At 50.4% G+C, this 117,353-nt stretch overlaps 11 protein-coding genes, 1 long non-coding RNA gene and 2 other non-coding genes across 22 annotated transcripts; 7 read left to right on the top strand and 7 right to left on the bottom strand.

The window, feature by feature from the left end:
* Positions 1 to 25,477: 25,477 nt before the first annotated feature.
* On the bottom strand, positions 25,478 to 31,111 carry Hs3st6 (heparan sulfate-glucosamine 3-sulfotransferase 6). Of its 2 annotated transcripts, none has more exons than XM_021149924.3 (2): positions 30,585 to 31,111; positions 25,478 to 26,199 (listed from the first exon to the last, which is right to left on the bottom strand). In XM_021149924.3, the coding sequence occupies exons 1-2, from the start codon at positions 30,995 to 30,997 to the stop codon at positions 25,584 to 25,586; spliced, it is 1,029 nt and encodes a 342-aa protein (XP_021005583.1). In that variant the 5' UTR covers positions 30,998 to 31,111; the 3' UTR covers positions 25,478 to 25,583. The 2 variants fall into 2 exon arrangements, with proteins under 2 accessions (XP_021005583.1, XP_085688817.1); XM_085832691.1 differs by having other exon boundaries at positions 30,554 to 30,827.
* Positions 31,112 to 41,165: 10,054 nt separating this feature from the next.
* Msrb1 (methionine sulfoxide reductase B1) lies at positions 41,166 to 47,096 on the bottom strand. Of its 2 annotated transcripts, XM_021149062.3 has the most exons (5): positions 46,942 to 47,096; positions 44,053 to 44,201; positions 43,511 to 43,625; positions 41,989 to 42,020; positions 41,166 to 41,616 (listed from the first exon to the last, which is right to left on the bottom strand). In XM_021149062.3, the coding sequence occupies exons 1-4, from the start codon at positions 46,994 to 46,996 to the stop codon at positions 41,989 to 41,991; spliced, it is 351 nt and encodes a 116-aa protein (XP_021004721.1). In that variant the 5' UTR covers positions 46,997 to 47,096; the 3' UTR covers positions 41,166 to 41,616. The 2 variants fall into 2 exon arrangements, with proteins under 2 accessions (XP_021004721.1, XP_021004722.1); XM_021149063.3 differs by lacking the exons at positions 41,166 to 41,616; positions 41,989 to 42,020 and adding an exon at positions 43,741 to 43,844 and having other exon boundaries at positions 43,510 to 43,625.
* A 475-nt stretch (positions 47,097 to 47,571) lies between these two features.
* On the bottom strand, positions 47,572 to 57,902 carry Rpl3l (ribosomal protein L3 like). Of its 2 annotated transcripts, XM_085832571.1 has the most exons (10): positions 57,789 to 57,902; positions 55,367 to 55,559; positions 52,833 to 53,001; positions 51,361 to 51,496; positions 50,344 to 50,530; positions 50,095 to 50,255; positions 49,821 to 49,922; positions 48,187 to 48,282; positions 47,858 to 47,977; positions 47,572 to 47,705 (listed from the first exon to the last, which is right to left on the bottom strand). In XM_085832571.1, the coding sequence occupies exons 2-10, from the start codon at positions 55,404 to 55,406 to the stop codon at positions 47,649 to 47,651; spliced, it is 1,068 nt and encodes a 355-aa protein (XP_085688697.1). In that variant the 5' UTR covers positions 55,407 to 55,559; positions 57,789 to 57,902; the 3' UTR covers positions 47,572 to 47,648. The 2 variants fall into 2 exon arrangements, with proteins under 2 accessions (XP_085688697.1, XP_021042139.1); XM_021186480.3 differs by lacking the exons at positions 51,361 to 51,496; positions 52,833 to 53,001; positions 55,367 to 55,559; positions 57,789 to 57,902 and adding an exon at positions 50,931 to 51,106.
* On the top strand, positions 57,357 to 59,682 carry Ndufb10 (NADH:ubiquinone oxidoreductase subunit B10). The gene is made up of 4 exons (XM_021149443.3): positions 57,357 to 57,630; positions 58,976 to 59,114; positions 59,240 to 59,379; positions 59,520 to 59,682. Exons 1-4 carry the CDS (start codon positions 57,483 to 57,485, stop codon positions 59,621 to 59,623), a joined length of 531 nt encoding a protein of 176 aa, XP_021005102.1. The 5' UTR covers positions 57,357 to 57,482; the 3' UTR covers positions 59,624 to 59,682.
* A 119-nt stretch (positions 59,683 to 59,801) lies between these two features.
* Rps2 (ribosomal protein S2) lies at positions 59,802 to 61,609 on the bottom strand. Its single transcript, XM_085832572.1, has 5 exons — positions 61,293 to 61,609; positions 61,014 to 61,211; positions 60,444 to 60,777; positions 60,027 to 60,118; positions 59,802 to 59,941 (listed from the first exon to the last, which is right to left on the bottom strand). The coding sequence occupies exons 1-5, from the start codon at positions 61,467 to 61,469 to the stop codon at positions 59,861 to 59,863; spliced, it is 882 nt and encodes a 293-aa protein (XP_085688698.1). The 5' UTR covers positions 61,470 to 61,609; the 3' UTR covers positions 59,802 to 59,860.
* LOC115029766 (small nucleolar RNA SNORA64/SNORA10 family) lies at positions 60,841 to 60,974 on the bottom strand. The gene has a single exon (XR_003835332.1). It is a non-coding gene; the product is annotated as a small nucleolar RNA SNORA64/SNORA10 family (small nucleolar RNA).
* Positions 61,610 to 61,640: 31 nt separating the features above from the next.
* On the top strand, positions 61,641 to 62,217 carry LOC110312526 (uncharacterized). The gene is made up of 2 exons (XR_002380062.3): positions 61,641 to 61,889; positions 62,141 to 62,217. It is a non-coding gene; the product is annotated as an uncharacterized LOC110312526 (long non-coding RNA).
* Positions 61,946 to 62,073, top strand: LOC115029798 (small nucleolar RNA ACA64). Its single transcript, XR_003835360.1, has one exon. It is a non-coding gene; the product is annotated as a small nucleolar RNA ACA64 (small nucleolar RNA).
* A 1,711-nt stretch (positions 62,218 to 63,928) lies between the features above and the next one.
* On the top strand, positions 63,929 to 65,781 carry Rnf151 (ring finger protein 151). The gene is given in 5 exon segments (XM_085832979.1): positions 63,929 to 63,967; positions 63,969 to 64,009; positions 64,398 to 64,511; positions 64,814 to 64,910; positions 65,278 to 65,781. Coding segments are annotated over 5 exon segments (765 nt in total). The 3' UTR covers positions 65,752 to 65,781.
* Positions 65,782 to 74,213: 8,432 nt separating this feature from the next.
* Positions 74,214 to 81,480, top strand: Tbl3 (transducin beta like 3). The gene is made up of 22 exons (XM_021149038.2): positions 74,214 to 74,336; positions 75,706 to 75,757; positions 75,840 to 75,935; positions 76,276 to 76,323; positions 76,418 to 76,559; positions 76,643 to 76,727; positions 76,807 to 76,977; positions 77,231 to 77,306; positions 77,392 to 77,485; positions 77,569 to 77,750; positions 77,839 to 77,980; positions 78,066 to 78,124; positions 78,795 to 78,898; positions 79,506 to 79,653; positions 79,754 to 79,984; positions 80,080 to 80,150; positions 80,229 to 80,385; positions 80,466 to 80,524; positions 80,745 to 80,848; positions 80,937 to 81,008; positions 81,094 to 81,252; positions 81,343 to 81,480. The coding sequence occupies exons 1-22, from the start codon at positions 74,296 to 74,298 to the stop codon at positions 81,453 to 81,455; spliced, it is 2,406 nt and encodes an 801-aa protein (XP_021004697.1). The 5' UTR covers positions 74,214 to 74,295; the 3' UTR covers positions 81,456 to 81,480.
* A 118-nt stretch (positions 81,481 to 81,598) lies between these two features.
* On the bottom strand, positions 81,599 to 84,701 carry Noxo1 (NADPH oxidase organizer 1). 2 transcript variants are annotated; one of them, XM_085832749.1, is made up of 8 exons: positions 83,689 to 84,701; positions 83,498 to 83,578; positions 83,267 to 83,339; positions 83,006 to 83,183; positions 82,667 to 82,848; positions 82,460 to 82,573; positions 82,112 to 82,229; positions 81,599 to 82,008 (listed from the first exon to the last, which is right to left on the bottom strand). In XM_085832749.1, the coding sequence occupies exons 1-8, from the start codon at positions 83,752 to 83,754 to the stop codon at positions 81,774 to 81,776; spliced, it is 1,047 nt and encodes a 348-aa protein (XP_085688875.1). In that variant the 5' UTR covers positions 83,755 to 84,701; the 3' UTR covers positions 81,599 to 81,773. The 2 variants fall into 2 exon arrangements, with proteins under 2 accessions (XP_085688875.1, XP_021004698.1); XM_021149039.2 differs by having other exon boundaries at positions 83,267 to 83,342.
* A 771-nt stretch (positions 84,702 to 85,472) lies between these two features.
* Positions 85,473 to 88,418, top strand: Gfer (growth factor, augmenter of liver regeneration). Of its 4 annotated transcripts, none has more exons than XM_021149206.3 (3): positions 85,473 to 86,220; positions 86,594 to 86,790; positions 87,716 to 88,418. In XM_021149206.3, exons 1-3 carry the CDS (start codon positions 85,546 to 85,548, stop codon positions 87,876 to 87,878), a joined length of 1,035 nt encoding a protein of 344 aa, XP_021004865.2. In that variant the 5' UTR covers positions 85,473 to 85,545; the 3' UTR covers positions 87,879 to 88,418. The 4 variants fall into 4 exon arrangements, with proteins under 4 accessions (XP_021004865.2, XP_085689019.1, XP_085689018.1 ...); XM_085832893.1 differs by having other exon boundaries at positions 85,889 to 86,220; positions 86,627 to 86,790; positions 87,721 to 88,418; XM_085832892.1 differs by having other exon boundaries at positions 85,894 to 86,220; positions 87,721 to 88,418.
* A 3,095-nt stretch (positions 88,419 to 91,513) lies between these two features.
* Positions 91,514 to 96,255, top strand: Syngr3 (synaptogyrin 3). Its single transcript, XM_021149839.2, has 4 exons — positions 91,514 to 91,736; positions 93,708 to 93,945; positions 94,695 to 94,837; positions 94,916 to 96,255. The coding sequence occupies exons 1-4, from the start codon at positions 91,638 to 91,640 to the stop codon at positions 95,123 to 95,125; spliced, it is 690 nt and encodes a 229-aa protein (XP_021005498.1). The 5' UTR covers positions 91,514 to 91,637; the 3' UTR covers positions 95,126 to 96,255.
* Positions 96,256 to 101,191: 4,936 nt separating this feature from the next.
* On the bottom strand, positions 101,192 to 112,879 carry Znf598 (zinc finger protein 598, E3 ubiquitin ligase). Of its 2 annotated transcripts, none has more exons than XM_021149510.2 (12): positions 112,600 to 112,879; positions 106,418 to 106,530; positions 105,899 to 106,028; positions 105,573 to 105,784; positions 105,184 to 105,401; positions 104,533 to 104,641; positions 103,999 to 104,186; positions 103,818 to 103,902; positions 102,948 to 103,714; positions 102,427 to 102,592; positions 102,179 to 102,329; positions 101,192 to 102,101 (listed from the first exon to the last, which is right to left on the bottom strand). In XM_021149510.2, the coding sequence occupies exons 1-12, from the start codon at positions 112,813 to 112,815 to the stop codon at positions 101,748 to 101,750; spliced, it is 2,709 nt and encodes a 902-aa protein (XP_021005169.1). In that variant the 5' UTR covers positions 112,816 to 112,879; the 3' UTR covers positions 101,192 to 101,747. The 2 variants fall into 2 exon arrangements, with proteins under 2 accessions (XP_021005169.1, XP_021005167.1); XM_021149508.2 differs by having other exon boundaries at positions 104,524 to 104,641.
* Positions 112,880 to 117,353: the final 4,474 nt, after the last annotated feature.

Consider the following 117,353-nt stretch of genomic DNA (forward strand, 5'->3'; position numbering starts at 1 on the left):
TTAATGTCCTTTTTAAAATCCTCTACCAGCATCATGAGATATGATTTTAAATATGAATCTTGCTTTTTGGGTGTGTTGAGGTATCCAGGACACTCTGTGGTGAGAGTACTGGGTTCTAATGATGCCAAGTGGTCTTGGTTCCTGTTAGTAAGATTCTTACGTTTGTCTTTCGCCATCTGGTAATCTCTGGTGATAGATGTTCTAGCTCTCTCTGACTGGACCTTGTTCCTCCTGTGAGTCTCACACTGTATATGGTTAGCATGAAATGTACAGATTTCCATTTGTTTGGGGATTTTGTTGTTGTTTATTGCCTGGCATGGTGGCACAGGCCTTTAATCCCAGGCACACAACATGGCAGGGAGGGATGGTGATGGTGGCAGAGTCTGTTAGCCTCTGTCAGCACTCTGGGAGACCAGCTCCCTCCTGAGTCCCGGGGGTCAGAGCACTCCCTGTAGGCAAGCTCTCCTCTGGCGGGGAAGGTGCCCAGAGGTCTGAAGATCAGCTCTGCCTTCTGGCTGAGGATGAAGGCCCGAAGGGACCCTGTCCAAGAAGCTCTGTTGCTTCTGTGACCCTGGAGATCTCCTGCACTGACCAGCCTCAGAGAGACCCCGGATAAAAATAGCGGTCAAACCTGAGTCCCCAGGTCAGAGCACTCCCTGGAGGCCAACTCCAACAATGACTATTTATTTTGCTTTCCATACTTAACCATTTTTTCCCCCAAAACAGGATCATGGTCTCATGTAGCCCAGGCTGGTCTTGAACTCACTATGTAGCCTAAGATGATCTTGAACTTTTTAATGATTTTTTTATTTCATTATTTTTGTGCATGAGTATTTTGCCTGCATGCCTGGAAAAGTCTCAGATCCCCTGGGACTGGGGTCATGGATGGTTGTGAGCCATCATGTGATAGCTAGGAATTAAACTTACATCCCCTAAAAAGGCAACAAGTGCTCTTTTTTTTTTTTTCAATTATTGGTTATTTTGTTTATTTACATTTCAAATGTTGTTCCCCGTCCCAGCCTCCCCTCTGAAAATCCCCCATTCCATTCCCTCTCCCCTTTGCCTCCCCCACCCACCCACTCCCGACCTAGCATTCCCCTCCACAGGGCCAAAGGCCTCCCCTCCCATTGATGCCAGATAAGGCAACCCTCTGCTATATATGTAGCTGGAGCCATGGATCCCTCCATGGATACTCTTTGGTTGGTTTGGTCCCTGGGAGCTCTGTTAGCTGATATTGTTGAAGGGTTGCAACAATTATTGAAGGGTTCAGCTCCTTCAGTCCTTTCCTTAACTCTTCTATTGGGGTTCCCCAGCATCAGTCCAGTGGTTGTCTGTGAGCATCTGCATCTGTATTAGTCAGGTGCTGGCAGAGCCTCTCAGAGAACAGCTTAGCTCTACCAGGCTCCTGTCAGCAAGCACTTCGCATCAGCAATAGTGTCTGCAGATGGGATAGATCGATCGCTAGGTGGGGCCGTCTCGAGATGGCCTTTCCTTCAGACTCTGCTCTACTCTTTGTCCCTGAATTTCCTTTAGGCAGGAACAATTCTGGGTTAAAAAATTTGAAATGGGTGGATGGCCGCATCCTTATCTGCTGGAAGTGATCTCTACAGGTTCTCTCTCCCCTTTGTTGGGTATTTCGGCTAATATCATCACAGTGCAACAAGTGCCCTTAGCCACTGAGCCAACCCTCCAGCTTGTCAATATTTCATTAATTAAAAAAAAAATTGGCAACTCAAGTTTGGTGGTAGTGGCACATCCCAGCACTCAAGAAGCCAATGTTAGTGACATTTATAAATTAAAGGCACAGTATTGTTGTGTTATGATGACCCTGTCAAAGATGCCACCCAAGGTCAAAGTCACAGCCTCCTCCGTAGCCCTCTGTACCATGAGCTTCTGGACCCTCCTCATTCACTTTCCATCCTCAGGAGAGGGAAGCCAAGCTTTGCTCACAGGATCCTGGGTTGTGCTAGACATGTCTGACAACATTTACTTAGTTCTATGTGTGGGACTCTTTTTTTTTTTTTTTAAGACAGGGTTTCTCTGTGCAGCACTGGGATTAAAGGCGTGTGCTACCACTACCTGGCATATGTGTGGTAGTCTTAAAATTAAATAAATCATCTACTCTTGCTATGAGCATTCCTATGTGTCATGTTGAAGGTGTAATTAAACAGCATGATGAATTACAAAAAAAACAAATAAATAAATAAATTATACTCTAATTCTATTTTTCTAGGCATTCAGACTCTTCTACGATGGATGCTTGGTAAGAGAAGCACCCCAGTACTGTTTCTGGCAATCCACCTCTTTGTAAAAGCTGCACAATGTTAACTAAAAGTATACACACTCCTGGGACAGATTCCGGGTGAGAGGCATCCCAGGGAAAGGCAGGGAAAGGGTTTCTCTTCCTTAGGGAAGAGTCCAGGTGCTGTGCACACAAGAAAGAGGAGCAGAGGGGTTATCTAGTGAAATCAGAGCTGAAGGTCCTGGATCTGAAATTCTCTGTGGTCTCTCTGTAGGGGCATAAAGCTGGAGACAGAGGTGTACAGTGTGGTCTCACACTGTATATGGTTAGCATGAAATGTACAGATTTCCATTTGTTTGGGGATTTTGTTGTTGTTTATTGCCTGGCATGGTGGCACAGGCCTTTAATCCCAGGCATACAACATGGCAGGGAGGGATGGTGATGGTGGCAGAGGCAGTTGGATCTCTGTGATTTCAAGGCCACCCTAGTCTACAAAATGAGCTTCAGGAGTCTTGAACCTAACAAACAAACAAACAATTTTAAAAAGTATTTTTATTATTCCTCTAAAAAGCTCAATCTTTGCCAAGCATAGTGGCAAAGGTCTTTAATCCCAGGCCTTAGGAAGCAAAAACAGGTGGATTTCTGTGAGTTCAAGGCAATCCTGGACTACAGAGGCAGTTCTAGATTATCCTATGCTACATAGTGAGATCCTGTAGCAAACAAACAAACAAACAAATAAGTAAATAAGCAAGTGGGTTGGTGGTGGTGCACAATTTTAATTCCAGTACTCAGGTGGCAGAGGCAGGCAGATCTCTGAGTTTGAGGCCAGCCTGGTCTACAGAGTGAGTTCCAGGACAGCCAGGACTACACAGAGATTAATTTAAACAGTTTCTCCTTGGGGCTGAGGGGATAGCTCAGTGACAGTGCTTAGCTAATGTGTGAGGCCTTGAGTTCCATTCCCACCAGGACAAAAACAAGCACACAAATAGCTCGGGGTTGGAGGTTTGTTTTATTTGTTTGTTTGTTTGTTGACATCCTATTTCCTCTTTTCTGGTTCCAGCACTTCCTTTTTCTCAGAGATAGAGAGGTCTAGCCAGAGGCCCTCGTGAGAGCAGAGAGCGGTGGGGAACATATTCAGAGAACAAACATCACAGGCTAGCCCAAATGCTGGGAGCAGTCATCACAGACAGGCAGTCAGCATCTTGAACCTCCTCAGCAAAGCATGGGCAACACAAGGAATCTGTGGTCTGTCTTTCAAAGTCATATGTCCCCTTTCTGACTCAGGCACTCTAGGATCTGTTGTACTGTTTGACTTTGTCATGAGTCCTTTTTTTTTCCAAAGACGATTTTATGTGCAGGAGAGTTTTGCCCTAACATGTGTGTGTGCACCGCATGCATACATGGTGTGCATGGAGGTAGAAGCGGGCATCAGAGGCTCTGCAAGTGAGGCTATCAATGGCTGTGAGCCACCGTGTGGCTGCTGAGAACTGAACCCAGGTCCTCTGCAAGAGCAACAGATACTCTTAACTGCTAAGCCATCTCTCCAGTTGCTCTATCATGAGTCTTAATATCTTCCATAGATATTTCCCCTTTGAAACAGCATCTCATGTAGTCCAGGATGGCCATGAACTAGGTATGTAGCTGAGGGTAACCTTGAACTCGTGATCCTCCTCCTTCAACCTACAGAGTGCTCACATTATAGAATGTGCCTTCAAACCCAGTTGACTTAGTGTTCCTCCGCCCACTGAACTATCCTCCCACCCTCTGCAAGACCTCCTGATTGAGCAGGTCTTTATAGAAGAACTTCTGCTGTCTTACTGAGTTCAGTCTGGGCCTCAGGTCGATGGAGCTGAATGAAGAATCATGTTCCTCCTGGCCTGAGAATCCTGGAGCTAAAGCCTGAGCAAAAAGCAGCGCTTTCTCTTTTTGATCCAGCCTCAGTGACAAGGAAGGGAGGAAGTGGGTGGTGTCCTAACTGGATTATACCAGTGATGTTGCTGTGAAATACCAAAGCAACTTGGGTTTTTTTCCAGTTTACACTTGCGTCACTGAGGGAAGTCAGGACAGGAACTCAAACATGACAGGAGCCTGGAGGCAGGAGCACAGGCAGAGGCTGCGGAGGGATGCTGCTTACTGGTTTGTTCATCATGGCCTGCTTAAACTGCTTTCTTTTAGCACCCAGGGCCACCAGCCCAGGGACAGCACCTGGCTAACAGCCAGAAGCTGGATGGTTCAGAGACCTAGAGTAGAAGCAAAGACGACTGGCCAAAAAAAAAAAAAACCACCCAAAGAACAAAGCAATGAATGACTCCTAGTGAGAGGCTGCTGGACTCCTAGTAATCAAACACCCTGCTACAAGGGGCTCCGAGGTCTTAATGCTCTTGTTCTATTGTGGAGATAATGACACAGGTGAGCTGGGGAGGTTTTCCATTTTATTCCTTAAAAACAAATGTTTAGTTAGAGTGTTTCCCACTGGTTAGAAAATTACTGACAGACAGGTGTTCCTTGCTCGTTACCTGCTCGTGGGTGCTCGTGGGAGCTCATGGGTGCTCGTGGGAGCCAGTGCCTGCTGCCTTAAGGAACCTGTGACAGGAAGGAAGGGAGAGAGAAGCTTCCATCCCTGCAGCTACCGAGACTCACAGAAGTTTCTCTTGTTTCTGATTAGACAGTGGTAACCCAGCTAAAGCAAAACCAAGTCTTTGCCTAGCACCAGTTCCAACCTGCCTTATCTATAACTGAAGAGAGTCCTGTTACAGTAAGTGGAGTAAGCCAGAAACATGAACAAATCAAATATGTAAGTTCTCCCTGAAGGTGAGAGTGGAAAAACAGATAATGGTTGCTACACCCTGGGAGAGGGAGGCAGACGTACAATAGGTACCGGAATGCACTCAGATAAGACCACAGATCTGAGTATTCTGTTGTACAATAAAAGCAACTATAGTTGCTGACTAGTTAGTATATATTTCAGAATAACTGGAGAAGCTCGGTACAGTGGTAAATGCCTGTGATCCCAGCGCTTGGGTGGAAGTGGCAGCAAAGTCATGAGTTCACAGTCATCCTGACTATACAGTGTGATGAGTTCCATGTTATCTTGGGCTATATAAGACCCTGACTCAAAAAATATCAATAGCTGGGCGTGGTGGCGCACACCTTTAATCCCAGCACTTGGGAGGCAGAGGCAGGCAGATTTCTGAGTTTGAGGCCAGCCTGGTCTACAAAGTGAGTTTCAGGACAGCCAAGGCTACACAGAGAAACCCTGTCTCGAAAAACAACAACAACAACAACAAAAAGAAAGTCCGAGGTCATCCTTGTCTATACAGCAAGGTCAAGGCCAGCTATGAGTGAGGTCCTTTCTAAAATAAAACAAAATAAAATAAAATAAAAATGTTTAAGTCTGGAGTACTAAATCATACCCATAATCCCAACTCTCTGGAGGCTAAGATGGCAGGATTGCTGTGAGTTCAAGGCCAGCCTGGGCTACATAATAACCCCTTGTTTCAAATAGACAGACAGACAGACAATTTAAAAGTAAATTTGTCACCAGGTGATGGTAGAACTCACCTTTAATCCCAGCAATCCAGGGGCAGAGGCAGGCTGATCTCTGTGAGCTGAGGTCAGCCTGGTATACATAGTGAGTTCTAGGACAGTGAGAGCTACATAGTGAAACTCTATCTGGGGCAGCAAGCGACGGCCACAAAAAAAAAAACCAAACAAAATCTTTTACAAAATATCCATGGTATGTAATGATTCGTTGATGAGAATGTTATAAGGAGAGACCCCCAAACTGAGTTACCTAAAAATTACCTTGAACCACTGGTCTCCCTGCCCCCACCCCCAAGTGCTGGGATTACAGGTATGCGCATGCCCAGCTTGGGCTGCCCATCTTCCAAATGTGTCAAGAAGTCACTCAAGGCGGACTCTGATTCTGCTACCTGGGAGAAACCTGAGGGCCTGAGTCCAACCAATTTCCAGGAAGGGAAGTCGCCAACAACAGAAAGCCCTCCTTGGGCTGGAGAGATGGCTCAGTGGTTAAGAGCACCGACTACTCTTCTTGAAGGTCCTGAGTTCAAATCCCAGCAACCACATGGTGGCTCACAACCATCCTTAATGAGATCTGACGCCCTCTTCTGGTGCATCTGAAGATAGCTACAGTGTACTTAGATATAATAATAAATAAATCTTTTAAAAAAATAATCCTTAAAAAAGGGGGGGTGCTGGTGAGATGGCTCAGTGGGTAAGAGCACCCGACTGCTCTTCCGAAGGTCTGGAGTTCAAATCCCACCAACCACATGGTGGCTCACAACCATCTGTAATGAGATCTGACTCCCTCTTCTGGAGTGTCTGAAGGCAGCTACAGTGTACTTACATATAATAATAAATAAATAAATCTTAAAAAAAAAAGAAAAGAAAAGAAAGCCCTCCTTGAACATAAGGCCCACACACACCCTGCCCGCCCTGTTCCCCTGTTTTCACAACTCAAATTTGCAACCAAAAATTCCAGCTATGACTTGCAGGCACACGGAGGTCACCCCTCCCTGCTCCTTCTTCTCTTTGACCCCTGTGCTCCCAGGACTCTCAAGAGCAGGCTTGAAAAACAAGCCCTCAGCCAGGGCTGCAACAGGAAAGCTTGAGAGGGCCAGGCCCACACCCTAGACCAATCAAACCAGAATGTCTACAATGGGATCCAGTCCAGGCTTCTTAAAAAGTAGGTCACAGGTGTGTAGTATACAAAATATCTATAAAGGTTTGCCAGCCTCAGATGGCTCTCCAAACCTGTTGGTAAAGTCACATATAATGCTATACCACGCTGAATGCTACCCAGCCAAGCATAATGGCTCATTCCTGTAATCCCAACACTCAGGGGGCTAAGGCAGGATGTAGAGTTCAAGGCCAGCCTGGCTTATGTAATTCTATCTCAACCCCTCCTGCTAAAAAAGAGCAAAGTTAAGCCAGGCACGGTGGCTTACTGCAAGTCCAGTACTTGGGAAACTGAGGCAAGAAAATTGTCATAACTTGAGGCCAGCCTGGGCTACATAGCAAGACTTTGTCTAAAAACTTTTTTTAAACACTTATGTATGTGTATGTATGGGTGTGTGTGTGTATGTACATGTGAGTATGTGTGTGTGTGAGAGTGTGTGTGTGAGTGTGTGTGTGTGTGTGGTGTGAGTGTGTAAGTGTGAGAGAGAGAGTGTGTGAGTGTGTGTGTGACTGTGTGAGTGTATAAGTGTGTGTGAGTGTGTGAATATATGAGTGTGTGTGAGTGTGTGTGTGTGGTATGAGTGTGTAAGTGTGAGAGAGAGTGTGTGAGTGTGTGTGTGACTGTGTGAGTGAGTGAGTGAGTGTATAAGTGTGTGTGAGTGTGTGAGTATATGAGTGTGAGTGTGTGTGAGTGTGTGTGTGTGTGTGTGTGAGTGTAGAGGTTGGAGAACTACTTGTGAGAGTCTTCATTATATATGACCTGAGGATCAAACTCAGGCCAGACTTGGCAGCAAATGCTCTTGATTTCTAAGCTACCTCAATGACTCCAACAACAGCAAAACATTTATTAAACAAGGAGCCACAGAGATGACTTAGCAATTAGGAACATTTCTCAGTTCAAGGCCAGCTTGGTGTACAGAGCGACTTCTAGGACAGCTAGGGCTACACAGAGAAACCCTTTCTTAAAATAATAATAATAGTAGTAATAATAATAATAATAATAATAATAATAAACAGGGCCGGAGAGATAGCTCAGCAGTTAAGGGCACTGGCTGTTCTTCCAGAGGACCTGGGTTCAATTCCCAGCACCCACGGAGCCACTTACAACTGTCTGTAACTCCAGTTCTAGGGCATCTGACACCCTCACCCAGACATACATACAGGTAAAACACTAATATACATAAAATAAAAATAAAAAATCGTTTAAAAAAAGAAAACAAATTCCATTTTAAAGGGGGGGAAAGGGAAGAATAGGGGAGTTCTGTTAACCAACTGCTATCTGCAGAAGCCACCTGGCCATGCTGGATACATGTAAGCAGGGCTAGGGTAGAACTCATATTCATATTTAATTTCTTACCCTGTTTACTTGGTGTTTCTTTTGAGCTAAAAGAAAAATTAAATGTTCCATGTTTGTTTTCTTCAAATAAAAAAGTGAGGAAACAAACATAAGAGCTGACAAGATGGCTCAACAGGTAAAGGGGTCTGCATCCAAGGCTGAATAGACCTGAGTTCAATGCCTGGGTCTGCATGATGGAGGTGACAACCAACTCCTATCAGATATCCTTTCTCTTCCACAAGCTGAGGCACACTCTCAGCCCAATGAATACACACATGAACCCAGGCACAAATACACACATGCTGTACACATAAACATGCAGATACATATACACGTGCACTCACACACATGCACATACAATTCAACTCTGGATAGGCCCAGCCGTCAGCTCTGGAGGTGACTGACAGACTCATGCTGCGGGGCAAAAGAACAAGCTTCACGCTTCAAGACAGGACACCCACCCGAACCTGACTGCTAGAAACTATCCAGGAAGGGTCAGTTACCCACTGAGTCATGGACTCAGAGGGAGGAACCCTGTGCTGTTAAACAACATGCCTCATAGCCATAGATCCCGCTCCCAGTACACAGAGCCCAAGCTCGGGAGAACGGCATGGCTTAATCTCTGGGCTGTCTCTGGAATTGCATTTCTGTTTCCTTAAGTCATTTTCTATAGCAGGGGAGAATCTGAACAAAGCAAATATCAACATAAAAGATACACCCTGGGTTCTCTGCACAGGACCCAGGTGTGTGTATGGCAGAGCAAAGACCTGCAGGGAGAATGACATTTCACAAAGGTCCCCAAAGGTGTAGAAAACGGGACCTGAGGGGCACAGATACCAGAAATGATTGTCACCAATCAATGGGACTTATGTTTCTGCTGTGTGATGGATATCTGAAATGTTTGCTATAATTGGTTCCCAGCCAGCCCTGCCTCCTCTATTAATTGAGTACGTTCCTCTTGACAAGTGCCACACTGGTGGCAACAATGTGTGCTTTAAGAACAGGGTATTTTTCTATCTAAAATCACATTTGTGACCAAGGGTCAGACAGGGAGCAGAACCCAAAGGTCATCTCTCTCTCTCTCTCTCTCTCCCTCTCCCTCTCTCTCTCTTTGCCAGGAATATCCGGTGGGGGAGGGGCTTGTTGGCAGTGCATGTATCATTGTGTCACCTTGACATGGCCATTTAGATTTCTTGGGTCTCCTACATTACAGCCCTTTAGGAAGACTTTGCCTGAGCCAAGCCTGGTGGTAGTCTATGATCTCAGCACAGAGGCATCTAAAGCAGGAAAGATACACATTCAAGGGCAACCTAGGCACCAGAGTAAACTCAAGATGGCCTGGGGAAACTAAGCAAGACCTTGTCTCAAAAATAAAAAGTACCTGGATGACTCGGGGAGTGTAGCCCGCCGGTAGTGCCTGCCTAACAAGTGAAAGTCCCTGTGCTAAATCTCTGCCACTGGAAAGAAAGGGGTGGGGGGTGGGGGGGGACGGTGAGGGGAGGGAGAGAGGGGCAAGGAGGGAGGACATCCTCTGTGGTGCAGGTTTGATCTTGCAGTTGAGGCCACTCCAAACCTAAACCTCAACCTGCTGGTGAACATTTAGCAAATGAATGAAAGTTTAAAAGAAATAGAGCACGCACAAGCCACCGCCAGCTGTTGTTAACTACAAAGCAGAAAATGGTGCCCTTAGGTGGTAACCAAGGAGCCTAGCTAGTGAGGGGTCCTGTGTAGAGGTCAGACTTGGGAGGATGAGGCAGAAGGGTCCCTGACAACCTGGGCTTGAAGAGTGTGAAAGAGAAAGAAAGAGAACAGAAAGAAAAGAGAAGACATTTGGAGAAGAAAGCTGTCAGTTCTACAGGAACCTTAGATAATCGTATAACTCTTCCCCAAATCAAACATTACTCTGCAGTCCCTGCTGGCCTTTTAACTAGGTTTGAATAAAAAAAATTTCTCTTAAAAAAAAAAAAGTTGTCTTTGCCGGGCGTGGTGGCGCACGCCTTTAATCCCAGCACAAGGCAGAGGCAGGCAGATATTGAGTTTGAGGTCAGCCTGGTCTACAAAGTGAATTCCAGCCCATCCAGGGCTGTGCTACACAGAGAAACACTGTCTCATCTCAAAAACCAAACAAATGAGAGAGAGAGAGAGAGAGAGAGAGAGAGAGAGAGAGAGAGAGAGAGAGAGAGAGAGAGAGAGAGAGAGAGAGAGAGAGAGAGAGAGAGAGAGAGAGAGAGAGAGAGAGGTAAAAGGAAGGAAAGAAGAAAGAAGTTGTGCTGTGCTTTGTGTTTGGGAGAATCTCACTGTGTAACCCTGGCTGGGCTGGAACTGGCTGTGAAGAGCAGACTTTCCACATTCACAGCAATCCTGCCTGCCTAGACCTTTGCCTCTCTGTTGGGTGAAATTAAAGGTGTGATGTACCACCACCACACACACAAAATACACACTACACACACACACACACACACACAGGATGAGAGAGAGACAGAGAGAGACAGAGACAGAGAGACAGAGATCTGGCTCAGCAGTAAACAGTACACAGTGCTTTTATAAAGAACCCAAGAACAGGTCCCAGCATCCACATGGTGGCTCACAAATACCTGTGACTGCAACTCCATGGTGTCTAACGCCCTCTGCTGGCCCCTGTAGATATCTGCATATATGAGGCATATACCCACACAGACATATACTTATAAAATAAAACAAAGTTTTAAATCATAAAGTGTAGGGGGGGGCCGTCCCCCTCCTCGGTGCTGGCTTCCAGGCTCCAGGAAGTTGCTCTGGAGACCCGGAGCAGCCGTCGCTTGTCTTTCCCACACTCCATCCCCGTAACTGTTAAATCAATAGCTACATCTTCATAGGGAATAATTGTGTCTGTGGTATTTTAATGGTCTCCTGCTCTGGAGTTGTCAGCAGAGCAAAGCCATTGATTTTCTGCCCATCCACTCAGGGCACAAAAGGACAAGCTACCCTGAAGCCTGGACTCAAAGATCAGAACTGAGAAAAGCCACTCCTGAGCCCCACGCTCGCCTCTTCGCACTGCTATTCCCAGCAAGGGCATTTCAATATTCCCCCTTACCACACATTTCTATTACAGTTAAACCATTTCAGCCTAGGAAGATCTTCGTGGGGACTGAGAAAGTGGCTCAGTGACAGGCAGAAAGGCTTGCCATTCAAACCTGAACACCTTTGTCAGATCACCAGCATCCACATTGAAGCCGGGTGCAGCAGTGCACAGCTGTAATCCCACCACGGGATAGGCAGAGGCATGGAAATGCCCTAGAACCAATCTATCTGAATTGGCAAATTCCAGGTTCAAGGAGAGTCCTGTCTGCAAACATAAGGTGGGCAGAGCTGGGAGAAGCTTCGGCAACTAAAGGTGCCATTAGCAATCTTGATGATCAGAGTCTGTCCCCAGGACCCTGGGGAATGGAGGAGGGAAGGGACCAACTCCTGAAAGCTGCCCTCTGACCTCCACAAGCATACTGTGGATGTAGCATTTGAGCACTCGTGTGTGTGTGTGTGTGTGTGTGTGTGTGTGTGTGTGTGTGTATGTGTGAGAGAGAGAGAGCATACACATAAGTATACACACACCACAAAATAAATAAATTTAATTTTTTTCTTGGATCTTTTCTTTATTTCAAATGTTTTCTCCTTTCCAGGTCTCCCCTTTGAAAACTCCCTATCCCATTCCCCCTCCCTCTGCCTCTATAAGTGTCCTCCTGCCCCGGCATTCCCATACACTGGGGCATTGAACACCCTCAGGCCCGAGGGCCTCTCCTCCCACAGATGTCCAACAAGGCCATCTTTTGCTACATATGTGGCCAGTGCAATGGGTCTCTCCATGTGTATTCTTTGGTTGGTGGTCCAGTCCCTGGGAGCTGGGGGGAGGGGGCTGGAGGGGGGCCTGGCCTGTTGACACTGTTGCTCCCTCCATGGGGCTGCAAACCTCCTCAGCTCCTTCAATCCTTTTTCCATCTCCTCCACTGGGGATCCCCGAGCTTAGTCCAGTGGTTGGCTGCAAGCTTCCTCCTCTCAGAAGACAGCCATATCAGGCATCTTACCGGCATCCACAATAATGTCCGGGTTTGGTGGTTGCATATGGGATGGATCCCCAGGTGGGGCAGTCTCTGGATGGCTTTTCCTTCAGTCTCTGCTCCACACTTTGCCTCCATATTTCCACCTGTGAGTATTTTGTTCACCCTTCTAAAAAGCACTGAAACATCCACATTTTGGTCTTCCTTCTTCTTGAGCTTCATATGGTCTGTGAATTGTATCTTGGGTATTCTGAACGTTTGGGCTAATATATCCACTTATCAGTGAGTGCATACTGTGTTTGTTCCTTTGTGACTGAGTCACCTCACTCAAGATGATATTCCCAAGTTCCATCCCTTTGCCTGAGAATTTCATGAAGTCACTGTTTTTAATGACTGAGTAGTAATCCATTGTGTAAATGTACCTCATTTTCTGTATCCATTCCTCTGTTGAGGAACATCTGGGTTGCTTCTAGCTTCTGGCTATTATAAATAAGACTACTATCAACATAGTGGAGCATGTGTCCTTATTACATGTTGGAGCATCTCCTGAGTATACGCTCAGGAGTGGTATTGCTGGGTCCTCAGGTAATACTATGCCCAATTTTCTGAGGAACCACCAGACTGATTTCCAGAGTGGTTGTACCAGCTTGCAGTCCCACCAGCAATGGAGCAGTGTTCCTCTTTCTCCACATCCTTGCCAGCATCTGCTGCCACCTGAGTTTTTCATCTTAGCCATTCTGACTGCTGTGAAGTGGAATCTCAGGGTTGTTTTGATTTGCATTTCCCTGATGACTAAGAATGTTGAACATTTTTTTATGTGTTTCTGAGTCCTTCAAGTTTCCTCAGTTGAGAGTTCTCTGTTTAGCTCTGTTCCCCATTTTTAATAGGGTTAATTGGTTCTCTGGAGTCAACAACTTCAGCAATGTGTCAGAATATAAAATTAACTCAAACAAATCAGTAGCCTTCCTATACTCAAAGGATAAACAGGCAGAAAAAGAAGTTAAGGAAATGATGCCCTTCACAAAACAATACAAAGTCACAAACCATGTAAAGTATCGTGGTGTGACTCTAACTAAGCAAGTGAAAGATCTGTATGGCAAGAACTTCAAGTCTCTGAAGAAAGAAATCCGAGAAGACCTCAGAAGATGGAAAGATCTCCCGTGCTCATGGATTGGCAGGATTGATATAGTAAAAATGCCTATCTTGGGCTGGTGAGATGGCTCAGTGGGTAAGAGCACCCGACTGCTCTTCCGAAGGTCCAGAGTTCAAATCCCAGCAACCACATGGTGGCTCACAACCACCCGTAATGAGATCTGACGCCCTCTTCTGGTGTGTCTGAAGACAGCTACAGTGTACTTACATATAATAAATAAATAAAAAAAAATGCCTATCTTGCCGAAAGCAATCTACAGATTCAATGCAATCCCCATCAAAATTTCAACTCGATTCTTCAAAGAGTTAGAAAGAGCAATTCTCAAATTCATCTGGAATAACAAAAAACCCAGGATCTTGAAAACTATTCTCAACAATAAGAGAACTTCTGGGGGAATCAGCATCCTGGACAGACTTTGAGCTGTACTACATACAGAGCAATCTTGATAAAAACTTCATGGTAAGCCGGGCAGTGGTGGCACACGCCTTTAATCCCAGCACTTGGGAGACAGAGGTAGATGGATTTCCGAGTTTGAGGCCAGCCTGGTCTACAAAGTGAGTTCCAGGACAGCCAGGGCTATACAGAGAAACCCTGTCTTGAAAAACCAAAAGGAAAAAAAAAAAAACAAACAAAAAAACTTCATGATACTGGTACAGTGACAGGCAGGTAAATCAATGGAATAGAATTGAAGACCCAGAAATGAACCCACACACCTACAGTCACTTGATCATTGATAAGGGAGCTAAAACCATCCAGTGGAAAAAAGGACAGCATTTTCAACAAATGGTCAACTTGTAGAAGAATGCAAAGTGATCCATTCTTATCTCCCTGTACAAAGCTCAAGTCCAAGTGGCTCAAGGACCTTCACATAAAATCTGAAACTAATAGAAGAGAAAGTGGGAAAAAGTCTCAAACACATGGGTACAGGGGAAACATTCCTGAACAGAACACCAATGGCTTATGCTATAAGATCAAAAATCAACAAATGGGACCTCATAAAATTGCAAAGCTTCTGTAAGTCAAAGGACACTGTCAATGGGACAAAATGGCAACCCACAGATTGGGAAAAGATCTTTACCAACCCTCTATCCGATAGAGGGGCAAATGTAATTTTTAAAACTTAAAAAGATAATAAGGTAGAGATCGATCAGAAAACATACTTAATGTTAAACTGTGGCCTCAGAGTGCACATATGGGCTTGCTCACTTGACGTGCATGTGTATTCTCAAAGGAGTCCCCCCTCCCCATAGGAACTAGAGAGCAAGCCCAGGGCCTTTCGAGTGCTTCCAAACAGTATCTTGGGAAGTCACCATAGCTTTCTTTGCTGTACTTATTGGAGTGGGTGCAGCAGATGCACATTGTCACAGACCGGACAGAAGACTATGTAGCAAATGACAGGCTGGCAAGGAAACTCAGCCAATGCTTCCTGTGCCCCACGGCACTGAGCTGATAAATGCAGATCTTTCCGTGACCAGCCATGAAATGTTCCATCATTACACAGGACATTGCATGTCCTTAATTACTCTTAAAATAGAGCCTCTGAGAGAGAGAGAGAGAGAGAGAGAGAAAGAGAGCTCACCTGTAAGTGAGCACAGAGCCTGGGCCTGGGGAGGGGAAGGAAACAAACTGAGCAAGCAAAGCAGGTAAGACACACTCTTCCAAATCGCTGCTCTCCAGATGCTGCAGCTGCAGCTTTAAGCCCCAAGGGACCTGGCAGCAGCTGCCTGGGCCAACCACAAATATTTGCACAGGTGAGCTCCATTTTAAAAAAGGCAGTCAGCAGTCAGCTGCCTGACTGAGGAAAGGGAAAGAGAGGAACAAGCCCACCTAGCTCCAGGCTCTGGGAAATCCGTGACTGGAAACGGGCTGTGACTATCTACTTCAGCTTCCATTCCAGATGCCCTGCTAGGAAAGGCGCAGCCCTACTATACAGCTCTTATAGAGCTATTATGGCCTTATAGAACCTACCATCATACAGTCTGTGGATATCCAAAACCAAAAAGGGTCCAGAATGGGCCTCACTCCCACCTCCCCACACCCCCCCCCAATCTGTCTCTGAGACAGGATCAGCAGCCAGGCAGCCCTGTAAATCCACCAGGGCATGGTTCTTTCTTGTTTCTGAACAAGGTTTCCAAAGCATTTGTAAGCAAGCCCTTTGGGTCCTCTCTGAAGGCTACAGGAGCGCATACCTGCTGGATCCCTCTAGTCCGCAGAGAGCCACACTCCTCGGCTCTGTTTGCCCTGCAGAGTCTTCTCTGGGTCAGGAGTCCTGTAACTAGTAACCCTGTGCACCTCGTCTGTCCAGGATGGATTCCACCATCACCAGCACGTGAGCAAGAGGTACCTGGGATGGGGCTCCTTGCTGCTAAATTCCAGCCAATGGTGAATTTGTCATTGCTCCCTCCCACCACGGGACATTTTACCATGCCTGGGGGCACCACTGGTTGCCATTTGGGGGAATCCTGCTGGTCTCTATCTGAGGAGACATCCTTCACTGCACAGGCACAGCCCCAAACACCCACAGTGTCCACGGTGAGGTGCTCAATGTTGCCAGCTCCCACCTTCTCCAAAGACCTTTCCCTTGGAGCCCAGGGCAGCGGTCGTCCAATTACCGGTCTGTGTTTGTCTGTGGCTGGCTGCCCTACCCCATATCCGACTCTCAGTGAGTCCAGGGAAGCTTCGTTCTCCTTTCTCCCTCTGCTCTGTGCCTTCGTTCCCTGGATTTGTGATACTAGTTTTGTGCTTTGATCCTTGCCACTTTGTGGGGGCTCTCAAGTTAGAACCTCCAGGAAGACCTGTCTCTCCTCAGCGTTCAAGGTTTGTGCGGTCCACTCTGCCTGAACACTCTATCTCAGATGGCTGACCAGGCTCAATTTAACACATGAGAAGCAGCCCTGTCCCTTCTGCCACTGTGCCCTCATCTCCTACCCCTGTCAGCTCCGTCCACAGCTACCCTGATGCGGGCAACAAAGTCCTCACTTCCCAAGAAGCGCTGTGGAGAGTTACATTATTTTAAAATAAGTAAGGTCGTTTATTTAATTCAGTGTTGACCTGGTTGGCTTTATGTCAAGTTGACACAAGCTGAGTCATTTGCAAAGAAGGCCTATCAATTGAAAAAAATTCCCCCACAAGACCTGCCTATAGGCAAGTCTGCAGTGCATTTTCTTGATTAATAATGAATGGCAGGGGGAGGGACATTGCAGACAGTGCCACTCCTGGGCCGGTGACCCTGGCTTAAATATACAAGGCTGAGTAAGCCACAAAGAACAAACCTAGGCAGCACTCCCTCATGGTTTCGATTCCTGACTCCAGATTCCTGCTTGAGTTCCTGCCCTGGCTTCGCTCAGTAAAGGTCTACGAGCTGTGAGTTATAAACAAACCTTTTCCAATGCAAGTTGCTTCTGATCAGATGTTTTACAGAAGGCAAACTAGGACCTGCCTAGCATGCGCAAGGCCCTTCGTTCCATCACCAGCAACACAAAGGGGCATGAGTGTGACATCATACCAGGTATGTATGTCACAGGAGTAGAAAAGTCCCCAGATTTGCAATGGCAGCATATACTTTATGCCACCCTCCAAGGATGCAGCCACCCCCTCATGGGGACATCACACCTGAGCGAGGGCGCTGTCTGTGGGTTGGCTCGGTTGGTTATTTGTTGAGATCACTCTGAGTAGCCTTCATCTTTTTTTTTTTCTTGTGTTGGTGCTGAGGTCAGGGCCTTGCACATGCTATGCACATGCTAGACACATGCTAGACAGCAGCTCTGCTGTGGAGCTGTGACCCCAGCCCTTATCCCTAGCACTGCTGCACTTCAATACCCTACCTTCCAGCCAGCAAGCTGTGTGTGTGTGTGTGTGTGTGTGTGTGCATATGAATGTATGCCAGAGGCCTCTGAAAGACCCTTCAGATCTCTTCCCAGTCCACCAACCCTCATCTTAAATAATTTATGTTTACAGTAGGACAGAGAAGAGATACTGGCTTTCCCAGTGTTGTGAGGGGCATTTGGGGCCCAGTGGTCTGGGAGAGCTGTCCATTATATAGCGAAAGCTACCGTTATGAAAGGATTCATCATCCAAGACTTTCCCGATTCCTCTCCATCCCTCATCGCTGAAGACTTGCTCCTTTTTCCAGAACATTCTTCCCTGGTTGACTTATTCTATTGTTTTATTTTCTGTGCTGCTTAACAAATGACCAGAATTTCAGCAGTTCAATCCAGATCCCATTTACTCTCCCAGGTTGCTGAGGTCATGGGTTCTGGATGGCTGAGCAATGCTCTCTGCCTCGGGTTTCACAAGGCTGCAATCCAGTTGGCCAGGCTATGACTCTGAGACTTGTGGCTCTCTTCAAAACTCCCTCAGTCGAGGGAAGAATTTGATCCCTTGTATTATAAGCCCTGCTGCGTCCCTTTGTACCTGATAACTGATAGTCCTGAGCCTCTTTCAGTTCCTAGGAGCTGCCTGGTGCCCCTCCCCCAGTCGTCAGTCAGCTGATTGCTTCCTGCAGGGCCAGAAGATCCCTCTCCTACACCACCTTCTGCTCCTTTTATTTACTTTTATACAGGCGATAGTCACACTGCACTTAGTGCGCTCACGCTAGCGCTCGAGCATGGCTGCTGCAAGTCCTGGAACCTTTTCACCTCTCCAGAATGGAGACTCCCTCCCTTTGAAGAACACACCTCATCAGCAGCGAGGCCTGCCTGGGAGCTGCTCCCTTATGAGGAATGGAATTCAGAGTCTGTGGTTCAACACTCAAATCACATGAGTGACAGCCATCAAAGGCACAGCCCCCCTCATCTGGGGCACAGTATTTTACAGAGGTCCTTGCAATTTTACCTCCTACATCTGTGTCCTGGAGAGCTTGACCCAAGGGTGCTCCCTCCTTTATGTGTGCATGCTGTGGGCAGATGAACCCGAGTGTATAGAACAGACTCTGGTGACACAATCTCTTCTCACCCTCTGTCTGCTCATTACTATTACCAGCCATCACCATCACTGCCACCACCACCACCATCACCATCACTGCCAACACCACCACCATCACCATCACTGCCACCACCACCATCATCACCACACTGCCACCACCACCATCACCACCATCACTGCCACCACCACCATCATCACCATCACTGCCAACACCACCATCATCACCATCACTGCCAACACCACCATCATCACCATCACTGCCACCACCACCACCATCACCATGACGATTACCAACCATCATCACTATCATCACCACCAACATCGACATCACCACTAGCTTCATCAATAAAGCACCATCACCTCCCCAGAGATTTGTTCCTTCCTCTCCTTGCGGACCCGTGGAGTTTGTTTCTGCTCATACCGTGAGGATCTAGTAAACTCCTTAAGATCAGATTCTGACTTTACATCCTGTGTCCCATGTCTTGCCCACCATACTCCTAGGTCCATATGTCCCCTCTCTGTTAACTCCATACAGGACTAGCTAGCTATGAAACATGAGGGTTTCCTCTGTCACTCCTACAGAAGCCCACCCCTCCCCCTCCAATTCAAGTCCAGACAGTGAGACCAACAGGCCAGACAGTCTCCGGATGCTTCTCCCCCCCACCCCCCAGAACCGTTGTGGTTGGCAGAATCCCCCCCCCCTCTGGTGTGCAGCCACTAGACTCCTCTGTGAGGAACAGGCTTTCCCTGAGGCAGTCAAAGCCTTTGTCTCCGGATCGGCTTCCCATCAGATATCCTGTCCTCCCTCACAGAAGAGGGAAGAGGGATGATGATAGGATCTGACCGAGGGAGGCTGTCAAGTCAGGCCAGACCTCTCTTCCTATGAGGGGCCCTGCGCAGAGCTCTGGAAGCAGAAGAAGGACAGCGAGAACAAGATCTCTGATTGTTCTCAATTGCCTGACTGGAGATCTCGTTTTCCCCTTAATCAGAAGGCTCGTGTGTGAAATGCTTCTGGCAACAGTTTTGCATTAACTGTTTTGGTTGACTGACTGTTTATGTACAGCTCTTCCAGCCAAAAACACGCACAATGTGGCTCGGATTAGACAGTATGAAAGGAATCTCGGCCTCAAAGCCAGGAGCTGGGGCTTTAAAGTGGAGATGGGTCCTCCCTGCCTTATTGTCACAGAAGCTTCAGCAGTCCAGACCCTGTGGCTGAGTATCACACTTAGATAGGTCTCGCCGGTTCTGGAAAGTCAGTGCCAAAAGTCTCCTGGTAGAAAGCTCTGGAGCAGGGATGTCACCCGAGGTTTGATGCCCCTGTAGGTGCTATGTACCTGAGGGTCTTCACAATCTATTGGGCTATCACTGAACTTCCCTGGTGGCTGAAACAACCCAAATCCCCCCAAAGCCAGGCCTTCAGATGTGTTCCTGGTCAGGTCCTACACACAGCTCATCTGGAGATGCCTCGCGTGACCAACTCTGCAGAGAGTAGGGTCTTGTGCCTGAACCATACAGACTGACCAGTCTCCAGAGCCATCAAGAACTCTGTCTTGCCTTCCATCTTCAATCCACCAGGACTCTGAGCAAACCTTTTATCCAGACCAGATTGCCCTGGGTCTCTCATGGATTCACTGCTGAAGAAGGGCAGACAGTTTCAGAGGTGGGGTGCATCTGAAATACGGCACCGTTCTTGGAGGTGCTGTAGCACCTGTTGGTGAAGCTAGCACCATGCCACCACAGCTACTGCAGGCTGGGACCCAAAATTAACCAGAACACAGTTTGCATCTGAAACAAGTCCCCCAAGACTGGGCTTCAGTGGGAAGGGCCCTTGCCTCAAGCCTGAGAAGAAAATCCTGTGCTTCGCTTCTCGGGTTCTGTTCTTGTCTTGTTTTGGGATTTGTTTGTTCATCTGTTGAGACTGGGCCTCAAGGAGCCAGGCTAGCCTCAAACAATTTATGTAGCTGAGAATGTCTTTGAACTCTTGATCTTCTTGCATACATATCTCATAGGTGACTGCCTCTATGCCTGTCCCTACACACACATGCGTGCACACACTCACATGCACATGAGAGTGCGTGCGTGTGCGCACACACACCCCATACATAGTAATTTATCTCTCTTACATTCCTTTCCACTTTTGGCCAAGATGGAATGACAAGGGCTGGAGAGATGGCTCAGTGGTTAAAAGCACGAGCTGCTCTTCCAGAGGTCCTGAGTTCAATTCCCAGCAACCATCTATAATGGGATCTGATGCTCTCTTCTGGCATGCAAGTATATATGCAGATAGAGCACTCATACATAAAAATAAATAAATATTTTTTTAAAAAAATGATAGACTGATAAGGACTTAACTGGACCTTTCTGCTTGAAGCAAGCAAAGAGCAAAGTGAACAAAATGGTGGAAATATTGTCCTCCTTCCTTTTCAAAAGTCTGAGTGGTGCTGGGAATGGTGGCACATGCCTTTAATCCCAGCACATAGGAGGAAGAGGCAGATGAATCTCTGTGAATTCGAGGCCAGCGTGGTGGGCATTGTGAGTTCCAGGACAGCCAGAGCTATGTACAGAGACCTTGCCTCATAAAAACAAGATAAAAATTCCGAGCTGCTCTCAGAAGATGCTGTCCACATTAGAGTGAATCTTCCCACATCGATTAAGGGAGTGGTCCTCAGCGTTCCTAATGCTGTGACTCTTTAATAAAGTTCCTCATGTTGTGGTGACCCCCCGCAACCATAAAATCATTTTTGTTACCACTTCATAACCATAAGTTTGTTACTATTATGAACTGTAATATAAACACCTGTGTTTTCCAGTGGTCTTTGGTGACCCCTGTGAAAGGGTCTTTTGACCCCCCAAGGGGGTCACAACTCATAAGTTGAGGACCACAGAACTAAGGCAATCAGAACAAGTCTTCAGATGAGACTCTCTCAGGTGATTCTGATTTATGTCACGTTGACATTAAAACCAAACATCACAAGTCAAGTGGTGACACTCACCTTTGGTCCCATCACTCAGGAGACAGAGGCAGGCAGATCTCTGAGTTCAAAGCCAGCCTGGTCTACAGAGTGAGTTCCAGGACAGCCAGGGCTACACAGAGAAACCCTGTCTCAAAAAAACCAAGCCAAACAAAACAAACCCCACCCATCACGCTGCCCAAAGCTCCACCAGGACTGTCTGTCCCTTTATCTCAACCACTAATGCTCACATGGTGTTATCCAATTTGTGAGGAACCTTCTAGAAATGGAGAGTCCTGTGGGTTTACTGTGGTGGCTGAGAAAAACTCCACTGTGTGCTAGGTACCCAGTCTAAATTCCTAAAAGATAAGCTCCCCGAAACCCTAACTCCATGCTCCCTCCCCAGCACTGTAACGCTTCCTGCTCTGGCTTTTGTAACACTGCCTATCACCGTAACAGGGATTGAGAGAGACAGCTCCTCACTAGCTGAGGGAAATGAAGGTGTTTCTCACTCAGCTGCATATTCCAGGAAAACAAGCTAATTGTGGTCTCTACCTTAAAACCTTTCCTCCAGCCACTTGTTCATGGCACATCTCCAGTTTGGCTTTAAGGCTGCTGTTCTGCTCTAAGTAATAATACATTAATTTAATTATAATCTGGATGGCCTATGGTCTTTTACCAGTGGTTTTGAACTCCATAGCATTCATGATGGCAGCATAGTCCTGGTCCCTCCCAAGGGAGCTTCAGCAACTGCATTGAAAACTTCAAGGGAGGGAGGCTGCGCAAACTAAATCACCAAAGACTTCCACTCTGCCCTGTCCCATCTGCAGCCACACTGCAGTACTACGAAGACTCCTTGGAAACCACAGTCTGGTAGCTCCCTAACAGAACCCAGGGCAGGCAGACCTGGGCTTAGAGAGGAGCACAGGTGAGGAGCCACTCAGATCCAGAATAGACCACTTGGAGACCAGCTGTGAGCACCACCTACAAGACCTGTCCCCAAAGCAGAGATGCATAGGTGTTCCAGTGTAGAAGGCGACTGCATCCGCTCATGCTTCTTTCTCCTAGCGCTGTCCGGCCCAGCACACCCTTGGGAGCAAACAAGCCAGGGGCTGCCTCCCTCTGATCCTCCAACCATGCCCTGACCACAGAGGCTGGCCCAACCCTACCAAAGAGAGACCACCCACAACCAGAGACCTCAGGCTCACCTCCCTGACAGGAGGGAGGGGTCAGCAAGTACAGCCCTGAAGTGCTCGGAGAACTACCAGATGCTGTCTTGACCTTATTGCCAAGAGCTGGCAGACCTCTGAAATAGGTGGGAGGATAATGGCCTTTTCAGGGGACTGACACTGAGAAGAAGTGTGGGCGAAATGTATCCTAGGATAAGTCTTCATGTAAGGAAAGTATACGCAGGCAACGGAGAGGGTAGACCTGGGCGCTGCCTTTTCTAGCCTCCCCTTGACCTTGGGCATTCCTGCCAGAGTCTTCTCAGGGTCTCAGTACCTGCTGTATACAAACCCACAAAGGCAGGAGCAAGAACACTGAACTCACCTAGCGAACCTTGCCTAGATAGACCAGGTATGAGCAGGAGCCTGGGGCAGGATGAGATCCTACCAATAAAAGCAGCCTCATCCCAGGGCTTCTTCAAGCCACCTTCCTGGACCCAGGGTGGTAAGGAGGCTTGACTGCTCCTGCTCCAACCCTGTCTGGAAGCTAGAGAAAGATCCCAGGCCACTTCTCCACTGGTCAAGACAGGAAGAAGGTAATTGAATCAGCACTTCTCACTCCATCTGGAACATTCCAACATGGGAAAGCCACAGAGCAGCTGGGGAAGCAATTTAGGACTTTAATTAAAGGCCGATGACTCCCCCAAGGAGCTTCACCCCCACACAGCCTGGAAGACCCACCACATCTGCCCACAACGTGTTCTGAGGCACAGCTGGGCACCTCGCACTGGGCGTTGGCCCTCAGGCTGTTTCCACTGGGCGGGTGTGAGCAGAACACACCAGTCCAGCTTTCTCTTTGGTGCATCTAAAAACTGCTCTTAGAGCCTGGGCCCAGGCAAACACTCACAGCACTGCACCCAGAAAGCTCCACGAGGGGGAAGCACTCACCTTAGAGGGACTCAGACAAAGAGCTCTGAACACAGGGACAGAAGCAGGGACACCAGAGCAGAGGCCCAGCTGCCCAGCTCAAGGGTGTCCCACCTCTCATGTCCCTCCGCTTCTATCTGATCCATCTGTGGAGAAAGGCATCCTGGCAGAGAGAACAGTATATGCAAAACTTGTGAAGGCAGAAAAAGGCATGGTGATGATGGAGATTCCAAGGGCTAGGGGAGCAGGAACTTAGAGCTGATGGGGAGCAGGCCAAACTGGAGAGGTGAGCTTTTAAAGCCTTTAAGAGCTGCAGGCAAGCATCTAGTCTTCATCCTAGAAGCAATGGGGCTAGCAATTCTCTAGCAAGCAATGGAAATGAGAATAGCTTAAAAGAATGGCATCTGGTGGGCATGGTGGTGCATGCCTTTAATCTCAGCATTAGGGAGTCAAGGCAGGCTGATCTCTCTGAGTTCAAGGCCAGCCTGGTCTACATCATAAATTCCAAGACAGGCAGGGCTGTTACACAAAGAAACCCTGTCTCAAGAGGGGAAAAAAGGCAAAAGCAAACAAATAAAATAAACTAATGGAGTCTGCTGAAGACCCCATTATTCCAGTAGAGGACAATAGCAGGGCAGGACGATAATGAGGCCTGGGGACTATCCAGGGAGAAACGAGTCATGTGTTTACTGGACTGGTAACTGACCCAGGAGCCAAGGGTTTTCCTGCCATTTTTTCTACCTCTGGCCCAGGGAATAAAGATAGTTACCAAGCCTACTAGGTACCATCTAACAGAGCCAGGTGTGGAATATGTCTCCCTTTACCCTTGTCAGAGCCTGAGGCTGGAAGAGGCTATGAACGCCTCTAATCTGCATCTGGACCAACATCTGTCCAGCACAATGCCTTGGCGGTTGCTCCATGGGTACTGGAAGTAAAGTGCCAGCCCATAGCCCCAGTGGCCTGGTCCAGGGCAACTCGTCTTGGAGTCCCTCAGGTCAGCTCCAGACAGGAGTGTGAACTCAGAAGCCACCCTGGACAAAGGCGGGGCCTGCAGCCTGCCGTATCCTTCTTCCTCTCCTAGCCTCTTCTTGGTGCGGACATTAACTGACCCAATGTTAACACTGCTAATGGACTCAAGTGACCAAAACAGAAGCTACAGTGACCTGTGAGACCTTTGGCTCACAGTGAACCTTGGCAACCAGGTGAGGTAGGTGTTGAGAGACTATCCTTGTCCCCAATAAATCTTCCCTTACTCCTAGGATAAGGAGTAGCTCCAAGCATCACAGCCAGGGACAGGCCACAAGACCCAAGGAGTCATTGATGCAAAAGTCACACACAGCCAGGTCCTTATGCAGACCTGGGACAGTGCAGGCATGACAAGGCTTACGTGGCCTCAAAGTTCATTATCAGGACAGCTGGAGGGGGGGGGGGGAGGGGTAGCCTGCACACATCTGGCCTCTCTTGACTATGAATGGGCAGGTGGGCTGCTGACAGGCACTTGTTCCTGCTCTGTCCTGGCGGAGGTGTAGAGGAAGATAGGCATGGCATTCTGGGAGTGATGCCTGGTGGGCAGGGCCAGAGGGCTGGAACCACTTGGTGGCTGTTAGAAGTACCCACTCACCAGCTACCCAATGCCCTGCTGCTACCCACTGCCCGGCTGCTACCTACTGCCCACCTGCTACCCAACACCCAGCCATTCCATTAGGCTTCCAGGTGGGAAGACAGATAAAATGAGGTGGTGGGTATAACACACACCGTTGGGCAAGCCAGCTCTGTCTTGCTCCACACTCAGGAGCCTGGAGCTTGTTTTTATCCTAGACATAGGGACAGCCCTGCTCAGCCTCCTAAGGCTGAAAAGAGAAGCTGTGGACAGCGTCCAGGGCCACCTGTATGTCACTGGGCTCAACCTCTCTAAGCCTTTTGTGTTCACCTCTGACATATGATCAAGGACACAAGGACACTGAGTACCTCCCAGGAGATGTCAGTGTACCGTCAGTGTCTGACAGAGGTTTCATGACGCCACCTCTGCCCACACCTTCAAGTCCAAGTGGAAGAAGACAAATCCAGACTTTATTTCCTAAATACTGCAGTGAGCCGGCAGACAGACATAAATTAAAGGTACTGGGCCTTCAGGGAAAGGCTAGGCTGGGCCTTGATCAGTCCCAGCCGAAGTCCTGGCCAGTCATCTGGTAGAACTTGCGGTTGAATGGCCGGTAGAAAGCCTGCAGGCGCTGAACCACAGCCTCCGGCACTCGGGGGTGAGGCCGGCCCTTGGATTTACCCAAGCAGCGGGGGCGCCCACTACCCTGGGCCTTTTTGAGGCAGGGGAAGCCCTTAGTAGCATTGAAGTAGAAGTGTTTGTCAGTGACAACCCGTTTGAGACCCAGAAAGTCCTGTACACGGCCCACTTCGCCAGCTGGATCACTGACCAGCCGCTCACCGCTTACAAACAGGAAGTGGGACAGAGGAAAGTAGCGGAGCCAGTTGTCCAAGTGCTGAGCATAGAGGCCAATGCGCACAGCACTCCAGGCTGTGTCCACGGGACCCAGGCCGTGGCGGAAGGCCAGGGCACGGAAGCTAGGCAAGCCTGGGGTCTTGGAGAGTGTCTGTGCATAATCAGAGATGGCCCGGGTCACGGGGTTCCGCACCACCACAATCAGCTTGGTATCTGGGGACATGCCATGGATTCGGCGGGGAGCCTCCTGAGTCACAAAGTAGCTGGGCGTCTTCTCCATGGTGATCTGCCCATCCAGGGTCCGTGGCATTAGGCCCCTGTGGAATGGCAGGAGTAACTGAGTGATCCCAACATGCATCTCTTTCAAAGCCATTTCCTTTCCCAGCTAGATCAGCCCTCCGGGGACCAGCAACCAACCCCTTCTCCTCTGAGGAAAGCCCAGGCCGGGGAAGCTATCCTCCTCCTCTCTTAGGCTCACCCTCCTAAAGGGCAGGGTGCCCAGTGTGATCCTACAGTTTACCCCAAAACCAAAGCTGCCCATCCATATGGCTCCAGGATAAACAAAGTGACAGCCTTGAAGGGTCCCCCTCCATGGAGTCCTAGTAACACCACACCACAGACCAATCCCTTCCAAAGCTGCTACACCCAGCCTTGACCAGGCACCCCTGAGGCTGGCCAGCACAGTCCCCGCAGCCTCTTTACTGTAATCACTGACCATGAGTTAGGTCATCAATTATTACTGACAAATGTAACCCCCTCCCTCCCCTAAATGTAATTACATCCCCTCTTGACCTTTAGTTGTCTCTCTGGGCCCAGCTAAGAACATCAGTCACTAGCAGAGCCCAACACCCTTTTTAAAAAGTTAGTAATATGGTTCTGATCTACCTAGGGCCTGTCCCAAGGTCCCTAGAGGCCCTAGGGTACCAGGAACCAGCATTTCTGAAATGATCTTCATTCTGGATAAGAGTGCGGCCTAATCCAAATGTTCAGAGAAAGCAGGCTGACAACAGCCAAGCCCAAAACGGAGGGGAGCCCACACAGAGTGCCTGGCCCAGGCAGGCCCAGGCACCCTGAGAGGTGTCCTCGGGCTGCATTTGATAGCTTGTGAGTACACAGTGAGGTAGGGTAGGGCGGGCGGGGCCAGTCAGCTGAGCAAAGGACTCCAAAGGAAAGCTAGGAACTAGGTCAACTGAGGCAGAGGCCATGGGGCTTTGAGAGAGACTCCTGTCCAACCCTGACTTCAATCGTCTCAGGGATACTGTTCACCGCTTTCTGACATCCCAGGACCTACTCTGGCCAAGCTGACACTCAGGCCTAAGCTCAGCTTTACCGACCTACAGACCTTCATTCTCTTCTCTCTGTTCAGGCTCCCAAGAAGGTACAAATATGGGACAGGCAAAAATGCACAGGGGCCATGCTGTGCTTGGTTTGGGGTGCTGATGATGGACGGGGGATATGTGCATGCACCCCCATTAGGTCAGGCAAGACTGATATCAGGCCCAGATATGGTGGTACATGTCTATAATCTGAGGACCCTGAGGACTGAGGCAAATAGGATGGAGAGGAGAGAGAGAGAGAGAGAGAGAGAGAGAGAGAGAGAGAGAGAGAGAGAGAGAGAGAGAGACCTTTAGCAAAATGACTGTAGAAAACTGTAGTAAATAAGCAGGCATCTTAAGACTGAGAAGGAATAGGAAGTACCCAGGGGAAATGACAGGCCTCAGGCCTTCCCCTGACCCAGCTGAAAGAGGGGATTCCACTGAGCTTGTGTTCCCAGAGCTTCTGTCCCAGTACTTGCACAGTCAGGACACATGTCGGAGCATCACCCAGCCACTGCCAGGGAAAGTTCAACAGGGTACAACTCAAGGTCTGCAAGCAGTCCCAAGGCCTCCTGCAAACTTACCCTCCCGGAGCCTCAGAAGCCTTGCCTGCTGAGCTTGGAGAGAGAAGACCTAGGTGTCTGCAGGGTGTGAACAAGCAGAGCGGAGCTCTGTCGAGTAGCTCCATGAACTGTACCTACTGTTGTGCTCACCCCATCTGGTCTGCATTTCTCCATGGCTCCCAGACAGCCTGAGACCACACCCCGTTTGCCCAGCCCCTCCAGCGCACCACCACAACCTCTATATCCCACACCTCATTTGGGCCAGATCCAAAGAGCCCAGGGAAAACTGGTTACAGATCCTATCCCAGTGTCTGAGAGTGTTAGGGAACCAAGTCTCCAGCCACAGAAGCAAAGACTATTCCCAGCCCCTCCCCCTGCACACCGTGACATCCCCTCATATGGACTGACCCGTTAAACCCCGGGAACCACAGGGCTTCTCCTACCTGTGCCCCTTCTTACCTCCTCTTGCTTTTCCAGAAAATATGACCTGACAGACATCCCAAACCTTAAGATGACCACTCAGTGAGTAAGCTAACTGGACTACTAAATGTTGCAGGATTTTGAGTGTGGTCAGGGCCATGGCCCCCAAGATGGAAGACCCTTAAAAGCCCAAGAAGCTGAGGATGTAATTCAGTTGGCATAGGATTTGCCCAGTATGCACAGGGCCTGAGTTCAACTCCTAGACCTGCATAAGAACAGCCAAGGACTGGGTATGGTGGCACAGGCCTCCATCTCTTTTTTGAGTTTGAGGCTGGCATGATCTACACTGTAAGTTCCAGGCCAGCTACAAATGCAGAACTGGGACCCTGCCTCAAAAACCAAATCCCTTTGGGTGGGTGGCATGACTCAGCCAGTAAAAGCCTTTGCTGTGCAAATCTGTTGACTGCATTCAATCTCCAGATCCCACAGGGGGAAGAGAGGAGATTCCTGAGAGTTAGCCTCTGAGCTACATGTTCTTGTCAGCATGTTCTCTCTCTCTCTCTCTCTACACACACACACACACACAAAGAGAGACAGACAGACAGACATAGTGGTACCTATAATGAAGATATCTGTAATCCCCTGCACTGGCGAGGTGTAGCTAAGGGGAAGAGAAGTTCAACCATCCTTGGCCACACTGAGAATCTGAGGCTAACATGTGCTACAAGAGACCCTGTCCCCAAAGTAGCAGCAACAAAGCCAAAGAAATAATGTAATGGAGAAGCAGAGAAGATAATAGTTGTGCAAAGAGCAACCCAGGGCCCCTCTGCTGGGTCCAGCAGACGCACGGGTCACTGCCTGAACAAGGCAGACCACAGCCCGAGATGAGCAGTACGTCCCCAGTGGCTGCTCCTCTCCCACCTCCCTCCCTCAGCCCAGGTCCTGCGACTGGAGATACTACCATGGTATCAGGTGGTAACTTTCAGAGGCTCAGTGCATGCATGTGATGGGTTGAAGGGACGTTACCTGAGAAGCTGCCACCAGAGAGCTATAGCCAGGTGAAGAAGACACTAGGCTACACAGTCCCGAATCCCAGCCAGGCCACTTAACTTACTCCACACTTCTGAGCAAATCCAGAGCAGCAAACCACAGAGGATAACCCTGAGTAGGGTGGGGCCCTCCCTTCCCCAGCATCCTCTGCACACTTCCACATGGATCCTGAAGCTGTGCTGTGCCCTAAACGCTCCCTCCTCCCATGCTGCGAACATCAGTGTTCCCGAGAACCTCTCCTGGGTAATACTGACCCTTAGAGGTCTCCAGCTTGTTCTCTCCCAACCCCAAAAGGCAGAGTTAGCAAACGGGAGTACAGAAGAACCGGGGAAACAGTCAGTGTGCCACCCGCACCGACTCTCCAGGCGATCGTGGCTCAGCTCGGGCTTGCAGAAGAGGCAAGCCAATCTATAAAGCCCCATTTCCCTACGTGAAGGAGCAGGGGGCCCTCGATGCCTGCAGGAGGCGGTGGGCAGGGCCTGTGGGTAGTCACACCAGCGGGGAGGAGCCAGTATCTGACCATCCACCAGGACATACTGCTGTACCTGGGGTGGTGCTCCCCACATCCCACTGCTGCACCCCAAGTCTTCCTGTATGTAGAAAGGACAGCCACAGAAGGGTGTATTCCAGTCGCCACCCTTGGGCTGAACCAAAGAGCTGAGTCTCCCTCCTCAAAGCCCAGACCTAACTTTCTTCAGACTCCAGCAGCTATAGAGGGCTCCCTGATGCAGGGTGAGGGAGAGATTCTTAGGGGTGGAAAGGCACTTTCTAGAACACTTCTGGAAACCTGGAGGCCCTTCCAAAATATACTTGACTAGTGGTCAGATAATTATCAGTACGTACCCAGAGTTATAGCAGGGAATGGACAGACACGAAGGGATGATAAAGTGACTGAGCTCCAAGTATCTCTAAGGCTGCCAAGTAGCTCCACCGGGATTATATTGATATAAACCATAATAATATATGGGCATATATTAGTAGCTTAGTGGTAGAATACTTGTTTAGTACATTTGAGGCTTCAGGTTCAATCCCCTGGCCCTCTAAAAAGGAAAGTCTACCTGCCCAGTATTCTCACTGGCTTGAAACTACTTTCAAGATAGAATCATGCCTCGCTGAGTCCCTTGGCCACTCAACAGGAGAACAGAGTTTTCTCTGAGATTTTCTAATTCCTGCGACCCTTGGCTATAGATGGCCTATCCTTCGAGGGTCGCTGTGCCCAGGAAATCAAGTCTATTTCCCTAACAGGCTTGTTTTAGACCCAGTGCCCAGGATTCTACCCTACTCATCTTGGGTTCTAAGAAAGCACAGTCCAAGGCACACACCGACGAGGCGCGGACCAGCAGGAACGCTCACCGGTACCAGGCGAGGCCGCGATCATAGCACCTGTCGAAGAAGTGGGGTTCAGAGCCAAGAGCACGGACGTCGGGGTGCAACCGCAGGAACTCCAGCAATGCGCGCGTGCCGCCTTTCTTCACACCCACGATGAGCGCCTGAGGAAAGCGCCGGCGCCCCGGGCTGCTGGCCACCGGCAGGCCGGGTGCTCTCAGACGGAGGGAGGTGTGGGGCGGCTCGGCGGGTGCAGGAACCGGAGCAGGGGCGCGGGCGGCAGGTGGACAGCGGCCGGGGAGGGCGAAGAGGCAGTAGGCGCTTAGCAACAGAACTACGAGCGCCAGCGGAGCACGGAGAGCACGCAGTGCAGTCCCCTGGCCCGTCCCCGCACCCTGGAGGTCACCGGCCCCGCCGCCCAGGCCACCGCTACCTGCCATGGGGTCGCTTAGCGCTCAGGCCCGGGAGCGGGAACCGCAGACAGGCGCGCATCCCGGCAGTAGTGCGTCGCCCGCTCAACCCCAGGGCACCCGGCTTCTCGGTTGAGCTCAGCAGCCTCGCAACCCTGGAGCGGGAGAGGGGCGGGGCGGGGCGGGGCGGGCCCAAGACTCCCCTCCCCATCCCGAGCCCAGCCCTCGCCTGGGACTAGCGACTCCAGCTAACTTCCAGAGCGACCAGGAGCTATCCCAGCTACCCCAACACTCCTCCTGAGCTGGTCTCCGGTTCGCTTGGCTCCAAAGTCTTCGCTCTTACACTACGGGAATGCGGTGGCGCGGAGGGACACAAGACTGGGCGAGTGGGAATCCCCGCTCTGTCCTTTAAAAGTCTATCTATGCCCCTTTGGACCAGGGCGACAGGTGTGCGGCCTCAGCCCCTGTTTCCCGGAGCCAGAGCCTCATCACCGGGGGACACCATGTCCAGGAATCCGCCTGTGCAGGAAGGATGGAATCAGGCATGCATCCGGCGCAGAGAGGGTCCCCATGCATCTTTGAGCCTGTGACAGGAATGCTCGTTGCATTACTTGCCAACAGTCCACCTAGCCATTCATTAGGGTGGGAGCCCTGCCCTGTGGAGAGAGCTTGTCCGATAGTCCGGCCACCATTTTAAAGTCCTTGTATCAAATAGAGCTGGCCTCCCCAAGATGTCAGTGATCCCTTCGGGAAATTACAAAGCGGTGACACGCCCCCTCGGCCCCCAGGAGTGAAAAGGCCTGTACTAGGAGGCAGGGGAGGCATCTGGGTTCTGTCTGTGGAGCTTCCTCTGAGCATAGTGAGATTCCCGGGGCCCTCACATGTGTGAAACCTACCAAACACTGCAGAAACTTCTCACCCACCCACCCACCCCCGAGCCTCCATGTCCTGTTCCTGGCTCACTGGGTCTACAGAGCTGCTTGATAGGAATGCAGAGGAGGAAAGACTCCATCCAGGATGACGAATAAACTGCCCTGACCAGGGAAAAGGTAACGGTGCCTTTTCTTTCTGCCTCCGTCCGACTTTCCTGGCTGCCCAGTCTAGTCCCTGCCCCAGTACCCTTACTCAGCCTCTGCCCTCGGCTCTGTTTATTAATCAGCAGTCCGTGGGTCTCATGGCATCTGAACAAGTCTCAAACTGCAGGCTGCTTCTGAGGGACAGAAAACTCCAGTGACCCACAGACATTTAGTTCCCACCCTGAGGGCAGCTAGGTCCAAGGGGGACATGCACCACCCAAAACTAGTCCCAGACACCAGAGCTACATTTGCTTGTCAGGGCAAGCTGGTGCCAGCAGCCCTGTGGGCGGGTTTCTAGTCCAGCACTGTCTGGGAAGCATGTTAGTACATGTAGGGACCCGGGAAGTTCTTCTTCGGATCTAGCTGTAAATGGGATTTGTTGAAGACAAGCTGGTTCTCCTCTGAGCACTCCCAGGGACGTCCCATACTGCCTTCATACTGCCTTCATACACCTTCACAGTCTGAGCTGTCACCACTTGAGACTTAGTCCCTAGTAATCCCCCCCATCTCCTCAGTGCTGGCTAAGTTCCTACCTCCTGCTGGAGATTTCCTCTGCAGGGTGCCTTTTCCACAGGGCAGAAGACTCTCCAGGAGACACTGGCCCAGAGCAGCTGAGAGTTTGGAAGCTGGCTCTCTTTCTCCACCTTCCCTCTGGCTCTCTTGGCGGGAAGGGGTACAAATCTGGGGATCCCCTGGATGGCACGCATTCCCAAGCTCTCCATAGCACGTAACATGGTGCTGGCATGCAGAGACTACTCAATACATACTGATTAGAGAGGAGAGGGTAGAAAAGGCATTCTGGAGGTGATGGCCAGATAAGAAGTTAATCAAATTCGGGCAGAAGAGGGAGTGGTAATGGCTGCTCAGCAGAACACAACAGCCAGGGAGATTGGAATGGGAATACAAGCTCCTCTTGCAAGGAGATAGGAGAGGAGAAAGGCCTATTAAAGTCCCATGGCCACAGGCTCTGGCCACCACCAAGTCTTTGGGGTAATAGCTTTCTTGAGGTACAGCTCACATACTATTCAAAACTAGACATCATTGACTTCCAGAATGTTCATCATGCTGTGCAAATATGGCTATCATCGACTTAAATGTTTATTTTAGATTTTATTTTGTTATTTACGTGTAGGCCTGGTTTTTTGCCTGCCACCACATGTGCCTGGTGTGTGAGGATGTCAGAAGAGGGTGTCTGGTCCTCAGGGGCTGGAGTTACAGACAGTTATGAGATTCCATGTGAGTGCTAGGAATTGAACTCGAGTCCTCTGGGAAAGCACCCAGTGCTCTAACCACTGGTCCCACTCCCACACCTATCAATTTTAAAACATTTTTACCACACCCTCCAAAAGAATCCTAGACCCATTAGCAGCCATCCCCTGTTTTCTCTCTTTCAGCATGCATGATAACAAGTCACCAATGTGTTTTCTGTTCCTCTGTGCTCACTGGTCTATCACAGACTCATCCAGAGTCTATCAGTTTGCCTCTGACTTCTCTCTGAGCACCACTATTTCCGGGGGCTTCCACGGTGTGGCATGTCAAGGCTCCGTTCCTTTTGTGTCTCACCTGTGGGAAATTTCTGTGGGTCCAAGGTGCACCCTCTGAGTGCTGGTAGACTCCATTTACCCTGAACCACCACCTTCATGGAGCGCTGGGCTTTAGGGAAGCACTGAGACACTACTTAGGGGATGGGAAAACACAGTCTAAGGTGAGAGAGGCTGAAGCTGGGGTTCTTTGACTCCAGTCACCTATGGGGTGCTGCACAGAGGAGTCAGGAATGAAGGATCAGGGATCCATGGACCCGCAAAGAGGTCAGAACTGGGTGCTCCCAAACTCCTGGACAGCTAGGTGCTGCTGGGTCAGGAGGAGTTGGGAAGGGAGTTAGAGCCTGCAGGCTGAGGACTATTGATGGACGATGAACCTGGGCCAGGGAAATGGGGGATTCTGGCTTAGCTCACTGGCAAAGGTCCTTAACTTAGTGGTGGTTTTCTGGAAGTGCAGAGATGCCTTCTACAGGAGACTTAGGCTGCAGCTTTGTAGGCCCAAGGCCTTCTCCATGATCCCCACAGTGGTTTCAGTAGAAGAGACAGTCCTTGGTTCTAAACTGTTTTTGGTTGTTCATGGTGGAAAATGGATGCATACCAACTTCTAAGGGTGAACCAGAGAGTAAATACCTTTTGCAGGAAGGAATGTCTGGGGAGGGAAGCTTATTGGCTAAACCCTAAAGGCCTCTAGATACCTCGTGGGCATGGAGAACCCATGTTCTGGGGCTACATACCACAGGTCATGTTTCCTAAGTGGGAAAAGTGTGGCCATGTGTTCCAGGCCAGGAATCTGGTAGGGAGCAGGGAGCTGCCTACATCTCAGATGGGTGTCTGGGTGCCAGGGACTCTGAACCCCCCTCAACCATACCAAGTTTCTTGGCATGGTCCACTGCCCTACACATTTCCACTTCCCAGTTATAAGTATTAGTGCTACTAGGAACATCTATATAGAAAGTTTCCTGTGGGCTGATGAGATGGCTCAGTGGTTAAGAGTGCTGACAGCTCTTCCTAAGGTCCCGAGTTCAAATCCCAGCAACCACTTGGTGGCTCACAACCATCCGTAACGAAATCTGATGCCCTCTTTTGGAGTGTCTGAGGACAGCTACAATGTACTTACATATCATAAATAAATCATTTAAAAAAAGAAAGTTTCGTGCGGTTTTGTTTCACTGTTCTTGAGACTCTTAGAGGAACTTCTGGGTCTTAAGGCAGTTCCATTTAACACTTTAGGAAGAGCCTCTTAGTTGCTTCTTTCTTTCTGAAGACTTACAAATTTAATTGTGTATGCACGCGTGTGCATGTGCGTGTGTGTACCTGTATGTGGGTATGTACTTGTGAGTGTCAGTGCCCCAGAGGGTGAGGCATTGCATTGCTCTGGAGCTGTTGTGAGCTACCTGACATGGGTGTTAGGACCTAAATTCAGGTCTTCTGCCAAAACAAGTATACACTCTTAGCCAATGAGCCATCTCTCCAGCCCTAAAGAGCCTCTTTTTTGAAAGATGTTATTTATGCCAGGAGTTGATGGCACACACATTTAATTCCAGCAATTGGGAAGCAGAGGCAGGCAGATCTCTGAGTTCAAAGCCAGTCTCGTCTTCAGAGTTCCAGGACAGCCAGAACTACAAAGAGGAACCCTATCAAAAAAAAAAAAAAGAGGAAGAAAGAGGAGAAGGAGGAAGGAAGAAAGAAAGGAAGGAAGGAAGAAAAAGAAAGAGAGAAAGAGAGAGCTGTATTATTATTTTGTGTGTGTGCATGTTGGATTGTGTGGGTACACACACCATGGTGCACATATGGAAGTCAAAGGACAAAGACATCATTTCTCTCTTTCAACCTTTACAAGGGTCCAGGGGATTGAACTCAGGTCATTAGGCTTGCAAAGCAAGCACCTTTACCCACTGAGCCATCTTGCCAGCCAGAAATGCCTCTTTGGAGATAAATTTTGATTCCATAAATGTCCTTTGTTTTTCTCAAAAAGAGGGTTACCCAATTCCCTCTCCCTTGGGAGTCCAAGCTGTTCTCTATCTGGCTCTTGGCTCCTGACCCACTCTGCTGGCAGGGCCCAGCCTCAGACCCTGCTAGCTTCTTCCTGTGTGACCCAGGGATAGTGGATCCCAATCTCTGAACCATAGAGTCCTGGGAAGGTCACTTGCTTCCTGCTTCTGGTTCTGCTTCTTCTGCTCAGAAATAAACGGGGGGTTGGGGGGTCCTCAACTTAAGTGTCTCACAGAAAAGCTCAGCACTTAGGAGGCAGATATAGCAGGATCAAGAGTCCCAGGCCTACCTCCAGAAAGCAAGAAGGGACTGGGGCTGTGGCTAAGTTGGTTAAGTGCCTGCCTAGCATGCCCAAAGCCCTGGGTCCTATTCCCAGGACCACACAAACGGGACATAGTTGTGCATTGCCCATATAAATAAAGTAAAGACGGGAACCAGGTGTCCAGGCCATCCTCAGCTACGGAGCAAATTTGAAGCTAGCCTGGATTTCATGAGACTCTGTCTCAAAAGTAAACAAACAAACAAAACAAGACAAAACAAAACAAAAAGGCTTAAGGAGTGTGGTGGATAATGGGTAGAGATCCTACATAGCCCAAACAGGAGAAAATTCATGACTCACTGGATTTGTCTAAACAGGGCAACCAGGCACATGGTAGGTAATCTCTGAGACATGGGCCTCCCAGCCCATGTGTAGTTAAGCTCAGTGTAGTGGACGGAAGGGAGAGGCCCAAGATGCAGAACCCTAGACATACCTCTGGGGAAGAAAGCTGACCAGAGCAGGCATGGACAGATGGAAATACCAACCACCTAGCTCTGCCTAGGCCCCCACCAGAGACTAACTAGTTCTTTATGTGTAACGCGTTTTCCAGCACTAGGGGTGGGCTTTGCTCAGGCAACTGTGTGAGCGCACCCTGACCCCATTTTCATAGGGAATTTTGACCTCACAGTCAGTTCCCCAAGGGCAGGAATGAGCTTAGTCTGGACTCCTTTGGGGACTCCATACCTAAAATGGTGGACACTAGTGAGTGTTTTTAGTGTGGCTGTGTGGATCTGTCTGTCTGAGTTTGGTGTTTCTGCCTCTTTTTCAGTCTGTCCTCTCTTCACAGTGGGTACCCCCAGCCTGGGCCTCTCAGCAGCAGGGCAGGCATGCACAGGGCTGTCCCTCTCTGGAAGATGATTAATAACACTGCTCCGTTCCTCCCTCTGTGGGGGACTGCTGGGGGCATTAAACATCTGTGAGAGTCCTAAGAACCCCTCCCCTAAAGCCACACCCTTCATCCCCAAACCCACTCCTGCAGCCTGCAGAACCCAAGCTGGGGTAGGGAATGATGGGGCGGGGCTATGGCCAAAGGGTGGGCCCAGATGTCCTTGATTTGTATGGGGTTTTTCCACTTTGGAGGCCGGATATGGCTCCATCCTGTGGAGTGGCCCTTGAGAGAAACCTGCTCCATCCACCCAGCTCCAGAGCATTCTGTTAAGTTCACCATGACGGGAAAGGATGTCAGACAAGAGCCCACCCTGGAGGGAGGGTGGGACAAAGCTGATAGCAAAAGTGACTTAGGGGGTTTCTTTACCCTTGACAGGAATCCAGTCCCCTGAGCCTCCCTACTCTATTAACAGAGACCCCAGCCCCCACTTGGCTTCTGGCAAGAAGAGGACAGAAGATGACATCAGTGACAAGCGTCTACCATGGAACCTGAGTACTCTATATTCCATGGACCAAAGATGAATGGTTTCCATGTTCCCAATAGCCAGAGACTGGGGTCTCATTCCTGGTGCCTGGGGACACTGCACTGTAATAAAAATAGGTCATGGGGCAGACCAAGTCAGGATAGGAGACAAGCAAAAGTTCCCTTGGGTAGAAATAGTCACAAGCATGGTCCCAGGTCAGTATGAAGCCTGCCTGTGTCTGCAAGACTTGCCAGAGGTGTTCAAACCCTGTCATGAAGTGCTGCTCCAGTAAGTCACCCTCCAGGCACCCCCAGTTTCCTCTTGCAACTTCTTGAAAGAACTAGCCCAGAAAACCATTGGCTGCTGTGTCTGCCTCATCAAGCTTGGTTCCCAGGATCTGTAATTGGAACTCCATTGCTTCTTACAGTGTGTCCCAGATCATCTTGGCTTTGTGGCTGCTATTTTGAGACAAGGTCTCACTGTGCAGCCCTGGGTGGTCTGGAATGCTCTTTTGTAGACCAGGTGGGCCTTGAACTCAGAGACCTGCCTGCTTCCCAAGTGCTGGGATTAAAGGTCAGTGCTACCACATCCAGCCCAGCTACAAGGATGTGTAGTGCCTCTTTCAGGCCTGCAGCACCAGCTCAGAGAGGACATACTAGTGATCTTTAGATAGCTAGGTTAGGGTTAGAGTAGGCAGATGAGAAAAAGATCCCACACAAAGGCTTCTCTCTACCTTCTACAGTTTCTTAGCTCAACCATGTCTGTAGGCGTGGATACCCTTCTGCACCATGGGGAGGGCTAAGCATATCCAAAGGGCTCCACAGCTGACCACTCTGTGGCCCAGTCTACCCAGCTATCCCCCCCTCCCCCAGTGGTGTCCCCAAAGACTGAAATCTAGATGCAGGCTCAGGAGACCATGCTCTAACGATGAGGTGCTGTTACCAATTCACTGGTTTGAGTCCTTTTGCTCTAAGGGTATAGACATGGACAGAAATGATAAGAAATCAGCTAGCTGGCTCTTCAAAGGCTGAGCTGCTGCTGTCACTCAGCCGTTGACAGCTGTGTAGTGTAAACTCGTGGCGCCATCTAGTGTTGCCTCATGGTTAGGCCTCCGTAAATTGTGATTCCTTAGTCTTGCAGTCCAGGGCGCCACTGCCTTTGACAGTAGCCGGCAGACCTGGGTGTCTGAGATCCATGGTCTCAGGCTTAACTTTCTCCAACTCCTCCTTCAGTCTCTTTTGTCTAGCTCTTTACAACTTTCTATCCTTCAGCTTCCAAGGACTGCCCTATAGAAGTAATTTTATGTGGGGCAGAAATTCCCACTCGAACCCATATAGGTCCTGAATAAAAGACACAGAAACATTTTTATTTTTTATTATTTTATACATGTATTATTATATATTAATACACATATACATATGTATGCATGTATGTATGCATGTATGAACAAGCCTCAAGCCTAAACTGGGTGGATTCTGAACTATTCTAACCTACATCGCAGTAATAGCCCCCTGTTACCTGCAGTTTGAGTGTTGCCTGGCTTGTTCTGGCCCATGTGTGTCCTCAGGGCGATTTTCTCTTGACCATATGTTCATGGTCCATCCCACCTCACGGCAACCTTCTTCTTCCACCTCCTCTGCCCTCCACATAGTCCCTACCTGAGACCCCACACACACACTCCACCTCAAGTCCCACCTTCCTCTCCCCTGCCCATTCACAGGCTCTGGCCTTTTATTGTCCAATCAGAGATTATTGGGGAACACAATACAGCACATTGGTCAGTACAATGTCCGTGTCCAGACTGCAACCTGATCTCAGGCACAGACGCAGCATCTGAATACGCAGCGCACAGGGCAACCCCAACACTGTCTTTCCTTGCTTCTGCTCTCACGAGTTCCCATGGTTTCCCAGCTGACAGTAGTCCCAATGACTGCTGTCTGAGAGACAGCTACCGCGAGCCCCTCCCTCCTGTCGCCAGCGCCTTGGCCCCTCTGCCTCTGCAGCATGGGCTGCCATTCCACCCTCTGCCTTTGCTCCACTATTGTGGCCACTTTGTCTTCCTGTTGCCAGTTCAGCCTGCACTGCTGACGGTGAGCAAGGAAAGACACCGAAGAAAGCCTTTTCTTGGGCCTCATGTAGGAAACAAACAGCACAGTGAGTGAGTGAAAGTGTATGTACCAATCATAGCACACCTCCCATGCAAATGACAATTTGTTCCTGCACCAATCACAGACTGTTTCTTTTGTTTTGTTTCTTTTGGAGACAGGGTTTCTCTGTGTAGCCCTGGCTGTCCCAGAACTCACTCTGTAGACCAGGCTGGCCTTAAACTCAAGAGATCTGCCTGTCTCTGTGTCCTGAGTGCTGGGATTAAAGACTGCACTGCCTGGCTACAGCCTGGTTGTTGTTTTGTTTTGTTTTGTTTTGAACTCCCAGCACAGCAGGTCTTCTGCTAGGCCAACAAAAAAGTGCTCCTTCTCTGGCCTGGATAGAGACGGTTACAGGATCATCTGGAACTCAGAGGTTTGTGGTAGAAAAGAATCTGGCATTAACTGTTTCAAACAGCCTCAGCTGAAGCTGTGCCTTCTGGAGCCTGGAGCAATCTGCTTCCATCACTGTGAACTTTGCTCCAACAGCCACAGAATGTTCAAGGCAGCCCGTGCTGGTGTTAAGGGTAGTCTGGCTGGCTACTCATCAGGCCTTTTCCTCAAGGCAGCCAGGATAGCAAGGAAGAGTCCAATAGCTGCCATTAGGGAGTCAGTTAGGACAATCACGGGAGCATGAACATCAGTGTGCTTAGAATAAGGAGGTCTCACTGTTAACACTCACAGTGACTTTACGAGAGGAGCGTCTGTGTACGTAGTCAGCTTGCTGGAGGTTGAAGAGGGGTCCAGAGGTTCTGCAGCCAAGGCCCCCTTACTTTGCCCTCCTCATAGAAAACCCAGAGCATGAATCCCCCTCCCCACCATCGAGACTCAACCACTGAGCCCATCCAGATCGGCAGCCCCTGTTGAGGTTCAATCTGTATGTATGTATTATAATGCTAAATACTCACACACACACACACACACACACACACACACACACACACACACACTGGTCTGGTTGCCTCAGGGATGAGAGAATCCTCACTTACCCCAGTGAGGCTATGTGACCTTGCTCCTTAATTTAAAACTATTGGTTGGAATGAAGATGACTACAGCCTATAGCTGGGCGGGCATGGGGTGTGAAGCTGAGACCATGAGCAAGAGAGAAGGAAGAGAGAGGAGAAGACACCATGGAGTAGATGAATCATAAAAACATGGCCATGAGGGTTGCCCAATTGGAATGAGAGTGGCCCAAGCAGAACAAGGCAAATTGTAATTTGGGCTTATTGACAGGGAAGAAAGCATAATAGCATAGAGGGTTGATATCCATCCAGCTTTAGTGCTATTAAGGCTTATTATACATGTAAAGATTTGTGTCTTTTATCTGGGAACTGAATGATCAAAGGTAGGGTAGTAACCCCCAATTAATATTGATTTATTACCACACCAAGCCCCGGCTGGTCAGCAGGCAGTATCACCAGAGCAGGCCCCACCTCCCTTCATTCCTGAGGGACATCTCAACTGTGGGCCAGACAAAGGAACAGCCAGTCTTATTCACAAGAAGGCCTTGAGCCCAGAGCATCTCCAGGTAAATGTTTCAAACTCCTGCAGCCCTGGCCTCTGCCTGGCTCTTCCAAGCTTCAAGACGGTCAAACCTGACCTGTACCCTCTTCCCAGAGACTGAGGAACCCTCCTGGCTCTGAGACAGAGGAGGGGAGACTAACATCTCCCTAGGGCTCTAGCAGATGCTGGGCACTGTTAAAATCAAATCCAGTACAGTGGCGCTTGTAATCCTAGTTCAATCCTAGCATGAGACAACAAACACGGAAACGGCTCAGGCTGCATGTTTATTGACTTCTACTTGATCATCCCAGAGAGTAATCAAGGGGGAGTGGGGCTCAGCTTCAGCCACTCCTCCAGGTGTCAAGAGCTTCCAAGCACACCAACAAGGTACAGTGGCTTTCTCTTGGGAGGGACACGCTGGCCAGAGTGGTGAGAAGAGGGTCCCTGCCATGATGGCCAGCTAATGAGGCAACCGTCACTTCCCCAAGCTAGAGTGAGGCAAGACGAGCCTGCAGATTGTGAAATGGAGTTCTGGTTTCTCTGCCAGAAGACAAAGATCCAAGAGTCCCCGGCATCAGCCACTCCCCTCCTCAAAGGTCACAGGTCATCACCACCCTGGCTGGCATAGAAGGATTTGACCAGAGCAGATCATTCGGTGACTGAGGCTGGAGCGGTTGGCAGGGGGCGGGGGGAGGGGGGGCAGGCCATTCGCAGTCCATGTCCTGCAGAGCCCAGAACAGACAGGCACAAGCTTTAGTGAGGGCCAAGGCACATCCTCAGAGCGCCACAGGGGTCAGTGTGGACAGCCAAGGAGATTGGTGGCAGTTTGAGGGTCATTCAGAGATGACCTGAACCAAGTCTCCTGCAGACTCCAAACAGCACATGTCTCGGCCCCGTCTCCAGCTCAATGTGGTAGAGCAGTGGAAACCTTCCAGAAAGTGCTTACTCTAAAGTGGTTCCCCTGAGAAACAAGGGCGCATAGGGAGCCTCCTCCCCACCCCTGCCCCCACCCCAGACCGAATGCCCGAGGTTCTGACACTAACGTGGGGCTGCCAGAGAGTGGGTGTGCCCATCTGGGAAAGAAAGCTGCTCACCTAGTGCCCCTGGGAGGCAGCAGCTTCTCTGCCTGGAAAAGAGAAGGAAGAGAAAACACATTGTGGTTAAGCCATGCTTCCGTTGGGCATGATGGCTCGTACGTGCAAGGCTGAGGCTGAGGCTGGGGATCCGAGAGGAGCAGTCAGAGAGTGCTGTATGGTAAGTTCCAGGCCACCCTGAGCTACAGAAGAGACCCAATCTCAAAAGTACTAAAGCCTATTAAAAGGCAGAGGCAGGTAAAGCTCTGTGAGTTCAAGGACAGCCAGGGCTAAATAGTAAAACCTTTCACTCGGGAGGCAGAGGCAAGAGGATCTCTGAGTTTGAAGCCAGCTTGGTCTACAGAGTGAGTTCCAGGATAGCCAGAGCTATACAGAGAAACCCTGTCTTGGAAAACCAAAAAAGGAAAAACAAATGAACAAACAAAAAACCTAAAAAACTAAAACCAGGAATTGTGAGATGCCTTTGTGAGTAAAAGGTAAATGGCAACCAGGCCTAGCAACCTGAATTTGATCCCCAGGACCCACGCAGTGCAGGAAGAGAACCGAGTCCCACAAACGGCCCTCTGACTCTCACCACATGTGGCACGTACCGCACACGTACCCACAAATACACTAAGAAAATAACTAAAATGTACTCTGGGAGGGGACTGGAAAGTTAGGCCACTCTTCCACAGGGCCAGTTCCATCCCCTGCACCCACATACTATCTCACAACCATATGTAACTCTAGGACTGGTGCCTTCCCCTGGCTCTGTAGGCACTGCACTCATGTGGTACACAAGAAATCCATGCAGGCAAAACACCCATATACACTGAACAAAAATAAAGGGGAAAAAAAGAATTTTTCTGAAAAGTGTTAAAAGAAAACAACAAAATCATGATTCAGGCTCCCGGCCAGCAGAGCGGCCCAGGGACCCAGCTCAAAGTGCTCTGCGTGTTGTGTGCGCATGAGTCCTACAAAGGGAGCCCACGGTCTCTCCTTCCTCTCGCAGACACAGAGCACGTATCCACCCCACAGGAATGGCAGCAGCTGGTTTTTGAAGGCTCCCTTCTGCAGATCATCTGGCCACAGCCCTTGACTACCACTAAAAAGGTCGATAAAGGAGCTGTTTTACTGAGCCATTACTATGTGCTAGGCCCCAGGGCCCACATTCAATTGTCCTCAGCAGCCATGTGATAGAAACTATGCTGCCATGTCTACTATAGAGAGGAATGGCAGGTGCTCAGGGTCAGAAGAAAGCCCTTGGTCACACGGCCCAGATCCTCCTCAGCCTTGGACTACCCCTGCATCCAACCCAAGATTCCAGCCACAGAGAAAACCCCACGCACGCCCTCCCTGAGATGTTCCTGTAGGAGATACCCTGGATATCTGCCCCCTGGTGCCACCCTTCAGCTGGCTTTTTGGGTGCTAGTGCCAGGTGTATTTACTTTGCCATGGCCGACAGATGAGCACACACAGCCTGCCTCCCTGCGACACCTTCCTCGGTTACAACAGGATGTCCCCAGCTGCTACAGGTACTCACCTTTAGGGATGAACTTCAGTGAGCTGCTAAATATTCAGAATCTCGATTGTCCCCGCTTGGGGCCATCATTCAGGAACTCGTGGCCCAACCCATTGCCACACTTGCCACAGGACACCTGGGAAATCGCAAACACAGTCAGCCTCCTGTCTGCTGCACATAGGAGGGGCTCCCACCACCTGCCCATTTCCCAAGGGGTGGAGCCTGTGTGGGGAGGCTGTCCTAAAGCTCACGTTCCCTCAGGTTCTCAAAGTCTTTGCGGTGGTGATTCATGTCTTAAATCCCAGCACTCGGGAGGTAGAGCCAGGTGAATCTCTGAATTTAAGAGCAACCTGCCCTACAAAGTGAGTTCCAGGATAGTCAGGGCCACCCAGAGAAACCCATCTCAAACAACAACAACAACAACAAATTCTTGGGGTGCCACCGCCCCAGCTGAAGATGGAGACCTGAGATAACCTCATGAGGGAGCAAAAGAAGAGAGGTGTGACTAGTTCCAAGAGGTGTGACGCTCCCCGGCCAGCATTCACCAGGGCTTTCACACTCACCTTTAAAGCTTCTGGTCGGTTCTTCTCAGGGCACTTGGTCACACTGTCTGCGTGGATGGTTTCAGTGAACGCTGGCCACGGGGATGAGTGTGCGTACTTCGAGCGACTGGAGAACAGCTCATAGCTGCACTTGGCACACACGTAGACACCTGTAGCCAAGGATGAGCAAAAGCAGAGACGCTGAGCATCTGTCTAGAGCAAGCCACCTTGACCTTGGACCTGGAAATGACACTACCAGCACCAGGCCCACTGTAGTGGGAGACCATTCACCGCCGTCATGTATCCCCTGCTCATGGCCCATTGGTTAACTCTGGGGTAGATGGCCCCTAGCAATGCCTGACTGAGTTCTGGGAGGCCAGAAGTCACCCTTTGGGCTCATTTCAGCTGCTCTCAGTGACCCTGTGACATGAAATCTTTAACATTTTAATGGAATCATTTAGTTTTGGATGTTTTAAAAGGCTTGCTTTTATTTTATGCGTATGGTGTTTTGCCTGCGTGTATGCCTGGGTGCCTCATGTATGAAACGTCTGCAAAAAAAACCCACAGACACCAGAAGAGGTTGGATCCCCTGAGACTTGAGTAAACAATCTATCCCGTGGTAGCTGGGAATGAATCCCAGGTCCTCTGAAAAAGTATACTCTCACCACTGAGCCATTTGCAGCCCCCTTGGGTCTTTTGTTTTTGTTTTTGTTTTGTTTTGTTTGTTTGTTTGTTTCGAGACAAGATCTTGTGCCAATTAGTTTTTGTCAATTTGAAACAAACTAGAGTTCCCCAGGAAGGAGGAATGGGGCTGAGGATTTGCCTAGATCAATCTGGTCTATGGGTGTATCTATAGGGACAGCTTTCTTTTCTTGTTTGTTTGCTTTTTTTTCTTTTTTTTAAGATTTATTTATTATTATTATATCTAAGTACACTGTAGCTGTCTTCAGATGCACCAGAAGAGGGCATCTCATTACGGATGGTTGTGAGTCACCATGTGGTTGCTGGGATTTGAACTCAGGACCTTCGGAAGAGCAGTCGGTGCTCTTAACCATTGAGCCATCTCTCCAGCCCTTGTTTGCTTTTCTGAGACAGGGTTTCTTTGTGTATGGCTGTCCTGGAACTAGCTCTGTAAACCAGGCAGGCCTAGAACCCAGACATCCACCTGCCCCTGCATCCCAAGTACTGGAACTAAAGGTGTGTAGCATCACCACCCACCGGAACATTTTCTTGGTTAATGATTGATGTGGGCGGTGCCGTTCACTGTGGGCAGTGCCATTCCTGAGCCAGTGGATCCAGGCTGTTTAATAAACGTAGCCAAGCAAACTAGAGTAGCAAACCAGTAAACAGCCTCTGCTCAGTTCCTGCCTCCGGGTTCTTACCTTGGTTTCCCTCAATGGTGGACAGTAACTTGTAAACCGAAATGAACTCCTTCCTCCCCAGATGGGTTTTGATCAGTGTTCTTATCACAACAGAGAAGCAAACTAGGCCAAGTCTTACACTGTAGTTCAGGCTAGCCTGAAACTATGTCATCCAGGCTGACCTCCAATTTCAGCAATCCTTCTGCCTGAGCCTCCTATCCCCTGGCATTACAAATGAACCACTACACCTAGCTAACATTTCCACTTACAGACAAGGCAATGGAAGCCGGTGCTGCAGACACACAATACAGTACGTGGCCAAGAGAAAACTCCTAGAAGTCGGATAGTAGCCTCCCTTTACCCTTAAGACAAGCTCCACACGGCAGGGCTCCTAACTGCCAGTGTAACCACTTGGTCCTCTCTCTCAAGTGGGCATCTCTGCTAGGCAACGGTCTTGGATACCATGGATGTCAGCTACGGACTTAGGAACAGACTGGCCCTAGAGGACAGCCTTCCAAGACAAATAGGGAACCCCAGAAAACAGCAGCTGGGAAGAAAGGTTTTAACCTGTCCCCAAAAGGTCACATGAGTGGAAGGCGTAAGGTTGGTTGCAAAACTGAATTACATAACTGTTTGAAAGACTTAAAAATGGGAACCTGCAGGGTACTGAATCATCGGTCACCCACCACTTGAGGACAGACACCCTGGAGTCTGAACTGTTCATTCAACCTGTATCAGGAACTGGAGAGGAAGCAAAATTGAGTGAGTGTCTAGCTTGCCAGGGTAGCCTGAGGGAAACTGGAGTGCTGTAGCCAAAAAGAATTCAAGGGAGGCCTCTTCCCAGCAACCCTGTATTACAACAACTGGCTTATACAGGTGCCCATTGTCACAGCCCTGCCCTCTAGAGGACTGACATCTAACAAACAGATCCTGCCCCGGGGACGCCAGTGCCATAGTTTTTACCAAATTAGTCCAGATCAGCAGAACCCAGCAAGAAGGGAGCCAAGCAATGTCTCTCACAGTGCTGGTCAAACTTCATTTATGCTGGCAAGAACCCACTGACAACCAACGCAGAGGGCGGAGAGACATCTGGGACAGCACATTCCGGATTGAACAGCAAGTGCAGTACTTGTCCGGTCATCCAAGCGAATCAGGGGGTGGAGGCGGAGGTGGGGGGCAAGGGGGTACATAGCCAGGGCAAACTCCAACGCTGACCTTGGACCACACACCACCATCATTCCGCTCTAAAGTTCAGACCACTCTTGACACCATCCGGTGGCACCACCCTTACACATCTGGCCCAGAGAATCCCCCAGAGAGATCTACATTGCAGTTCAAGGCCTGTCCCCCTCGAGAACAGAGTCTACCGGAATGTCCCTTCTCCTCTCAAGTCCTCCTGCTCCAGAATGCCCTGGCCACCCAGCTACCCTCCGCCAAGTCCTTCTTTCCCAAGCTCGCTTCTCCTCGACAACCACACTAGCCCAGTCCCGGTTCGGGAACTCCACAGCTCCCCAGGAGGCAATGTATGCTTTAATGCCACGGGGTGTACCTGGCTCGAAGTGATTCTGGAAAACCTCGCCTCCGAAGAAGCTGCAGAACGACATGGTCGCGACGGGACAGGCAAAAGCTCCCGGCCAGGTCCGGGTAAAACCCTGAGGTCTGGACTCAAACCCGACCCAGTCCCAATAACCAATCACTTTCCGATTCGCCATAAGCCCCGCCCCTAGAGAGGACCAGTCACTCCTGGATTCCCCACAGCCGCCTCCTAGCAGCCCCGCCCTCAAGGAGTCTCTCCTCCCATAGGCCCTAAACCCCACCCATCCAGCCAAACTCACCCAGGGACCACGTCCTCACTTCCGCCTCTAGAAGGCCCCGCCTGGGGAGCCGCTCCCAGGAAGCTTAGCTCTTAAGATGAAGGCCAGACGTCTGCGAAGCTCCGGTACAGCGGCTAGGCTATAAGCATAGCAGTGGTACTAGCCAATGGTAGCTACTACTAATACCATTGTGCAACTGGCCTGGAGGCGCATCTACCCAGCTGTATCTATAGCCCTCTAATCTGGCGCTAAACCTTGCGCCCGCGTTTTGGATCTCCCAACCTCCGACCCAGGCTTAAGATCTACATCAAGCCTCCCAGGGAATGTGGAAGAGAGACAGACACACAGAGACAGACAGAGTTGCCTCAGGACTTTATTGAACAAAAAGGACCGGGCAGATAGCAAGAGCGCTATATCCCAGGTGTGCTCCATTCCAGACATCTTATACGTTTCCCAAGGTCTCCGGCTTCTCTTTCTCCAGATGTTTCTTTTGGGGACCCTGGTTAAGGTGAGGAGACAGGATGAGCATTAGTCAGGAGAGTCAGTCATACTACCTACGGCCAGTGCCAGGGCCACCTAGGGCCTGCTCTACTGGTCTGCTAAAAGCCCCCTTCTTCTAGTTCCTCTCTGGAACAAGTGGGACTAGCTCACCATGAAGGCCCTCTTCTCCTGCGCTGTCTGAAAACATCCGTGGCCAAACTTAGAAGTGGTGTCAATGAACTTGAGCTCAATATTCTCCAGGGCCCTGCGGCTGTGGTGCACCAGAAGGGACTGGGTATCCAAGAGAGAAGAGATGTCAAGGACAGAGGGCCCCAACTCCTCCTGTGACCTCCAGTTCACACCAAGGAGGACTCAGTCAATCCCTTGCTCTTGCCAGACCCCCTTCCTTTACTCTCCCACCACACAACCCACCACAGAGCACGCTAAAGGACAGAGCAGGCCACTGGAGTCCACTCCCCAGCTTGCCAAGCAGCACTGACCTTTCTCAGAGTGATCACTCGCTTCTTGGTACCTGCAATGCAGCCCTTTAACATGATGAAATCATTGTTCACTTCCCCATAGTGGGGGAAGCCACCCTACAGGGAGACAGACCACACCAAGCCAGGAACAGGGCAGCCAAGTTAGGAGGCTGTGGTGGGAAGGAGCCCTATGTGCAGACCCTAGGATGCAGGGACAGTACCCTCCCACTGGGTCACTCCTCAGGGGGCAGTAACATCACAGCTGAATACTAAGTATCTTTCCTGTGTCATCTCATTTAACATTATGCCTTTTTGTGGGGACACTGATGCTCAGAAGTTTGGGTTTGCTGAGCACGGTGGTATACACTTGTAAATCCAGCACTTGAGAGGGGGATATGAGATCACTTTGAGTTGAAGGCCAGCTTGGGTACCAGAGAGAGCCTCACTAGAGAGCTCAGTTGGAAACATTCTAGACTAGCATGAGACCCTGTGTTCCACCCTGAGCACCACCTTAGCCGAGTGGCAGTGACACACCTTTAATCTCAGCACTTGGGAGGCAGAAGATGGAGGATTGTTTGAGTTCAAGGCCACCCTGGTTTACAAAGCAAGTTCCAGGATAGCCAGTGCTATACATAAAAACAACAAAACAGGGTATCGTAGCATAAGCTCTCAGCAATCAGATGGTAGAAAAAGGAGAATCAGAGGCTAGAGAGATGGCTCACTGACTGTCCTTCCAGAGATTCTGGGTTCCATTCTCAGCAAACACATGGTGGCTCACAACCATCTGTAATGAGATCTGGTGCCCTCTTCTGGCCTGCTACATGCAGGCAGAACACTGTATACATAGTAAATCTTTTCCCAGAACACTGTATACACAATAAATAAATCTTTCTTTTTTTTTTTTTTTTTTGGTTTTTTTTTTTTTTTTTGGTTTTTCGAGACAGGGTTTCTCTGTATAGCCCTGGCTGTCCTGGAACTCACTTTGTAGACCAGGCTAGCCTCGAACTCAGAAATCCGCCTGCCTCTGCCTCCCGAGTGCTGGGATTAAAGGCGTGCGCCACCACGCCCGGCATAAATCTTTCTTTTTAAAAAAAAGGAAAGGAAGAGGAGAATTTTCTTTTTTTTTTTTTTTGGTTTTTCGAGACAGGGTTTCTCTGTATAGCCCTGGCTGTCCTGGATCCTGGAACTCACTTTGTAGACCAGGCTTTCCTCGAACTCAGAAATCTGCCTGCCTCTGTCTGCCTCCAGAGTGCTGGGATTAAAGGCATGCGCCACCACCGGCCCTGTATGTGTTTTTTTAAAAAAGAACAGACACATGCTTCAGACTCCGAGGCTACTTCCTTCTGGCCCTGGACTCACTCCTGGGACCCCATACTCCATGGACACAGAATACAAGCCCCTCACAGTGATTATGAGCGTGCAGGAGCAGGTGAGAACTGACGCTTCCAAGTGTGCGAGAGCTCTCTGGCATATGGCCTCCTAGTACCTCCCTCCTGCCAGGACCTGGGGCCTATTCTGTGTGTGTGTGTGTGGGGGGGCAACATCCAGTTGTAGAAAACACATGGAGCTCTTCGGGCAGGGTGGCACCCAAATGGAGCTGTCCCTGTCCCCTGATCCCCATCAGATGCCACTTGGCATCCTGGCCAGGCTCTCACCAGGGGTGTGATAGACTTGTCGGTTACATCATAGCTGGTGGATGCATTGTTTCTGACCATCTTCCCATCTTCCATATGCAGCCCCCGGCCAATGCGGTAGATCTGGCAGGAAAACAGCATAGAATGGACCAGAGGTAGGTTGTGTGGCTAGCAACATGGCCAGTCACACACTTGGCCCACATGCTCAGACTCTGGAACTAGTAATATTTCATGAACTCAATCCATGTGTGAGTCATACCACTCCACTAGAGAGTCCTCGAAGTTATGGACACACCTTCTTGTTCAGCTCTGTACGGTGGTGGTAACCCTTCTGCCCAGCCCGGGCGATGGAACAGCCTACTCGGGCAGGGTGCCAGGCGCCGATGCAGGCCACTTTGCGCAAGCCTTTGTGGGTCTTCCTTGGAAGCTTCTTGGTATGCCAGCGACTGGTCACCCCTGTAAATGGGATTGGCTGGAGGCTCAGAGGCTACTCCAGGCCCTGCTAACCAGTCTTCCTGGAGCCACCGTCTCTACTTGGCCCTACCTTTAACACCCCGGCCCTTCGTGACAGCAATGACATCAATAACCTCACTCTGGCTGAACACGCTGTGTACAGGCACCTGCTTCTCCATCCGTGCCTGAGCCCAAGCCACCTTCTCAGCCACGGTGCCACCATTCAGCTGAATCTCCATGATGTGGGCCTTCTTCTGCCGAAAGGGCAGCAGCTTCATCTGTGAGACACAGAAGTAAGGTCAGTTCACAGTCCCCACACGCCTGCAGATGGCCAGCCCCCTGGCAACCTGAAGAGACCAGTCTGGCCAGATGGGAACTAGAAGATGTCAAAGTCGGGTAGATACAGGAATGGGCTCCCACATTTTTTCCAAGTGCCGGGTGCTAATAGACCATCCAACAGGGCTCTGGCTGTTATGAGCACCACATGCTAAGAGGACATACAGGTGGAGACAGAGCAGTTAGGTCACAGCATAGTGTTCCACAAGTATTTATAGAGCTCCCACTGTATACTAGGCTTATGGTAAGTCCTGAGGCCCACCAGGAATGCGATGAGTGTGATCCCTGCCTCTACGGGCCCTGAAGGTCACACTGATGAATGTCACACACCGACTTGCTTACCCATGAGCAGCAAGTGAGAATAACAAGCCTGTGTTCTGAGGACGGGGAAGGTGCCAGAGAGGAGTGGGGTCAGAGCTGCTGTTGTGGCTCCTGGGGACCACGTTCCCGGAAGACAAGGTGCCTAAGAATACTCCAGAATGAGTGTTCTGGTTACAGCTCAGTGAACATCAAGCTGGACCAGGTACAGCCAGATCTCTCAGCCTTTCAGGACATCTGGGGCACTGTAGCTGTCACTTACATCACAGGCCAGTGACCTCTCCACTCTGGGACAAGAAGGGCCTGCGTGGGGCAGCTAGCTGCATCTTGAGCCTGTTCCAGGGCTGGTGCTATTTTTAAGCTGACATTTGCAGGGCTCTTCATTTAGGAGGTGGAGGATGGGGAAGGCACCCAAGGGTTGAATGGGCTCTGGGGGCGGGCGGGCTGAGCTGACCTGGGTGTGGACAATGACCCGAATGACCTTGCAGTACTTCTTCATGGCAGCAAAGTCTTTCTGTAGCTGCTTCTTGCCGTCAGCATCTCGCCACCTCTTGCAGGCTTTGGTAAAGGCTTTCTTCTTACTCTTGTGCCTGAGCCACACACACAGAGGGCTCAAGACCCAGCCAGGAAGCTCCCTGAGTTATCCTGCCTGCTTTTCCCTATCTGCAGCTCACCAAGCAAGAACCCTGGCCTAGGATCCCCCACACCACCACCACCACCACCAAGAGCCAGGGCTTCTTCCCATGCCCATCCCTGATCATTTCTCCTCCTCCCTTCATTACCCCTTTCTCCCTTTCCCCCTCTTTCTATGTGTGTGGATGTGGGTGTGTTACAAGAGGGTCCCAATATGTCACCGAGGCTGGGCTAAAAGTCCAGATTCTTCTCAAGTGTTAGGATTACAGACATGTATGCATCCAGCAGTAACAACACCTCTGAAGTCTCCCGTACACCAGGAGCAGATGCTGTGCCTCCAGCTAAGCAGACACCCACCCTTTCCAGCCCTTACTGGAGCTCTGGAAGGTAAGTGAGCCCCATCCTAGAGATGGAGAAGCCTTGGTTCCCAGAGGCTGAAGTCGGGGATAAACGGCCAACTCATAATGCAAACAGCAGAACAGCATCCCCGATGCTCTCCGGTCACTCATGACCTTGGTGAGGGCAGCACTCTATGCTCTCCAGTAATCCAGGGCATGCAAGGGACTCAAGATGTCAGCCAACCTGCCCTAAGTCATACGGTCCTGCACCAACACTGAAGCTCATATTCATCAATTAATTCCCACAGAGGGTCAGGGATTAAAGACATGCACCACCACACCCAGCACTGTGAGACCTTCTGTTTTTCTTTTTCCTTTGGCTTCTAGTACATTCAGATCAATTCTGAAGTTTCATCAAATTAGCCTCAGGGATATAAAAACCTTCATGACTTTAAGTTTTTACACTTATTTATATAGGATGTGTATACATGTGTACAAATACCACAGTGCACAAATGGTCAGAGGACAACACAAGAGTCAGTTCTCTCCTCTCACCCTGTCCTGGGGAATCTCACACAGGTTATCAGCAAACATCTCCCCCCCCCACCCCCCAGACAGGGTTTCTCTGTGTAGCTCTGGCTGTCCTGGAACTCACTCTGTAGACCAGGCTGGCCTCGAACTCAAAAATCCACCTGCCTCTGCCTCCCAAGTGCTGGGATTAAAGGTGGGCGCCATCATGCCTGGCATCAGCAAACACCTTTATCTTGAGTCATCTCAGCAGCCCAACCCTGAAGATGTGCATATCTGATATCTCCTGCTTCTGGATCCCAGGGTCCTCTCCAGCTTTCTAATTCATGCTCTTTCCTGTCCTGCTGAATGAGGGCACCACACACACTCTCTGCCTGGGTAAGGCTTCTCATCCCTCCACCGCTTCTGCACAGAGCTGGGCTCTTACCAGTCCTTGTAGAATCGCCGGCGGCACTCATCGCTGAGGTGTTCCGCAAAGATGGTCTTGAAGCTCCGTAGGCCTCTCGGAGTGGCTACGTAGCCCACCACACCCACCACCACCAGCGGTGGCGTCTCCACGATTGTCACAGCTTCTACCTCCTCTCGCTTAGAAATTTCTGTTTAGACCAAGGGACAGGATTTGAGGGGAAACTTCTCAGCCAATGGGGGAGGGAGTAAGAGGGCCACCACCTACACAAGACAGCCCAAGAAACACAGCTGTTTCCTGGCTGACTGTAGTTAGGCCACCATAAGCTTTGGAGTTTATTTTACTAAATATAGTTTCATAAGCTCTAAGGAAACCTAAAACCCATCATTTCATGGATAGTCTTAGGCTGCCATGGGGTTCATCATGGGGTTTTGGTTGTCTGGGGTTTTGTTTTGTTTTGGTTAGGTTTGACAGAGAGTCTCTTACAGCCTAGGCTGGCTTTGAACTTGCTATGTAACTGAAGACAGTCTTGAATTCCTGATCTTCTTGCTTTCACCTCCCAAGGTTTGAGTTTATGGGCATTATTTGGGCACCGTGCTCAACTGAAATGTATGTCCTAAAAATGAAAAGAAGGAAGGAAGGAAACTGGAAGAAAGGGAGGCGTAAAATAGAGAGGGAGAAAGAAACGGAGCAATGAGAGAAAGAGGAAATGAAGAAGGGAAAAGGGAAAGAGCCAAATCAAAAAGGGATACAGGGGGAGACGAAAGGAAAGTAGGGAGATGGGCCAGTAGAGCAATATGGAAAGAAGGGAAGGAAGTGAAAGGGGAAGAGAGAATGAGAGGGAGGGAGACCCTAGGCAGAGGGAAGGAGCTGGGCAGTGGTGGCGCACACCTTTGATCCCAGCACTTGGGAGGCAGAGGCAGGCGGATTTCTGAGTTCGAAGCCAGCCTGGTCTACAGAGTGAGTTCCAGGACAGCCAGGGCTATACAGAGAAATCCTGTCTCGGAAAAAAAAAAAAAAAAAAAAAGTTTCTCTGTGTAGCCCTGGCTATCCTGGAACTCCCTCTGTAGACCAGACTGGCCTAGAATTCACAGAGATGAGCCTCCCAAGTGCTGGAATTAAAGTTGTGCACTACCATGCTAGGTTAAGTATGTGTTTCTGGGCTGGAGAGATGGCTCAGTGGTTAAGAGCACTGAATGTCACACTGAGACAAGACAAACTGCAAACTCTCAGACAAACCCAGCCAACTAGAAGAAGCAGAGAGCAGCCCAAAAGCCTAGGAGACAAAGAGAGCAGTGATCGGCCTAGAAGAGGTTCAAACTGACTGAGCAACCTGGGAAGGCCACTCTCTGATCTACTGAGCTTCACGGGGTGCACAGTGTGCTTGTGTCCCCAGCTCTGGGCCTTGGTAAAGCAGCCCAGTCTTTGAGTTCTCTCAGCTCCTGTAAGTAACCTCTCACCCACATTCTTTTTTTTTTTTTTTTTCTTTTGAGACAGGGTTTCTCTGTATAGCTCTGACTGTCCTGGAACTCACTTTGTAGACCAGGCTGGCCTCAAACTCAGAAATCTGCCTGCCTCTGCCTCCCAAATGCTGGGATTAAAGGCGTGCGCCACCACTGCCTGGCTCACCCACATTCTTGTAATAACCCCAGGAAAACTTAATCCGAGCACTCAGGACATAGGCAGGAAGATGACTTCAAGCCTGTGCTATAGTAGTAAGACCCTGCATCAAAAACAAAGGCTGGGCATGAAAGTGCACATCATTAATGCCAGGACTCTGGAGGGCAAGGCGTCCAGATTTCTGAGTTAGAGGCAACCTGGCTCCAGGCCAGCTAAGGCCTTATTTGGGGCCGGAGAGATGGCTTAGTGTGTAAATCCATTTTTAAATTTTCTGTTCTATTATTTTTAGCAATCCTGGGGATTGAACCCAGGCCTTTCAGCATACAAGAAATGACTTTGTTTCTGAACCACATCCCCAAATTCCTTTATTTTGTTTGTTTGTTTGTTTGTTTGTTTGTTTGTTTTGAGACAGGTTTTTCTGTGTAGCTCTGGCTGTCCTGGAACTCACTCTGCAGACCAGCCTGGCCTCAAACTCAGAGATCTGCCTGCCTCTGCCTCTCAAGTGCTGGGAAGATTAAAGGTGTGTGTGCCACCACGCCCACCTATTGTACCTTTACTCACTAAATTATTCAGGCTGGCCTGGAATCTGTGATCCTCCTGCCTCAGCATCCCAAGCAGTACAGTCCTGAGCCCTCTAAGGGCGCTCACCTTTGAGTTCTGGTTGTTCCACTTACTGGAGCCATTTTCTAGCTTCCCCTTGCCTCCGTGTTACATTGCAAGTACTGTCAGAAACACACGTACACACCGGCATTGCTTATGGCTGTGCTACACAAAGATCAGCCCAAAACCTGCCTGTCCTGAGGGCAACACCTCTAGACAGAACAGCAGCTTTTCTGGTACTACAGCTCTACTTGAACCACCAGAGCACTTTCTGACTCCTAGAACCTAGAAGATTCTATTCCCAGCTCTGCCGTGTGCCCCCCTCGGTGACTCACTGAGTCCAGGTCGGTGCACTTCGCGAAGGGTGTGGGTCATGCCAGCCTTGTAGCCCAGGAAGGCTGTTAGGTGCACCGGCTGGCTGGGGTCATCCCGAGGCCAGCTCTTCACCTTGCCCCGGTGCCGCCGGCTCCTCTTGTGGGGCAGGAAGCCCAGGTGTCCATGCCGAGGGGCAGAGAACTTCCGGTGGGACTAGGGATCGAGAAAAGGAGTTCATAACTGAAGTCTCCCTAGCGGTGGCTTCAGGTTGACTCAGGAGACTCAACATCCCCACTCCCCACCCCACCTACAATTTAGGCTACAGGCCCGAGGGAGAGGTCCAGGCAGTCCTCAGTGCTACCTCATCCGTATACAAAAGAACAGACTGGAGATAATGGAGCTTTACGGACGGGATCTCCACAACCACGGGCTTCCTGCCCCTATGTACCTAACCTGGCAAGACCTGCAAGGGTCCTGGACAGTAAGATAGAACAGCATCTGTGACTCATCCATCTCTTGCCCCAAGAGCATAGCCCTGGTCCTTTGCTGCCTGTCAAACCCATTCCTCACAGTTCCAGGATTGTCCCTGCCCCCTCCCCCCAGAATGCCAGCTCTGTTCAGGGTGTAGCCCCAGCCCACTAACCATGGCCGATCCCTGCAGGTTAGGAAGGGGCCTCCCCACCAGGCACCAGAGGTCAAATGACAGAGCTAGAACACTCAGCTGCCAGATCCCAGATTTAGCACCTGGCAGGCTCTTTGGCCAGCTCCTGTACCAGCATGGCTTTTGGTGCCAGCGAAAAACCTGGGAAGGGCATTAGATGTGCAGCTTACAGTGGTAAGAACACCTGGCACCAGGGAGAGTGTTCCCCACACACACACCATGGTCCTGGGGAACTGTGTGATGACTCTCCAAAGACAAGGACCACTGTGGCCAGAGGAGGGATCCTGTTCTTAGGTCACAGCCAGAAGGAAAACTGGTAAAGAGGTCTCTTGTCCTGAGAGTTGTAAGATAGAGTTCTCCGTTGCTGGAATAAAGACACCATGATTGATTCTGGAGAGATAGCTCAGCAGTTAAGAGAACTATTTGCTTTTCCTAAGGACCCAAGTTCAAATCCCAGCACCCACGTGATGGCTCACAACGTAACTCCAGCCTCTGGGGATCCGAAGTCTTCTAGCCGTTAGGGGCACTGCATGCCTGTGGGGTAAAGACATACATGCAGGCAAAACAATCCTACACAAAAAAATAATAAATACAATAAAATAAAAAATTTAAAGGCATCAAAATCAAAAGCAACTGGAGGAGGAAAGCATTTATTTGGTTTACACATCCTGATCACAGTCTATCACCAAGGCAAAACTCAAGGCAAACACTTGAAGGGAGAAACTGAAGGAAAGCCAGGTGGTGGTGGCACACGTCTTTAATCCCAGCACTGAGGACACAGAGGCAGGCGAATGTTTGCAAGTTCCAGGACAACCAGAGCTACACAAAGAATCCCTATCTTAGAGAGAGAGAGAGAAAGGAAGGAAGAACAGAGAGAGAGAGAAAGGAAGGAAGAAGAGCTAAGAGTGCGCCACCACTTCCCTGCTGAGACCTTTTCTCAAAAGAAAAAGAAAGGGTTGGAAAACTGGTTTAGCAGTTAAGTGGTCTTCCAGAGGACCTGGGTTTGATGCCCACTGCTCATATAGTGGTTCAGAAGCAGGGTGAAGCACTCGGTGCCTAGGGTGGCGGAACCTTTTCCCCCTAAGGATTGCCTCTTCAGAGAAGTCCCGAGGTTCACTGGGACCCACCGGCCCCAATGAACCTAAGCAGAGTCTAGAGCAGTTGTTGACTTGTGTGTGTACTCTTCCAAGCCATGTTCACCATATTCCCTGCTATCTTAGCTGGTAGGTCAGGGCAAAGCATTTCCAGCCATTTGGTGATCTTTGTCCAACCAAAACAGGATGCCTCAGAGCGCTGGGGACCACAAGGGGGTGCCCGAGAGGCGAACCACTATCCCATGGTGCCTCGCGGCTGCCCACTACGCAGGCGCAGCTGTCACCTTTCTGCGCAGGCGTAGAGGTCCCGCGTCCTTAGCGGGCCCAGCGGATCCGGACGTGGAGCGGGTGGAAGGTCGGTGGGGAGAGTTTGCTTAAGCCATGCCAGATTCTTGGGACAAGGATGTGTACCCGGAGCCCCCGAGCCGCACGCCTGCTCCCTCGCCGCAGACCTCGCTCCCTAACCCCGTCACCTACTTGACGAAGGCCTACGACCTCGTCGTGGACTGGCCCGTGACCCTCGTGAGAGGTACAGGGTCTAGAATTTCGCCCGCTTAGTGGATATCCCCCTACCTCGCGGATCCCACATCCAGTTTCCGTCCCCTGAAACCACCACCCGCTGCATGCAGCAGTCCCGCACCCAGAATCGTCTCAATCTCTCCCAGTGCATCTAAGATAACCCTCTACCTTTTATCTGAGACGCCCCAGTGCTGTCCACTCCAGATCCTCCCGTCTACCCTGCTGCACCGCAGGCTAATCCACTTTCTCTCCGGGACTACCCTGTCTATAATCCTTTCTGTCTTCAGCAGAGCCCCAACTAACCTTTCGTCGACCCCGGTCGTTCTTTTAAGCGGTGGAGGTTGGAATCCGGGAGGTTGTAGTGCATGCCTTTAATCCCAGCACTGGGGAGGCAGAGGCAGGTGAATCTCAGGGTTTGAGGCGAGCCTGGTACAAAAGTACCAAAACCAGGAATCTAACCCACCTGCAAGGAGCTTTCCTTGTTGTACACAAGTAGCCAGTCAATAAGCCTGGCTTATTGAAAATGGACCGTTTGTATCTGTCTGCATCAGGGTGGTCATTTTGTTCTCTTTGGGCCACAGTTTAACCTGGCAAAGCCGTGTTTTAAATGGCTAATGTCTGTCTATCCCTGGTCCCAGAGAACGATCCACTCAACCTGTTTGAGCAGCAGCTGGATCAGGCTGGGCTTAAGCAAAGCAGCTCATTTATCCAGCATTAGGGGTGCACAGCATGCTTAAGATTTTTTTTTTCCTTAGTGTTGAGGGTCCGGTTGTGGTGGCTTCTTTGTGAGACAGCATCTCCAATGTTATACAGGACAACAAACATAGCAAATATCTTTATCAGCTGCTCAGTAGCTTGGGTTAGAGACACTTGTCACTGCCCCTGGCTTACAGGTGGTCCTTGGGTTAGAAAGATGGTTTTCAAGCCAGTCCCAAGTGCATTATTGCAGTAAGGTCAACTACATTTCTTGGTAGCATCTTATTTCGAAATGTCTGGAACTCTGCTGTGTAATTTGCCATTGGGCCCTGCTTGAGTTCCTAATAGAGCCTCCTTGCCTATTCAACTCCACCCAACTGCATGGGTAGTTTGGGTCCAATTACGGGGTCTGTAAAAGCTTGGGACTTTAGTTTTTGGGGGTTGTTTTTTTTTTTGTTTTGATTTTTTGTTTTTTTCGAGACAGGGTTTCTCTGTATAGCCCTGGCTGCCCTCGAACTCAGAAATCTGCCTGCCTCTGCCTCCCTGGGATTAAAGGCCTGCGCCACCACTCCCTGCCAGTTTGGGACTACGGGCTACAGACCCTTTGCCTCAAGCTGCTTCAGCTGACAGGCCAAGGTTCAAGGTGTTCTCTTCCGCAGAGTTTATTGAACGACAGCATGCCAAGAACCGAACCTACTACTACCACCGCCAGTACCGTCGAGTGCCAGACATCACAGAATGCAAAGAGGGTGATGTTCTGTGTATCTATGAGGCTGAGATGCAGTGGAGAAGGGACTTGTACGTGAGCAGCAGGGAACGCTGGGCACTATTGGAACCCCATCTCTCCTGAAATGTTGATCCCCCGGGCTAAGGTGGTCCTCTACCCTTTCAAATTCTTGAGACACTTTTCTCCTATCTTTCAGCAAAGTTGACCAGGAAATCATGAACATCATCCAGGAGAGACTGAAGGCTTGTCAGCAGAGGGAAGGCGAGAACCATCAGCAGAACTGTGCCAAGGAGTTAGAGCAGTTCACCAAAGTGACTAAAGCCTACCAGGACCGCTGTGAGTGCCCCAGCTTTATGCCAACCCTTTTCTTTTAGCTTTCCCCACCTATTTAACTGTTAGGTAGCTGGGGAGCCACTAAGACCTTACCAAGTTCATTTAACAGCTCCCCATAGCCCCCTCCCTCATCTCTTTTCCAGACTTGGACCTGGGAGCCTATTATTCTGCCAGAAAGTGTCTGGCAAAGCAGAAGCAGAGGATGCTGGAAGAAAGGAAGGCTGCGAGGCAGGAGGCTGCTGCCTAGGTGACCAGAACTCTTCTTCATTCCACTGCTAAAAATAAAGTGACAGTTTTGGACACAAACTGTGTTTCTGGTGACTAAATTGTACACAGCCATATCCTCTCAGGTTGTATTAGTCAAGTCTACTGAAACCTCTGGGCCAGCCAGAGGTACGTAGTATCATGTATGGGGGAAGACAGACAAAAAAGAAAAAAACATAATTAGCAGACTTAATTCTTTTATTTTTCTTGTACAAAATCCTTATGTAGTAGCCACAGCTGGAGCCTGGGTCCTCTGAACAGAGACTCTGGTGTGGGTTTTCACAAGATGATCAGTGAATTCCTAAAAAGAGAAACAATTTAGTATACAGCAGCATGCCCCAAACTCAGATAAGATAAAGGCAAACAGACCAACTGGATCAGCATACCTGATAAGGAGACTTGGTGAAGACAGTCTCTTTCCAGAGGTCGGGGGTCAGGTAGCTATAAGTCTTGGAGATGGCATCAAAGGTGGCCTTAGCTGTAAAATAGTAAGAGGGTTGGTGGCTTCATTAAAGAGTCCTGCCCACCAAGGTGCTGTTGCATTCCTAGGAACAGAGAAGCCACCTTGGGGCAGGCAGGTCTGCCATGCAGCCTAGGCCTGGTGTGGTGGTGCACGCCAGCACTTGGGAGGCAGAGGAAGGCGGGCTTGAGGCCAGCCTGGTCTAGAGTTCCAGGACTACACAGAGAAACCCTGTCTCAAAAAAAAAAACAAAAACAAAAAAAAAAGAGACACCAACCACACACACTGGGCCTGTCTGATCCAGAGGAGCTGAGAGAGGGCACAGTAATTGTGAGATACCTACCAAAGTTGCCCAGGGTGGCAGTGCAGCCTCTGGCTGAAGTGTAGCAGTCATCTATACCGGCCATCATCAGGAGCTTCTTGGGCACAGGAGCAGAGACAATGCCAGTGCCTCTGGGGGCAGGGATGAGACGCACCAGCACAGAGCCACAGCGGCCTGTCACCTTGCATGGAACAGTGTGGGGCTTGCCAATCTTGTTCCCCCAGTAGCCTCTACGCACAGGGACGATGGAAAGCTTGGCCAAGATGATGGCCCCTCGGATGGCAGTGGCAACCTCCTTGGAGCACTTAACACCAAGACCAACGTGACCATTGTAGTCCCCAATAGCGACGAAAGCCTGTGAAAAGACTTAGGTGAAACGGCTGGAGACAGGTCATGGCACCAGCACATCCCAAAAAGGACCTGTGGTGCTCCTCTAGGCAAGAGAGGCCACTGTGAGGCCAATCCAAAGTCCTGGAGGAACTCATTTTCTCTCTCTCCCCGTACGAAAGTCACACGGGTAAAACCTTGTGTAACCATGCAGAGTGAGAGAGTTTTGCTCAACCTCACGGCCAAAAAGCAATCTTAACCAACCTTAAACCTGGTCCGCTGGCCAGCCCGAGTCTGCTTCTGCACTGGCATGATTTTCAGAACCTCATCCTTTAGGGACGCACCCAGGAAGAAGTCAATGATCTCAGACTCCTTAATGGGCAGGGAGAACAGGTAGATCTCCTCCAAGGACTTGATCTTCATGTCCTTAACCAGGCGGCCCAGCTTGGTGACGGGGATCCACTGAAAAAAGAAGACACCAGTCAAAGGGCTGCCTCTCGGTGCAGGGGCGAGAAGCCCGCCCCGCCAGCGGCCCAGACCTACCTCCTTGTCTTCAGCTTTACCTCCACGAGCCCCGCGGCCTCGACCACGGCCACGGCCTCGGCCACGACCGCGGCCCCTAAGACCGCTGCCGAATCCTCCGCGGAAGCCGCCGCGGCCTCCTAATCCTGGGCCCCCGGGTCCTCCGGGCCCTCCCGCTGCACCGGCGTCATCCGCCATTTGCTAGTGACAAAGAAAAGAGGAAAAAAAGGAACTCAGCAGAACTCTAGGCTGTGCGGTCCTGCCAAAGCTTTGTCTGTCCGGATGTCCACGGATTCTCACGGCCCAGGCCGGCCGCAAAGCCAGGTCCCAGCAACATAGACTCACGTGTTTTCCCGAAGAAGAAGAAGAGGGAGGCGGCGCGGAAGGGACATTTTATAGTGCTCCAAGAAGCGCGAGATCTCGCCTGCCTACGCACAGCACCCGCAGGCTGTGGTTGGCTGCGTGTTGTCCCGCCCCCGCCGGGTTCTGTCTGCGCCTGCGGACTCCCCCTCGCCGAAGCCGCGCCCTACACCAGCCGGAAGGACGTATAAATACTCGCGCCCGCGCTCTGTGGTCCCGCTTGTGTCCAGGAACCCGTGGCGACGTTGGCGTGTTCGGGTAAGTCGCTCCTCACGGCCTTCTCCAGGCCTACGCAGTTGATCCAGTAAATCGGCGTTCGTTGAAAATCACCCTCGGCTTTGGCCTGTGGCCGGGGGTGAGATTCGGCGCCCAGAGCCACAGAGGCCTCAGCTCACCTCCCGCTGCCCCGGTGTGGGAGGGTGAAACCCAGGCCCCTACATTCCAGAGCGACTCGCCGCCCCGCGGTCCGCCCTGTAGCCACAGTCCTAACCGCCTCTTTTATTTCGCAGGTTCCCCTGGATATGGACGTTGCCGCCACCTCCCGAAAGAATTGTCCTCTTTTCTCAAATAAAGTGATTTAACCTAACTTACCGTGTGTTAGTGTTTTTTGTTTGGTTTGGTTTTTCGAGACAGGGTTTCTCTGTGTAGCCCTGGCTGTCCTGGAACTCACTCTCTAGACCAGGCTGGCCTCGAATTCAAAAATCCGCCTGCCTCTGCCTCGCAAGTGCTGGGATTAAAGGCGTGTGCCACCACTCCCGAGGAGACATTTTATAAGATTTATTTTTTATGTATATGAGTACACACTGTAGTTGTACAGATGTTAGTTGTGAGCCTTCGTGTAATTGTTGGGAATTGAACTTAGGACCTCTGCTTGCTCTTGCCCAAAGATTTATTTATTATTATAAGTTCACTGTAGCTGTCTTAAAACACACCAGAAGAGGGCATCAGATCTCATGGGTGGTTGTGAGCCACCATGTGGTTGCTGGGATTTGAACTCAGTACCTATGGAAGGGTAGTTAGTGCTCTTACCCACTGAGCCATCTCCCCAGCCCGACATTTTTTTTTTTTTTAAAGATTTATTTATTATATGTAAGTACACTATAGCTGTTTTCAGACATTCCAGAAGAGGGCGCCAGATCTCGTTGCGGATGGTTGTGAGCCACCATGTGGTTGGGATCTGAACTCTGGACCTTGGGAAGAGCAGTCGGGTGCTCTTACCCAATGAGCCATCTCACCAGCCCCCGACATTTTTTAAAAGATGACCACCTACGCTAAAATAAATTTGCAGGAATGTGTATTTCTTTTTCAAGTAGGGTACCAGTGACGACCGCTGAAGTTCACCTTAGTAAACCAATAAAATTTTCAGTTTACTGAGCATGTGTGGCCCCACCACACTACTCCAAGTCAAATGACCTATGTATACTGTTGTAGCTCCCAAGATGGCCTTCTCTGAAAGGGTGTGAAACAGTATTTCGTTGTGTAGCTCTGGATGTCCTGGAACTCAGATCAGACTGGTCTCAAATTCAAAGAGATGCCGCTGCCTCCTCTGTTGAGTTTAAAGGAAGGTACCACCACCATGGCCTGGCTAAAAGGAAGACTTTCAGGGAATGTCAGCAGCTCCACTACTGTTGCCTTAGAGCTACCTTATGTCCTTCCTATGGTTATCTGGCTAATGTGACTTCTGTACCAATATGGAGACCATGTTACACCCAAAAGGGAAAAGACTACACTTCAATATATACACAACTCCATTGTCTACCCAAAGGCTTTCAATTTACAGTTGAAAAACCTCTGGGCTTTTCCACAGGATGAACCTCCTGCTATGGAACTTCATCTCCCCCACCACCACCATCACCCCAGACAGGGTTTCTCTGTATATATATCCCTGGCTGTCCTGGAACTCCCTTTGTAGACCAGGCTGGCCTCAAACTCAGAAATCTGCCTGACTCTGCCTCCCAAGTGCTGGGAAGATTAAAGGTGTGCGCCACCACCGCTCAACTGGAACTTGATTCTTGATGAAGGTATGTTAGTGGAGAACATCAACATCTAAACTGACCACCCAGTCAGTGGAGGAGCCGCTGGGATCTTGCTGGCTTCAAGGAACCAGCCTCTACAAGCTTGGTTCTCTTGCTTAGGCAGCAGCTGTCAGCCACACAAGACAACACAATGAATCCATAGACTACTGAGTTAAGGCCACCCACCTTCGGAGGGAAGCTAGGGGTAGGTGGTCATGAAGTAGGTCCCAGTGGGCTCTGGACCAGAGCTGTGATTGGCCCACGCTGAACAATGCCACTGTGATGTCAGTCCACACGTGCTGTCAAATGGAGGCTCCTGAACTCTTGGGTCTCAGTGGAGCTGCCGTCCAGATACAGATCATGGTGAGCCCCGTCATTTCACCAGCTCTGTTCCAGGCAGATGCCCAGCTGCCTAGAAATAGATTCTATCTCCCTCTGAGAATGGATGACAGTCCTTTTCTGGGACAAAAAACTTTCAGAAGGCTCTTAGCTAGTATGTACTAGAAACATTCCAGCTTCTTCAGGCAAGAGTTGGCAGCCTTGGAGTCAGCCCCCACAGATCCACCCTTGAAGTGGGTGCAGACCCGTCTAAGCTCTCTCCCTAAGTTTCTTTGGATAGCCGTCCTCCCTATCAAAAGATGGCTGGGTTATCTTGCTGGTAATAGTACTTGTGGCAGGGGCTTGGAGCCTTGGCACTAACACTGACCTGGTCTTCGCAGAGTGGTGGGTATGATCTCAACCTCTTTGCCAGCCCTCCTGACTGCAAGTTTCTGTGTTCCGTCTGCCATGGGGTTCTCAAGAGGCCAACAAGGTTGCCGTGCAGTCACATCTTCTGTAAAAAGTGCATCTTCCGGTGGCTAGCCAGGTATGTCGGGGGTGCAGGTGGGTAAGGCTGGGGGCTCATTCCTGTGGCCAAGAATGGGAAAGTCTACCAAAAGCTGGGTTCCAATAGCTATAAGACTCAACTACAAAGTCTAGGACACTAAGCATGTGTGTGCCCTGGCTCCATGTGTCTGAAGTCCCTAGCCTCAGCTTGGGAGAGAAAAGCTCACTGTAATGCCCACTTTATGCCTCCAGACAGAAAGGAGGGGCTAGCTGGGTTACCCCCATGAAGACTTGCTCTGGCACGCATATGACCTCCACCTTCATACTCATGCCGCCCTCTAGACAAAACACCTGTCCATGCTGTAGAAAAGAGGTGACAAGGAGAAAGATGGTCGAAGTGAATAAACTCCGAAGAACCATTGGCCGCCTACAAGTCAAGGTAGCTCTTGAGCATCCACTCCCGTCCTCCTTTGGTGGGGGGTGGGGGTGGGGGGCTGGAGGCGGCAGGAACAGAAGAGGTGGAGAGAACCAAGAATAGGCCAAAGGTCATTGAGATGACAGAAGAGTATGAGTCTACCACTTGCTGTGCCTGTCCATTAGAACTTCAGGTAGGAGTTATGAATCTGCCGTTACTCTTCAGCCCTCCAATTTTACCAAATGAAAAAGGTTGGAATCACAAAAGTTCAGGAAGCTCTAGAACTTGTTTCATAGTCTGTGGATTACCATAGATGACGGATTACCTGGGAGCCCCAGCTAGTAGTGACTAACCTAGTTTAATCCATACTGAGCTTTATCATACTCCCTAGTGCAAGAACGCTGCAGCCGGCTGCTTGGACACACACCCTCTGGCTCATCGCAAGGAGCATCAGGACTCATGCCCGTTTGAGCTGATGGCCTGCCCCAATGAGGGTTGCACTGTGCAGGTACTGCGAGGGGTCCTGGATGAACACCGCCAGCACTGCCAGCAGAATGGACAGCAGCGCTGCCCCTTAGGCTGTGGGACCACCCTGGCTGCCTTGGAAGGTGAGCACCACAACTGCTACCGCGAGCTACGTGATGCTTGGGTCCAACGCCATGAGCGCAACCGGACCCTGCTGCTGGGCCTGCTGGGGCGTGTACGCCGGGTGCACCTCACCACCAGCCTCATCCACCAGCAGCTGGCACAGCTGAGCAACTTCCTGGAGGATGATGATACCCTGCTCCTGAATGCCCAGGTGCAAGAGACTGAGGTTCCCCCGGAGGCTGAGATGAGGGGTACGCAGGGCCAAGGTGTCTTATAGAGGAGTTAAATAAACACTGAGCCGAAGCCTGGCCCACCTCACATCTCAAGTCCTCCTTGCCTTCTCTGTGTTCCGTTGTCCTGGTCATCCCTGCAAATCTTCCATATTAGACACTGCCCTTTCTCCCCTGGATTGTTCTCCCAGACTTTTTTTTCCCCCACTGAGACAGGATTTCCCTGTAGCTCTGGCTGTGTCACCACCGCCCCACTACCTCCCAGACACTTCTTTCCCCGGTTAGATCTATCACTGAATAGTCCCCATCCTGCAAAGTTCTTCCCTTCTTCGTTAACCCACCTTTTCTCTCCACGGCTTTTCTGCACCTTCCTACCAGACTTTAATAGCTTCCTAGCTGGTACTACAAATGACTCAAAATCCTAATGAAGATTAGAAGTCAAAGAAATCCGTGTTCTCTTGTACTTAGTCTCCTCTGCGTTCCTCCAAGCCAGCCAACCGGCTCTGAGCCCAAAGCACCATGCCCAGAGGACCACAGGCCTTCCAGCTTTACAAGTTCAATAGCTCAGATGTTCCCCAGCTTTACTACCTCACGTACAATGCTCCCTCCTGCCCTCTGCCCTCCCTTGCTAAATCTGCATTGACACTTAATCTGCATTAAGTACTGTGAATTTTCTCTCCTCCCTGGAAACCCTGCTTGGTCCATTGAAAAAGTGAGCTATGTAAGAGCGAGAGTTTTAAGCCAGGAATAATGTTGCACACCTTTAGAACTCTGGCAGAGGCAGAGGGCTCTCTGTGAGTGCAAGGCCTCCCCGGTCTACATACCAAATTCCAAGATAGCTGGGGCTACATAGACTCTGTCTCAGTAAAACAAAAGGTTAGATGTCTCAAAGCGTAAGATCACTGGTTGCTCTAACACAGGGTTCCGCTTTCTTTCTTTTTTTTTTTTTTTAAGATTTATTTATTCATTATATGTAAGTACACTGTAGCTGACTTCAGACACTCCAGAAGAGGGCACCAGATCTCGTTACGGATGGTTGTGAGCCACCATGTGGTTGCTGGGATTTGAACTCTGGACCTTCGGAAGAGCAGTCGGGTGCTCTTACCCACTGAGCCATCTCACCAGCCCAAGGTTCCGCTTTCTTAATTGCACCACGTACATGGTGGCTAACAACCATCTGTTACTCCAGTTCCATGGGGTCTGATCCTCTCTTATGGTTTCTGGGGCTAGGAGGCACACAGGTGGTACCCATACATTCATACAAAACAATAAAAAATGTCTGTTTTCTTCCCCGGTGTTGTCCAAGTGTCCAAAGCAATGTCTTATACACAGAAGCTGTATATTCAACAGGCAGTCTTTTTGATTTTTCTTTTTTTTTTTTAAGATTTATTTATTATATTTATATGAGTACACTGTAGCTGTTTTCAGACACACCAGAAGAGGGCATCAGATCCCATTACAGATGGTTGTGAGCCACCATGTGGTTGCTGGGAATTGAACTCAGGACCTCTAGAAGAGCAGTCAGTGCTTTTAACGCTGAGCCATCTCTCCAGCCCGGTGAAAGAGATCTTAATACAGCTGTTTGTCCTGTAGGATTGCATGTTATACCTGGAATGTGTTTTATATTATAGTATGCAAAGAACTGCTTCCTCTTACTGGAGACATACGTGAGAGCACTGTCAGCCTTAATTTACACAGGTACCTCATGAGAGTCATTACTTCCAGTAAATGTGTAATCACAGAATCAGCCTTTTTTTTTTATTTATTTATTTATTTATTTATTTATTTATTTATTTAGGTTTTTCAAGACAGGGTTTCTCTGTGCAGTCCTGGCTGTCCTGGAACTCACACTGTAGACCAGGCTGGCCTCGAACTCAGAAATCCACCTGCCTCTGCCTCCCAAGAGCTAGGATTACAGGTGTGTGCCACCACTACTCGGCTTGGTTGTTTTGTTTGTTTGTTTGTTTGTTTGTTTTGGCAGCCTTTTCAGAATACAAAACAGTTGCCCATTGAAACTCTGAGTATTTATCAGTAATACAGTGTACAAACTTTTCCAAATTCTGCAAAATGAAACACATACATCTGCCAGATTTCATTTCCTTTGGTGCCCCTAGGGTCACTTCCAGTGGGTAAAGGAGTTTGATTATACAGAGGCCAAGCAGGACATTTCTTTTTTTTTTTTAAAGATTTATTTATTGATTATATGTAAGTACACTGTAGCTGTCTTCAGACACTCCAGAAGAGGGCGCCAGATCTCGTTACAGATGGTTGTGAGCCACCATGTGGTTGCTGGGATTTGAACTCTGGACCTTCGGAAGAGCAGTCGGGTGCTCTTACCCACTGAGCCATCTCACCAGCCCAGGACATTTCTTTATCATGTCCTTGTCTTGTTGCCAGGTGATAGAATTTTTTTCTTTTCTTTTCTTTTCTTTTCTTTTCTTTTTTTTTTTTTTTTTTTTGAGACAGGGTTTCTCTGTGTAGCCCTGGCTTCCTGGAACTCACTTTGTAGACCAGGCTGGCCTACGAAGAAATCTGCCCGTCTCTGCCTCCCAAGTGCTAGGATTAAAGGCATGCACCACCACCGCCTGGCTAAATCTTTACTTTTAACATGGTGTTTTTCATGATATTTTGAGGCTTCTAATATATTTCCTATTAATAATTGGTCAGTTTCTTCACTTCCTGTGCTAATGGACCTGGGAAGCCTGCATGAGACTGAATATGAGTGAGATAAAATAGATAATTTCTGTTTTGAATTGTATGTTAGTTGTATAAATAATAATACAAATTGTGAGTTATCAGGAATAAATTCAGCAGTTTATGCAAAACAACTCTTTCTATATGGTGAGCAGTTAAGAGGTTCAGAGAAATCTTAGAACCATAAGAACTGCATTAACTCTTTTTTTTTTTTTTTTTACAGAAATGGGTTTTTTTTCCCTCATATTTGTTTTTTTTTCTTTTTTTTTTTTTTTAAGATTTATTTATTTATTATATGTAAGTACACTGTAGCTGACTTCAGACACTCCAGAAGAGGGCGCCAGATCTCGTCACGGATGGTTGTTAGCCACCATGTGGTTGCTGGGATTTGAACTCTGGACCTTCGGAAGAGCAGTCGGGTGCTCTTACCCACTGAGCCATCTCACCAGCCCCCTGCATTAACTCTTGAACTTACGTATATGGGGCTTGAATTACTTTGCTTTTTTTTTTTCTGACTCATAACCATCCATTCCCAATTTATTTGCATCAGTGTAAAATGTAGGCACTACAGTTATTGGCATTCCTTTTAGTGTATGTGGGAGAAGCCAATTAGTTCAATGAATGAAGATTGGCAAAGAGCCTGCAGCCGTTTGGGAGGAATCAGCAGCAAACATCCCCAAAGCAAGTGACTCCAGTGTGGTCACGTCAGGAAGAGAAACACATCCAGTGAGTCCCCAGGGTGGCTGGAAGGGTCCTGAAGTGAGACCAAAATTTAAATAGAAGGGCAGGGATATGCAAATCTATTCAATATCTGTCAAGGTTTTATGGACTGGGTGGCCTCAGCATTAAAGATAGCCGGTTGGGGGCTGGAGAGATGGCTCAGAGGTTAAGAACACTGGCTGCTCTTTCAGAGGCCCTGAGTTCAATTCCCAGCAACCACAGGGTGGCTCACAACCATCTTTAATGAGATCTGGTGCCCTCTTCTGGTCTTCAGGCATACATGCAGGAGACTGCTATATACATAATAAGTTAATCTTTTTTAAAAAGACAGAGACACTAGCACTCTACAGGCAGAGGTGGGTGGATCTTTGAGTTCAAGGCCAGCCTAGTTTACAGAGCAAGTTCCAAGATAGGGCTGTTACACAGAGAAACCCTGTCTCGAAAAACCAAAAAAAACAAAACAAAAAAAACCAAAACCAAAACAAAAAAACAAACAATAAAAAAAACCAAAACAGAGCTCTGGCTGATCTAGAAGACCTGTATTTGATTCCCAGTGCCAACGTGGCTGTTAATAACATGTGTAACCCAAACAAAACAAACAAACAAACAATAACATGTGTAACTCAAACAAACAAACGAAAAAAAACCCAGTGCCTGGCGTGGTGGTGCACACCTTTAATCCCAGCACTTGGGAGGCAGAGGCAGGTGGATTTCTGAGTTCGAGGCCAGCCTGGTCTACAGAGTGAGTTCCAGGACAGCCAGGGCTACACAGAGAAACCCTGTCTCGGAAAAGAAAAAAAAAAAAAGAGAGAGAGAGAGAGAGAGAGAGAGAGAGATTAAAGGCATGTACCACCATGCCTGGCCATTTATTTCATGTGTATGAATGTTTTACCTTACATGTTTGTATGTGAGCCATGTGCATTACTGGTGCTATAATAAAGTCAAAAGAAGGCATGGGCTATCCTGGAAATGGGGTTATGTATGGTTGTGGATCACCATGTGAGTATTGGGAATCAAACCCAGGTCCTCTTCAAAAACAAGTACTCTAAACTGCTGAGCCATCTCTCAGCCACTACAAGTATCTTTTTAGAACATCTTCATTTCTGTAAGTGACTGGGAGTTAGATTCCCAGATAGAAAGAGGGGGCATGACTAGGTAATGAGGATTGTATTAGTCAGGGTTTTCTTAGAATATGAGTATATGTATAGAATGTGTATGCATATATATAATGTATATATATATAATTTATTTATTAGAATGGCACATAGGCTGTAGTCAAGCTGTCTACCAATGGAAGGTCCAGGAATTCAGTAGCTGTTCAGTCTATGAGGCAGGATTTCTCAGCTGGTCTTCACTATACACCAAAATTCTGAAAAAAAAAAAAATAGGCCAATGAGCACGGTTCCTTCTTCCACGTCCTTTATATAAGCTGTCAGCAGATGTTGACCCAGTTCAAGACCCAGTGGATCTTCCCACCTCAAAAGATTTGGATTAAAGATTTGGATCTCAAAAGATCCAAATTAAAAGTAGGTATTGGGGGCTGACGAGATGGCTCAGCAGGTAAGACCACTGAGTGCTCCACCAAAGGTTCTGAGTTCAAATCCCAGCAACCACATGGTGGCTTACAACCACCTATAATGAGACCTAAGGCCCTCTTCTGGAGAATCAGAAGTCAACTACAGTGTACTTATGTATAATAATAAATGAATCTTTGGCCTGGAACAGTCAGGGACTGAGCAAGTGGGGCCGACTAGAACAAGAAGAGATCCTAAAAATTCACTTCCCAACAACCACATGAAGGCTCACAACCATCTGTACAGCTATGGTGTTCTCACATACAAAAGATAAATAAATCTTTAAAAAAAAAAGTGGGGGGCTGGTGAGATGGCTCAGTGGGTAAGAGCACCCGACTGCTCTTCCGAAGGTCCAGAGTTCAAATCCCAGCAACCACATGGTGGCTCACAACCATCCGTAACAAGATCTGGCTCCCTCTTCTGGAGTGTCTGATAATAAATAAATAAATCTAAAAAAAAAAAAAAAAAAAAGTGGGCATTGGGCTGGAGAGATGGCTCAGCGTTAAAAGCACTGACTGCTCTTCCAGAGGTCCTGAGTTCAATTCCCAGCAACCACATGGTGGCTCAAAACCATCTGTAACGGGATCTGCTGCCCTCTTCTGGTGTGTCTGACAGCTGAAGTGTACTCATATAAAAAAATAATGATAAATCTTTAAAAGTGGGTATTCCCACAGTCCTGAATAGGTGTACCTGGCCACTTTGGGGGGAGTGTTATTAATCAAAGTTAATTCCAGAGGTAGTTGACAACCAAGAATAGTCGTGACAAGGACAGTGAACTTCCAAGATGGCTGACTTCTTCCTTCTCTTAACCTAAGACAAATCCCAGGCAGTTTTAAATAAAGGTCTTGTGAACCTTCTGTTTTTTTTTTTTCCCAGACAGCATCTCTCTATAGCCCTGGCTGCCCTGAAACTCACTCTGTAAAACAGGCTGGCCTTGAACTCAGAGATCCACCTGCCTCTGCTTTCAGAGTGCTGGGATAAAAGGAGACACCACCACTGCACGAGCAGCTCAATTTCAGGTTTTAAATTTTCCTTGTGAATATTTTTTTTCATTTCTTTTTCTTTTTCTTTTTTTTTGGGTGGGGGAGGTGGGTTTGGTTTTTGTTTTTTGGTTTTCTGAGACAGTTTCTCTGTGTAGCCCTGGCTGTCCTGGAACTCACTCTGTAGACCAGGCTGGCCTTGAACTCAGAAATCCGCCTGCCTCTGCCTCCCAAATGCTGGGATTAAAGACGTGTGCCACCACTGCCCGGCCTTTTCTTCATTTCTAACTGTGCCACTACCTCCAGGTTTCACCTGTGCACTGTCTCTCTTGCCAGTAGGGGCCCTGAGAATGGACTGGCTCACCAAGTTCAAAGGTGGGTCCGCATATGTTTACACCACAGTGGTAGTGGTGAGCCAATCAGCCATCCTGTTTTTCCTCAAAGTAACCAGCACTAAATTAGTGGGAGGAAGACACCAGAAACTTTCAAAACTCCAGGCTCTCAAGGAGAAGCTGGGCCTTGTCTCAGTGCCTCGTCTGCATCATGGAGGGTCTTTATGCCTGCTATGTGTATGATTTCCTACCCATAAAAAACAACTTTCTTTGCCTGCTCACTCTGTTTGTCCTGCTTGCCATCTTTGAGAGTTCTCTGCTGCCACCTGTTACACTTGAGTTTCTTTCCCCTGCATTTTAATTCTTTTATTGGCAGAGAAAATGAGTCTAATCAAGACTCCCTAGATGGTTACATCTTTCAGGACTGTTACATATTGACCATACCTACTAAGGGGCAAATGTAAACATTTCCAGAAGCATTTAATAAAAGAAAATGGTTTATTTGAGACAGGTTTTCACTACAGAGTCTTGGTTGACTTGATATTCATTAAGTAGACCAGGCCAGTCTTGAATTCAGACATCTGTTTGCCTCTGCCTCCTGAGTACTGGGATTAAAGGTATCTCCAACCATGCCCAGGCCAAAAGCACTTTAAAAATCCACGTTAAGACAAAAGGCCTGGAAGGAGGGTGGTAATAGCACACGCCTTTAATTCCAGCACTCATGATTCAGAGGCAGGAGGAATCTCTGTGAGTTCAAAGCCAGCCTGGGCTAGATTGTTTCAAGCCAACCAAGGCTACATAAAGACCATGTTGCGCGCCAGGCATTTGGGAGGCAGAGGCAGGCAAATTTCTGAGTTTGAGGCTAGCCTGGTCTACAGAGTGAGTTCCAGGGCTACAACACAGAAACCCTGTCTTGAAAAAACAAAAAAACAAAACAAAACAAAAAGACCATGTTGCTTGTTTTCAGAAACACACACACACAGACACATACACACACACACTAAATGATAACTTGAGGGTATTGGAGAGGCTGAAACAGAAAGAGCTTGAGCCTGAAGCCAGTCTAGATTATCACACAATTCCAGACCAGCCTAAAACTAACTGAATACATAACCAGACTCTTCCTTAATCATTTTTTTTCTGAGACAGGGTTTTTCTGTGTAGCCTTGGCTGTGTTGAAACTTATGCTATAGACAAGGCTGACCCTGAATTCAGAGATCCACCTGCCTCTGCTTACTGAGTGTAAATTAATTTTCTTTTTAAGATTTATTTATGTATCCAGTGTTCTGCCTGCATGTACGCCTGAAGGCCAGAAGAGGGCACTAGATCTCACTATGGATGGTTGTGAGCCACTCCTGGAAATTGAACTCAGGATCTCTGGAGAAGCAGTCAGGACTCTTCACCGCTGAGCCATCTCTCCAGCCCTGCAAATTATTATTATTATTATTATTATTATTATTATTATTATTATTATTAATTTGTTTTTTCGAGACAGGGTTTCTCTGTATAGCCCTGGCTGTCCTGGAATCTCACTCTGTAGACCAGGCTGGGCTCGAACTCAGAAATCCACCTCCCTCTGCCTCCCGAGTGCTGGGATTAAAGGCGTGCGCCACCACGCCCGGCTGCAAATTAATTTTTAATGAAAAGAAAACAAGCCGGAAGGGCAACGCCTTTAATAACAGCAATCCTGAAGTAGAAGTAGGCAGATCTTCAATAGAACGAGTTCTAGGACAGCCAAGGCTTCAGAGAATCTGAGTCTCGAAAATCACAAAAGAAAGGGAGTGGGGGGAGAGGGAGGGAAGGAGGAAAGGAGAGCGAGACAGATACACACAAACACACAGAGGGGTGGGGGCGAGACACAGAGGCAAAAGTTGTTCTGGGCAAGGTCACAAAAGCATGTGATAGGAGGGGAAGCTTTAAGCACCGCCTAGACACCAGTCCGTTGTTGTAAAAGGCATCTTGTCTAACAAAACCAAAACAAAAGAAAAAAGAAAGGACAGGACAGGACAGTTCAGGAAAGGAAAGGATAGGACAGGAAAGGAAAGGAAAACAGACCCAATGAAAACAGTAAATAAGACGTTCTACTGCCAGCTGCCAGCGTCCACACTGGAAATGCCTTCGGCTCCCACTCCTAGTGGCAGCAGCCGGTCTCCCGGCGCGCATGCTGATGGCGTCAAAGAGTTGTGGCTCCTGACGTCATCACCGCGTGCCTTGAAGTACAGAGTAGCACACTGGCCGGTTCACGCGGGGGCAAAGGCTGCTGAACTTGGAGGCAAGCGCTGCCCTGGGACATGGCCGAGATTGCGGCAGGATTGTGCCGCTTCAAAGCCAAGTAAGTCCTCGGAGGAGGCGCGGACCCGAAGGGAAATGGGGAGGAACCGGAAAAGGGAGCCAGGAGTTTAGGAGGGGTGTTCATTGTGATAGCGGGGGCTCTGAGTCCTGAGCTCAGTCAGTTCTCCTGTGAACAGCTGCTGTTTAGTGCTAAGATAGGAAGAGGCTCTGCCTTTATCCATAGTGTGTAGTTTTCAGATAATTAATTCCCATCTGTCACTGAGTGGAATGGATTATGGCAAGCGAGCTCTTGCAAAGAAAAGCCTCGGTGCTGACAGCATCTCTGTAGATGGGTTAACTGGTTGCAGAGTCTCCGACGCTGCTTTTATTTTGATGGGCAGACTTCCACGGACTGGACTTAGGAGCTTGGAGGGCAGAGCATTTGAATTTGGGAAGCCCAGCCCAGCCCAAATAGAGGGCAGAAGCAAATGACCTGTTATAGTGCCTGAGCCAGGAGCAGTGACGCTGTGGTGTTGACCATTAAGAAAGATAGGCAAAGCCGGGCATGGTGGCGCACGCCTTTGATCCCAGCACTCTGGAGGCCGAGGCAGAGGCAGGCGGATTTCTGAGTTTGAGGCCAGCCTGGTCTACAAAGTGAGTTCCAGGACAGCCAGGGCTGGCTATACAGAGAAACCCTCTGTCAAAAAACAAACAAAAAAGAAAAAAGAAAGAAAGATAGAAGTCCTTCTGGGCCTGGCAGGGTAATGTCACAAAAGCATGTGAGGTGTGAAAGAAGGGGAAGTTTAGGCACTGCAGAGACACCCCTCAGTTGTTCTAGAAGTCATTAGACAACAGAGATGAAAGCGCTGGCAAGAAACTCACTGAGGTGACTGCAATGGCCACCGCCATTACCTCCCAGAAAACTTCATCGGCTTGGACCAAAGCAGTAGAGGGAGTGGAAAAGAGGGCAGCGTTAGTCAGATCCCAGAAGTCACTGCTAGTCGGGAGAAACCAAATGAGGCTGAGGCTGGAGGAGTGGGGTGGCATGCTGGGCCTACTGGTCAAGATTTTGAGAGTATGTTACTTTTCCTGGCCTCCCACAACTAGTAGGGAGCCCCAAAAGACCTCAGTGCTAAAGCCTGGGCTGTTGGGCTTCCTTCACCTTGAGTCAGGCCTGTCTCTTCTACCTGTCTGATGACCCCATGAGAGCCACTGGGGCATGCGCACCAGCTAGCTCTGGATCGCAGCCTCTCCGGAATGTGAAACATCCCCCCACGGAGATGCTTGCTTTTCACCCCCGGGGTTCCTGCTGCTTCCTGGGCGCTCAGCAAGGGCAAGCATTTGTCTCATCTCTGGGAGAGCACCCAGTGGTCTGGGGGCACTGGGGCAAGGGCATTAGGCCATCACTCAGCATCCTGTTCTCTTCCCAGCTATGCTGTTGAGCGAAAGATTGAACCTTTCTACAAGGGTGGGAAAGCACAGGTAACTATGCCAGGGGCATAGCGGGGTGGGGGGCTTAGGGGGTACTGAATAGTTCCTTGGCTGAGACCCCTTTTGTCCCTAGCTGGACCAGACTGGCCATTACCTCTTCTGTGTCTGTGGTACCAAAGTTAACATCCTGGATGTGGCCTCAGGGGCTTTGCTTCGGAGCCTGGAGCAGGTAAGGACAGACTTGGGCAGATGTGAGAGGCCCTTGGGGAGGTAAGGACAGACTTGGGCAGATGTGAGAGGCCCTGGAGCAGGTAAGGACAGACTTGGGCAGATGTGAGAGGCCCTTGGGGAGGGCAGCATATTCTTTTTTTTGTTTTGTTTTGTTTTTCAAGACAGGGTTTCTTTGTATAGCTCTGGCTGTCCTGGAGCTCACTTTGTAGACCAGGCTGGCCTCGAACTCAGAAATCCCCCTGCCTCTGCCTCCCGGGTGCTGGGATTAAAGGCGTGCGCCACCATGCCTGGCTGGCAGCATATTCTTATGGTGTTCTCTATGCCCACTCTTCCTTTAGGAGGACCAAGAGGACATTACTGCCTTTGACCTCAGTCCTGATGATGAAGTATGATGGGTAGGGGTGGTGGGTAAGCTCTGGGACCTCCCTTCCACACTGAATGTATTATCCCCCATCTTTACTATCCCCCACCCTTCCCCAGGTACTTGTAACAGCCAGCCGTGCACTGCTGCTGGCTCAGTGGGCCTGGCGAGAAGGCACTGTCACTCGCCTGTGGAAGGCGATACACACAGCTCCTGTGGCCTCCATGGCTTTTGATGCCACCTCTACACTGTTAGCCACAGGTAGGACCCCAGCTAGGTGGGTGTGCTGGGGAACACTAAGGCAAGGGCTCTGTACACCCTTAACCTCAAACACATTCCTACAGGCGGCTGTGATGGGGCTGTACGTGTTTGGGACATTGTGCAACATTATGGGACACACCACTTTCGAGGCTCGCCTGGTGTCGTACAGTTAGTAGGGTGGTGGGGGAAGGATGGGCGGGGGCACCACCCTTGGAAGTCCAGCTCATTTGTCTGTCCCTGCTTTCAGTTTGGTGGCCTTCCATCCAGACCCCACCCGCCTGCTGCTCTTCTCCTCAGCTGTGGACACCTCTATCCGCGTGTGGTCACTGCAGGACCGCTTGTGTTTGGCTGTCCTGACTGCACACTATAGTGCTGTCACTTCTCTGTCCTTTAGTGAGGATGGCCACACTATGCTCAGGTCAGTGGCTGGCTACTGGTGGGTGGAAAGGAGAGGTCAGCCGGGCGGTGGTGGCACACACCTTTAATCCTAGCACTTGGGAGGCAAAGGCAGGTGGATTTCTGCGTTCAAGACCAGCCTGGTCTACAAAGTGAGTTCCAGGACAGCCAAGGCTATACAGAGAAACCCTGTCTCGAAAAACCAAAAAAAAAAAAAAGAAAAGAAAGGGGAGGCCAAGGCTGAGACTGCAACAGAGGGACCTGCTTTTCCTCAGCTCTGGCCGTGACAAGATCTGCATAGTTTGGGACCTTCAGAGCTACCAGACTACAAGGACGGTGCCAGTGTTTGAGGTATGGCTGCCTACAGGCCAGGGTCTGTGAATGGGGCAAGGAGAGGATACTTGGCTGATTAGGCTCTGATCTTGCTCATCCACAGAGCGTGGAAGCCTCTGTGCTACTGCCCGAACAGCCGGCACCTGCGCTGGGTGTGAAGAGCTCAGGCCTACACTTCTTAACAGCTGGTGACCAAGGTGTGGGGGACTGGCCACACGTGGACCAGGGGCTGGGGGAAGCCTGTGGACCTCATCCTTCAACAGCCCTTGTTATCCTTCAGGGATCCTTCGTGTGTGGGAGGCCGCTTCTGGGCAGTGTGTATACACCCAGCCACAAATGCCAGGCCTACAGCAGGAACTGACCCACTGTACCCTGGCCCATGCTGCTGACCTGCTCCTCACTGTCACTGCCGATCACAACCTGCTCCTCTATGAGGCACACTCCTTACAGTTGCAGAAACAGGTAAGCATTTGTTCCTGACCAGTGCAGGGCTTGGTTCTAGGCTTCTTTTCATGCAGGCCCTCACTCATGACTTTCCTGTCTCCCACAGTTTGCTGGCTATAGTGAGGAAGTATTGGATGTTCGGTTCCTGGGGCCTAGTGACTCCCACATCGTCGTGGCTTCCAATAGCCCTTGCCTGAAGGTGTTTGAACTGCAGACTTTGGCCTGTCAGATCCTCCATGGTCACACAGGCAAGTCCTCAGCCTGGAGTTGATAGAACCCTTCCCCATCTCCTTGATACAATTGTTCTCTAACCACTCCTCCCCTCTCTCCCAGACATTGTCTTGGCCCTGGATGTGTTCCGGAAGGGGTGGCTCTTTGCTAGCTGTGCCAAGGTGAGACCCCAGAAGAGATATGATGACAGCTGGGCAGTGGTGGCACACCTTTAATCCCAGCACTTGGGGTGCTGGGCAGAGGCAGGCGGATCTTTGTGAGTTCCAGGACAGCTAGGGCTACATCGGGAAACCTTGTCTTGAAAAACCAAGAGAGGGCTGGAGAGATGGCTCAGTGGTTAAGAGCTCCGACTGCTCTTCCAAAGGTCCCGAGTTCAAATCCCAGCAACCACATGGTGGCTCACAACCATCCGTAATGAGATCTGACTCCCTCTTCTGGTGTGTCTAAAGACAGCTACAGTGTACTTACATATAATAATAAGTAAATAAATTTAAAAAAAAAAAAAAAAAAAAGAAAAACCAAGAGAGCCAGGTGGTGGTAGCGCACACCTTTAATCCCAGCACTTGGGAGGCAGAGGCAGGCGGATTTCTGAGTTCGAGGCCAGCCTGGTCTACAAAGTGAGTTCCAGGACAGCCAGGACTATACAGAGAAACCCTGTCTCGAAAAAAAACAAAAAGAAAAGAAAAAGAAAGAAAAAAAGAAAAACCAAGAGAGAGGGGTGGGGGGAGGGAGGAGGAAGGGGATGGGAGGGGAAGGCCCAGGCCTCCCAAGTGAAAACCAAGGCAAGAAAACTATGACTCATCATCTCTCTCCAACCCCTACTTCCCATAGGATCAGAGCATACGCATCTGGAAGATGAACAAGGCTGGCCAGGTGGCCTGTGTAGCTCAGGGTTCTGGCCACACACACAGTGTGGGCACCATCTGCTGTTCTAGGTAAGGGATCAAGACCGGGCCCAGGGGTATCCAAGGAGGGAAAGGCCCAAGTTACTGGCTTCTAGCACAGGGTAGAGAATGAGTGTGCTCATTTGGCCATGCTATGGGGCTTTAGCAAAGATGTGGAACAGAGAAGAGGCCCGGGGGACTTGGGTGCCCTTGGAAGGTGGACAAAGTGGGAAGGGCATGATATGGGGAGAATGACTGAAGGAGGTCCTGCTGGAGAAGGTGACCCTTCATTAAGAGCTTGATCTGTGCTTGGCACCAGTTGCTGGATACTGAGGGTGGATGGGATAGGCAGAGGCATTTGGGGGTGATGTTGGCCGGTCTGCATGCTGAGACGAGTCCTGATCATGGTGCAGAGGGCAGAGCTTGGTGCACTGCAGCTAGTATCCCTCGGCCTGAGCAGTGCCTCCTTTCTTTTTTTGTTGTTGTTGGTTTTTTTCGAGACAGGGTTTCTCTGTATAGCTCTGGCTATCCTGGAACTCACTTTGTAGACCAGGCTGGCCTTGAACTCAGACATCCGCCTGCCTCTGCAGCCCGAGTGCTGGGATTAAAGGCGTGTGCCACCACGCCTGGCTAGTGTCTCCTTTCTTGTTGGATACAGGCTAAAAGAATCTTTCCTGGTGACGGGCAGTCAGGACTGTACTGTGAAGCTCTGGCCCCTCCCTGAAGCTCTGCTGTCCAAGAACACAGCTGCAGACAGTGGCACCGTGCTTCTGCAAGCCCAGACCACTCAGCGCTGCCACGACAAAGTAGCTAGCCACACATGGCCTCTGGGGTGGGGTGTGGCTGAGCCTTTGCTGGGATGGGTGTCTTAGTGTCTTAACTTTTGCTACTTGCTTTTGTCACCAGGACATCAACAGTTTGGCTGTCTCCCCCAATGACAAGCTGTTAGCAACAGGCTCACAGGATCGCACAGCTAAGCTCTGGGCCTTGCCTCAGTGCCAACTGTTAGGTGTTTTTACAGGCCACCGACGTGGCCTCTGGAATGTCCAGTTCTCACCTACGGACCAGGTGCTGGCCACAGCCTCTGCTGATGGCACCATCAAGCTCTGGTCACTGCAGGACTTCAGTTGTCTCAAGGTAGGTATATATATTACCGTCTGTAGTATCCAGTATATGGGTATATAATATACCCTCTCGTGCCCATACCACTCGGGTCCTCTGTCTCCCTGCAGACATTTGAGGGACATGATGCTTCTGTACTGAAGGTGGCCTTTGTAAGCCGTGGCTCACAGCTGCTGTCTAGGTGAGTGGGCTAGGAGTCGGCTGGGGATACCTGGGGAGGGACACGCCCCTACACTGAGCCCTTCCATTCTCAACTCAGTGGCTCTGATGGGCTCCTGAAGCTGTGGACCATTAAGAGCAACGAGTGTGTGCGGACCCTGGATGCTCACGAGGACAAGGTCTGGGGGCTACATTGCAGCCAACTGGATGATCATGCCATCACCGGTGGCAGTGACTCCCGAATCATTCTCTGGAAGGTTTGAACCCTATTGGGTGGGATGAGGCAGGGCAGTCCTTTGACAGCACTGGGGCTTGGCTGACCCTAATTTGATCCCAGGATGTGACAGAAGCTGAGCAGGCAGAAGAGCAGGCCAAACGGGAAGAGCAGGTGATCAAGTGAGTCTGGGCTGGGTAGACCCTGCTGCATCCCCTCAGGAGCAGCACCCCTTGCACGTCCTAGCAGTACCAGCTCCTGCATCTAGTAGCAGCAGCAGCAGCCCCTGCATGTTCCTACTGTGCAGCAGCAGGAAATGGGCTGAGGTAGAGTTCATACTTATGGGCACTCAGGCTGAGCCGGGGTCTCTGAGTGACCATGTCCTTTCCTCTGTCCCACTAGGCAGCAAGAACTGGACAACCTGCTCCATGAGAAGCGGTATCTCCGGGCACTAGGCCTTGCCATCTCTTTGGATCGTCCCCACACTGTGCTGACCGTTATCCAGGGTCAGCGCCTGCCCCAGGAGGAGGTGGGGTAGGGGAGGTTCCAGGGATTGGTGAGCCCTTTCCTCAAGCTCAGACTTTCCTCTCATAGCCATCCGGAGAGATCCTGAGGCCTGTGAGAAACTGGAAGCCACTGTACTCCGACTGCGAAGAGACCAGAAAGGTAGTGGGCAGGCTGGAGGAAACCAGGCTGGGGAGGGGGTGGCCTGGTGGGCAGAATGGGGTTGGTGACCATCTGTTACCTACAGAGGCCCTGCTGCGCTTCTGTGTCACGTGGAACACAAACTCCAGACATTGCCACGAAGCCCAGGCTGTGCTTGGTGTGCTTCTGCGGCATGAGGCTCCTGAAGAGCTGCTGGCCTACGACGGGGTGCGGGGGTCACTGGAGGCCTTGCTGCCCTACACTGGTATGTGACATGGTCCTGGGTCCAGGGATGCTCCTGGTGGGCTCACAGACAACCCCCACCCCAGCCTGAACCTCCTCTGTTTTCCTCTAGAGCGGCACTTTCAGCGGCTTAGCAGGACACTGCAAGCAGCCACCTTCCTGGACTTCCTGTGGCACAACATGAAGCTGTCCCCACTCCCTGCTGCAGCTCCCCCAGCCCTGTGAAACAGAGAAAAGTTAACTTTTCTAACTTGGTTTCTCATGTGAATCTGCTCAGTCTCCCAGAGTCCTTGGCCACACTCGGCTGACCGAGGCGTCATCTGTAGGAATTCAAGCCCACCCTGCCCCAGTCCCTCAGTGCACAGTGATTTGGGTGAAGTCATTCCAGTTTTATTTAGAGGAAATAGAAAGTTAGCTGGCCCGTGGCCCGGCCAGCCATAGAGCCCCACTCTTAATCCTGCTTTCTTGGTGAGGTCTAGATCCCTGCTTTGCCTGAGGTTGGCTTTGACAGTACAACCTCTCTGCAGAGCAGCAATACAATCCTCAACGGGGAACCCGAGTCCCTTGTTCCTGTCCCAGTGCCCTGCGGGTAATGGAGCAGCATCGACTCTGGATGGCACTCATACAGGGACGAGTTGGTACTACAGGGGGAACGGTCCTGTCCTCAGCCACCTTGTCTGCCCCAGCACTGTCTGGGAACCCTGGCCTGCCCAGGAGTGAGCCCAGCCCTTCAGGTTGCAGCGACATTGCAGGGAGTAGGCCTATCTGGCCATTATACCTGCAGGAAAAGCAGGGCTTGGTTAAGGAGTTACCTATGTTCCCGTCCGGCCAGGCAGGGCCTGCCACTGCTCCACCACACAGAGACACACACTTCACTGTACCTGCACAGCCACCAGCCTCGGTCTGAGGTCTCCAGCACATGGACACGTGCCCCTGAGGGCACGGATAGCTCATCAGAGCGACTGCCCTCATAGGCCTGGGTAGTGCAGAACTGCCTCCCTAGGATAGTGATTTGAGGATCACTGTGCAGCTGAAGGTCAGAGTCCTCACCGTTCCCGGGCTTGCCTCTGGGCATCCTGGGCTGCTCTGAAACCCACTTGGGCTTGCTCCTGGCTCTAAGCAGCACCCACATGCCTAGTGCCTCACTACTACCTCCCTCCTGGGCGTGGTTTTGGCCTTGCCAAAGGTCCATTCATAGTGGTGAGTTTATAGTAGGGATGGGCTCATACCACTTCCTTGCAAAGCCAGGCCTGACTCCTGGCCTTGGCCTGTTGCTACCTCCTCCAGGTAGGGAGCTGGAAACCAGGCTACCTGCTGATCCTTGTTCTCTACCAGCCACCAACCTGTTTAAGAGGCCAGGGAAGGGCTCAGATACCTGGGTCTGCATCCATTTTGAACAGAGGGAAAACCTCAGGTTCTTAATAGTGAGGTTTTACCTGAAGGATGTCGTAGTAATATGTCCAGAATTTCTTGAGCCTTGGTGTGGAAAGGTCTGTCTCTTATGTCAAGAGTGTGGAAAGGCTGTACACAGGGAATGCTCTGAGCCTCCAGGCTATGAATGGCAAGGCTGCCTCTCGGTTGGGATAAGGGCTCCTCTGGTGTAGGCAGGATCACCAGGCTGGGCAGTGCAGCCCACACATGTAAGAAATAAGTAGGAAGGCTGGGACTACCCCTTTCCCCATATATGTGTGTGTGTGTGTGTGTGTGTCGGCCCAGCCTTTTCACCTGCCCCTCCAACAAGTGCATTGGCTGGGAGCAGGGGGAAGGTTAGTCACCTGCCAGGAGGCAGCATGGGCTCCAGATCCAGAGGTTTGGGTACAAAGAAGCCGTGGAGTGCTGAACTCCTCAATATGTGTTCTGAGGTTGCCAGCAATGCCCGTACATAGGTGTCCAGCAGCCGCAAACGTACCAGGCCACGACCAGTATGCCCCCGGCGTGTCAGCAATGGAGCATCTGCCCGGGTATCACAAGCACACACTGTGGGACCCCACTCACCCACACTGCCCTTACCATCCCGTGACCCTTACAGGCCTGACCAGGAAGCTTGGGAAGAACTTGTTCGGATCTCCGTAGCAGGCCTGCCTCCACTGGGAAGGTTTTCTTAAGGGTCTTCTGGTGGGGAGGAGTGGGTGTTAGTCTTTGAGATGGAGAGAACCCCCCCAGGGAGGGAAGGGTCCCTAGAAGAGCTCCTACAGGCAGAAGGGGAGGTCCTTGGACTGAGGTCATCCACAGACAGAGTATCAGAGTGTAGTCCCAGTGTTACTCACCTGGAGCTGCCTGAACTCATCCCAGCTCCTCCGCACAAATGTGTCACTGTTGTCTGACCAGCACACGGAGAAGGCAAATGTCTGTGTGAGGAAAGGTAGAGGCCACATCTCCTTCAGTCTTTGCCAGTTCTCCTTTTGCATCTTTGGAGACAATCGGTGCAGGGGTGAGGGGCCGGGGCAGTGTGGTCTACCTGGAGTCGGTCCATTTGCACCAAGGCTACAGCATGGGCTGATACTGGGTGTCTTGGGCTTGCCATGACTGTGGATGACTACCACAGGGAGCTTGGAGGAGCTCTGAGCATCCGGAAGAAGTGAAGTGGAATTCCCCAACACTGCCCTAAGTAGAGTCCCCTCGAAGCACTCACACTCCAGGAAAGGGTTCAGTTTCCTGGTTCTTGAAGCACAAAAAAACGGAGAGGATTCATCACAGGAAGACTGTGCCAGGGGGAGGGGCAAGCCTGGGCAGGTGGAAGAAAAGGTCCTTTGTACAGGACTGTTCTCAAACAGAACCACCTGGGGCTCCTTTCCTCCCTTAGTCTGGGGAAGAAAAACTGTAGGGAGCACCTGCCCCCTCTGCCTCTTCTTCATCCTGCCGTGACCTCCTCCAGGGTGTGCCTAACAGCTTGCTCTTTGAATCCACCCTGGGCTACAGTACAGTCTGTTACAGACACAGACAACCTTGAGTCAACTACTGGGTCCTTTTTTGGTTGCTTTGTTTTGTTCGGTTTTGGTTTTGGTTGTTTTTATCTTGTTTTGAGATGGGGTTTTGCCAGAGTTGGGAATCTTACTGCCTTAGGCTCCTGAGCAGCTATGTCATGGAACAGGTCTCCTTACTTGGCTAAGTCTTGGCATTGCCTTTAATAACTTACTGGCTTCTTTCAGAAATGTTGGAAGTCAGAAGCTGGAAAAGTGAGGAATTGTGAGCCCCTCTTACCACTCAGTTGACAGCCTCTGTTTACCCCTCCCAACCTTAGATGCTCTCCACTCTACCTAGCCACTGCCTCTCTCGGATGCACACAGAGGAGCCCCCAACTCTGGGTTCCTCCCTGTCTCTTTAAAAAAAAATCTGTTCTCAGTGGGGTAGCACATGCCTTTAATCCCAGCACTTGGGTGGCAGAGGCAGGTAGATTTCTGAGATCAAGGCCACCCTGGTCTACAAAGAGAGTCCAGGACAGTCAAGACTGGTTACACTAAGAAACCCTGTCTTGAAATACACAAAACAAAAAAACCCACTGTCCCAAATTGCCCAACATCTCTGTTTTTAGGGAAAAAAATGCCAGTTGCTACCATGGTCATAAGTAGGCCTTGCCGGACTCTGGATTCTGCCTCTATCTCCACTATCACCCTCCCCTAGACCCTGCCCCCAGCGACACTGGTGTTTTTGTAAAATGTCAAGCGTTTGAGCTGATTTCTTATCCCAAAGGCCTGTGCCTAAGGATCTCCTCACCCTCTGCACAGCTTTCATCAGTTTTGTAAATAAGATTTATTCTGGTGACTGGGTTTTCTCCATTTGCATCACTGGTTAAAGGCTAAAGAGGGAGGCTAGTTCCTTGTTCTGCTCAGTGGGGGAAACAGCACCTGGAGAGAGCAGCCACTCTACAAATATTTGCAGAAAGAGTGAATGAACACATGGAGGCAAGGGAAGGCGTTTAAGTCAAACACTTGAAGAGGTGGTGTGGTGGCAAAAAGATTCAAGAATTCAACATCATCTTCACTCAGCTACATACAGAGTACAAAGTTAGTCCAAGTTACAGGAGACCCTGTCTTAAAAAAAAAAAAAAAAAAAGGAAGAAATTCCTGAGGCTGCTATTAAAATGGGCATAATAATCTTTTATCCAAGCTAGAGGATGAGGACACGCCCTCTCTCAAGGTTGCGCAGTGGGGGACAGTTACTAGGGCATAGGTAGCCTCTGGCAATAAGTACAGTCTGGTCTCTGTGAGGCCACGCCCCGTCGCGCGTTGCCAAGGCACCGAGAAGCGTGTAGGTGAGCACGTCGTAAGGCAGGAAGACCCCAAATTTTGCCGCCCGTAAGTGTCTGAGCCAAGCGATGGGGGTGATGCGAGAAGCATCTCGGAACTCATCTCAGTCCAAGATCTCAGCACAGCCGCAGCGCGCCTTCCACGACACGCTTCACTTCTGCGGGAGGAAGCCTGAACCCCACCATGGACCACGCGCGCCGGGCTCGCGGCGGGTCACCAGGCGCAAGAGTACCCGCAGAGCCGGAGCCGCAGCCGCCCGTGCCGCCGCGGCCCGGGCCTCCGGCGCCGCCTCCTCCCGCCCCGAGGCCTCCCACGCCTCCGCGACCCGGGCCACCACCTCGGCCCCCAGCCCCGCCCCGCCGCCAGGCCCCGCCTCCTGCCCCTGCCTGAGCCCAGCCCCGGGCTGCCGTTCCCGCTCCTGCCGCCGCGCGCTGGCGGTGGCGTGCACGCTCCTCCGAACTGTCGCCGGCACGCCCTCTTGGTCCCGCTGCCCGCACGCCAGCAAGATGGCGGCGCCCAGCGAGCCGGCGGGCTTCCCTCGCGGCAGTCGCTTCTCCTTCCTGCCGGGCGGCGCGCGCTCCGAGGTGACCGACGACCTGGTGACTGACGCGCGGGGCCGTGGCGCAAGGCATAGAGACGACACCACCCCTGCCGCGGCCCCGGCGCCGCAAGGTTTGGAGCACGGGAAGCGACCGTGCCGGGCCTGCGTGGACTTCAAGTCGTGGATGCGGACCCAGCAGAAGGTGCAGATGCCCCGCTTGGCCGCCCGGTCCCCCACACACCTGGTTTCCAGGTTCCCGTTCGGCTACAGCACGGCCCAAGCCCTCAGGGTTGGCTGTGCCTAAACACGTTTACCCCTCACCCACACACACCGTTAGGCTCAAACTTTTGCGCTTTCAGCCACAGGCTAGTCGGATCGAGTTAGTAGACTGTTAACTGAAAAAGGGAGCGTTCTTGTTTCCTTTATTATTATTATTACTATTATTATTATTAGTGATACTGGGAATTCGAACCGAAGGCCTCTGGCGTACAACGCAGTCTGCCACTGGGTTGGAATTTTATGGGCTTTCTGGTTGGGTAAGAGTGAATTGACCTTTAGTCGGCCTACTTCTGCAGCGGGACATCAAGTTTAGGGAGGACTGTCCACAGGATCGGGAAGAATTGGGTCGCCACACCTGGGCTTTCCTCCATACGCTGGCTGCCTATTACCCGGACATGCCCACGCCAGAACAACAACAGGATATGGCCCAGTTCATACATATATTTTCCAAGTTTTACCCCTGCGAGGAATGTGCGGAAGACATAAGGAAGAGGTAAGTTCTGGTTGTACCTCTGTCAGTAAGGTCCCTAGAGCGGATCTAGCTGATGCCGGGCGGTGGTGGCGCACGCCTTTAATCCCAGCACTTGGGAAGCAGAGGCAGGTGGATTTTTGAGTTCGAGGCCAGCCTGGTCTACAGAGTGAGTTCCAGGACAGCCAGAGCTGCACAGAGAAACCCTGTCTCAAAAAACCAAAAAAAAAAAAAAAAAAGAGGGCATAGCTGATGTCATAGAGAAGGGCCTAGAACTGTAGATTCAGAAGTGACAGGTTCCTAGGAGAGGGGACACCAAAAGGGAAGTTGGGGTTTAGGGGCCTTCTCCTTTCTCAAAAGCCCAGTTCTTATAGTTCTTACTTATTCCTATGGGGCTCAAGCCAACCCCTCAGCTTAGTTACCGGCTTTAAAAACTGGACTGGCCGGGCGTGGTGGCGCACGCCTTTAATCCCAGCACTCGGGAGGCAGAGGCAGGCGGATTTCTGAGTTCGAGGCCAGCCTGATCTACAAAGTGAGCTCCAGGACAGCCAGAGCTATAAAGAGAAACCCTGTCTCGAAAAACCAAAAAAAAAAAAAAAAAAAAAAAAAAAACTGGACTGAAATAAGCATCCCTCACTCTCAGTGGACTAACCTATTCTCCTTAGGTATTTCTAGGTCGGACCCCTGGGGCAGTTGCACTTGCTATTTGAAGCCTAAGCAGTTAGGAGTGAGGGGGAACTCTAGCTTCATTGTGCCCCTGGTGCTGAGAAACAATCCTTTGTGCCAGGCCCTACCTAGAAACTCTAGATTCAGCCCCCCCCACCCCCCACCAACCGCTCTTGGCCTTACGGGAAGATAAGTCATAGCAGTGCCCCAACTCCCCGTCCCCCAGACACTGGCAGAGACAGGAGCCGGGATCTCCTTACATCCTTCTGTGCTTCTCTCAAAGGATAGGCAGGAACCAGCCAGACACAAGCACTCGAGTATCCTTCAGCCAGTGGCTGTGCCGCCTGCACAATGAAGTGAATCGGAAGCTGGGCAAGCCTGATTTTGACTGCTCGAGAGTAGATGAGCGTTGGCGGGACGGCTGGAAGGACGGCTCCTGTGACTAGAAGATTACCAGCAGGGCGGCGTGAGGGGCATCTAGCCTGGTTCTATGGGCAACAGCTTGATTGACGATTAAAGTGCATCTGAGCCAACACTTGTTTCTGTAGTTGGGGGAGAGATCCCTAGAACCCTGCCTCTGGGAACCCTGCCACAGGATTAACAAATGGAGATGCCTACTACAGACACTTGGGTGGCCTCCTCAGCGAAAGCCCCATGGGACTGAAGGTGAGAGGCAGGAGTGGTCCAGGTGCCTCGTACCCTTCATTTGGGACGTAATTGCCCCAAAGGAAGATGGGCTAGATGACCACCTTACTACTACACAGCCCTGGCTGCCTACAAGAACTGTGACCCTGGCAACTCTGCCATTTCACAATTGAAGCAGGGTCCCCCAGCTCCAGCAGGGTTTTTCCTCTTAGGGTGTACCAACCATGGTGCCCACTGCCAGCCTGGCATATGGTCTTCTGCAGCTATAACAAGCATGTCAGCAGAGGGTCCTGGGAACAGCTTCCTTAGCGTTTGAGGCCAAAATAAACCAAAGTGACTTAGGGGCTGGTTTCTGTGTGCTTTGTACTTGTGCTTACAGTGATGGGCTGGCTCGGCTTTGCCTTTCTGTGATTAGTTGGGCCCTCTTGTCTGGAGTTGGCAGAAGTCACCATGGTGCAGCTGAGACACACATTTCAGGGAGTGTCAGAATTTCCAGGGTAATAAAGAAGCTGAAGAAGACTAGGGGTCTGTGGGGATACAAATGGGGAGTGGTCAGAGTGTCGCCAGCTGGGATTGTGTCTCCGTGAAGTTGAGAATTGCTGAGTATAAACTCTGCAGCTGTTGAGCATCTCTGGATCAGCTCGGCTGGATCTATCCTTAGGCCAGGCTCCCAACCACAGCATCCCAGCAGCATGTGTGCCCCAGTCCTATGATCACAGAGGTGGCATGACTTCCTTGTACCTCCAGTAGGGCATCCCCACCTAAGGAGGCCCTTAGGTGTGCTGGCTTCTACAGAGGATGCTCAGAGGGGTCCAAGCAAAAAGGATACAAGAGCAGCTGGCCGGCTGAGAAAGCTGACCCTTTCCTTTTCCAGGACTTCTCTCTGATGAGGCTTAATGCAGCCATGCTATGGAACCAAGGGTTTCCTGTTAAAAGCTGTGATCATCTGCTTGTACTGCTGGTGAACTTTGCTCCTTCTCCTTGTCACTTCCTCTTTTCCTGGCTTTCCCTGAAGTCGTATACACACACTAGCCTCCTATTTATACTTCACTTAAGAGCACTGGCTGCTTGCTGTTCCATCACCCATGTAGTGACTCGATCAGTAACTCCAGTCCCGGGGGGTCCAATACCCTCTTCTGGTCTCTGTGGCTACCAGGTACAAAACCCATTCAGAAATACATGCAGGCAACACTCCAGACACAATTGTTGCCGTGTCCTCTCCCCAAACATACGCAGGGTTTCTCTGTGTGGCCCTGGCGGGCTTGGAACTCAAAACCTGTAGAAGACCAGGTTGGCCTGGGAATTCACAGACATTTTCCTGCCTCTTGCTCCTGAGTGCTGGGATTAAAGGCTTGTGCCAACACTGCCTTGTTCAAAACACATTAAATGTCCCCGACCCCAAAAAGCTGGGTATGATAACACATGCCTTTAACTTTAACCTGAGCACTTAAGAGGCAGAAACAGATATCTGAAGTGTGAGGCCAGCTCAGTCTACATACTAAGTTCCAGGCTAGCCAGGGTTACATAGATCCTGTCAAACAAACAAACAAACAAACCTACACAATAACTTTATTTACTTACTTTTGGTTTTTTGAGACAGGGTTTCTCTGCCTACATCTGCCTCCAAAGTGCTGGGATTAAAGGCATGCGCTACCACTGCCCAGCCAATAAATTTATTTTTAGAAAGTAAATGAAGCCAGGCGTGGTGGCACATGCCTTTAATCTCAGCACTTGGGAGGCAGAGGAAGTGAATTTCTGAGTTCGAGGCCAGCCTGGTCTACAGAGTGAGTTCCAGGATAGCCACAGCTACACAAGAGAAACCCTGTCTTGAAAAACCAAAAAAAAAAAAGGAAATCAAAAGCTTCACTTTGTCCCTGTTCACAGAGCATCTGGGTCAAGACAAGCAGAACTCGTGTGAAGGAAGGTTTGGTTTGAGCTGGCATTTTAGAGCTGTCAGCACAGACAGAGGGATATGAAAAAAGATAAACATCAGAAGTGTAAGCTCATGGGTGAACCCGAAGCAAACATTTCCAAAATGGCAAGTGGAGGTGCCTGGCCATCAGATGCAGGGTAGGGGCTTGGTTATAACAGGGTTTTGAGGGAATGGAGGAAGAGGCACTAGAAATAGATGGGTAACAGCTTGAATTTGCTGCTAAGGGAGACAGAAGTATGAGCACGAACTGTTTGTTTTGGTGATAATTGGGAATTTAAAACCCCATGCATGCTACTAGCTAAGCAGGCACTCTACCACTGAGCTCAATACTCAGCCCAGGAATGGTGTTTTTCAAAGAATATGCTGCATTGTTTGGGTGCTGATGAAAATGATGGAGGAGAAGGACAAAATGGGCGATCACACAGATCTTCTGTTCACAGCTAAAAGAGATGGGATGCTCACCTGCATCCAACTAGACTGAAACAAGACAGACCAGAGCCAGTGGTTCCTCCAGCTACACTTTCCTCTGAAGAACGAACAACAGGTCCCACAAAGTAAAGTGTGTAGTCTCCATATGTGGGAGCTTTCCTTATACCCAGCTTTGGTCCCAGGAAGACAGAGATAGGTAACTGGGGCCTTACCCGTGATCAACTACACCCTAGCTTCTGTGACCATGAAGGTGAAGCCATTCAGTCTCTTACCAGCCTGGCACTGAAAGAGCATCAAGTGGCTCTGTTAGTCAGGGGAATCCCAGCAGAGGCCAGGATAATTAGGCAACAGTTGGGACAAGATCTTATCTCTGGTAATTCTCCCCTCCCAGAACTCAGGATTAATTAGCTACAGATCAACCCAGACCAGAAATGGAAAGGGCTTCTGGAAGAAATGACTTGGCCTGAGGAGAACAGACATGCTCAACCTTAATTTCTGCTGGTCACAGTGGACTCTGCTTCCCAGACAGTACCCCTGATAGTGACAGTACTGCCATTCTCCCCACCTGACCCTGTTAGGAAGGTACAACCTATGAAGAAGAAGCCAGAATACAGGGGAGATGTGAGCCACAGACAACACAAGTGTGCACAACACCTATGAGCTGAGCTTTTCTTGATTCAAGGGCTAGTGAGAACGCCCCGCCAGAGATTTACCTCTGGTTGTCTGAGGTTGGGGGCTCGTTCTCTCTTCCTGAATGTAAAGGTCAAGATGCTGGGCCTCAGTTTCCTCTTACATACTCACCAAAAGGCTCTCCTGATCAGAGAAGCAGGATGCTGCACTTGTCCTCCTGTCGATGCTCTTGGCTATGTCAAAATCTGAGCTTACCTTCTCTTGCCCACCTCTAAACCCCATAAGGGCTTCGTTCTGTGTTTCCTGAGAATGTCCCTATCTCCAACTCTGTCATACGAGGGAGAGCGAGTGGGAAGGATCCAGGGCAGGGCTCAGACCCCGACGCATGGACCTAGTCGGGGGCGCTGGCTCAGCCCCGCCCCGCGCGCCCCCGTCGCAGCCGACGCGCGCTCCCGGGAGGCGGCGGCAGAGGCAGCATCCACAGCATCAGCAGCCTCAGCTTCAGCCCCGGGCGGTCTCCGGCGGGGAAGGCCAGTGGGACAAACGGACAGAAGGCAAAGGGCCCGCAATGGAGGGAGCATCCTTTGGTGCGGGCCGTGCGGGAGCTGCCTTTGATCCCGTGAGCTTTGCGCGGCGGCCCCAGACCCTGTTGCGGGTCGTGTCCTGGGTGAGTGGTCCCTAAGCTGGCCCCTTCCCTGTCCCCCGCCTCTCTTAGCATCCCTTATCCCCCACCCTCACTCACCCCCTGCCCATCGCCCCTCACCCTCCTCTCCGCCAGTCCCTCCCCCCACCCCCCGCCCGCAGGTTGGGGTGACGTCACATGGCTAGGCGCGCCCACCTGCGGGCGGGGGAAGGGCCGGCTGTTACCAATAGACCTTGAGAGGTCACCGCTGGTCTCCCCCTGCCCTCAATTCCTCTTAAGGTCTAATACAGTCCCCTTCCTCGGTCTTTTCATTTTTCCGGCTCCCACGACCTGGAAGTAGGCACAGAGTTGCGGATGTGATTCTCCTAGTATATCAGGGACTTAATTACACATGGAAGAGGGGGTATAGGAGCCAAGGGGAATGCGCAGTTTCTTCCCTTTGCCTGATCACAAATCCGCCAGGCTCATTTGGAGGGAGCGCTTCTTCCTAGACCCTTCAGGTCTAGCTGTGAGTTAAAGGAGGATAAGGAGGCTCCCTGCTGCTGTAGCTAGAAGGGGCTTATCTGGGAGGGCTTCCTGGAAATGGCATGGAAGCTACAGACCCGGAGTGATCTATCTCATTAGCGAATGTCTTCCCTGTCCTAGGCATTTAGGAGATGGGTGCTAAGTTCTGGATTTTGGATTTTGACCATCTGGGAGTCCTCTAATCTCCATGCCTGTCTTGAAAGAGGGCGGTTCCCAGGGTGGAGCCCCCCCCCCCCAAGATCTCGTGGACTGAAGGAGGAACAGTCTCTGGTCCTGACTTGTGGATTGCTTTCAAGAAACATGAGCATGCTGTGGCTACATTATCATGACTACCATTATCAAGGAGTTTAGTTGAGAATTGTGGAATGATAGAAGTTGAGATGTTTCTTAGAAATGTCCTAGACGTCTGCACTAAAATGACTGTGGTTTGCTTCTGTCCTGCCTTGGAGAACTAGTTGGTGGGCAGAAGGTCCTGAGGTTGAATCAAACCTTAGAGCCTCGATGCTCTTGATGGATATTATGATAACTACTCATGGGAATCTATTCTGAAATGCCCACTATTGCTGGTGGACATTCTTGGACCCAGCATTCCAAGCTAGGCTCCTTGACACCATGTGGGACACTGAGGAGCACACACACACAGGTTCTGTGTGCAGAGGTCAGGTTCGAAAAGGGAAAGGCTTGTATATTTCTCTAGACAGCTGCCCCGTGACTTCACTCTCCACAGTGCACTGGCCCACCACAACCCTGGAAATCATTGATGTAGGTGAAGGCTCCTGCTTCCACGCTTCAAGTAAACTCTGGGAGGTCATAAGGTTCTAAGACCCGAGGAGTGACTGCCCTGAGAAGCACAGTGTGAACCCTAATAGATTCCCTTATAAAGGGGATAAGAGTGGCACCTCTGATAATTTTGATTTAGATCACCTGTAACTGAGTTACAGTCTGCAGCTGCCATGTGGGTGCTGAGAAGTGAACACAGGTCCTCTTAACCACTGAGCCATATATCAGCGCTGTATTAGAGTCTCAAGTAGCCAAGGCTGTCTTCCTCTGATCCTTCTTACTCCACCTCCAGATCGATTGTTGAGATTACAGGCATGCAGCACCTCCATGCAAACGTAAATGTAAATACCAGTTTTTGTTTTGTTTTTCGAGGCAGGGTTTCTCTGTGTAGCCCTGGCTGTCCAGGAACTCACACTGTAGACCAGGCTGGCCTCGAATTCAGAAGTCCGCCTGCCTCTGCCTCCCAAGTGCTGGGATAAAAGGCGTGCGCCACCACTGCCTGGCGTAAGTAGCAGTTTTAATTACTCCTTAAATGCTTCTTTATTTTCAATAATTGTGCAGTACACGAGGGAGTGGGAAATGGGTTCGGTGCTGCAGAGGAACTCTGGGGCAGGTATGGAGACCTGAACTCTTGACAGGGGGAACAGATGCCTCAGGCAGTGGAGTGAGGCTCTGCTTGCTGCTCTGCAGGTGTTTTCTATTGCGGTGTTCGGACCGATTGTCAACGAGGGCTACGTGAACTCGGACAGTGGTCCAGAACTGCGCTGCGTCTTCAACGGAAACGCGGGAGCCTGCCGCTTCGGCGTCGTACTAGGTCTAGGGGCCTTCATCGCCTGCGTGGCTTTCTTGCTGCTGGACGTGCGCTTTCAGCAGATCAGCAGCGTCCGAGACCGCCGCCGGGCAGTGCTACTGGACCTGGGCTTCTCAGGTGGGCGGGGCCGGCGGTGAAAGGCGGGGCCTAATGTAGGGTGCGGTGCTGGGGCGGGACCTGATGCCTGAGCGAGGTGGGCGTGGGTGCCCTCCGAGGAGAGACAGAGCCTGATTCTTTCCGGGAAACCGTAGGATCTTTGTGGGGAAGTGACTGGATCTCTAAGGAACAGGACTAGGCGCGGGGACTGCCGCAGAGCTTCATCCGGGACTGTGGCAGGCTGAGAAATACTCCTCAGGGTTTTGAGCCGGGAGGACCCAGCCACAAGAGGGTGTGACCTAGAGATACAGGGTCGAAGTCTTGAGTTGAAAGCACGGAGTCAAAAAAAAAAAAAAAAAAAAGCCGGGCGTGGTGGCGCACGCCTTTAATCCCAGCACTTGAGAGGCAGAGGCAGGCGGATTTCTGAATTCGAGGCCAGCCTGGTCTACAAAGTGAGTTCCAGGACAGCCAGGGCTATACAGAGAAACCCTGTCTCGAAAAAACAAAAAGAAAGAGAGAGAGAGAGAGAGAGAGAGAGAGAGAGAGAGAAGAGAAAGAAAGCACGGAGTCTCTTTAGGGCACTTGGGGCCAGGACTAGAGAAAGAGGGGGCTGATGGGCTGAGTAAGGCTGAGCTTCGAAGGGGGCGGGGCTTTGGAGGTCATGTGAATGTTAATTTGCTGGTGAACCTAAGGGACATTGCACTTTCTCTGAATGTGCGAGGTCCTGTGGGTTGGCGGAGCACCATCTGATCATCAGCTCCCACCTGCAGGGGTCTGGTCCTTCCTGTGGTTCGTAGGCTTCTGTTTCCTCACCAATCAGTGGCAACGAACAACGCCAGGGCCAGGCACAGCGCAGGCTGGAGATGCGGCGCGTGCTGCCATCGCTTTCAGCTTCTTCTCCATCCTCAGCTGGGTGAGTGAGGGACCCGTGGGTGGCAGGGTTGGGGGTGTCTCCAGGTTTTCCCCAGCTGACCCTGATTCCCTTATACAGGTGGCGCTCACCGTGAAGGCCCTGCAGCGGTTCCGCCTAGGCACAGATATGTCTCTCTTTGCTACAGATCAGCTAGGTACTGGGGCTACCCAGGCCTACCCAGGCTACCCAGTGGGCAGTGGTGTGGAGGGTACAGAAACATACCAGAGCCCGCCCTTCACCGAGACCCTGGACACCAGCTCCAAAGGGTACCAGGTGCCTGCTTATTAGTAGGTGTTAGGCTCCGGCCAGGGCTGGAAGGCCACCTCACCACCGTAGGCCTCAAGGCCTCCTGAGACCTTTTCTGGGTCCTACCGTGCCAAGGACAGAGAAGGTGGCCACTATGGGCCTCTGGGACCAAGGGGAGTAGCCTCCCTGGTGCCTGGACTGTCCCCACAAAGTTCCCCCTAGCCAGAGATCTCAGTCTTAAGGCCCTGAGAAGAAAACAGTACTTCTTGGAGTGGACTGGCCTGGGAGGCATTCCTTTTATGGGCCAGCCAACCAGGGACTCACCTGTCCACTCTAAGTCAGAAGTCCAGCTGCCTCCCAGCTCAGGGTGCGGGGGCTCTGGGGACCAGGGAGAGGGAGACTTAATTGTACCCTTAGGTGGGGATCATGGCCCTTGTTCCCAGTCCCTGGCTCCTATCATGGTGGTCCACCCTGTCCAAGCTCCCTCCCCTCCTCTTGCAGGATCCCTAGAGCAGCTCAGCCCTGTCGGTGTTGTGATTGTGATTAAGTCTTCAGGTCTCATCTCATAGTGCCCCCATAAGCCGCCCCTCTCTGTGTGGCTCCTGCCCAGGTGTTTCTGGCCAGGAAGGTATAGACAACTATGGGCCTGGGCACCCGCCCTTCGGTAAGACCTTCCCTAGGGAACAGACAGCTGGGTACCTGGGTGCCAGGCAAGACAAGACTCTTACAAGGAGAGGACTAAAGGTCTCATCTGCCCAGGGTGTCACTGGAGAGAGTCGTTCCTGTAAATGGCTTAACCTTGGCTTCCTGAACCAGTCCCTCCCTAGTCTATCTTCTATTCCCTTTTAAGGCCCAGACCAGGTGTGGGTCCTTGTGCATAGCAGACTACTCATACATTGCTTGAAGCTGGCTTTTCACATCAAGTCAAAACCAAACTCGTTGCCATGTCTCATTCTTCCAGACAAAATGCCTCCCTGTGGAGTTGCAGTTGAATGACAACCCTGTACGTTGTAGCATAGACCAATCATGTGGATATTTAAGTGAACATGTTTACAATTTTTGTATATATGGATCTATTCCTTTTCCTCTGAAAGAACAATCCATGATTGTGTATTTTCAGTGTCCCCTGTTACAACTGCAACTTCTTTACAATAAAGACTGTACGTGCATTGACCATCAGTAAGGTCCTCCTGGAATCATTCTTATCCCTTTCCTGCCTGTGCTGGGGACTGCAGTCTCAGGGCATCAGGGCCCATAAATCAGGAGTGGAGGAGTAGGAAGGTGGGGATCAGGCTGATTCCCAGGTTCTAGAGAAAGACCACACAACCACAACCATGATTCCTTAACAGAGCACATTGCTCCGGTAAAATGTGCCGCTCCATGCAGGCTTGGCTCTCTGAAATGCTGCAGACCTCTGCTCTTTCATCCTTTTTCTTTCTTCCTCTTTTCTTTTTTTGATGTAGTCTGTGATTTGGTTTGTTTCTTTTGTATTCTCTCTCTCTCTCTCTTTTTTTTTTTTCCCTTCGGGACAGGGTTTTTCTGTATAGCCCTTGCTGTCCTAGAACTCACTTTGTAGACCAGGTTGGCCTCGAACTCAGAAATCCACCTGCCTCTGCCTCCCAAGTGTGCCACTACGCCCAGTTCACCCTACCCCTTTTAAGAATTTAAAAAAAAAAATTTTTTTAAAGATTTATTTATTTTTATGTATATGAGTATTTATGTAGCTGTACAGATGGTTGTGAGCCTTCCTGTGGTTGCTGGGAATTGAATTTAGTTCCTCTGCTTGCTCTGGTCGGCCCTGCTCGCTCAGTCCCTGTTTGTTCAGGCCCAAGAATTTACTTATTATTATAAGTAAGTACATTGTAGCTGTCTTCAGACACACCAGAAGAGGGCGTCTGATCTCATTACAGATGGTTGTGAGCCATCATGTGGTTGCTGGGATTTGAACTCAAGACCTTTGGAAGAGCAGTCAGTGCTCTTAACCGCTGAGCCATCTCACCAGCCCCTAAAAATTTATTTAATGTATGAGTGCTGTAGTGTATGTACACCTGCATGCCACAGATACCCTTATAGATAGATGGTCCCAAGCCACCATGTGGTTGCTGGGAATTGAGCTCAGGCCCTCTGGAAGAGCAGCCCATGCTCTTAACCACTGAGATATCTCACCAGGTTATATATATATATATATATATATATATATATATATATATATATATATATATATTAATGTGCATGTGTCTATGTAAATTTACACTACATTTGTTCTGGTCTGTGGAGACCAGAAGAGGGCTCTGGACTTCCTGAAAGTGGAGTTAAAAGCATTGTGAGCTGCTTGCTGTGGGTACAGGGTACTGAACCTGAGTTCTCTGCAAGAGCAGCATCAGCTCTAACCATTGAACCATCTCTCTAGCCTCCACCCCTCTTTTTTTTTTTTTTTTTTCCAAGACAGGGTTTCTCTGTGTAGCCCTGGCTGTCCTGGAACTCACTCTGTAGACCAGGCTGACCTCGAACTCAGAAATTTGCCTGCCTCTGCCTCTCAAGTGCTGGGATTAAAGGCGTGAGCCACCACCGCCCAGCTCCACCCCTCTTTTGAGACAAGGTCTCTCCATGAAGCCCTAACTGTTCAGGATTTTGCTATGTAAACTAGACTGGTTTTAAACCCACAGAGCTCTACCTGTCTCTCTCCTAGAATTAATGATGTTTACCACCACACCCATGGTAACCTCTAATTTATGATTTATGATCGTATTTATGTCTATATACATGGAACCACACAAAATTTGGAGATCAGCAAGGACTCATAGCGTCCTGGGTGGCTTAGAACTTGATGTGTAGACCAGGCTGGCCTCAACACATGCAGTGATCCTCTTGCCTCAGACTGCCAACTACTTGGATTACAGGCTTGCATCAGTGACCATTTCTTTTTTTTTTTAAAGATTTATTTATTTATTATATGTGAGTACACTGTAGCTGTCTTCAGACACTCCAGAAGAGGGCGCCAGATCTCATTACAGATGGTTGTTAGCCACCATGTGGTTGCTGGGATTTGAACTCTGGACCTTTGGAAGAGCAGTCGGGTGCTCTTACCCACTGAGCCATCTCACCAGCCCCCAGTGACCATTTCTGTCTTAGAGATTGAACCCAGGGTTTTGTGCAGGACTCTCTGCAGAGCTATAGCCTAGCCTCAATAAACACCTTTTATTCCTTTCTCTTTGTTTTTTTTTCAAGACAGGGTTTCTCTGTAGCCCTGGCTGTCTTGAAACTCACTCTGTAGACCAGGCTGGCCTTGAACTCAGAAATCCACCTGCCTCTGCCTCCTGAGTCCTGGGACTAAAGGCGTGCACCACCACTGCCTGGCTTGTCAGGCGTTATTGATGCTATGGAGCTGTTCAGACCTGGCCCATGTGAACACTCCAGTGTTCAGTCTAAGACCAGATTGATGGTAAAGTCTGTAGGATATATGGGCACCCAGGGGATGAGCCTCAGTCTTATTTATTACTTTATAGGGGTCACTGTCATAAATTCCTGACTCTATTTGATCTCTGTAGCATTTCCCAGTTTCCTGGGGCTCCCTCCTCAGTCCTCTGTTAAGAAAGCTAGACAGTGGTGGCACATGCCTTTAATTCCAGCACTCAGGCAGAAGCAGGCAGAGCTCTGGGAGTTAAAGGTTAGCCTGGTCAGCCTGGTGTGGTGGCACAGGCCTTTAATCCCAGCACTAGGGAGGCAGAGGCAGGTGGATTTCTGAGTTCAAGGCCAGCCTGGTCTACACAGTGAGTTCCAGGACAGCCAGGGCTACACAGAGAAACCCTGTCTCGAGAAAAAAAAAAAAAAAAAAAAGGTTATCCTGGTCTACAAAACAAAATAAAAAACAAAACAAAAAAACGGAAAGAAAAGAAAGCTAGACTTTGTCTTTAGCCATGTTATCTCAAACACATCTTGGAAGGTAAGCAGGGTTGGGTCTAATTAGTTCTTAGAGAAAACTAGGCTTCTCTATTTACCCCGCTCTGTATTCAAACCATGATTACCCTATGACAGCTCCATCCAGGAGAGGAAGGATCCTTTCTTTCAGATACAGACATCACCAGGCCTCTGACACTGTCCTGTCCCTACCAGGATAATTTGCTGCATCTTTCTCTTTCTTTTTATCTTGCTCATCAATGGTGGTGCATGTCTTTAATTCCAGCAGGCAGATCTCTCAGTTCAAGGCCAGCCTAGTCTACAGAACCAGTTCCAGGACAGCCCAGGCTACATAGAGAAACCCTGTCTTGAAAAAAGAAACTAAAAATGAATAAATAGGGCTAGAGAGATGGCTCAGCAGGTAAGAGCACTGACTGCTCTTCAGAAGGTCCTGAGTTCAAATCCCAGCAACCACATGGTGACTTACAACCATCTGTAATGAGATTGGATGCACTCTTCTGGTGTGTCTGAAGATAGCTACAGTGTACTTACATACAATAAATAAATCTTTAAAACAAAACAAAAAAACACTTCCAGTTCAAAGTGATCCAGGGTTATCTTTTGGCTTCCCTGGATACCACCCACCCACCCCACACCCACGATACATACTCGTGCAGGCAAAACATTCATACATGTAAAATAAAAGGGGTTTTTTGTTTGTTTTTTTGGTTTTTCGAGACAGGATTTCTCTGTATAGCCCTGGCCGTCCTGGAACTCACTTTGTAGACCAGGCTGGCCTCGAACTCAGAAATCCACCTGCCTCTGCCTCCCAAGTGCTGGGATTAAAGGTGTGTGCCACCATGCCCAGCATGTTCCCAGCATTGACACAGCAGCTCACAACCATCTGTAACTCCAGTCCCAGGGGCTCCAACTACCTCTTTAAGCCTTTGCCAGTACCAGGTACATTCATTCCTCTTGTCCCTGTGGGGATTTTCTTCTTGTTGTTTTGTTTGGGTTAGTGATGGGGCTCATACATAAAGCATAAAGCAAGCCTGGCTATCCCCTGCCTCTTGTACTATACTGTCATTCTTTCTTTTAAATTTTTTTTTTTTAAGATTTATTTATTATATGTAAGTACACTGTAGCTGTCTTCAGACACTCCAGAAGAGGGCGCCAGATCTCGTTACGGATGGTTGTGAGCCACCATGTGGTTGCTGGGACTTGAACTCTGGACCTTCGGAAGAGCAGTCGGGTGCTCTTACCCACTGAGCCATCTCACCAGCCCTCTTTTAAAATTTTTATTATACATATATTTTTAACTTTATGTTTGGGGCTAGGTATAATGGTATCTTTTTTTTTTTAAAGATGTATTTATTTTATTTATATGGGTGCACTCTAGCTGCCTTTAGACACACCAGAAAAGGACACCAAATCCCACTACAGATGGTTGTGAGCTGGGAACTGAACGCAGGACCTTTGGAAGAGCAGTCAGTGCTCTTAACCACTGAGCCATCTCTCCAGCAAGGTCTTTAATCCTGGCACTCCGGAGGCAGGTGGATCTCTTAGTTTGAGGCCAGCCTGGTCAACAAAGCAAGTTTTAAAAACAGAGTTATGGCCGGGGCAGTGGTGGCACACGCCTTTAATCCCACCACTTGGGAGGCAGAGGCAGGTGGATTTCTGAGTTCAAGGCCAGCCTGGTCTACAGAGTGAGCTCCAGGTCAGTCAGGGCTATACAGAGAAACCCTGTCTCAAAAACCTAAAAAAAAAAAAAAAAACCAAATCAAACCCAGAGTTATGTAGAAACCTGTCTCATGTATGAATGCATGCATGAGTGTGTGTCTAGGTACGAGACAACCTGTTGCATTCACTTCTCGCTCTCCATTGTCTGGGTTCCAGAGATCAAACTAGAGTTGTCAAGGGCAACAGCAAGTACTTTTACCCACTGAGCCATTTTGCTGGCCCTGTACCCCCATTTTTGAAAGGCAGTTAGTTTCCTGGGTACTTAATTGTCAGGTCGTGCACAGCCAGGCCTGTTCTGGGAAAGCAGGGTCCCATGTAGGATCTGAGGCAAGGCTGCTTCCTGTGAACAAACCCCTGCAGCTAAGTCAGTCCTTTAGGCCTCCTGGGCAGACCCTGCACCATAGCATATATTTAGTATGTACCCAGGCTTCCTGACACACTCAGAGGCAGAGACTCAGAACACCAGCTATGTGCAGTACTGCAAAATAAATTTATTTGAAGATAAACTGTCTTTTATAAAATGTCAGAGGCAATTTGAGATCTTAGATTTAACTTGTCTTGTAAAAAGATTGAACTTCAAGTAGCACAATTTTGTGTCTGTTTTTAATCTGGAACATTCTCTATGAAACAGCCAATTGTTTACACAACACACTTGACATCTGACTCCAGCACCAGTGGACCCGAAGCTGTCAGCTCTGGGGCTATCGGCTTGCCTCACGAGAACTCTCTTCAGGCGACTGAGGCCTCTAGCTCAGGTCCCAGCATCCTAGCCTTTCCCTCCCCTGGCACATTCCAAAATGACAAGATCACAAACCAAGACTGACCCTCAGCCAAGCACGGGACAGAACTTATGAGTGATGGTGCACAGGGTAGACCTTTCCTGATGTCCACCTGGCAGGCCTGGCTAACCAGGAGGCCTGACCTTCGGCCTTCCCAGGGCCCTACCTAGCTGCCAAGCAGCTGGGAAGAGGAAGGAAGGAGAAAGGAGGCGCTAGAGTGTGTCAGCTCCTGCCCTCACCAGCAGCAGCTACGTAATGATCCTGGCAATGGCTTGAAGGGAGGGGAAATCATCGTCCCGGGCAGCGTGCAGTGCCTGGTGGCTGCTGACGTCACCGTGTGCCAGTACCTGCTGGCAGGTGGGGCACACACAGCAGTCCAGGCCCAACTGTTGGGTGCTGGTCTGCCACACATTCTTCTTGTTCTTCTTAGATCTGGAGTTGGGAGGCTTCTCACGACTGCAGAAGTCAGTGTGTGCAGACAGCAGCTCCTGCTGTTTGGCTGTGTCTGGCAGGAGCGCCAGCAGCTCACTGAAGATCTTCTGGAAGCTCTCTCCAAGCAGATCCCTGCAGCTCTTGTAGTACTGAGCCGCAGAGATCATCCCCTGCCACCCAGAGAAGCACAGGCAGTCATTTTCACCCTGGGCAAGGGAGGCCAGCCTCCTACCCACTCCCCCCTCACCTGTCTGAACTCCCCCGAATGGCTTTTAAACTTGCTGAAGCAGGCCTCATCGCTTTGCAGAAAGTCCTTGATAGACTGGATAAGCTGCAGGTTTCTCTCCCGGAAATTCTCAGGAACTAAGTAGGCTTGTGGTGTGGGTGCTAGCCGGGGTCTGAGGTCAGATGGAGGCTTGAGCCTTTAGGGTGGCTTAGGTTGCACCCTCCCACCGGCTCCCAGTGGCAAAAGGTCAGGCAGCCCACCCCACTTACGTTTTCGTGGTGGTGGTGGTGGTGGTGGGACTAGGAGCACAGGCTGAGTGGGAGCTGGGCAGGAGACTAGAGAAGCCAGGGGGTGGCTTGCTGATGGGAGGCACCAGGCCGGGTGGGGGTGGGGGTGGAGGTGGTGTGCCCTTCAAGAGTACCACAGTGCTGAAGCCTGCAGGGTGACAGAAGAGCTTCAGTGTGATCCCAACTAGCCTTGTTATTCTGCATGTCCAGCCCCAGTAACCGCTGGGGCCCATTCACATCCAGCCTCACAGCAGGCTCAGGGCCAGAGCTCTATGTCGTGCGTGGGCCCACTTTGGGGAGCCCTAAGCAGTACAAAGTACCATAAAGTAGCTAACTGTGGCAGCTCAAGGTGGCACTTGCATCCAGACTGTACTCAGCAGCATAGATGTCTCCTCTAATAGAAGTGGGCATTTCGTGCCCACCATGTGCAGGCTTCCAGCCTGACACTACGGCTCCAGCACTTCTCCGAAGCCTAAGGAACCCACAGCATTAGGCACACATACCTGGGGGAGGAGGCATCCTGGGTGGACAAGGGCCTCCGAGAGCTGGAAAGTCCTCCTGTGGTATGGGGCAGGGGAGGGGACCGAGGGGCCTTGGAAGCCCTGGAGGTTCCTTTGGGGCACTCCGTACCAGGGCTGACCCTTCGGAATGTCCATTGACAACGATGGTTACTGGCACTTCAGCTTTGCTCAAAGGGGCTTCCAGGACCTGCTCAGCCCCAGAGGGCTTTGGGGTATGATCAGGGGGCAATAGTGGGGATGATGTGGCCCCAGGCTTCTCAGAGCCCACCTTCTTCTTCTTGCCAACCTTGGCTGAACTCTGGTTGGCGGCTGGTGCCAGCAAAGAAGACACAGCCACTGTGGTGGGCACACTCCGCAGCCCCTGCACAGTGAGGCCACCGCTATCCTCCTCATCCACTGGGGCTGGGCCACCCTTTCTGCCACCCCTGCTCCCCTTTCCTGCCTTCCGGGTAGGCTGGCTGCCACCAACTACAGCCTGGGACCCTGGGGTGGGTAGGTTCCCTTTCTTGCTGCAGCCGCTATTCCAAGCTGAGATGAGACTGGAAGGGGCACTGCTGGGCTTGGGTGCGGAGGAAACCAAGGCAGGAAAGTCCTCTTCCTGGAAGGTGTTCTTGCCCCTGGGAGGACCAGGATAAGCCAGTGCCAAGCCTACAGAGCCTGGGGTAACCGCTGTGCAGCAGGAGGAGGTGGAGGCACAGAGACTGGGGAAGTCTTCCTCCTTGAGCTCAGGGCTGGGTGGTGGGAGGGTACTGGGTCCAGGGAGGGAAGGACTGGTTAGAGTTACACCATCACCAGGCCTTGGCCAGATCTAGCCCTGTCTACCACACTCCCCTTCCCAGTTCCCACACATACTTTGAGAGGGCAACCACTGGGCCTGGGCCTGTGGCTGGGAAGGCTTCTTGGCTTACAGGACCATTTGCTGAGGCTTCCTTGGAGCCTACAGACATAAGATGAGTCCAGGTAAGGCTGTGATGGAAGGCTTGGGGAAGGTGAGATATTGACTAGGAGCTACCATTAGGTGGGACTGAGTTACCTGAGCCTTCACCCTGAGCCCGAGGCAGACGCCGGTGGCCACGGGGTTCCTCGGGCACCCTGGCTGCAGCTTCCTCTTTCTTGGGCCTGCTACCCTCCTCCCGGTCCTCAACCCTCTGAGTCTCCTCTTGCTGTTGAGCAGCCACAGAGGCCCGGATAGCAGCAGCCACTTCTCGGTCTTCTTCTTCCCTGGGATGGAGTAGAGGTGAGGAAAGACCTCAGATGGGCAGTGTCTGAGCTCAGCCTGCAGCCTGGGCACATGCATGCTTTGCATGTACTTCCTGCCACAACTGTGCTCTGCTCTCGCGGCCATTCCTCCCCCCAGATTCTGTTGTCTCTCGCTAGCAAGAGGTAAAGAAGAAAGAAAATTCTACTTGCTGGGCAAACACTGTTGCCACCCTCAGGAGCCCAGGAGCTCTGGGCTGGAGCCCACTGACCTCATGCCTATCCCCAGCTTGACTGCTGGCGGCTGCCACCATGGAGAGGTGGTGCCAGGAGAATGTCAGTGACATGCAAATCCTCCCACCTCTTGTACCTCCAGCTTCCCCGGCGGTTCTGCTGGGCTCCACGCCCGCTGGCCCGGCCAGCTCGGCCCTGGCGATTGTACCTGTCCACCTCCTCGTAGTCCTCACCACTGACGACTCCTGTGGTCAGTACATAGCCTGTCACTTTCCCGGGTCAACCAATAGGACAAAAGAACTGCTGTCCAGACCACACTGAGGTCAGTGCTCCTGTCTGGAAGGCAGAGGCTTCTCCACCCCCAACAGATTACGATCCACAAGGATAGGCCCAGACACCGCAGAATTCAAACCAGCTGTAACCTCTAAAAATCAGTTCCCAATTGGTATAAGGACAGGAGCCTAAGCCCCACCTTTGGAGATGGGATATATGGGCTTCAGTGAGTGTCTGTAGTCTCCTGAGGCAAAGAAGTACCCCAAGGACTCCAGAGCCCAAAATGCAAAGCACCGGAGAGGAGGGTGAGCGGGCGGGCGGGCAAGGAGCTCACAGCTAGCACTCGGCTCAGGTGCTTGGAGCAAGGAATGGTGGGAGATAGCCAGGTGGGTGCCTCCTGTGTCAGCTGGGTAGAAGGAATCTAACTGGGACCTAGGTCTGAAGTCTGGGAAGCAGATACTCACAGAAGGCCCCAGTACCTAAGCCTGGCTGAGCCTACGGTCACCTAGCTCACCCTCACTCCGGCGTGAGTGCCGTGGTGCAAAGCTAAACTGAAGGTCAATCTGCCGGTTCTGGCGTGCCTCGGCCCGGCTGCGGCTGTGGCAAGCTGTTTTATGAGCCTTGAGGTCGATCTCGGTGCGGAAGGCATGGGTGAACTGCTCAGTGCTGCAGCGGCCCTCCTCACACAGGAAGTGCTTCTCCCGGAAGTGCTCACGCAGGTATGCATAGTCACTGGCAGACAGAGTCAGCAGAAGCCAGATCATCTACTGTACAACCAGACAACTCCCAGAAAAGTCCTAGGAGAGAATCACCACGGCACTCCCTGCAGCAGCCCAGCCCCGCCCACCTATAATACCTCCAGGCCCCACTCCCTGCAGCAGCTGCAGCCCCCACCCTGCCCACCTATAGTAGTCCTGGGCCCCATCGGAGTCACAGAAGTGGCAGAAGTAGTGGTCTCGGCGCAGGTGCTTGAGCAGCTCGTCATTGTCCAGGTAGCGCTCGTCACAGAATTTACAGAGTGGATGTCCCCGATGGGATGTATCATCAGGGTCACCCTGCATACGGTGTCGAGCCAGGTCCTTGCGTGAGTACCACTTGCGTTCATAGGTGAAGATCTGCAGAGAACACGAGGCTGGAGGAGCCATATAGCCACTTGGAGGCCCCCATGCCCATTTAGAGCAGCCTAAGGCTCTGTGGGCCTGGCAGTCTCTGGGTCCCAGTGCAGGTACCTTGAGGTGCTTGAGGCACAACTTGCAGCAGAAGAGCTCATGCTGCTTGCGCATGTGCTGCTCCAAGTCCCCGAAGAGGCTGAAGGGTGGCAGGTGAGGGCACCGTGGGCACTCATGCTGCAGCAGCTGCCTGGGGAGAAACCACAGCCACCCACGTGGTTGGCTCTAAGTGTTGTCCAGAGCAGAGCCACATGCCAGGCCCCAACTCAGGAATACAACAACTGTATGCACAAGGTCTGGGGTCCAAGTCTGTGGTCTTAGCCCTCAGCCATGACAAGAGGATCCATGATAATCATATTCTTCCTGGGTTTTTACAGACCCTGAGTTAACAATGTTTGCATATTCTTGTGCCCCTCAAAAGGCTAAAACAGCAAACCCCCTCATTTCCACCGCCACCTCAGTGGAGAGCCAGGAGCTCCCTACCTCATGAGAGGGAACAGAGGTCACCAGCACTGTGTATGTACACCCCAGTCCTGGTTGTGAGGGGGGCGACTACAGCCTCCAGCTGAAAACCCTCACCTGTACAATGCAAACACCTTCCCATCTGCAAAATAGATGTCATATTTCTTCTCGTGTTGGAGCTGATGGATGGGGATCAGGGCAAAAGCAGGGAGTTTCTTCCCAAAGACCACCTGGAGAGACAGAGCGGTGAGCAAGACCTGGGTGGAATGACCGAGGACCAAGCAGAGGCAGAAGAGGCACCCTCAACAACCCTAAGCTGGCAGCAGCCACTGAAACCCAGACAGCCTAGGCCTCCTCTCATTCCAAGTTACCCACAAGAACTATAGAACAGGTGTGATATCCGGGCTCTCCACCAGGAGGCAGTCATGCTTCCTGTAGGCCTGGTAGTCACCCACAGCAACACCCTAAAGCTGCACAGAGAAGCTCAGTGTAGAACAACTTTCACAGAGTGGTGTGGGTCCGAAGGGCATGTGTTCTAGACAGCAGCTAAAGAAATAGCAAATGGTGCCTAGAAGCTGTCAGATGCATCAACTCCTGGCTACCCTGGACCACCTTAGCATGTGTCCATGATGCCACAGGAGAAAAGGGCTCCTACAAGATTGGTATCTGGACCTGGTCACAGGTATGAGCCACAGAGATATTTCAGCCCCTAGAGAAGAAGGAGCCTAGAGGGTCCAGGGCAAGGCTTGGAGCACACTGGGTGCCCTGAGACAGGATCTGGACGTCCAAGCCTTCCCCTGCACCCCGCAAGGCTCCCTCTTCTCTCCATGAAGCTCCTCAGGTGGTGACTTGCAGTGCCAATTCCACAGTGACTCTCACATCTCTCCTACTCAAGCCCTTGCCCAGCTGCCTCTTTGCTACTGCCTACATCTCGCCCTGATCACATGCTCTAGCTCAGTCCTGAGGTCTTTCCAATACATCCCTACCTTAGGGAAGGTCACACCAAGGTCACCAGTTAGGTCTAGGCTTAGCCCAGGAGGGTATTTTGAACCAAAATATACAAGAGTTTGAGGTAACTCAGGAGTGACCAGGGAAAATGGGCTCATTCACAATTACAATCCACACACAGGGCCCCAAGCAATGAAATAACTAAAGCTGGTCCTATGAAGGACCTGAGGGAGAGTCCAGCTCCACTTTGACATATTATACTTAGAAATGGCACACATGGACCACAATCTGCTCCTCTAACAAAGGAGGCTGCTCCATGATTCAGGCACACCACTGTTAGGGATGGAAACAGGTCAGCAGTGGCCTAACAAACCCTACCTGGTAAGGCTGAATAAGATGAACTTCCTGTCTTGTGCTCTGTCTAGCTCAAGTACAACTGCACCCCAAACATCATCTTTATTTAGTTTTTTTCGATCTTAAAAAGGTCAGGCAGCCAGGCGGATTTCTGAGTTTGAGGCCAGCCTGGTCTACAGAGTGAGTTCCAGGACAGCCAGGGCTATACAGAGAAACCCTGTCTCAAAAACCAAAAAACCAAACAAACAAACAGTCAGGCAGGCGAGTGTCTGTGAGACCAGCCTAGTAACAAGTTCCAGGACAGCTAGGACTACATAGAGAAACCCAGTCTTCTTTTTTTTGTTGTTTTTTTTTTTTTTTTTTTTTTCCAGACAGGGTTTCTCTGTGTAGCCCTGGCTGTCCTGCAACTCACTTTGTAGACCAGGCTGGCCTCGAACTCAGAAATCCGCCTGCCTCTGCCTCCCGAGTGCGCCACCACGCCCGGCTATGAGAAACCTAGTCTTAAAAACCAAAAATCCTGCCCCTACTTCCAAAGTGTCCAAATTACATGCATTACACCAGGCTCCTGGCGCCCTCCCTAAAGGCAGAGCAATAAAGGCTCCCCGCTGGGATTCCTTCCATGGGCGATCCTGCCCCGCCATAGGGCAGCTTTTTTCTTCCCAGGAAACTCTTTTTCTGGATCCCAAGTATAGACAGGAGCCCCTAAACTCCATGCTGTTTCTTTGCTCGCACCCGGCTATGCTTTCTAGCCATCCCCAAGCTTTCCTCTCCAGCCTAGATCCACAAGGAACACAGGGGCATGAACCCGGCAGAGTGCCGATAAGACACAAAGCCTGAAAACTCCTGAGCACAAGCAGACTACAGGGCCACACAGCACCAGACACAGCCATACCCAACTTAGCTCCTCCAAGGCAGGCACAAGAGCAGTCCGAGGAAACTCCCTGAAGCTGCCAAAAAGCATCTAAGCCTAACAGACGTAGCGGAGGATCAACTTCCTTCCCTAAAGGAAGCTGTGCCAGGGACGCCCCCGTCACTGCCACTAACTCCAGGGCCCTCTCTCAGCTGTGCACTTGGGTCTATTCTGCGTAGCATCTCAGGCTATCGCGGAAGAGGTTCATCTACCTCAGGGCCAGGGCATGCTGAGTAGGGAGTTCATCTGTGTCACCTCTTGTCTTATGATCCATGCCCTAAACATGCTGGCTTGTTGTTTACCTACAAAACATCTCTTGAAACTGCCTGAGATTAAGGGCAGCTGTGCCCAGAGGAGAGGCAGGGCGACAACACACATCCTGCAAGGAGGAAGAGCAGAAGCTAAGCAGAGTTCTTTATAGAGCCTGGCTGGTGACCAGACACTGGGATGAGGGTTCGGGTGAACCAAACCTGCTTTACCTTATGCCACGGAGGCTGAGAACCAAGAAACACGACCATCTGACTGCAGAGCAGAGGCAGTGTCAAGGGGCCACTGAGCCAAGTCTGAATGGGAGTGTGGTGAAGATCTGCCAAGCAGAAACAGAGGCCTACCAGTCTAAGCTGCATATACACCTGGGTCAGGCTGAGAGTAGGGAAGGAAGACACAGGCTGGCTCAAGATTGGAAAAGAAGTACAGGACAAGGCTTAGGAAAGGAGCCATGGGCAGCACAGGGGGAAGGCTAGGCATGTTGGGTCTGAAGTTTGTAGGCCTGGAGGGATAGGCAGAAAAAGCTGCCTCTTCAGGCAGGGAGAGCGGGACTGCCTAGGTAGGTGCTGGAAGAGCACAGTAGCCAGGAGGCTCCCCAGTGTACCCAGAGGGTAAGGCAGGGGTCTAACCAGCAGGACCCTCTCTTCCTGGAGACATTCCTGTGAGGCTAGGAGGGGAAAAAGGAACATGGAAGTGTGGGGCCAATAATTTGCCTGGGTTGTAAGGGGACAAAACCAAGGAGTTATTGAGGAACCCTAGGGAAGGGCTCACGGTCTGAGACAAAAGCTTAGGCCGAGTCTGGGTGTGAGGCTGGGCTACCTGGGGGAGCCCTGGATGGGCTAGGCAGCACACGACCTAGAGGTTAGGCAGGGGTGCTTCTGAGTTAACTGTGTAGGAGACTCTGCAACCCAGTTCCAGAGAAGACTGAGAGGGTAGGAAGCTCGCTCAGATGGTGTCTGCCAGAGGGCCTTGCTACTCCTCACCTCCAACATGTGCTCAATAAGACAGGTGAGCTATCATGCATCGAAGTGTACAGGGGGCTGGAAAGATGGCTCAGCAGTAAAGAGTGCTTCCTTCTCTCCCCCGAGAACCTGGGTTTGGTTCATACTACCTACATAGAGGCTTACAACCATCTGCAACTCCAGTTCTAGGGGAATTCAACATCATCTTCTGGAAAACATGCATACATATGCATAAAGGAAAAATTAATCAGCCGGATGTGGTGGCACACACCTTTAATCCCAACATACTGGAGGCAAAGACAAGTGGATTTCTGCTGAGTTCAAGACCAGCCTGGTCTACAGAGTGAATTTGACAACAGCCAGGGCTTCATAGAGAAACCCCATCTCAATCAATCAATCAATCAATCTTTAAATTAAGAAAGGAATTATTATTTTATGCATATATACTCCTGTGTGTATGTTTATGCACAACACTAATGTTAGGTGCTCACAGATGCTAGAAACAGGTATGGTGGGAGCCCAATAGGGACAGGAGCAGAGAGCTTTTAGAAAGGCCAGGAATCCCAGCCCTTAGGAGGCAGAAACAGGTGGATCCCTGAGAGTTCCAGGCCAGTCTGTGTACATAGTGAGACTGTCTCAGAAAAAGGAAGAAGAGTGGGAGGGACCAGATGACAGACAAGCATTCACAACAGAAAATGCTATTGCATCATCAGGTCCAGCCTGCCGACCTGGGCCTTGGAATAACCCTGGGAAGGCCCTCTGCATTCCCCTCCCACTTCCTGCTTGTGGGTGGGGGTGTGGCCCGTCAAGCTGGAGAGCAACAGGATGAGAAAATGGCTCTAGAGAGATGTGTCCAGAGGAACACAAGAAGTGCCTAAAGAAAGACTGAGCACAGACCTCTCCACTACCCAGCACGGGAGCCTCACACCAGATGGCAGCCCACCTAAGCTGCACACTGAAGAGTCCCATTGCCCTGGCTCTTCACCAGACCAGCAGCTTCAAACTTGGTACAGTCTCTGTACTACATCCAGACCACCCCCTACCCGAAGCCTGTACAAGGTGTCACAGCAAAGGAAACTGGCCCTTCAACACATTTGTTTTGTTTAAGGCAGAGTTTCTGTCCAAACTCATTCTGTAGACCAGGCTTGGCCATGAACTCAGAGATCTGCCTGCCTGTGCTTCAGAATGCTGGGATTAAAGGTGTGTGCCACCCCTATCCAGCTTTATATAGCATCTTAACAAACATCCTTCCTAATTTTTAGTCACACGAAGGGACTAAGAGTCATTGTGGAATTCTGGGTATGAATACAGGACATACTCAGAGGGTAATGCAAGACTCATTAAGGGATAAGGGTGAAGGCGCTAGGTTACCAGTGGAGGGAATCAGGATAAACGGTGAGGCTGAGCTGGACAGCTACCATGTCAGCCCACTTCCCAAGACCTACAAAATGTCTCCCTTCCTAGAAGGAGGCTACAGGTATGTGTGCTCAAAACCCGTGTCAGACCTTCCCATCAGCATGTGCATGACTGGCCAGCAAAGACCCAGCAAGACCCTGAGTAGGCCACCAGCCAAAAGCTTCCAGAGATGTTTCTGAGCCCCAGCTCTCATCCAGTAGGGTAAGGCTCCTTCCACCACACTAATGTCTGAGGTCTTCTAGTCCCTCTTCCCCAGTACGACATAGATGCTTAGGGAATGTTCCAAGATTCCAGCTGAGTCTTTTGACATAAATATCAAGAAAGAAAAACTGGGTGCTGGGTATGGTGGAGAATGACCTAGCCCTCAGGAGGTAGAGGCAGGTGGATCTGTGTGACTTCAAGGCCAGTCTGGTCTAGAGAATGAGTTCCAGGACCGCCAGAGCTACAGAGTAATCCCTGTCTCAAATACAGGACATGGTGGTGCACTGCCTTTAATCTTAGCAATCAGGAGGCAGATACTGGTAGACCAGTTCTACATAACAAATTCCAGGCCAGCCAGGACTACATAGTGAGACCCTATCTCAACGAGAAAGACAAAGGTCAGAAAGAAATAAAACATTATTTCTATCTCTGCATCACTTCTAAGAACAGCAAAGGGTGATTCCCTGGCAGAAGCCATTAGCCAAAACCTTCCATGAACCACCCAAGGTAATTTCACAATTCTGGAAGCAAACAGATCTCTACGGGCAGCAAACCAAGGGAGGTTCAGCTGAATACTCCCCATCAACGGCTGGCATTGCTGGAGTCCTCTGACCCCCTTCGGGATTTCCAAGTCTAGACAGCCAGAAACATCCTCTTCCCACCACTCTGGAAGGAAACCTCAAAGCTAGAAGTAGTAACGAGGAGGAAAACTTCCTAAAATTGTAGACCACCAAGCACCTAGGAATCAGGTCCTGGTATCACCTCCACTCTACAAATGGAAACGCTGTCTCAGGAGCTAAGGATCACCGGTGGGGCCCAGAAGCCCAACTAGTCTGGAAATGTCCAGTTTAACCCTTTTTTTCCAGAACAGTCAGCTTCCAGAATAGACAGTGTCTGGAGGTCCCCCCCCCCCTAGCTGTCTGCTCCACCTCAGTGACGATCCCGAAAAAATTAAGATTCACAGACAGGAGGGCTCTCGACCTGACCTTGCCCTTCCCGCTGCCAGGTCATAGGGAAAAGTCCCCAGGCTTAGAGTTCCCACAGGCATCGCTCCTCCTTCCCCGGCCCGGCCGCTTCTGGCTTCTCCCAGCCCCAGGAGGCCCGGTGATCGCATGGCGCCCCGACCGACCACCCGGCCTCCGGAGGGAGCGGGCGAGGCCAGGCCGCGGCCGGACACCGAGCAGGCAAAGCCATCAGGAGTCCGCCCTCCCCGCGCCCCGTCGCGCGCCCCGCTGGCGCACCTGGCGCAGCTCCTCGCGGCACACGGCGCAGTAGCGCTGCTCGCACAGCACCCGCATCTTGGTAGAGCACCGGTAGCACACCGGGTGATCGCAGCGGCCCAGCGCCGTAGCCTCCAGGTCACCGCAGCACAGCACGCAGCTCCCGCCGCCCCGCTCCGGCGCTGCCACTGCCTCCAGAGCCGCGCGCCGCCCCTCGGCGCCCGCCGCCGCCGCCATGGCCGGGCTCCGGCCCCCTCCCGGCCGGCGCGGCACAGCGCGGCCTGGCTCCCGGCGGACCCGCCCCTTCCGTCGACGTCACTGCCCTCAGGCAACCGCCCGCCTGGCGGAAGTGCGCACTGCGACTTCCGCCCGGGCCTGGTGTGGTACAAAGCTGCCATTCGCTCACGACTGCTGCTCAACCCAGTCATATAAATGCGGAGTCTCTCCGCCTTCGCCAACGCTAGCTAGCTCTGGAAACGCAGGGGGAACTACACTGTTTCCAGCATCATTTCCGATACAGCACGAACTGTAGTTTGTTTGATTTTCGAGACAGGGTTTCTCTGTGTAGCCCTGGCTGTTCTGGAACTCACTTTGTAGACCAGGCTGGCCTCGAACTCAGAAATCCACCTGCCTTTGCCTCCCGAGTGCTGGGATTCAAGGTGTGCGCCACCACTGCCCCGGCTCGATCAGTCTTTTTTTTTTTTTTTTAAGATTTTATTTATTTATTATATGTTAGTACACTGTAGCTATCTTCAGACACTCCAGAAGAGGGCATTAGATTTCGTTACGGATGGTTGTGAGCCACCATGTGGTTGCTGGGATTTGAACTCAGGACCTTCGGAAGAGCAGTCGGCGCTCTTAACCACTGAGCCATCTCGATCAGTCTTAAGCTAAGGACGTAGTATGTTTGTATCTTAAATGCAAATTTTACTGGATGTCCTGGAAACATAGCTTAGTGGCAGAGACTTGCCTACCATGCCTAGGTTCCATTCCCAGCACAAAATATATACATAAGTAATTAAGTAAACTAGTAATGATGAATCCGACAAACTTTTTTAGGAACCTTTCTATAGTCCTGCACCTCTCTTGTGTTTGGATCATAAGCCTCTGACATCAGGACATCCAGCCATTCTCACCCAATCCCACTAGAGAAGGGACCTTGTGTTTTCTTGGTTGTAAAACAGACACATCCAGCCAGACATAGTACGTAGGAAAGGGAAGCACCCAGAGGTGCTTGAGTGGATATAGTGAACCTGAGGCTTCAAGTCTGCAGCTGTTGGGCGGTCTCTGGATTTCTTTTTTTTTTTTTTTTTTTTTTTTTTGGTTTTTTGAGACAGGGTTTCTCTGTGTAGCCCTGGCTGTCCTGGCACTCACTTTGTAGACCAGGCTGGCCTCGAACTCAGAAATCCGCCTGCCTCTGCCTCCCGAGTGCTGGGATTAAAGGCGTGTGCCACCACGCCCGGCTCTGGATTTCTGATGAAGCGAGATGGGTCCAAATCTGAACCCTTTCTAGAAAGAGTCAGTATATTGTGTGTGTGACCCCAGAGTGCCTATGGCTAGCTAGAATCAGAAATGACTTAACCCCCTAATTCTGGTACTTAGACTTACATGCTTCTGAACTAGGTTGCCCCACGGAAGCCTATGACCTCATTTGTAAAACTGGGGTCGCCATACCAACTATGTAAAGCGGACCGGGCTACATTTGCCATCTTCGGACAGATGGGGGATTTACCTTTCTTAGGCAACTGGGCAGGGTTAAGTATTGTTAAAATGACAGGGTGTGGTCACATACCTTTAATCCTAGCACTCACAGGCAGAGACTTTGTAAGTTTTGAGGTCAGCCTGGGCAACATAGAGAGGTTCAGGCCAGCCATGGCTACGTAGAAGTGAGACACTGTCTCAAAAAAAAAAAAATCTGTTAAAATGGAAGACTGGAGAGATGGCTCAACAATTAAGAGCATTCGCTTTTCTTGCAGAAGTCCTAGGTTCAATTCCTAGCACCACATGAAGGCTCACAACCAGTTCCAGGAGGTTTAATATCTTCTGGTCTCTGAGGGCACCAGGCACACAGGTGGTACACAGACAGGAAAGCAAAACACGTCCATAGAAAATAAAAATAGATCTTTAAAAATGAAAACATTTCTGTTAAGATGACAATAGAATGTTAATGGTAAGCTCGTTAGATGCTGATGGCAAGTATTTTATGGTCCCAGTTTGTGCAAATAAGTAAAGGCTGAGGGGTGGTGAATGTGGCTTCCTAATTGACAGCTTTTGGCCTCACCCTTGCTGCCCTGGCTTTTAACAAAGCAACTGATAGCCAGCCAGCCAGACTACCCATCTGCCACCATTCTGAACACTCCTTAGACAGCTTGAGAAAACAACGCAATGAACAGAGTTGATTATCCCTCTCCTAAAGGCACAGCCCCAATCACAGAGCTGTTTGAAACAGTTCACAACAGACTTTTTTTTCTTTTTGTTTTTTGTTTTTTCCGAGACAGGGTTTCTCTGTGTAGCCCTGGCTGTCCTGGAACTCACTCTGTAGACCAGGCTGGCCTCGAACTCAGAAATCCACCTGCCTCTGCTTCCCAAGTGCTGGGATTAAAGACATGTGGCACCACTGCCCGGCTACACCAGACATTTTTAAACCTACACACCTGGAACTCTGTTGTCATCTCAGGCCAAAAAGGGGGACTATTTCCCATGACTGGCCAGCAGAGGGCCTACCATGACTGAGGAGACAAGGCTGTGATTGGCATAAACATTCTCTAGCCAGGTAAGGAGACTGGCTGTTCCAGCTCAGGCTGTGAGTCACGGGAAAGCTCTCCTCTCCTACCTCTTGTGTTGCCACTTTAGATTTAGTAAAAGGCATCTCTACAGGGGTTTTGTTCTTGCCTGTTTCTAATAGAGCTGACTGAATTGGTAGCATGAGAAAGAACAGATGAGTAGCTGTGGTGCTGTGACAGCACAGCTGCCCAGCATATTGGGAAATGCACAGTCATGCATTTGGTGGTTTGACAGGTAAGAGGGGAACTGCAGGCAAGCATTTTGCTTCACAGATTCATAAAGAGCCTGTAGGATAAAAGACAAATGGATGCAGACAGTGGTGGCAGGCAGATCTCTGAGTTGGAGGCCAGCCTGATCTACAGAGAGAATTCCAGGACAGCCAGGGCTACACAGAGAAACCCTGTGTCTCAAAAAACAAAACGAAACAAAACCAAAAAGACAAATGAGCCAGGCTTCGTCTACACGAGCTCTTGGACACCCAGGGCCATGTAGAGAGATCTGTGTAAAAACAAAATGTACCCCAAAAAAATCCCAAAACAGACAAACAAACAAACACAACCATAAAAGAGACCGAAAGAGCCAAAGGAAGCAGGAAGGACTCCCTAGACAACAAGCAACAATCAAGAAGGGAAGCCCTCGCCAGGCAGTGGTGGCGCACGCCTTTTAATTCCAGTCCTTGGGAGGCAGACACAGGTGGATTTCTAAGTTCAAGGCCAGCCTGGTCTGCAGAGTGAGTTCCAGGACAGCCAGAGCTACACAGAGAAACCCTGTCCGGGGGGAAAAAAAAAAGAAGAAGAAGGGAAGCCCTCTTGGAGGGGTTAGGAACTAGACCAGTGCTTGCTGTGTGACACTCCCCACCCTGGTGACAGTGGACTAAGCCTCTGAAACTGTAAGCAAGGGCCAATTAAACACTTCCTTTTGGGGGCCTGCAGAGAGATGGCTCAGCAGTTAAGACCTCTTCCAGCAGTCCTAAATTCAATCCCAACAACCACATGGTGGCTCACAACCATCTATAATGGAATCCGATGCCCTCTTCTGGCACTCGGGTGTACAGATAGAGCACCCATTCAAAATAAATTAAAAGTAAACACTTTCTTTTTTTCTTTTCAAGACAGGGTTTCTCTGTGTAGCCCTGGCTGTCCTGGAATTCACTTTGCAGACCAGGCTGGCCTCGAACTCAGAAATCCGCCTGCCTCTGCCTCCTGAGTGCTGGAATTAAAGGCGAGCGCCAAGCCCATTCCCTTGGCTGTGGTTTCCCTGGATAGTATGTAGGGACAGTGGGAATCTCATTCATCCATTCATGCGCGTCACTAATTAGATGATGAGGCATTTGGCCACCTTAAGAGAGTCATAGTTCCTTTAATCCCAGCACTCGGGAGGCAGAGGCAGGCGGATTTCTGAGTTCGAGGCCAGCCTGGTCTACAGAGTGAGTGCCAGGACAGCCAAGGCTACACAGAGAAACCCTGTCTCGAAAAAACAAAACAAAAAAAAAAAAAAAAAGAGAGAGTCATAGTTACTCCCGCCATTTACCCGCGCTTCATTGAATTTCTTCACTTTGACATTCAGAGCACTGGGCAGAAATCACAGCAATGGGACACTAGGACACTGAGCACTGTGTGGGGCTGGTGTGGTGGCGCAGCAGGGACAAGGCTAAAGAACTGAGGTCAGTCCTTGGAACCTATAAAGATTTGCATGCTTGTGTGCTTCTTTTTGTTTTGTTTTGTTTTGTTTTGTTTTTCGAGACAGGGTTTCTCTGTGTAGCCCTGGCTGTCCTGGAATTCACTTTGCAGACCAGGCTGGCCTTGAACTCAGAAATCCGCCTGCCTCTGCCTCCCGAGTGCTGGGATTAAAGGCGTGCGCCACCATGCCCTGCTGCTTGTGTGCTTCTTATTCCTCTAAGTGTTAAGGCAGCGAGACCACTCAGGGTCAGCAGATGGCAGGTATTCTCTCTCTCTCTCTCTCTCTCTCTCTCTCTCTCTCTCTCTCTCTCT

Source organism: Mus caroli, unplaced genomic scaffold (genome assembly GCF_978045245.1).
Source record: "Mus caroli unplaced genomic scaffold, Mus_caroli_1 scaffold_18, whole genome shotgun sequence".
NCBI lineage: Eukaryota > Metazoa > Chordata > Mammalia > Rodentia > Muridae > Mus > Mus caroli.

Coding starts and splice junctions, on each gene's coding strand:
- Hs3st6 (XM_021149924.3), bottom strand. CDS start 30,997: ATGGCAGGTAGCGGTGGCCTGGGCGGCGGGGCCGGTGACCTCCAGGGT. Junction 26,200..30,584: donor CGCGGCCTCGCCTGGTACCG/GTGAGCGTTCCT, acceptor GCCATTCCACAG/GGGCCTAATGCCACGGACCC.
- Gfer (XM_021149206.3), top strand. CDS start 85,546: ATGGGGGTGATGCGAGAAGCATCTCGGAACTCATCTCAGTCCAAGATC. Junction 86,221..86,593: donor GGATGCGGACCCAGCAGAAG/GTGCAGATGCCC, acceptor CTACTTCTGCAG/CGGGACATCAAGTTTAGGGA. Junction 86,791..87,715: donor GCGGAAGACATAAGGAAGAG/GTAAGTTCTGGT, acceptor CTTCTCTCAAAG/GATAGGCAGGAACCAGCCAG.
- Tbl3 (XM_021149038.2), top strand. CDS start 74,296: ATGGCCGAGATTGCGGCAGGATTGTGCCGCTTCAAAGCCAA. Junction 79,654..79,753: donor CTCAGCGCTGCCACGACAAA/GTAGCTAGCCAC, acceptor TTTTGTCACCAG/GACATCAACAGTTTGGCTGT. Junction 79,985..80,079: donor AGGACTTCAGTTGTCTCAAG/GTAGGTATATAT, acceptor GTCTCCCTGCAG/ACATTTGAGGGACATGATGC.
- Syngr3 (XM_021149839.2), top strand. CDS start 91,638: ATGGAGGGAGCATCCTTTGGTGCGGGCCGTGCGGGAGCTGCCTTTGAT. Junction 91,737..93,707: donor TGTTGCGGGTCGTGTCCTGG/GTGAGTGGTCCC, acceptor GCTGCTCTGCAG/GTGTTTTCTATTGCGGTGTT. Junction 94,838..94,915: donor TCTTCTCCATCCTCAGCTGG/GTGAGTGAGGGA, acceptor TCCCTTATACAG/GTGGCGCTCACCGTGAAGGC.
- Ndufb10 (XM_021149443.3), top strand. CDS start 57,483: ATGCCAGATTCTTGGGACAAGGATGTGTACCCGGAGCCCCCGAGCCGC. Junction 59,115..59,239: donor ATGCAGTGGAGAAGGGACTT/GTACGTGAGCAG, acceptor CCTATCTTTCAG/CAAAGTTGACCAGGAAATCA. Junction 59,380..59,519: donor TAAAGCCTACCAGGACCGCT/GTGAGTGCCCCA, acceptor TCTCTTTTCCAG/ACTTGGACCTGGGAGCCTAT.
- Msrb1 (XM_021149063.3), bottom strand. CDS start 46,996: ATGTCGTTCTGCAGCTTCTTCGGAGGCGAGGTTTTCCAGAATCACTTC. Junction 44,202..46,941: donor CCAGAATCACTTCGAGCCAG/GTACACCCCGTG, acceptor CCTTGGCTACAG/GTGTCTACGTGTGTGCCAAG. Junction 43,845..44,052: donor ACCGACCAGAAGCTTTAAAG/GTGAGTGTGAAA, acceptor CTCACTTTGTAG/GGCAGGTTGCTCTTAAATTC.
- Rps2 (XM_085832572.1), bottom strand. CDS start 61,469: ATGGCGGATGACGCCGGTGCAGCGGGAGGGCCCGGAGGACCCGGGGGC. Junction 61,212..61,292: donor GTAAAGCTGAAGACAAGGAG/GTAGGTCTGGGC, acceptor TTCTTTTTTCAG/TGGATCCCCGTCACCAAGCT. Junction 60,119..60,443: donor TGCCACCCTGGGCAACTTTG/GTAGGTATCTCA, acceptor ACTATTTTACAG/CTAAGGCCACCTTTGATGCC.
- Noxo1 (XM_021149039.2), bottom strand. CDS start 83,754: ATGGCAAGCCCAAGACACCCAGTATCAGCCCATGCTGTAGCCTTGGTG. Junction 83,579..83,688: donor TGCAAATGGACCGACTCCAG/GTAGACCACACT, acceptor TTCCTCACACAG/ACATTTGCCTTCTCCGTGTG. Junction 82,230..82,459: donor CCTGGCTTTGCAAGGAAGTG/GTATGAGCCCAT, acceptor TCACTATCCTAG/GGAGGCAGTTCTGCACTACC.
- Znf598 (XM_021149508.2), bottom strand. CDS start 112,815: ATGGCGGCGGCGGCGGGCGCCGAGGGGCGGCGCGCGGCTCTGGAGGCA. Junction 104,642..105,183: donor GCACTCACGCCGGAGTGAGG/GTGAGCTAGGTG, acceptor TACTGACCACAG/GAGTCGTCAGTGGTGAGGAC. Junction 102,102..102,178: donor ATTCGGGGGAGTTCAGACAG/GTGAGGGGGGAG, acceptor TCTGGGTGGCAG/GGGATGATCTCTGCGGCTCA.
- Rpl3l (XM_085832571.1), bottom strand. CDS start 55,406: ATGACCCACACCCTTCGCGAAGTGCACCGACCTGGACTCA. Junction 50,531..51,360: donor GGGTCATTGTCCACACCCAG/GTCAGCTCAGCC, acceptor TGTGTCTCACAG/ATGAAGCTGCTGCCCTTTCG. Junction 47,978..48,186: donor GAGTGATCACTCTGAGAAAG/GTCAGTGCTGCT, acceptor TTGGATACCCAG/TCCCTTCTGGTGCACCACAG.